Raw genomic sequence first — 140,350 nt, forward strand, 5'->3', positions numbered from 1 at the left:
CTGGTCCACGAGCTGCCCTGCACGACTCTGCCCTGCCTGCCTACTGTTGGCCGAACCAGGGTCAGCTTCCCCTGTCCCCCCCGCTGGGTCAGGGAGTCTTAGGGCCCCACCAGCCATGGGTCTGCCTTGGACGCTATCAGAGGAGCTGTCTGGACCAGTGCTCGAGAGCCTGCACGGAAAGCTGCCTAAGTGAGAGGTCATGCTGGCCCTCCTTGACGGGTGGTGTAATTCTTCTTTTATTTTTTGAGCTTAGAGCCACATTTTATGTTATTTTATTTTATTTTGGTATATGCTAAGCTTTTTAAAAAAAAATTGTTCTTTATTGAAGCATAGTTGATTTATAACGTTGAGTTAGTTTCAGGTGTACAGCAAAGTGACTGGTTGGTGCATACACATCTATCTATTTTTTCCAGAGTCTTTTCCCTCATAGGTTACTACAAGGTATTGAGCATAGTTCCCTGTGCTCTGCAGTGGGCCCTTGCTGGTTACCTGTTGTATATAGAGTGCTGTGTGTGTGTTCATCCCAAACTCCTCTTCTTTCCGTCCACCCTCCTTTCCCCTTTGGTAGCCATAAGTTCGTTTTCTACGTCTGTGGGTCTGTTTCTGCTGGTGCAGTGTTGAGTGCTCAACGTCATGAATTCAGAAAAGCAGGGACTTACTCTATGAGATTTGGTGGCACTGCTTTTAGAAGTGCCAGCTCGGGGCGTCATGGATCACATGCCCCTTGGCCCCTGAACCGTGGCTGCCTGAAATGACGGGGAGCCGTCCCTTCCATAGACACCCCGCCATGGGTTGATGGCTCACCTCCCGCCAGACGAGGGCGCTCTGGGCAGCTTCACTGGGCAGCATCGGTCAAGGTGCAGGGCGGCAGGGGGACGGTTCCATTGACCCGTTTCTGCCCACAGACACCCCAGAGATGCACGGGGTGAGCGTCTGAGCTGGGGCAGCACAGAGGTTGTCGCAGAGGTTCCTGAGTGGTGGGGTCAGGCCAGAGGACTGAGGTCCTGGGAGGGCCACCCAGTGAGGGTACAGGCATCCGGGAAGCCCGCCTCCTGCCTGCGGCCCAGGCTCCCTTTGTTCACTCGGTCTGCGGCTCTAGAGAAAACACTGCCTCTCTCCCCAGCCCTTCGTGTCCCGCCCTGCTTCGTGTCTGTCTTTTTGCCCACTGCCTTCACACAGCCCCCTGGCTGTCACCACCCTCCCTGTGCCTGCCTGAGCCCTGAGCCCCCACTGGCCCTGCCCAGAGCCCCACAGGACAGTGGAGGGGACGTCTCCACCGGAGCCACCCAGCCAGGGCGGTTACGCTGGTGATTGCTGCCACCCAAACTCTGACTATTCAATTGACTGCTGTCCCCACGATGTCCCTACAGCCCAAGGACCCCATCACATCACATGTTACATCAGCTGTCAGGTCCCCTGGGTCTCCTTCCGCCTGCCCGAGCTGCTCAGTCTTGTCTGGACTTGGGCGATCTTGCCACTTTCCAGGCGCAGGGCAGTCGTGGCAGAGCCGCTCCCCGTGTGGGCCTGTCCGCTGATTCCTCCCGTCAGGTCCAGGCACCGCGCTAGGGCAGGACTCACAGACCCATCCGGTCCTCAGCTGCATCACATTGGCTGGCACGTGGGTTTGGTCTGCCCGTCACGGACGGTGTGCACTTTGTGGGCTGAGCCAGTGTCCTCGGAGCTTCCAAACTGCCAAGTTGCTATGTTACTATGTAACTGTACATTTTGCTGTGTAATTAGGACATGTTTTGCAGGAGATTCTTTGAAAGTGTGTTAATGTCCCTTTTCTCATCAGACTTGCCGGGAACTCATTTATGTATGTTAGGATAGACCCGTGGTTTCCTGTCCTCAATGAGCTCTAGGCCTCTGTTGGCCGTCTGGGTGACGAATGCTTTCAGATTTGGCTGGAGCAGCCCAGGAGGCTTCCCAGAGGAGGACGCCTGAGTGACTCTGGAGGGAGGAGTAGTCTTCCAGGTGGACAGCCCAGTGTGGGGGCAGCACTAGGGACAGAGGGGGCAGCATGGCTCCTCAGAACACCATGGCCAGCCTGGGCACTGAGGTGGCCCCAAACAGCTGGAATTTGCGAAGTGAGACGGGGAGGGAGGAAGCAAAGGGGGAAGGGCCTGCAGGATTGGAATGTCTGGACCAGAGTTCCCGAGGGTCAGGGAGGTCAAGGAGGCTCGCGGGGGAAGTCACGGCAGGAACCATGTCCCCCTCCCCTCAAAGCAGGAGAAGCAGCATCGTCTGGGGGCAGCCTTCTCCACACCTGATGGTTGGATGTGCTCTGTTACCATGGAGATGGCCCAGCACCAAGCCCCACCAGGCATCTCTGAGAACGCGGACCACCCAGGAAAGACTTTAGTCACCTTGAGAGTCACCCCAAAGGCCATGAAGATCTCCTAAATGCAGGACATGCCTGGGGGAAGGGAGTACGTTAGTCTCCTGGGGTAACAAAGCACCACAGACCCGGGGGGCTTAAAACAACAGAAAGATATTCTCTCGTAGTTATGAGGCCAGAAGTACGAAATCAAGGTGTTGGCCAGACCAGGCTTCCTCCAAAATCCCTAGGGGAGGGTCCTTTCTGCCTCTTCCAGCTTCTGGTGGCCCCACCCCTCCCATCTCTGCTTCCGTCTCCACACGGCCTCTCCCCTGTGTGTCTGAGTCCAAACGCCCCTCTTCTTATAAAGGCACCAGTCACATTCCCTTTGGGCCCAAAGCTTCTCCAGGGTGACCTCATCTTACCTTCACTAATCACATCTGTAACGACCCTATTCCCAAGTAAAGTCCCATGCTGGGGAACAGGACTTCAACCTATCTCTCTAGGGGACACAGTCCAACCCCTAACAGAGAGTCAGTGTCCCTGCCTGGGGCCCCCGGGGCACGGTGACCCCACAGGGTCGGGCCGGCACTCCACCCCTCTGCGCCCCGGTCTTCCACCGGGGTCTGCTGGCCCCTCACCCTCCGGGCAAATTCCGGCTCCTTCTCTCTGCTGCCCCGCCCCCTGGCCATGCCCAGAAGGTTTGGCCTCCGACGCCTTAAGCTCCAGCGGCCATCTCTGCAGACCCTCTCCTGTCCCCAGGCCCACTCCCTCCACTCTGCAGGAGCCCAGCCCTGGCCCAGCCTTGGCCCTCAGCAGGCCTCTCTGGCTCCATCCCCCAGGCTGGATTCTGGGGCTGACCATCTGTGACTCACATCGGGACAGGTGCACAGAATCCCTGGGTGGGTCTGGGCACAGGGTGCTGATGGCAGCCGGCCAAGGAACCTCCAGCCATGGGTGACCCCCACCCCAGACCCTTCCTCCACCCCTACCCGGTCACTCCTCAAGAAATGAGGCCATCAGTCACCATGTCGCTGGCCACTTTAGGGGAATTCAACAAAACTGTTTCCTGAAAGGCAAATTTCTGATGGCCACGTGAGCAATGGATCAGTGCGAGCCCCGAGCCCTCGCGTGGAAAGGAGGGCGTGCAGCAGAGAGAGCGCCTGAAGAGAGAGCCGCCTGCCCGCCGCACGCACGCACGCGTGGGAAGGTTCGCGCTCTGGGCGCGCCGGGTGGGCTGGCACTCGCCTCCCGGGAGGAGGTGCCTGGAATCCGTGAAGCCCCAGCTCCCTGGGAAGGTGCTGCCCTGGCCCACAAGCACCCGCCTCTCCCCCAGCCCCCAGCTTGCACGTCCCCCTAGCCCGCGTCCCAGGCCTTCCCCGCTGTGGTCCCCAGGGGGCCCCCCACCCCGAAGCCACACACACCACTTCCTTCTTGAGCCCATTGACCCCAGACCCCACTGCCTGCCAGTGGTCTGTTCCGTTTCCACCCCCAGCTCCCGCCCACCCTCCCTCCACTCTGACCCTCCCCACCTTCTGAAAGCCCCCCGATCCGGGGAAGCCTGTCTCCCCTCCTGAGCACTCTGGCCGACCCGCCCCCGCCCTCCTCCTGGAAACCTCGTCCGGAGATGCGGGCCCCCCCCGTGAGGCCCCTTAGGGTGGCCGCCACTCCTCCCCCCATCCCCCACTTCCCTCTGCCCAGCTGTCCCCACGGCCGCACCCTCAGAGTCCCCTCCTGGGCTGCCACTGCTCTTCCCATCCTCTCTCCCCCTCTCTACAGGCTGATGCCCCCTGCCCCCCAATCCAGGACCCAGCCCACCCCTTCTGCTGCCAGCCGAGCTGACCTCCCAGCCGAGGCCAGTGGCCTCCCTCCGTGTCCCCCCACCTGCCAAGCCTCAGGGGGGCCTCGGCATCTCCCCCCACACCCTGTGGAGGCCCAGGGGTGGCAGCAGCATTGCCCAGACAGCAGGGCCGGCCCGAGATCACCCGCTCGGCTCGGAACTCAGGAGCAGTGGGTCTGTCTGTCCATCCTTCTGCGGCGAGGGCTATAGACCCAGGCTGGCACACCTGCAGGCAGATGGGCACTAGGTAGAGAGGGCACACGGAGGCCTCAGTGCCCGACCCTGAGCCACCCTGGGCGTAGCACCCACTCCAGGGAGGAAGCTGTGGGTCTCAGCTGCATGGGAGACGGTTTTCTGAAAGAGCTGCCGGGGGACGCCAAAGGCTGTCTGTGGGACCCTGAGCACCATCGCGGGGGATGCGGAGGCCTCTTTGACCCTAGAACAGGCCCCCTGGAACCCCAGACACCAGCCAGGGGTGGGGACGGTGGGGGGAGGCAGCAAGCCAGAGGAGGGCGGGCCCCCCTGGGGTGGCCTGACGGCCCAGCTTCACACCGAGCCGGGAGACCAGAGGCAGCGCCGTCTCCGCCGGCACCCTCTGTCATGCTGGAGGAGAAGCGTCCCCAACAGCCCCGAGGTGGCCCACTTTCCCTGCTGAGAACCTCGGATCTCCAATCGTAGGAAGGCCTTTCTACCTCGTAGCTGAATCTGAACCTCGAAGCCACCCGGGCAAAGGGTGGGTTGGGCCTCGTGGTGGGGGAAACTTGGCCCCGAAGGCATCCATGTCCCGGAACTGAGACCGTGCGGGGACTTCGCAGCTGGGGTTAAGTTAAGGCTCCTGAGGGAGAGGTTGTCCTGGATTGTCCGGTGGGCCCAATGTCCTCACGAGGGTCCCTAAACGTGGAAGCGGGGAAGGGGGGCCGACAGCAGCAGGAGTCCGAGAAGGAGATGTGACAGGGAAGCGGCTCCGAGACACCAGACGGACAGACGTCGCTGCCTCTGAGGGTGGGGGAGGGGCCGGTCTGCCAGGAGCTGGAAAAGGCAGTGAGGGGACCCTCCCCCGTGCCCCCAGAAGGGACTGCCTCACCTTGACTTAGCCCGCATCACTTTATGGACTTCACGTTCTCTCTCGTGCATCTGGAACCACCAGGCTTACTCAGGACAAGATGTGTCAGCCAGGCCAAGACGCGGTGCTATAGGTGGAGGCGCTCGTCACGCATACCTTCGTACACAGGTGTCGTTGCCCTAAACACGGGGATTCTGAGATCCCATTTTGCACATTTCTCTATAAAGAAAAAAGTGTGTGGTGAGTTTCTAATCGTGCGCCCGGAGTTTTAGTCAATTCAGTCCAAGTCGGAATCCTGAGAACCAGGAGCACGGATGTCCTTGGGTGTCCCAGCTCGAGCAGAGAGCAAGGTCGCCCTTCCTCTGCTGTCTTGTCTTATTTGGCCTCAGTGGATCGCAGGATGCCTGCCCGCATTGGTGAGGATGACCTTTATTCAGTCCATCAATTCAAATGCTAGTCTCTTCTGAGACACCCTCACAGACGCACCCAGAAAGCACGTGTACCGGTCTCTGGGCATCCCTTGGCCCAGGCAAGTTGACACTCCTGGCCTGAGGCAGGAAAGGACTGGTGTCCTGCCGGAGCATCCCTGAGAACTGCATCCTCCACCTTAGACCATTTTCCTGAGCAGCTTCTGGCTTTCTGCACACCTCACCTTGCCTCTCCTCCCCCACCCCTCGTGCTTCTGTACCGTGCGCTGTAGGATGTTACCTCTGGCCCTGCCCCTCTCTGCCACAATTCCAGGCACAGTGTGGGCAGGACCACTCCTTCAAGCTCACCCTAGCCCAGGACGGCTGATGGTGACACACCTCTGCCCAGAGAGACTGCAGATGCCCTGAATGGGTCCCACGAGACCCAGGCTGCTGAAGATGTCCTCCACGGTGCCTGAGTGCCCACGGCCAGCCCATCACCCGGGACACAGGCAGCAGAGCAAAGGTAACGGGCTTAACGTTTGGTTTCTTGCTCTTTGCAAAATTTACAAAACTGTGGGACTGTCTGAACTCAGTGCTGAGGCTTCCCAGATCTTTGGAACAGGTTCACACAAGTCCTGAATTCAAGCTCCCTGAATTCAAGCAGGTTTGCCTTTGGGGGTAATCCCATTTGGGGAATCAATCATATAAAGTGAAACTGTGAATATAAGATACAGCTCCAGGCATCTGCATTGTTGGTGGAGCAGCCAGGTCCTGGGACCCACGGGAGAACTGCCGAATAGACGTGGCCTTGGGCTGACAATAGAGCCAGGGTCTCCTGTGAGTGTGCCCCTGGGGACACGTGACAATGCCCAGACATTCTGGGTTGTCTTGACAGGGGATGCTACTGGCATCAGGGGGTGGAGGCCGGGGATCCTGCTACACGTCCGCCATGCACAGGACAGCCTCGCCATGGAGCATTATTCCACCCAGCCTCCGCGGCGTGAGGCTGAGGCACTCCGTGCTAGAGTATTAACGGCTGTTGCAGAGAGCGGGTGAATCTGATATACAGAGGCCTGGCAGAGGTCCAAAATGTACCATCCAGAGAGAAAAATGCAGCAGTGGGGAGCGTGTTTACAGAGCAGGACAAACACTGGGCGCCCTGGGCGCACACGGCGCTTGGCTGGGTGGGGAGGGGACGGCGAGAGGGTCTGTCCACGCCGGGCCGTTAGCACTGAGGGGTCGCTCAGAGAAGCGGAGTGGAGCGGGGGCGGTAACAACCTTGTCTCTCTTTTTCACTTTAAAGATATTTCTGTGTGTGCAGTGTGTTCCCATTGTTTGGCCAGCTTAAGGGGCCAGCGGCTGACATCTCCCTGGGAGCAAAGCAGGAGGCGAGGCTCAGCTTTCAAGGCCCATGGGCTGCCTCCCGGCTGTCCAAGAAGCCGGATTTAGCGCTGCTTCAAAAGCCATTTGCAGCCCTTTAATTCCGAGCCGCCACTCTGGCCCAGCTCGGGCCTCCTGGCTGCCTGCGTCGCAGGCTCACAATACCTGCTTCTCAGATGAATCGAGGAATCTAGGACAGCCGGCGAGAAGTGAGCCAGGCAAGCTGCTCTGTCATCAACCTGTTTCCACCAACACCAGGGAAGGAAGAGCCGAAGGATCAGACAGAGGAGGCCGGCGGGCGGCCGCCAGGATGGCCGGTGCCCAGCTCCCAGCAGAGACCCTCAAAGGCAGGAGAGCCGGGAGCCCCCGACAGCGGCAGGACAGGGCCCTGCTGCCCGGACGCCTCAGTCGGGCTGAGAAACACGCCGAGCCCCGGTTCCCATAAATCCGGCTTTTATGTGGCAATGAATAGGGGTAAACAATGGATCTATTTTAGGCTGCGGAGAAACTGGCCCAGCCTGGGTCTCCCTCCTGCAATTAGGAGCCTCAATATGGCGGGGCCTGGAATCCCTGGCTGGCATGGAAGTCTCACAAAGACCAGGTCTGCCTGGGTTTGGGGGAGGAGATTCCACCCTCCCCTGGGGTCTGCTGCTGGCAGGCCCCCTTCTCCCATCGTGGGAGGAAGTGCTGCTGGCAGCCCCGGCTGCCAGCAGGGCCCAGCTGGTGGTGACTGCCCCACCGCCCCGTCTCTGCGAGCACAGGTTGGCCCTTGGCCTCCGGTGGTGTCCTGCAGCTGCCCCCAGAACGGGAAGCCCCTCCGCGACCCCTCCCACACGGCGGCCAGCCTCGGCGGGACCTCCCCACTCCTGCTGGAGCACGCCCCGAAGACGTCTCAGAAGCCACGGCGCCTCCCTCCAGCCCCGCACTGCCTGCGGACGCTCAGTCCACCCGTGGGGTGGACACTGCGTGTGCCAGGCGCAGCCTGACGGAGCGAATTGGCCACAGTTACACAACAGCCCTCCCTGTCCCCGCCACGGTCCAGGGGGGCATAGCACCCTCCCACCCTGGACCTTCCTCCTCCAGGCAAGTGTCCCTCTAACGTGCGTCTTCTCCAGACCCTCATCACCCTGTCCGCAGCCCTCCCCCGGGTGAGGATGGCAGAGGGGACGGGTACGGCCAAGGGACCTTAGTGCCACACGGCCCTCGCCCAGCTCCAGGCCTGCTGGCTCCTTTGCTCCAGGCCACACTCCCCGTGCATGGGGAGAAGTGCCCAGCCTGTCCCTCCTGGAAGCAACCACGTTCACCTCTACCAGCTGTTCTTCTGGTCTCCACCTACTTCTGTCCAGAGAACAGGGTTCCACCCATGATGGTTGCCTCTGTGTGTCACCTGGACTGGCCACGGTGCCCAGGTATTTGCTCAAATGCTAGCCTAGACTTCACTGTGAAAGTGTTTTGTTAATGAAAGCAGATGGTCCTCCACAGTGCAGGTGGGCTAAGCAGAATGCTTTAAAAGGGAAAAGACTGAGGTCTCCAAAGAAGAAGGCATCCGCCTCCAGGCTATCTGTGGACTCAGGCCTGCAGCCTTCACTCTCCCCTGGGTGTCCCTCCTGCCAGCCTGTTCTGCAGCCTTTGAACTTGTCAGCCCCGCAATCGCATGAACCAGCTCCTTAAAATACGTCTCTCTCCCTCTGTCTGTATAGACACATCCTGTTGGTTCTGTCTCCCTGGAGGCCTGGACTGGTCCACACCCTGCGGTGGGCAGCCTCTGAGACGGTCCCCAATGGTCCCTACCTGTGGGTGCCCATGCCCTCCCGTGAGTGTGGGCGGGGGCTGGTGATGGATCCTAGTACAGAGAGCCTGGCAACCGTGGTGAGCAAACCACCTCTGGGATTAGGGTACATAAAGATGCCCGTCGTGCTCACCCTCTCTTACCCTCTCTCGGGGGTCAGAACCTTCCCTCTGAGGGAACCCAGTGGCCCCGAGCTCAACCACCCCATAGAGAGGCCCGTGTGGCAGGAAACCTACAGCCAACAGGGCTTTGGATCCAGGCAGCAGCCCTGCGAGTGAAGTGGCTCCTTCCCCAGCCCAGCCTTCAGGTGGTACAGCCCCAGGCGATACCTTGTGGGACACCCCGAGTTGGGAGACCCCGAGTTGGGAGACCCTGCTGTCCTGTGCCTGGACTCCTAACCCACTCAGACTGAGTCTGTCGGTTGGGGTCTGTTGTTTGGGGTGATTGGTTACACTGGAGCAGGTAACTAACACACACCTCTTTCTTTATCATCTTAGATCTTATCTCTTGGAAGCTTCCTCTCTCAACTCTGATTCTCCCTACTCTGGCCTCCCAACACATCTCAGAGTTTGGTTAAAATCAATATTCCAGTCTCAAGGGATTATGACCAGGTAAAGAAAATGTACTACTGAGCTAAGTTGTGCATTCTGATGGTATTTCATTCTCTGTACATTTTCCCCCGAGTTAGTTATTGCCTTGCTTTTATTTTTTTAAAAGAAGGGTGGGGGAAAAGTGTAGTTTTTCATGTACCTGTTTATAATTATTCGATGCTCTATCAGAATTTCCAAATGCCATCCCTACCTGCCCAAGAGCTCAAAGGCTCAGATAATCTACTGTTGCCATTTCCTTTTCTGCTGAAAATCTAGCCCTGTCCCTGGAGTCCTGGTTCCCTGGGCCTGCAGGATACCTGTCGCTCAGGGGCTTCCCTTCACCTCTCTTTGGAGGTGTGAGACCGACTTTCTGTGTTCCGCAGCTTCTCAGTACACTGTGTCACAAAAACATGGGACAGGGAGCCTGGGAGATAAAATGTTGAGTCTGCGTAAGTCCAAAAATGCCTGTAATTCTCTCCCAGTGGTGGCTGATCCATGTTTTAGGCACAGTGTCCTGGCCCCCATCCAAAGGCTGGGGTCATCTTCCTGTGTCTCCCAGCTTCCAGGGTGGCCAGAGAGATCTGACACCACTGGAATTCCCATTCTTTTTATGTGATTTGACCTTGCACCTTGGAAACTTGTAGGCTTTCCTCGTGTCCAGTGTCCTGAAATTTCCAAAGTTGTGCCTCTGTGGGTCTTTTTTCTCACTGGACGGGGTGCAGCCCTGTCTTTCTGGAGGCTCAGTCCTTCCCCACGAGGACACTTCCTTGTACGACCACTGCTGACATTTATGTCAGATCTCCTGAATTCATCCTCTGCTGTTCCCATCTTTCCTCGGCTATTTTCTGTTTTTGTCTTTTTGTTGTATTTTACGAGAGATTTTCATTACTCTACCCTCCTATCTTTCTGTTGATTTTTAAAATTTTAAATTATTATATTTGGAATTGTCAATAATGTTTCTTGTTTTCAGAATGCTACTTTCATGGTGACATCCCATTTTGTTTCATGGACACAATGTCTCATCCGGCACTGATAATATTAGTGTCTTAAGCCTTTTTTTCTTTCCTGCTCCCTTAAATTTAGGCTCATACTTTTAATCTTGTTAATATTGATACTGTAATAGGTATCACCAAATGCCCGGAGCTTCCTGGATGTTATCCCATGATTTTGCCCATTTCTCAGGTGAGAATCTGAGGCCCTGAGGTGGGCTGTGTCCTGCCCAGTCTCATAGCCTGTCAGAGGTCAGGCCAGACTCAGGCAGTAGGATCCCTTCTGAGCCTGAGCTCTGACCACTGGACAATCCTGCCTCAGTTTGGGGCCAGCCAGGGAGGCGGAGCCCCTCACTCCCACACATCTGGTTGGCAGGATGGATGGCCCTTCATGGTCCACCCTGAGCTCGTCTCTGCCTGAGGCCCGCTCCCCATCTCTCCAGAGCACAAGTCCTTCCAAGATGCCCCCAACCTTTGGATGGGGGCCAGGACACTGCACCTAAAAGATGTATCGGCCACCACTGGGATTCAGGGCATGCTGTGGAAGCGACCCCCAGCCCCAAGTGACACTAAGCGGCACGGCAGACCCTGTTCCCTGGAGAGGGGCTGGCCAGAGGCCTGTCCCCGGACCCTGCCTCCCCACACAGCCCAAAGCCCGGGGTCCCCCAGGGTGCGTCAAGGAACCCAGGGGTCATCTTGCACGTGCACCCCCAGCCTGCCTCAGACCACCCTCCTCTCCACCCGCCCTGCCAGCCACCTTCTGCTGCCCGGCCCTCACCTGGTTCCCGGGAAAGTCCTTCTCTCCTCCAGCCTTGGGGAGGCAGGGTCCCCATATGCCCCACCCACTGCCTGCAGAGAGTGGACAGGACATGCAAACCGCAGACCCAGGAGGGCACAAGATGAGTGGGCCCACGCGGCCTGCAGAGGACTGGAGCGTGCCTGCCATGCAGCCCCCAGTCCCCTCCCACCAAGATGTCCAAATCCAGTGAAAGAAAACTCGCACTTCTGAGGGATAGACATCTGGGCTGGATCCACCCTGAGGGCTGTCAGCGAGCCTCTGCCTGCTAACTGAGAGGGACCGAGAGCCTGGGAGAAGAGGGGCAGGGGGTGGGCGGGGGCACCTGAGCCAGGCCAGAGGAGGGGCTTCCTTTCCAGCCAGGGACCTGGCTGGCCTCCCCGCCTCAGTGAGACAGGCCTGAGGCGGGCGTCCTAGCCCTGTGGTCCAGACGCCACAGTGCTGGACACAGTTAAACGTGAGTAACTGTCCAGTGAGCGGCCATCCGGCTCCGCCGATCTCAGGAACCCTCGGCTGTCCTTCCAGAGCCATGGGTTACAGAACCCTCTGCGCTTCTTGTGGCCAGGGTGGGCCCTGAGCCAGTACAGGGAGGCTGCAGCAGCACCTGAAGCGTGTGCCTCCCAGGATGGGACGGGCAGTTCTGTCTGGGCAGCCAGCTGGACGCACCAGCTCCCCGGAGCCCAGGGGCCCTCAGAAGACCGGTGGCATCGTGACGCCGGGAACGTGTTCGAAATGCCGGGGCTTGTGGCTAGGCCTTCTGAATGAGACTCTGCCGGGGCACGGTGTGCACCCAGGGCAGGGTGGGGGGTGGCGCAGGAACGAGTGTGGTCTGACCCTCCGAGTGGGGCTGCCCCTGGGCCTCCACTGTTTACTGGCGGCTCCAGTGGGTCCCCAACTCTGAGAGCCTCGGTTGGTTTCTTCCCCAGTGAGTGGGGACAAAAGCAACAGCTCTGACCACACTGGGAGGTAGGGATTTCGGTGGATGGTCCAGAGAGGGGCCTGGCACAGAGAATGCCATGCGACGCCAGGCCCTTAGCAGATGACATGGGTGGAAACCCAGGGATGGGGTCACCTGAGTAAGTGTTGCGGTGTTTTATCACACAACGAGGTGACCTGGGTGCCCTCGAGGCTCACCGCGCCTTCCGGCACACAGATTGCTGAGTCTGACTTTGCCACGAGGGGAGTGTGGCCCCAGGTTTGGCTCTGGTCTGGCCTCAGAGCGCTGCACTGCGTCCTTGGGGGGAGGACTGAGGGATACCCAGGCCTGAGGCAGTCTCCAGCCCACCGCACGCCCAGCCCTCCACTCAGCCTCAGTCGTAGCGCCCAGCTCCGCCCAGGCCTCACCGGCTCTGCAGCCCCTCGCCTGCAGCCCCCCTCCATTCCCTCCGTGCTTCTGAGACCCCAGCACCGGACCCCTGCAGGACCCCAGCGGGCACCCCGCAGCTGGAGTTTGGGGAGTTAACTCCCAAGGGCAACCCCCAACCAACGAGACAGAAGACCTCAAATCAGCGCTTCCTCTGGTCTGAGGTCTTGGGAGCCCCGGGTGGGCAACGGTGTGCCCCGGGTCCAGGTTCGCACCTTCTGTTCACGGCTCCACCCGGACTCCCAGCCCTGCTCCCTGGGACCACGTCCCAGACAGAGCGTGCTGGCTACGCCCATACCGGGTCGACGCCGACGGAGCCCTGCGGTGTTGGGATGTGGCCCTCGGGAGCTCTCGGTACCCTGTGAGGAGGGGGATGAGTGGGCAGCCCCTTGTCCTGCATCTCCCATCACTCTCCAGGGCCCTTTCCTCCCACACAGCCAGGGCCACACCTACAGCCTGGACACGATTCCTGCACCACCATGGTGCCGAGGCCCTGGGCTGCCTTCGTGGGGAGTATTTCCAGGAAGATGACTGCTGCACAGGAGCCTTGGGGGCCTGGGGACACAGCCTGTCCAGCGCTGTGTCACAGACGTGTCACAGGCTCCTGGCATCTGTCACAGCTCACATCTTATGCCGATGCTTCTCATTCTCCGAGTCTTGGGGCTTTGGGGCACTGCCCCCATGTCCTCATCCCTGGCCCCAAGGTCCCTAAGCTCCAAGCCTGAGAGGAAGAGGGCTCTGCTAGGAAGGTCTGCCCCACCTCTCTGGCTCCTTCAGGCTCTCGCTGTTACGAGCTCAGCTGGGCCCTAGACAGCCGTGGACTCCGGTTGTCTCGGACCAGGGGAGCTCAGGGCTGCAGCCCAGCTGCTCATCCCGTGTGATGGCCAGGACCTTTGTGATGCTCCATGAAGAAGCATCTTGGAAAAGACCCTCCCATGCCTGCCCCACCTGCAGGGCTGGAGCTCCCTCTCACTGCCTGCCTGAGCCTAAGGCCTTGGCTCTGGGCCAGAGCCTGGGCTTGTCACCACGGGCCAGGCAGGGCCACATGGCTCTGAGCTGCCAGATTCACAAATACAAATACAGGCCCAGTTAGATTCGAATCTCAAATAATAAATGAATACTTTTTAGTATTGGGGTGTCCTGCATTTTACCTGTCCACTCCGGCACCTGATGGGTCCCTGCTGCCTGGTCTCCCTCCACCCCAGGCCAGGGCCCCCTCGGCTCAGGAGAAGGCTTCTCATGGAGTGAACCGGGACCTGGTCAGAAATTCTCACAGATCATTTAAAGGAAGGAATGATTTTTATGAAGAATCACGTGGGCCTTAGGCATGTAACTCCCAAATCTTGACTCTGCCTTGGCGGGCTTTGACCAGCTATCCTCAGATTCCAGTGAGCGTGGCGCCCCCTGGAGCCCACTCTCGGATGCGCCGTCCATGTTGTCAGGTGTGGGATTCCTCAGAACGCTTGGGTCGGTCCCGGTTCCAACTTTCCAGAGTTCTCCAACCTACACTTGACAGTAGTTTCCGGCAATGTTCACCTCGTGTGGGCCTTTCCAAGGCAACTGAGTTTTCACGCACAAAACTCTGTTCACGTTCATTAGCTTTCATGGTATTTAATTAAATCCTTTTCTTAAAATAACAAATACAATCAGAGCCCGTGGGTTTGGGAACAAAGAATGTGGCTGTGAGAGGCGTCCCCTCCCCGTGCAGGAGCAGAGGGCGGGCGCTTCTCCAGCCGACCTGGGTCACGGGAGGGAGTGAGGGTAATGCAGCCGGGCGCAGGGACAGCCGAGTGAGTGGCCGGCAGGACCCGGCTCTCACACTGACCAGGTGAACCTGGCCAAGCACTGACCTGACCCAGGTGTTCAGTCCGTGCTCTCAGCCAGCCCCATGCACACTGGCCAGGAACTGTTCCAGGCCCGGGACACTCGGATTCTCTCAGGAGCCTCGGGCTCAGAAAGGAAGTGGGCAGAACACGGAGCCAAGAAGGAGGGCAGTGTCACCTGCTGGGACCAGGGACGTGGGACAGGGTGACGTGGGCTGGGAGATGGGGAGCTCCAGAGGAGGCGGGGCTCCTGGGCTGGGGAGCAAGGCCCCCAGCGTTGAAGCGGGGGGCACATTCGAGGGCCCGAAAGCAAAGCAGGCTGGCCACAGGGGCCCCGGGAGTGGACTGGGTGAGCAACGTGGACCCTTCCAGAAGCAGATCAACACGGCGGGTGGAGGCGCGCTGAGGGTGGCCCTGGGAGGGGCTCAGGGAAGAGGGGCCTCCAGAAGCACCGTGCAGGGGGGCCTGTGTCCCGGAGGACCTGTGGCTTTAGGACTTCATAATGAACAGGGCTCTGGCTTGCGTTGGGACGGCTGAAAGTACTGTGACCCAAGCACCCTCCTGCCCTTCAGGAGACCCGAGGTGGGCCGGGTGCTTGTCCTCAGGGGCTCAGGCTCTGGTATGTGCGGGGCTCAGGCACCGTAGCAGGAGGCCACGCTTAGTGTTCCCGAGCTGGCAGCAGGGGGCGCCCCGAGACCTCCTAATGGGAGGAACTGCGGCACTGGCTGGGAAGGTCCGGAACCAGGCCGCCCCTGGGGCAGGTGGAGCAGCAGAGGTGAAGGGTCGCCAGGTCGGCCGCCCCGGCCCCGCCTTCCCGCACAGCTGGCAGAGCCCCGCAGCCCGGCCCCTCCCCCTCTCTCTGCCTGGGTAGCAAAGAGGGAGACGGGCAGCTTCTGTCCACTTCGTCCCTCAAGGCCCGTATCTTGCAACCAGAGCTGCTTCTCACCGCAGGCAGGTGGGACCTTCAGAGGCCTCCGAGGCGTCCACAGGGAGGATGCTGTGCAGGGCAGGGCAGGGGCAGGGGCAGTCAACCAGGCTTCAGAGATCTCACCACCACCAACCTGGGTCCCACCCCTGAACCTTTATATTAGCATCCTGCCTCGGGAGCCTGGGGGCTGCAAATCCTGACTATTTCAAAGCTCTGCAGGTGGTCCCCATGTGCAGCCAGGGTTAAGAACTTCTTTGGACAGCAGCTCTCAAAGCCTGGCCCTGGATCTGCTGAGCACCCCTGGTAATGTGATAGAAAGGCAGAGTCCTGGGCCCACCCCTGAGCTCTTGAATCAGAACTCTGAGAGGTGGGGGCCCAGGGATCTGCATTCTGCCATGTCCCCTAGGTGATTCTGACACTGCCCAGGTGGAGAACCTGCTCACGTGTGCCTCCCTACCCTAAAGGTGCTCTGGGACCAGCAGCACAGACATCTCCTGGGAGCCTTGAGGGATGCAGAGTCCCAGGCTCTACCTCCAACCTGCTGAATCAGAACTGCATTTTAACAGGATCCCTGGGCGATCTGTACATAGTGTGAGAACCACTGCTTTGGGGTCCCACTGAAAAAGAACAGTACACGGCTGGGCGTGCAGAGCCCCAGCATGGGTCACTGGGGGAAGGCTACCTGGTGAGGGGGTGAAGGGGCCATCCTCCGGGGGGCAGAGGAGTGGGCCCCAGCTGGGGTTCTGCAGATGAGGTTCTCCAGGTGGGACCCTCCAGGTGGAGCCCCTCCAGGTGGTGCTCAAGACGGTCTGTGTGCAGGTCAGCAAGGGAGAGGAGCTTGAAGAACTCGGGAGGCAAGAAAAGGTTGGGGGTGGACACACCTGGGGGTGGACACACCTGGGGGTGGTTATGGAAGACCCAGGAGGTTGACCCAGGCCAGCAGATCAGAAAGCTAAGTAACAGGGAGCTTAGGATGGTGGGGTTTTTTTAAGATTTTATTTCCCATTATAAAGGTAAATAAACTTATGGTTACCAAAGGCGAAAGGTGGGAGATGGATAAATTAGGAGTTTGGGATTAACATATACACACTCCTATATATAAAATAGATAATCAACAAGGATCTACTGTATATCACAGGGAGGAACTCTACGCAATACTCTGTGATAACCTATATGGGAAAAGAATCTGAAAAAGAATGGAAATATGTATATCATAACTGAATCACTCTGCTGTACACCTGAAACTAACACAACATTGTAAATCAACTCTACCCCAATATAAAATAAAAATTAAGTTAAAAAAATAAAAGTAATGAATTAAGGAAAATGTGAATACCCAGAAAGAAGGAAAAACATATATACCCATGGCTCCCAACACCATCACTGCTCATTACTTGTGGACTTTTTCTATGTATAGTGTTTTTTTGTTAAGTGATCAGTTATAAAATAAGTACTTGTAATTTTATTTTGTTTCCCCCAACATCACAGGGATGTTCGCACATCATCTTCAGACATGGAACCGTTAGTGATGGACAACGTGGTGATGACTGTAGCAAGACCGGCTGGTCCCTGCCCCCCGCCACACCCCGGTCAGCTGCACACGTCCCCCCCAGAACACCGGCGGTCCCAGGCCCACCGCAACGCCGGGCCTGAAACACACAGACGCAAGACCCCGCGGAGGCTGGCTCCCGCCCGCCCTTCCAGACTTCACATCCTCTGCTCCCCACACTGCATAAGGCCTGTTCCTACTTAAACCCCCTGTCCCCTTACGCTCCTAGTGGCCCTGTTGGGTGGAGTACTGGAGCCGGGAGAGGGGCCCAGGGGATTACAGGGCTCAGGAGGGACTCGGGAGCTGCTTCTCTGGCCTCTGACATCAGTGGCGCCATTCGCAGTGGTCAAGGGCCTCCGTTGTCCACGGCACCAAGTGCAAAATCGAGTCCTGAAGCCAAGTGCCTACAGGAGACACAGCTGTGGGTGACCAGGCAGCTGCTGTCACAGCCCCTTAGTGGGAATAAGGAGTAAAGACTGTTGGGTTGGCTGGTAGCTTCTAAGTGTGCTGGAGAATTTGGGAAAAGGAAATGATGAGCACAGAGCTTAAAATTCCCAGCCAGGGGCAAATAGAGAACCAGCAAGCGTCTGTGCTGTGCAGAAAAGCCCCTCAGACAGGCCCGCCCGCCCGCGAGGCGGGCCCCGGGCTGGGAGGTCCCGGGAGGGTGCCCAGCCCCCCCGTGGAGCAGAGGGCCTCCCGGCCCCTGAACGTCTGTGCCCAGCGAGGTCGTGCGGGTGCCGCTGCCTCCTGGGAGTCTGGAGCCTTCACCAGGCACAGGTGCCCGTGACCACTCCCAGGAAGAGCCCCGGGCGCTGTGTCTCTGACGGGCTCCCCGGGGAGACAGCACCTCACGGTCGTCACGGCTGGGGGTGGGGAGCTAAGTGTGTTGTGTGCTCACGCCTGGTCCCCGACTTGTCCCCACCAGCCTCTTCCTTTTACTGATGTTTCTTTGCATCCTTTCTCTGTCCTGAATCCAGCTGTGACCATGGCCTCTGCTGAATCCTGGGGGGCCCCTAGAGAAACTGGGAGAGGTTTTGGGGACCCCGACACAGTTACCAAGTGCCCACCTGAGGACCCCAGCTCAGCTTCCCTAAAAGAATTTCTCTCTTGGAGGCACAGGGTCCGACTTCTGAAAATAAAACCCAAAGTTCAGCCTGGTGTGTGGCTGCATCACAGGCAGGTTGAACAGATGACTCTCGGGTCCCATCTCTGAAAGTCTGGGCATTCTGGGGGGAAGAATAGCTCCTCCTCACTTGGGTGGGGACGTGTGAGCAGATTGTGGTGGAGCCGGGGACTCGAACCCCTAAATTCTGCTGGGGCTTCTTTGCCAGAAGACATCCTTCCTGCGCACCTGGGGGCTGGTCCCCTCACACCTGAGTAACCTGTAATGGTCACCTGCTAAGTAGCTGTCTTGCGTGGCGACAGACTTAATCACTGCTTATAAGCCAGAAGGCGCCAGTCTGGAGATGGGACATCAGGCTGGAAACCCTCGCTTCCTGCCTGTCACTCTGCTCAATGGTGACCTGTCGGCGGGGGCTGCTGACCCAGGGCTGCTATTGGCTCCCCGAGGGTCCCGTCCTGCCTGCCTGTCCCTGGGGCAGCTCTGTGATTACCCTGTTCCCACAAGGGGGGCATTGCAGCCTCAGTGTCAGACTTAGAATGTCTTTCTCTCCTGGTAGAAAGGAAATAGGGTTTATTTTGAGTACCAATGTTGAATTCAATCCTAAAAATCTTAGGCCTGTGCAAATATGTTTTTCTCCCAATTTGATCTTTGGATCAGATTCCCAAAAGTGGACTCCTGGGAGTTGGCTGCCAGCAGGGTCACAGAAGCCCTCAGTCCTCTGGGCGGGGATGAAATATTCAGTTTGAAGGTGCACGGAGGTGACGTCTGCCCCTTGTCCCTGGCCTTTTATAAAGAGGAGCCTGTGCGCTGGCAGCAGATGCCTGTCAGGCTACACGGCTGGGGGACAGCAGCTGCAAGGTAACCTCTGGGGAGGGCAGATGCGGGGGGACATTCCTTAAATAGTTAAATTAAATAAGGCCAACTGATTCTGCCTCAGGGGGTTAGCCTCAGAAGAATGGTTTGAAGCCACTGAAATTGAAATTGTCATGAAAACACTGGCAACTTCTCTTTTCACCAGAGCTGTTTTCCCAGGAGTGGCCCACCTGTGGGTGGTGGTCCGAGGGGTGGGTGGGCTCACCTGTCCGGGTTCCTCGTGCTGCAGGTGGACCTGGGCACCATCGGTCGGTGGGGGACAGGCCTGGGAAAGATGAAGACCTGCTTGGTGCCTGGGCTGGCCCTCTGCCTCCTGCTGGGACCTCTGGCAGGTGAGGGGCTGCCTGTCCTCCTGTGCTGTCCTGTCTAGGCACTGGGGTACCAGTGGGTGGTGAGGTCCTTCCTGGGGGGGTCTCTGGGGTGACTTCTCTCCCTTCCCTCACAGGGGCCAAGCCGGTGCAGGAGGAAGGAGGTACCGTATTGCTTTCCCGGTTCTGGTCTCACGTGTCTGGGGGGCGGTGGGGGAAGAAGAGTGGCCGGGTGGGAGCTGGCCTCCGGTCCAGAGCAGGGGAAGTGGGAGCCCCGGGTCAGGTGGAGGCTGAGCCGCACAGGCAGAGGGACTGCAGCCTCTTCCCTGGGCCCTGTCCTCCAGCCACCGGGGACACACCAGGCAGGAGAGACCCTCTGACCCCCCGAGGACCCCAGCATTCTCATCTCAGGCCCTAGTCCCACCTTGGTGCAGAGCATCCGGACTCCAAGGCTGGGGGCTGTGGTGTCCTCCGAATCCCACCATGGCCATTCAGTCCGCTCAGTGTCTGCAGGAGGGGCCAGGCTCCGCCCTTCTCCCCTCCTCCGTCCCCCAGGCCAGGAGTCCTGAGGGGCAGGGCTGGTGTTACCCGCAGCTGCTCCTCGGCTGGCCAGGCTCAGCGCCTCTGCGCAGGTCCTGGTGGGTCAGCCCCTGAGCAACGCTGTCCTCCCTCCAGACCCCTACGCGGAGCTGCCGGCCATGCCCTACTGGCCTTTCTCTACATCCGACTTCTGGAACTACGTGCAGCACTTCCAGGCCCTGGGGGCCTACCCCCAGCTGGAGGACATGGCCCGCACCTTCTTCGCCCACTTCCCGCTGGGGACCACCCTGGGCTTCCACGTCCCCTACAGGGAGGAGTGAGCATCCGGGGCAGGGAGGCCCCCACCCCGTGGGAGTCGGGCCGGCCTCGTCCTGAATAAACTCCTGACTTGAACGCACGGCGCACGTGGTGGTCGTCTTGGTTTTCTTTGGAGAAGCATCTCCACTCTGCTCCACCTACTCTCTCATCTGACAGATCAGCCTGGCCCCTCCTGACCATCAGGGAACACTTCTAAGAAAGGCCTGTGCATGGTTTCTGTCCACAGAGCACCCATTGCGACTCCCCCTGTCCTCACACTGAGCCTAGGAGGATCCTCGGAGTGTAGGTGGGGAAACTGAGGCAAGCAGACACCAGGTAGCTGCCTGGCTTGTTGGCGGGACCCAGGTCTCATCCAGGCAGCTGTGCCCCAGGAACCCCCTCCTTGGCCACCGAGCTGGACAGCAGGCAGACCCACAGCGGCCTCCCTGGGCTGGGTGCCCTGCCGGGGCTCCACCCCTCACGCTCAACTCACACCAGGGCAGCTGGTCTGTGGGGATCGCTGGGTGCCTGGGCGCTGGATCTGCAGGCAGAAGGGCCCCCAAAACATGACCACCAGCAGTGTAGATGCGGGAACTTGGGGGGAGTGGGGCTGCCTGCCCTGGGCACAGCCAGGGCGCACGAGCTTCGGGCCACACCACATCAGATGGCGAAGAAATCGGTTTAATGGGTTTCAACCTGCTTTTTTTAAAAAATAAAATAATAGAAAATACTTCCTATTTCACTTTAGACACTGGTATTTGTACTAGCATCTAACCATAGAAACCATTACACACAGTAAGAATTTTGTAAGGTTTTGTGAAACTTGTGGGCCGTGTGTGCTGTTCGTTGGAAATATGTGATGGGAATGAACTCTATCCTCCGTGCACCCTCAAGGGTCTGCAGGCTGTCCTTTAAGGTGAGTGAGAAGTAGGGGTTATTCTGAGAGTTCCCTCCCGGGACCCTGGCATGGACACCCAGCTGTGCTGTGAGGGACCCGGGAGGGGGAGGGGAGGTGGCCGCGGTGCCCAGGCAGTGGCTACTCACTGGCCCTAGCCATCCAGCAAGGCTTCCTGCCCTCACCTCTGTCTCCACCTCCTGTGGCCAACGGGTAGCTTCCCTCCCTGTGTCCAGGCTTCAATGTGAAAGAGGAAGAATCTGTTGGCCTAGCCTGTCGTTTCAGGAAAAACCAGTACATTCTTTGTTTCTTTTCCCCCTTGAGCTGGTCTGAATTTGGTTTCTGTAAAATAACTAAAAACACACACACACACACACACACACACAGTCCCGACTCCTATGGGAGTCCACTTGTGGCAGCTGGGCTTTGATCAAACATACCAGACGGAAGGCACCCTCACCCCCTGGACATGGTGCTGACCTGTGTGTTAATTCATGCGTGTGCGTGTGTGTTTGTGTGTGTGTGTGGTCATTTACATGCCACTCGGATTTTCATGCACCCAGTTACGTCAAGCATTGGAGAATGACGGCTCCAGATGCCCCTCAAAAGTGCTTGAAGGACTGCCTCCCGTGTGCCTTCCAGGGAAGCCCCTGGGGTGCCCTGGCCAGAGCTGTGTCCCCTCTTGGACACACCCGTGACCACCCAAGACACACAGCTGCATTATTACGTGTCTTGAAAGTCCCAGCTGCCCTCCTTCTGTTCTCAGAAGAAGAAAGCCCCACCCTCAAGCAACCCTCAGCAGATGCCCTACCTGCCTGCCCTGTGGCCCTGGGGTCACCTGGCTCCCCATTTAGGACTCAGATTTGGCTGTGACCCTCTCTGTTCACCTGAGCACACACAGCTTCATTTCTCTTCTGTGCACCCCTCTTGGTTTCCCTTCACAGTCAGACCTGGTGGCGGGGGACCCCTCCACTTCCTGCCCCATGTCCTCAACCGGCTTCACCCCTCAATGCTGGCTACCAACAAGCGCCACCGGCAGCCACTGTCTTTTCATTCCTGCCTCGGCCGCTGATGGCCTGGGGGGCCACACGCCCGCTGTGCCCAGCAGTCAATGCCCGCATTGACTGAAAAAAACACACAACCTAAAAGTTGAGAATTATGTTTTATTTGGCAGACACACTGAGGACTTAAGCTCAGGAGACAGCCTCTCAGATCGGATGGTCCTGAAGAGGGAAGGGAGGAGCCAGGATCTATAGTTTTTGCCAAAAGACTAGGTAGTTGGGACATCAGAAGATTCCTGCTAATTAAAGAAAACCAGACATCTCAAGTTAATGAATTTAGTGCTTTTCTATGTATGGGAAGATGCAAGCGTCTGGGCTTACTGGAATTATTCCTTTGATATGCACCTTAACTATCCTGAGGGCCAGGATCCTGCTTTCCTCCATCCTGAATCCCCTCAGGGTGCACAGTGGGAGCCGCTGCAGAGGCTGACGGCCTCAATATCCTTTGTTTACTGATACGGCCAGTGACACTCTTTGTCCACACCTGTTGTCCTGGAGCAATCACCAATAGGGTCCCTTTTACTCTCAAAGGATATGGTCTGGATGTGATCACCCAGCGACAACCCCAATCCCCTGGTGCTCTCAGGGGTCCCCCAATCCGACCCTGTCCTTCCACCTCTGTGACATCACTATCCTGGATCTGCTCCTCCATAAACATCAGTGTCCCCTGGGGCGGACTCTGTGCCCCGCTCTCCTGGAGACCTTACCCCTCCACAGGAATGGGGGTCCCTTTGCTTTGAAACTACTCATTAGGGGAGTTGGCTGGTACCATGGACTCAGGCTTCACTGGTCTGACTTTCCCTCGGGCACTTAGGGTGACTCGTGTCATGGTGACGTTGGAGGCTCACCCACCCGGCCAGTCACTTTCCCTTCTCCCTTGACCCTGCGCTGTCCACCCACGCCTGGCCCGGGGCCACAATCCCTGCTCAATCTAGGCCCAATTCCCGTCTCCCTGGAACCACCCTCCCCCTCCCCCTCCCCACCCCCACTTCTCTGGCAGCCCAGCCCCCAAGCCTACCTACTTCTAAAAGTAGCTCAGATACCTCATGCTCTCCTTCCCCACCATCCCTTCCCCTCTCCCTCCTGCCCTCCCTTCTCTCTCATTCACATTCTTTTTAAAAACTTATGATAAAATACATACAACGTAACATTTACTATCTTAACTATTTTTGAGAGGCATTAAGTGCCTTCACATAGTTATGCAACCATCATCACCATCCATCTCCAGGCTATTTCTTCTTCCCGTTAAGCACTAACTCCCCCTCCCCCTCCCCCGGCCCCATTCTACTTTCTGTCTCTATGAATTTGATTACTCTGCGTACCTCATATAAGCGGAATCATACAGTATTTGTCTTTTGGAGATTTCACTAAGCATAATGTCCTCAAGGTTCATCCCCATTGGAGCAGCTGTTAGAATTTCCTTCCTTTTAAAGGCTGAATAGTATTCTACTGTATGGATGGACCACATTTTGCTCAACCATTCAAATGCTGATGGCTACCTACCCGAGTTCTTTCACATTTTAGCCATTGTGAAAAATGTTGCTGTGAACGTGGGTGTACAAATATCTCTTCGAGACCCTGCTGTCAATTCTTTTGGGTATATGCCCAGAGTGGAATCCTGGACCATACGGTAAATCTATGTTTAAATTTTGAGGAACCTCCATACTGTTTTCTACAATAGCCGCACCATTTTACATTCCAAACAACAGTGCACAAGGGTTCCAATTTCCCCACATCCTTGCTAACATTTGGTATTTTTTGGGTTTTTGACAGTAGCCATCCCGATGGATGTGGGGTGGTAACTCATTGTGGTTTGGTTTGCCTTTCTCTGATGATCAGTGATGTTGAACATCTTTTCATAGGGTTATTGGCCATTTATAAATCTTCTTTGGATAAATGTCTATTCCAGTCCTTTGCTGATTTTGTTTGTTTGTTTTTTGGTACGCGGGCCTCTCACTGTTGTGGCCTCTCCCGCTGCGGAGCACAGGCCCCGGACGCGCAGGCTCAGCGTCCATGGCTCACGGGCCCAGCCGCTCCGCGGCACGCGGGATCCTCCCGGACCGGGGCACGAACCCGCGTCCCCCGCATTGGCAGGCGGTCCCCCAACCACTGCACCACCAGGGAAGCCCCTTTGCTGATTTTTAAATCAGACTCCTTGTTTTCTGTTGTTGAATTTTAGGAGTTCTCTGTACATTCTGTATATTAATCCCTTATCAGATATATGGTTTGCAAATATCTTCTCCCATTCTGTGGGTTGCCTTTTTACTCTGTTACCCACTCATAATCTTTAATGGGTATTTCCAGGGCATCTGTCAGTGTCAGGCCCTTAGGTCCAAACTGTCTGTGGCCGCGGTGAAGTCGCACAGCAGCTTCCCTTGTGTGCTGACAGCCACGCGGAGACCCCGCCCACCCCAGCCCCAACCAGGCCAGTCCTGCCCGCCCCGACTAATGGAGGAGGGAACCATAGCGTGGAAGGTCCTCCGGCGGCTAGACCTGCCAGATGGTGGGGGGAGAAAACCATAGAGTCGGCCGTCCTCTCGCATCTAGACTTGCCACGGCGGGGCTTGCACCGGAAGAGGGCGTCAGCGGGCCGGAAGTGGGTCGCGGACGCCGGAGCTGCAGGCGGAGATGAAGCCGGCGGTGGACGAGATGTTTCCCGAGGGCGCGGGGCCCTACGTGGATCTGGACGAGGTAAGGCGGGCGGCGCCGGGCCGGGAGGGAGCGGAGCCAAGGCCAGCTGTCGGGCGCGGGCCGGGTCTGGGGCGAGAGAAGGCGGCGGCCTGGGCGGGCGCGCTCGCCGTCCCGGCGGTTCCTAACTCGGGCGAGAGAATGGGGCCTCCGGGAACCCAGTGAGGTGGCGGCCGGGATGGCTACGGGCCGGGGTTGCAGTGAGCGTCGGTGCCCGCGGCCTGGAGCCCCGCAGGGGCGATTGGTGGGGACCCCGGGGACGGGGTTGAGCTCGTGCCAGGCGCTGGGGGAGGAAGTGGGCCCCGGCTGGGATGGCGTGCTGTGGCGCGGCGGGGGCGAGTCCCCGTCTGGGAGGAGGGGAGACGAGAGCTTTGCTGACCAACGGCCCTTGGGAAAGAAGCGGCCGCCTGCCCGCGGAGCGGGGGAGAGGGGCGCCTGGCAGGTCCGTGCTCCGTGCGGGGCCCGGGTCTTCCCCGCAGTTGCGCAGGGTCGTTGTGTCACCCCATCCTCTGGGCACAGGGCGTTCCTGTCTGGTTTTGGTGGTGGGAGCTCGGAGTGTCAGGCCGGCTCCGCGGGGTCCGGACCTCGATTTCTCCTTCTCAAACCTCAGGGGGGACAGACCCATTCTGTGTGCTTCTGGACGTCCCGGGAGCACAGAGAGACGCTGGTTGCCAATTTTTAGTGCATCAAAAGGCGGTGCGGGTTGATAGAAGCCCTCGGGCTTTGGGGTGGCCCAGCGAAGGCTTAGGAGAGCAGCTGGCTGCAGCCAGATGCTGGCGGTGCGCTGGGGCGTAGGGGCGAGGCCTGGCGGGATCGGGAGCGAGGCCTGCAGGGTCTAGGGGAGGGCAGGTCGTGCCTGGGAGAGCGGGAATGGGATGGAGCCGGGTAGGCGGGGCTGGGGGGCAGATGGTGCCTCGCCTGTAGCCGTCCTGGGACAGGTGAGCTCTCTGCACCCCAGTCCCGAGGCACCTGCGCTCACCCCCTGCTTCTCAGCCCTGTGCTCCAGGAACTACCTTAGGCAAGCGTGGAGTCGCTGGAGGGCTTTAAGGTGCGGAGCGACGGCTCTGACTGGTTCGCGGCGCCGTCGCTCTGGAGGGTTTGGGGTGAGAGAGTGGGGCAGTACAAACGGGGACGGGGGCGCGAGGAGGGTCTGAATGAAGGCAGTGCCTCCAGAGGGAGGTAGGCGCAAACTCCGCAGCGGTGTCACAGGTAGAATCTGCACAGCTTCCTGTGGGGACGGGGCAGGGGAGGGCGCCTGAGGAGGGAAGGAAGGCTCTGAGAGTCCCCGCTGCTGAGGGACGACGGGAGGTGCTCCGCCCTTTGAGCCAGCAAGAGGCAGGGCAGACAGCCTGGGGGCGGTTGGGAGTCAGGGTGGCAGCAGGGCCTGTGGGCCAGCCGTCCAGGGTGCTGCCACCAGAGGCCTCTGCTCTAGCTGTCACCACGTGACTCTAAAAGAGGCTCAGAATCCTCGCCACGTTGTCCAGCTTTGGTTGTGGCGTTGTTTTACTGCCACCGTTGAGTGGTGGCAGTGGGAAGGCCCGTGATGGCCCCGTCCCCCTCCCCAGAACCCCAGGTCAGCAGGTCAGTTTCTCAGGGGAAATGGTTTAACTCTCAGAAGCAGTCCAGAGCAGAGCAGTGGTCAGGCTCAGTTTTGCGCGCGCTCGGGGCCTCTTGTCCAGGTGTGCGCAGCAGTGCTGCTGTTTGGGGCAGCGGCAGGACTCTACGTAAAGGGTGAGAGGAGTCGAGGACGTCCGACCTGAGGAGACCCTCGCTGTAATTCCTTGGAATGCCGCCTCCCCAGCCCTGCTCGCACTCCCTCCCTTCCCCTGGACTAAATTTTGTCTCCGACCTGGACACTTTCTGCCCAGGAGTGGTATGGAGCCTGCGTGGCACTTATACCACTCGTTCTCTCGGAAAACTCCGCTGACGTGAGCTTTCCTTTCCCTCCCCAGGCAGGAGGCAGCACCGGGCTCCTGATGGACTTGGCGGCCAATGAAAAGGCAGTTCACGCAGACTTTTTTAATGGTAAGGGCGCTGGGATTGGCTTGCCAGTTTTAATCTGTTTCTTCTGCAGGTTATGCAGTGGAGTAACTTTGTGACATGAGTGACTTGGATCGTAGACCAGTAAAGGCCAGATCCTGTGCCATTCTTGGAACGCTGTGCAGCCCTGCTTTTCAGGAGGGAAAAAAGCTTCCAGTCTTATGTTCCAGTTGTTGAGTTTGAGCCATGAACGTGCACTTGGACACCTGAAACTGTAGCAGGGTCTGGTCCGTCTGGCTTTACTCGTCTCCCCTCTCTCCCGATGGCTGGCTTGCTTTCCTCTCCCTGTTTTCCACTGGGTTCTTGTCCCCTGGGCTGCCTGTGCAGAGTGGCAGCCACACTCCTGTTCTTCCCCGTCCCTTTTCTCTGAAACCGGGAGCTATTCGCATTTAAGGGCTTAATGCTAGTTTCAGGAACATGGGTGGAGTTTTACCAAATAAACAGTGAGAAACTAACTTTATAGGAAATCTTCATGTACGTTTGAGGGGGTACTTCTCGTGTTCCCTTCTGGTTTCTTAAGGCCTTGTTCCTATAGAGTATATTCATCCCTACCAAGGGTTAAATCATAAGAAACACAAGATCGCTTTCTTAGGAGAGTTAAGTGGTATTTTGTCTCTTATCATCCGTCTTTCATCCAGGGTGCCTGCCACTACAAAGAACTTTTGTCACTAGTTAGTGGCAGCTAGGATGTTACCTTGCCGTGTTGGTTTTCAGGGGCCCCAAGCCTCTCTGGCACCTGAGCCCGTGTTGTTTTATCTGGCTGCTTTTCAGACAGTTGTTGCCTAACGAGAGAAGCCAGTCTGCTGCCTGAGGGCAGCCTTCCCGGGGAGCCCAGCTGCTCTCCCCAGGCAGCGTCCCCGCAGGACTGAGGGGGGTGACGTTTGTTAAGTTCTCAGGGGGAGCAGGTGTGGGGAGCACGGGGTGCAGAGCCGCCGCTAGGACCTCACCCGGGTAGGGGTGTGTGGTCCCCAGTACGGCACGATCCACTCATATTTTGATAGGCTCCTGGCAAGCCGCCCCCTCCTCTGCCAGCCCGGGGCTTAGAGACAGTTGGCTGTGTTCTAAAGTTCAAGGTCACGTGATTTCCACCAACAGCCCTTTAATTCTGACAGAGCACCTGTGAGAAGGACCCAGGCCGCTAGGCCAGGTGAGCATGGGAGCGGATGAGGGCGCTTCTCCCTCCGAGTCCGAGTCCGAGTCCGGCAGGGAAGAGAAGGAGCGTAGGCGAGCAGACGCCTCCCCGGCAGGTCGTGACGGCCCAGGTGTGCGGGAAGCCGTTCCCGCGAGAAAGCCGAGCGGCCTTTGGAAGGACTTGTCCTTAGTCTTTGCACTCATGATTGAACAGATAGGTTTTGATGGCCTGTTGTCCCCTAGGCAGTGGAGTTCAAACCCTGAACGATATTCGCTCTGCTCACTCAGTGGTTTACAAAATGGGAGCACTGGACGGGGTGGGCCGGGACAGCTCGGGGACGAGAGCCCAGACAGGTGGGCGCAGGGTTGCCGGGGCACATCCTGAGGCAGTTCTCAGGAGGCGGCACCTGCAAGGCTGGGGGCTGGGGGGAGAGTGGCGGAGCTGCGGGACCACCGGCCAGGCCAGGCGGTGGGAGAGGCGGGCGCCGGTGGGACCGTCCGGGGGGTGGGGTGGGGCTGGGGGCCCACTGCGGGGCAGGAGGTGCCTGGGTGCCGCCTTTCCCCGGGGAGCAGGGGTGTGGGGACTGACCCGTCCTCTTCCTGGCTCTTCGTTTACTCTGCACGTTCTCAGTGCATGGTACGCATGAGTGGGTTTTTCTCTTCTTGTGAAAATAACACATAACCCGTGGTGGGGATGTAGAAAATATACAGAGAAGTAAACAGAAGGACAAAATAACCATGAGTTTGGCTTTGACCCCCTCCCAGGATGCAGTGCGCTGTGAATTTCTGGCGTTTCTTCTAGTGGGAATGGGGCTCAGGCTGTGTTTCTCAAGCTTAACTCTAGGTCCGACTCTCTTAAAGGGAGTCGTTCTCACGGGGCTCCGTCCCTCCCCCACCTTTCTCCCCCAGCTCTGCAGTTTCCCGCTCACGGCTGCGAGCCTCAGGCAGCTTCAGCCCACCTCCCCTGCCCTCCACGCAGCGCTGGCCAGAGCAGAGCCCTGGCCGTACTCACGGGCACGCAGTCACGGCTGTGAGGGGTCACCCACGTGGTCCAGAACACACCCTCATGCAATTTCTCAAGATTGTCATCTAAACAGAAACAAGAGTAAAGGTGCACTCTGGACCACTGTCCCTTTGGACTGTATGAGCCCCGGTTGGATAAAATTGAGAGCCTGTCCTGGGAAAAGTCCTTTATCAGATTGTTCACTGTTTTCTCTCTAGTTTTGAATGACCACATAACTCATTTTATAATTATTTCATCAGCTGTAGACCTCGTGTGCCCCATCAATGTGTGATTTTGTTCATTTTGTAGATTTTGAAGATCTCTTTGATGACGATGATATCCAGTGAGGTGTGTCCGGCGGCGCGTTTGCTCAGGCTTTGCCGTGCCGTGGTGTGGTGGATCGCCTCAAAGGACAGTTTTAGATGGTTCCGGAGAACTTGTGGAAATCACTTGAAATTAGGAGATGGTTAACGAAGAAGGAAAAGATGGTTTTAACCATCTGGATGAGGCCTGTTAATCTCTGAATGTGACCGCCTTTTGTCCTTAACTTCAATTAAAAAAGTGATGTTATTACTTGCAGGGTGATTTTAATGCTTGTACTTTTGAGTGAATATTACAATCCCTAGACCTCTCCTTGTGCATATGTGTACATGCATGCCTGTGTTCCATGCTTAGAGAAACAGGTCTCAGCATAGAATACATGGTGCACTTTTTGCTTTGTGGCCTTGAGTAATTCTGACAGCCCACGGTTGCTGACGTGGTGTTTGTGTTGGACCTGTAAGCAGTGCAGGCAGGCTCCTGGAAGTGCCTGAGAGACCTTACTCGGGTCCCGTCCCTGCCCTGGAGGCACACGTAGCTGCGTGTTTCCTCTCCTAACGTCAGAGCAGCTGCTGTCCCCAAATCTGAGGCTTGAAGCAGGGCAACTCGATAACGCCTCTGAACGAGACGCCTCCTACCTGAGAAATGTGTGCATTGGTCCATCTCAAAGGAGAGCGTAGCACCTATGGAGGAAGTTCCTTGCTGGTCCAGCTCAGCAATTGATAATGGTTGTAAGCACTAAGATTACTATTTCATATCAGTCTCGAAGTGAAGAATGTTTCTTCGATGAGGAAAGGCCCAGGGCACACGGCTTCATCGGTCCCCACAGCTCAGAGTCGAGCAGAGCCACTTAGATGAGTTGGGATGTGCTGACCTTCCCCGTGAGAACTGCTGAACGGAGCACCTCGATGGCCTGGTTATGAAAGACATTTCACCGAAGACCAGGTAAGATTTTAAACAGAACGAGACGTTTCCTCTGCCTGTTTTCTCATGAGTGCCGAGTGGGCTTCTGCCACTTAGCAGGCCTGTCCTGATGGAGCTCAGCCCCTGGGAGGGAGGGCCAGTCATCCAGCGCGGCTCAAGGGGCAGACACGAGGGTGGCGTCCCTGGGAAGACCAGCTTGGGAGAAACTGGGAACACCCTTCATTTGAAGCCTTGCCCTGTGTCGGGATTTGGGGCTACATCTGTGTCAGGCTCACAGCTCAGATCTGCAGCCAGAGTGACAGGGCCTCCAGGCGAGCTGCACGGTCTGACTTCAGGGAGAGACATCTGCTTGTTCTTGAGGTCAAGTCACAGACAGTTAAGTTTCCTCAGCGGGTTCCTCAAAGCAGGCCCGCAAGGTTCTGTGGGGAGCACCTGGGCATTTGGGTGAGTTCTCAGCCAGCAGGTGGTTGCCCTGCAGCCAGCTCAGTTGAGGTTTATGTAAATACGGCCCTTCGGGGCTTGCACTTCACCGTGTTAAGGGTGTGGTGACGGTCCCGAGTTGTCCCTGCCTTCAGCGGTGGTCGTGCCCCATCAGCTCCCCTGCCTCAGGCCTCTGTTCCTCGTTGGTAGACAAAGCTCTTGGTCCCCGAGGTGCCTTCTAGTTCTAGGGTCTGTGGTCTTCAGCAGGAAGGAATGAGTCAAGGCAAAGTAAGGGTTGCTGTGGGCCCGGGTGCGGAGTTGGCCTTTCCCTCCCAGGCTGAGACTGTAGCACCCCAGAGGGCTCCGTGTTAGCCTTAAGAGTTTCAGACCAGTCTGGTGCTCATTGAATGTCAGCTGTGTGCGTGTGTGTGTGCGCGTGCACGTGTGCGTGCACGGGTCTTTTGCACATACTTAGGCCTCTGCTTACGCGCTAGGCTCTAGGCTCCTTTGATTTCACAGAACCCTTGCAGCTTCCTTAGTACCGTGAGGCCGAGGTTCAGAGTCGCTTTTTTTCTTCCTCCTCTCACTGTGTCTTGGCCGGCACCCTTAGGGAGTGGTGGCTACCTCAGGAGATGCTCATACCTTTGACGAAGAAACTCTAGCCATTGTCCGTAGTATGTTTTCACTCACAGTGACAAAACACGGTTTTTTCACTTTCTGTTCTTAACTTCCAGGGTCACAGAGATTGGCCCGCGTGCCGGTCTGGAAAGCCTGCAGCACAGGGAAGCTGTGCCACCTTCCACCGCAGGCTGGCTGCCAGCTGGTGGCAGAACACGAGGAAGGCAAAGCACGACTCTGGCCGGAGTGCCTGCGGCCACTGGGAGAAGAATGGACTGAAGGCGAGGGAGACTCCTAGGGGCTGGAGAAGAGAAAGGAAGGAAGCATTCTGCATTGGAATCCTTGGAAGTGAAAGAATAAGAATTTGTTGGAAAGCTGTGGAAAGGCAGGCGAGCAGAGGACCCCGGGACTCAGGCCACCTCTGGTCGCACCCTGCCTGTTGGCTCCTTTGGCCCAGGAGGTCTTTGTCCACACGGGAAGTGTGGTTCCCACGGTGCCCTGCTGTTGCGCTGCCAGCGCCACCCCGTTGAGGGTTGAGGGTCCGCAGCAAGCACTCGGGAAGGCCTCTGATTGGCGCACCCTCTGTCCGTCCCACTCCCTGGCCTGTCTGCAGTGTCCATGCTTCTCGCTGTGAGCCAGGAGGGCAGCGCCCACTCACAGCTCACAGGATTGGGAAGGCCCTTTCCTCCAGGGGAGGGTGCACATGGGGGACTGCCGCTTGGTAGCTGTGGTGGGGACCTGGAGAGTATTATCTGCTAAGGTGGGGTGTTTTGGATCCTTGTGAAGCTGCGGGCTCTTGGAAGTTAGGATTCCAATGAAGGGAGCCCTTCCTAAACCGTGTGATCAAGCGTGTGGGTTATACAGGCTTTGGTTTTTGAGAATCTGGGTTTGGGGAGGTAACTGGAGAATAGAACTGTTTTGATGCTTTGAGCTGTTTGAGGACTTCAGTCATGGCCTTTGAAGAAACCATCTACTTCCCCTGCCCATAGAGTTCTCCTTCTTCCCGGGTAGAGGGAAAGCGTTCATCTCATGGTCAGCCTTTGCACTGGCCACTTGTTGAGTAGAAAGATGCTCAGGAAGCCGCCAGGGAGAGGCGGCAGGCCTCTGAATTTTTGGACAAACACTGAGCAGCTGGGTTAGGGGCACTTCCAAAACAAGTCACATTTTTAAGGAGCCACGTTATTGACTTTAGAAAATTTACTGCTGTGAATTCTGCTTGCAGCCAAGATGAGAAAGTGCTGAGAAAAGGGTGCTAAAATAAAAAGCTCCTTTGTCCCTCAAGAGGCTAGAGGTGGGCCTTCGGGCGCTGGGCCTTTCCACTGGCTGTTGGGGCCTGAGTCTCAAGGGTTCGGGCCTCAGCAGGGGGCAGAGGGCGAGGCTCCGAGTGCCCCGCACAGCTCTGCCCGCGCTCCTCCCCAACAAGGCTCACGGGACGAGCGGCTTCTCCATGAGTGTCCTGAGGCCTCCATGTCACTTGTCCACCCGCAGCATCAAGCCAGGGTCAGTACTGAATGGTCACGGCCGCGCTGAGGGGTCTTTTAGGTGCCTGTGTTGTGTGTGAATAATAATTACCTGATAAGTCACAAAACAAACTGCTCATAAGTGGCTTTAATGGCTTTCATCACGAGGGAGTGTGATTCCGTGGAAACAGCAAGTGCCTTGCAGTCAGAGAGGTTGTCCAGGGGAGGGGACAGTGGAGTGATGCCCAGGACAGTCAGCTGACCTGCAGGGTGACTGTGCTAGAAGACAGCGGGTCCCTTTGTCCCTGCAGTTGAGCAGAGTGTCCCCCACGCGGCAGGTGCTCGGTGCATGTCTGATCCATGTAAACAGACAACGGTGTAATAACCGAGTCCTGGTGCTGCTGGGAGGGGAGAAGACTGACCCGGAGGGGTGCAGACCACCTGCCCGGAGCCCCATCCCGGTGCCTCGTGGCTCCTGGCCCCTCAGGGCCGGGGCACCGAACTCCAGGCCGCAGGAGCCGCCCACACGTGACTCACAGGGAGAGCCTGGCACTCAAGTGCTGCCGTTCGTTCTCAGGTCAACCTGTCCAGAAAGGCTGCCGTGCGAGACCCTCAATTCAGAGACTCCGGCGGCGGGACAGGCCAAACCTCACCTGGGTCCAGCAGGCCCTGCCAGACAAGACCGCCCCCGCCTTTGCCTCAGCTCTGATGGAGACGGGGATGGGGAGAGGGAGGCGGAGGAGGAGAGCTCTCAAGCCAAGGCTGTGATGGACAGCGTCCCTGGAGCTCGACTCCCCCTGGGTGGTCTTGGGACCCCCGCAGCCTCTGAGCCTGTGAAGTGAGGGTACCATGAACAGCTTCCCCGTACGGGTACGAAAGGGGTCACTGAGTGAATTTGAGTTGCACCCGGAACAGCGCCCTGTGTGTGGCGGAGCAGGTGCCTTGAACATGAGCTGCAGTGTTGTTTTCACGTTCGCGAGTCTCAGGAACGCCGTATGCCCTGTGCTTGGGTTTTTTCCTTCCCTAAGTCCCTATCCTTGCACAAACACTGTCTTCTCATCGCACGAGTGATTTGCCCCAGGTGACTCAGCGTTTGGGAGGCAGAGAGGTGCCGGACCGTGGCCCTTCGTCAAGGGCTGCATTCTCTCTCCGCAGAGACCACGAACAAAGCCAGGAGACAGCCAGCAGGTTTGGAAGGAATACAGGAAACCTGGCTCACAGACAAAGGGCTGAAGTGATCGTATCTGCAGATGTAGAGAACTTTTACAAAGTGGCATGAAGGAGGTGACGCATTGGAAAATGATGGGCACAGGTTACTGAAAAGTCAGTTTGCAGAAGAACAAGTTCAAAGGGCCAGTAAGTACTTAGAGGTGCTCAGAATCACAAGAAGTTGGTAAACGTCCATTAAGGCGGCAAGGCGCCGCTTTACTCACTGGAGGGCAAGGGCTTTGAGTGATGGAAGACTGCCCACGCTGATGCGGGGTGGGGGGACCATGGGACGTGGCCACGATGAGGACTGGAGACCCGGTGGAACCAGGACAGGAGGTTGGTTCCAGCATTTTCCCTCCTGGCAACAGACCATGGAAAGAGTGAACGATCGTCGCTTGAAGAAGCATTGGTGCATGCACACCACGGGGAGCCCTGCACCCCCTAGACAGAGTGGCCTTTGACCTGGAGGGGGGTCCATAGGGCCCTGTGGATGGGGAAGCTGAGATGCAGGAGGTGGGCTGTTACCTGGCACATTTATACCTGTTCATCTGATATATAGAACTTGCCTCTCGGGTGGGTAAAGAGGTATATTTTGGGGGTGAGTGTGTGTGTGTGCACGTACACCTCCTCCTATACACCCACCGTAGCCCACGGGTTATGATGATACTTGTGTGTGTATATATGATCAGATGTGTGTGTGTGAAAGTTTCACAGAAAATGGAGCTCACAGCCCTGTGGGAAAGGACAACAAGCAAAGAGCCTGTGAAAACACAGTGAAAAGGTGTGAGGGCAGGTGTGAGGGCAGGTGTGAGGGCAGGCAGCCCGGGGCTGGCCCCGCTCCTTGAGGTGAATGGGAGGGGAGCCTCAGGAGAGGGAGGGAGAGCGGCCCAGGTGTGTGCAGGGCCCAGAGGTGGGCAGGTGGGCTGCCCGCAGGGTGGCGAGGGGACCCCCGAGCAGTGAGGGGTGCCGGGGCGGAGCACAGCGCTCACACGGCTCTTCTTGCTGTCTCCTGCGTCTTCCCCAAGCTGGGGTCCCACTCCGTTTTCTCTGGTCCTTGGTTTGCAGCAGAAGCAGAGAAGGAAGCCCTGGCCCTCAAGGTCAGGGACATTAGCTCTAAAGGAGGGACGGATTTCGTGGCTGAATTCCTGAGTTTGGAGAGACTGTCAGGGCCTGGCTGAGACCTGCAGGCCGGGTGGGCCTTGCCTGGAGGAAGGCACGCTGGGCCGTCTTCAGCGGGAGCCTGCCCTGCACCGCAGCGTTCTCTGCTCCACTGAGAACTGGCCCGTGTCCTGGCAGCACAGAGACAACTCTGTACCGCTGAAGGGCACTTGGGGTCGGCGGATGGAGGCTTCCTGTCGGAAGGGGCCTGTATGGGGACCCAGATGATCGCTCCAGCCGGCAGTCCTTGGCCGCTGCTGTTGGTTTCATTTGTTTTTTATTTTTTTCCTTTGACTCTTTCAACTTTAATATTTATCCTGTCACTTGTAAGGCTCAGTTCTGTCCCCAACTGTGCCCAGAGCAGTTAAATAAATGTTGAAGGAACCTGCTGGAACTTTTGCTGCTGAGACAGGAAAATCACCAAACCTGCTGTGAAAAGAACATTTGGAACAGTTAGCTGTATTTTTTCTTTACTTAGCATCTTGCTGATGATCCTAATAATGCTCCAAAGATGCCTTTCATTGAAAGCCAACTTTGAGCACAGCATTTATATTCCATCAAGTCCTCAGAATGTTCCAGAGGGGAGGGTCATGTGCTCAGTTTGCAGGTGAATAAGCTGAGGCTCTTGCAGGTGACAAGACCTGCCTGGACTGGCCCTCCGAGTGGACAGAGCGGGCTTCACCCTGGAGCAGTGCAGTGGAGCGCCCTGCTTCGGACACTCAGGCCCGGCTCGTGGTTCTACCTCTGAATTCGTTAACTTCCTTACCTCGCATTTCCCATCTGCACAAGTGGAGGTAATAGAAACACCCAGCTCAAGAAAAAATGAAGAATTTCTGCTCAGCAGAGGACGCCACTGAGGAATAGTCGAACTGCAATTGTGGGAGTATTGCAGTATATGTAGCTCACAAAGGACTCATTCACAATATATAAAGAACTACAAACCGACAGTAAAACTCGGGCAACCTAATGCAAATGTGGGCAAAAGACAGGAATGAAAAATTTATACGTGGAAACGTGCAAATGGCCACTGAGCATCTGAGAAGATGCTCGACAATCAGGCAAATGACAGAGCAACGTCCTTTCACATTGACTTGAAGGGCCAAAATCCAGAGTAAAAACCAATGCGTTAATCGATAAGTCCCCCCACCCCTCCCTAGTAACTTCACTTCAGTGTGAGCCGTGACCTACGCGTATTACTGGTTAACAGTCCCAAAGGGTGTAGTCAAAGCAACATGGCTTTGGAGGGCGTACTGTGAGCGAGGACTGTGGCTGGCTCTTCTTTAGTGTGGGTGAGGCTCCCTGCTCAGATCTTTACCTCATCTTAGCACTTAATCCTTACAACCACTCTGCAAGGTAGATATTAGCATTAATATTTTTTCTTCTTTAAAACTCTGTGGGACTTCCCTGGTGGCGCAGTGGTTAAGAATCCACCTGCCAATGCAGGGGACACGGGTTCGAGCCCTGGTCCAGGAAGATCCCACATGCCGCGGAGCAACTAAGCCCGTGTGCCGCAACTACTGAGCCTGCGCTCTAGAGCCCACGAGCCACAACTACTGAGCTCGTGTGCTGCAACTACTGAAGCCCATGCGCCTAGAACCCGTGCTCCACAACAAGAGAAGCCACCGCCATGAGAAGCCCAAGCACACCGCAAATAAATAAACAAATTTATTTTAAAAAAAAGCTCTTTGTGTTATGCACTGAAGTTTGCCACCCCCCCCCATTCACATGTAATGTTTGCATCTGGTTTTGGTATTAGAAAAACACTGGCCTCATAGAATGAGTTGGGAATTGTTCCCTCTGCTTCTGTCCTCTGAAAGAAATTACAGAGAATTGGCACAATTTCTTTTTTTTTAAATTAATTAATTAATTAATTTTTGGCTGCGTTGGGTCTCCGTTGCTGCATGCGGGCTTTCTCTAGTTGTGGCAAATGGGGGCTACTGTTCCTTGCGGTGCGCCCTGGCACAGTTTCTATCTTGAATGTTTGGTAGAATTCACCAGTGAACCCATCTGGGTTTGGTGCTTTCTGTTTTGGAAGGTTATCAATTATTGTTTTAATTTCTTTAAAAGATGCAGCGGGCTTCCCTGGTGGCGCAGTGGTTAAGAGTCCGCCTGCCGATGCAGGGGACACGGGTTCGTGCCCCGGTCCGGGAAGATGCCACATGCTGCGGAGCGGCTGCGCCCGTGAGCCATGGCCGCTGAGCCTGCGCATCCGGAGCCTGTGCTCCGCAACGGGAGAGGCCACAGCAGTGAGAAGCCCGCGTACCGCAAAAAAAAAAAAAAAAAAAAAAAAAAAAGATGCAGCCATAACAAGGTTGTCAATTTCTTCGTGTGTGAGTTTTGGAAGATTGAGTCAAGGAATCAGTCCATTTCGTTTCATCTAGGTTGTCAAATTGTTTGGCATAGAGTTGTTTTAGTAGTCTTTTATTATCCTTTTAATGTCCATGGTATCTGTAGCTCTGTTCTCTTTGTCATTTCTGATATTAGTAATTTTTCTCCTCTTTCTCTTTTTCTTAGTTAGCTTGGATAGAGGCTTATCAATTTTATTGATATTTTCAAAGTGCCAACTTTTGGTTTCATTATTTTCCTCTCGTTTTTCTGCTTTTAATTTCATTAATTTCTTCTCTCACTTTTATTATTTCTTTCCTCCTGCTTACTTTGGATTTAATTTTCTCTTCTTTTTCTGTTTCCCTAAGGTGGAGCCTTAGATGATTGATTGTAGATCTTTCTTGTATTCTAATATATGCTTTCACGGTACTCCACAAACTCTGATGAATTGTGTTTTCATTTTCTTTTAGTTCAAAATATATTTAGACTTCTCTTGAGATATCTTCTTTGACCCATATGTTATTTAGGAGTAAGTTGTTTAATATCCACATATTTTGAAAATTTCCAGCTATCTTTCTGTTACTGATTTCTAGTTTATTCCACTGTGGGATGAGGGTAGAAACTGTAAGATTTCTTTTATTTTAAATTTGTTAAGGTGTTTTACAGACCAGCAGGTGATCTATCTTGGTGAATGTTCCAAGCAAGTTTGAGAATAACGTGTCTTCTACTGTTGTTGATGAAGTAATCTATAGATGTCCATTATATTGATTAATAGCGTTGTTTTCAACTATGTCCTTACTAATTTTCTGCCAGCTACATTCACCCATTTCTGATAGAGGAGTGTTGACATCTCCAACTGTAATAATGAATTCATCTGTTTCTTCTGGCAGTTCTACAACATTTACCTCATGCATTTTGATGCTCTGTTGTTTGGTGCATACACATTAAAATTTGTTATATCTTCTTAGAGAATTGACCCCTTTGTCATTATGTAATGCTTCTCTTTCTCCATATATATATTTATATATGTTTATATTTATAATTTTAAATAAGGACTGGTAGCAAAATATATATGTGTATATATATTTTTTCTTCCAGGATATGATTTGTGTGGTAGGTAGGGGACTTCCAAGATGGCCCCCAGAAGATCTCTTGCCTCCTGGTTTCATGCTTTTGTTTAGTTCCCTTCCCTTGAGAACTTTGTTACTTCCTTCTAATGAGTAGAACATGGCAGAAGTGATGATGTGATTCTTCCAAGAATAGGTTATGTAAAGACTGTGGTTTCTCATTTGATCTCTTTCTTTATCTCTCTCTCTTTCTCTGTCTCCCTCATCATTTTCCCTGAGGTAAGACAGCTTTCATATTGTCAGGACACTCAGGCACCATATAGAGAGATCCACTTGGCAAGGAAGTGAGTTATCCAGTGAGGAACTGATATCTGTTCACAATCACATGAGTGAGCTTGGAAGTGGATCTTTCAGCTGATTGCAGCTGCAGCCAAAACTTTGACGAATTCAAAGTGTTGCAGCTAAGCTGTTCCCAGATGGGAGACCCTCAGTAACTTTGTGAGATAATATATGTGTTTGTTTTAAGCTACTAAATTATGGGATAATCTGTTGTGCATTAATAGATAACTAGCACAGATTTTGGCACCTGGAAGTGGATGCTTCCATAACAAAATGCTAAAATGTAGGAGTGGCTTTAGAACCAGGCACTGAGCTTTGATGAAGTATTTGTGAAAGTCTAGGGTGCCTTGAGGAAGCTATTTATAGAAGCCCCATGGTCTTTGATAAGGGCTTACAAGAGAGGAGTTTTATTGGAAACTGTATAGAAGGGGACACCAGTTTTGTAGTGGCAGAAAATTTGTTAATGCTATTGCCTGCGTTAATGAGGAAAGTAGGAATTATGGTTAATGAATTGAGATGTTTTGCTAAGGAGATTTCCAAGCAAAGTGTTGGAGATGCCACCTGTTTTCTTTTTGATCCTTATAGTAAAATACAAGATGATATAGAGAAACTAAATTAAATGCTATTAAACAAAAAGGAGCCAGGAATCTTGGTTTTGAAAATTCTCATTTTCTCCAGATGACAAATGGTGCTTCAATTAAGAGATGAGCTCTAAGAAGAACTCAAATCCAGGGCACTGCTAGGAAAACGGGGAAAGAAATCAAGCCAAGGGTGTGACCATGAGATCCTTTGTTAAGATCTTAGAAGGATCTAAAGTGGTGCCTCAGTCATAAAAACTCTTTCAGAAGAGAATAAGGATACGCCCCAAAGACCCCTTTACTCACACGATGGTACCTCTGTGTGGCACAAGGACATTGTCTGCCAGCAGAATGCCAAAGTATAGCAGGAATTGCCTCAAGGAGCCCCAAGATTTGCAGGATACCTTCCAGGTTCTTAAAAGAGTTAAATATGCAGAAGCACCACCAGCTAGCTGTGAGGAGGACAGTGATAAATCAGAACGCGGAGAGGCCTTCTGGTCCCCGGAATTGTGTGTATTGGCAGAAGTCAGGGTGAGAGAGCTATTTAGCTAAAAACATTTTACACCTTTCATGTAAAAGGAAAGATGGGTCAAATAGCAGAACTGAAAACCCAGAGGGCAGAGCAAAGAGCCAGAGAGAATTATTCCCAGGCAGTCCAGACATAATTAAGGAACTTCCAGAATTTCCCAGCTAGATTTTAAACTTGCTATGGTTCAGTGACACCTTTGTGCCTCCCATTTCCTTCCTTTTTGTGCAGGAATGTCTATAGACATTATCACCATTGTATCTTGGTGTGTGGGGATGCAAATAACTTCTCTCTTTAGTTTTACAAGTCTACAGATGGAGAAAAACTGTACTCAATGAGCCATAATTAAGCAACTACACCTGAGGAGCCTCATCCACACTTGGGCCTAATATAAATTGTAAGATTCTAGACTTTGAGCTGATGTAGTAATGGGATGAGATTTTGGGAACCCTGGGATGGAATGAGGAGTGTATTATTCATGTGGGATAGAAATGAATCAAATGAATAGAATACACAAAAATATGGGATGTATTTCTGAGGTTAGATTATGAAACAACTCTGGCTTCCATCTTGGGGTTTTCTTCTCCCCATCTCTCTCTCTTTCTCTCTCTCTCTCTCTCTCTCTCTCTCTCTCTCTCTCTCTCTCTCTCCTCTCTCTCTCTCTGTTTCTATCTCATTGCTTATTCTGGAGGAAGTCAACTGCAATGTCATTAGTCAGTGCTGTTGAAAAGATGCATAAATGAGCTTGGAAGTAGAACTTTTGAGTCTTGTCTGTGGACACAGGTGATCTTGGGAGTGGATACTCCCCCAGTTGAGCCTTTAGATGACCACACCCCAGAATGACATTTGATTTCTGCCTCAAGAGAGACCTTGAGTCAGAACAACCCTGCTAAGCTGCTTCCACATTCCTGACCCACAGAAACTGTAAGATGATAAATGTTTTGTTGTTTTGTTTGTTTTTGGTTTTTTTAGCCTCTAATTTTGGGGTAATTTATTAATCGGTAATAGATAACAGAGCTATTCTAGATTCTTTGCATTTCCATGTAAATTCTAGATTTAGCTCATAAATATGTACCCCAAAAAAGAAAATCTGTGAGGATTTTGATTGGGTTTGCATTGATTGAATCCATATATCAAATTTGGGTGAATTGATATCTTAACAGTATAGAATATTCCAATTCGTGACCAAAAGTTATCTCTCCATTTATTTAGGCTTTCTTTAATTTTAAAATTAGTGTTTATAATTTTGTGAAAATATATCTTGTGCTTATTTTGTTAGATTCACACTGAAGCATTTCATTTCTTTGGTGTTATTGTAAATGGTACTTTTAAAATTTCAATTCCAATTGTTTATTGCTAGTATATATAAATATTATTGCTAGTATATAAATATTTTGTATGCCTACTTTGTATCCTACTTTGTATTGTTCTAAGAGATATTTTATAGATTCTTTGAAATTTTCTGTATAAACAACCATGAAGTCTTCTTAACTGGCATTATCTACTAAAGTTAAACATGTGACCCAGCAATTTTAGTTTACTTGGTATATTTGCAATATAAATCAGTACTTACAACCATCAAAAGATATACAAAAGATTGCTCATAGCAGCTTGAGTTATAATAGCTCCCAAAGTGAAACAACTCAAATGGCTATCAACAGTAGAGAGGATAAATAAGTTTTGTGTATCTACGTGATAGAATACTAGGCAGCAGTGGGAAAGAATGAAGCACTGCTACATGCAACAGCATGGATGCCTTTCACGGGCACTGTGGTGAGACAAATAAGCCAGACAAAAGAGTATACATTATGTAATTCCACTTTTATAATGTTCAAAAGCAGACAAAAGCAGTTTATGTTATTAGAGATCAGAATAGTCGTCACCCTCGGAGCAAGGTATTCATTGGAAAGGAACACAAAAAAGCGGGCCCTCTTTGGTTCTGAAAGTGTTTTCAGTCTTGACATGAATGGTAGTTTCACGGGGATTTCTATGAGAATCACTGAGCTGCACACTTAGTATTTGTGCATTCCGAATGGGGATGGAGGAGATTGGAGGACCTCATACGGAGATAGTGGTCTTGGAGGTCACCGAGGGAGGGCAAATGATTACAGAGAGATGAGGGACAAGAACAGTCCCCCAGAGGGCACTAGCCTGAGTGAGAGAGTCCCACGAAAAGTGTCTGGGTAGGATGGCCAGGGTTGTTTGGAAAGAACAAGTATTGCCAAAATAATATCAGACACTGAAGAGCAAGCTGGGACTGACATGTACAATGCTGATACATGTGATTAAGAGAAGCTGGCTGATATTTCCAGCAAAGACAGAAGGGCCAGACCAGACAGTGAAATTCTTGGGGGAAGCCACTCTTGACATCCCACAGGCAACTGAAAATAAACTGCAATCCTTGCCTACCCCAGGAACTTAGGAGAAACACCATGCATGGTTGGGTTGTTTGGAGGACGCAAATGCCACATTGGGGAATACTGCTAGCTCCAGTCCACACCCTAAAGAAGGCCATATTTGAATGGGGGACTAAACAACAGCAGGTTATATCTGAGTCGCAAAAAGCAGTAGCTCTACCATGCCCTTGGCCCTGATGATCCCCACTCAGTTATGACTCTGGAAGAATCTGTAAGTCACACTTTGCAGACGGGAGCTCATGGCTAAAGCCCGTGAGTGCCGCCCAGTGGCAAACACTGGGATTTTGGACCAGGACGGCTCCAGACCCAGTGGTGATGGCACAAACCATCTGAGAGACAATCACCAGTTGCTGTTGGGCATTGAGTGCGAGTGTCCCTAAGACTGAGGACGTAAAATAGTCCTGAAGCCGGAGATACCCATAATGTCTTGGGCGATGTCAGAGAAACACTGGGATACGGAGGGAGTTCCATGACGACATGGAAATGGACACCCAGGAGCATGCTGCCAGGGAGTGGGAGGCCGGTCCCTTGTATTCACGAGCTGGGAGCCCCTTCGCCTGTGGCTGGCTTTAGAGCCATCTGCGGAGTGGCCAGATCCCGCTGCCGCGTGGACAACGTCCTATGACCATCTCTTGATTGACCAACCATAAGAGTCTTGGTTTAGGGAGGGCAGCTCAACGTGGACGGGCAGCATCCTGTCCGGGCACTCCAGAAGGCTGTAAGTGGGTCCTGATGGGAAGAGACACTCCGGACAAGGCTTTGTATACCCGATGGTAGATGAAAATGCTGAATTACTGTAAAAAGACTGGAAATAAGATACTGTACTGATTTGGACCACGGAGCTACATTTCTTCAAACCAGGGAACACGCTTTACAGCCCATGGTGTCCAACAGTGGGCGAAGAGACACTGTATCTGCTGGATACATCATGTAGCATTTCATCCTCAGAGTAGTGGTTTGATAGGGAGTTGGAACGGGTCGTTGAAACGCTTGTTTAAAGGGTACGTAGCACTGGCTCCCTCTCAGCACGAGGGAGGCCAGGAGAGGGTCCCTACTCAGTAGCCCCCTCCTTTGCTGGGGGAGGGGGAGGGGGAGATGCAGTTCTCAACTTTCCTTTTCCTGTGCAGTGGTCCTGGGACCAGGGCTGCCACTGCAGGTACTGGAAGCAGGGAAGCCCCCTCAGCAAGAACCTATAAGGATGCTTTAAACCTTTAGGCCAGAATTTCCGAGAGAGATGGGGTGAATTGTGCCCCATTCTCTCTGGAAACATTGGAGCGGGCGGGGAATGCAGCGGTGTGGCCACTGGTTGAGGAGGCCCATGGACTCTGCCCTTGGGTGCCCCCCCCCATGTTGGGGGAGCCGGATGAGGGGGAGGCCTTTGCTGGACTGGCATTGCTGCCAGGATTCTGGACTAGCACAGGGGCTGAAACTAATGTCCCTTGCAAAGGTGGAAAAGTTTGGGCTAAAATCGATGACAAATGGAGAGAAGGAAAGATAACACCTGAGGGCAAAGGAATGCATAAATGTGGTCTGCAAGGAGGGAAGTCCAGACAGCCTCCCAAATAGGACACGGGATACCCCCTGTGACTTTGAGAGAACAAACATTTCTTGAACAGTGCCAATCTAAAAGAAAACGTGAACCAATGAGACTGATAACGGAGAAGGCATCTCTCCATTAATAAGGAGTAACTTCCCTCTATCAGCACCATGGGCCAACTTAGGTCACACGTCTGCCTGAAGCTGAACTCTTTCCAAGGCAACACTGTGAGCTGGTTTTCTGAATTCTGGGTTCTTGTGGATCTATTGAGGGCAAATGGATGTAACAACCACACTTAGTATACAGGCTTAGACTAATTAATACTCTCCCAGGAGTTAGGAACAGGTGGTCTTGCCCCAAGTCCCATGGACTCAGTAGGGAAGGGATGGGCACCCAGACAGACTGGTGCCCAGGACTTCTGTTCATCAGAAGATATTAGTGAGAGGATGAAAAACGGAGAATATACCAATATACAGAGTGGAGAATGTACTTGTAATACAAATAAATTACCAAAAACACCTGAAGTTATGAATACAGAATTCAAATCAATGAAAGAAATACAGTGAGTTCAATTAAAAACAAGTAAAAGACTTAAGTCTTTTACCAGGGGGTAAGAGGATAAGGGGTAAGGAGGGGAGGGATTAATTCAGAGACTGGCAGTGACATATACACACTACTATATATAAAATAGATAACTAATAAGGACCTGCTGTAGAGCACAGGGAACTCTACTCAATATTCTGTAATGACCTATATGGGAAAAGAATCTAGAAAAGAGTGGATATATGTATATGAATAACTGATTCACTTTGCTGTGTACCTGAAACTAACACAACATTGTAAAGCAACTATATTCCAATAAAAATTTTTTAAAAAAGCAAAACAAGTAAAAGACTTAAATAGTTTCTCAAGAAAGAAAGTCACTGGATGCTAAGTGTATGAGCAGGGGCCCAATTTTATCAGCAGCTAGGGAAATGCACATGGAAAATATAAGAAGATATGGACAAAATGGACAAAAACTTATAAAAGTGTGAGCTCCATCCACACTCTTCATTAGTTGGTTAGCTTTTATTGCATGGACGTAGTATAATTTGCTTGTTAAAGGACATCCGAGTTATTTCCAGCTTTTAACGATTGTGAAAAGAGCTGCTGTAAACATTCGTGCATAGGTTTTTGTGTGAATGTACTTAGCTTTACAAGAAACTGCTGAGCTGTTTCCCAGGGTGGCAGTACAACCAGAGTCGCAGCCGCACCAGCAGTGTCTGGGAGTTCCAGTCTCCCTGCAGCCTGGCCAGCAGTGAGGTTGTGGCTAATGGTGGTGCACACTTTTCCTGTGCTTTTGGCCATCCTTTTATCCTCTTTGATGAAGCGTCTGTCTGCCCATTTTGTAATCGGCCATCCTTTTTTCATTCCATTGGCTTTCCCGAGAGCAGGAAAGTCACTGGCAAGTTGGGGTATTTATTTATAAGAATGACAACCTCCCTTCTGCATCCTCCTCCCCATGTCCAAGCTCAGTGATTCTCCAACAAGGGCAGCCCCAGACTCACTGGGCAAGCACAGGTCTCTAGGTCACTCCTGTTTCTCCTGCTGACACAAAACCATCTTTTGGAAATGTTTGCATAACATCCATGAACCCCGAGGTAGAGCAGGGTCCCCACCGAGTCCATCGCCCTGGACCACGCCACGGTCATGGCACATGGAGCAGCCCCTGCCCCCAAGCAGGAGCCATACCCCTCCCCAGCCCCAAAGGAAGGGGTAGCAGAGGTCTTGGTAAGGTCAGTGCTGTGTGGCTGGAGACTGAGTGGACAGGGGAGGAAGCTCGGTCAAGGGCCTGGACACCTGGACAGGGCACAGGGAATGTCAGCAGCGAGGCCCAGTAGGGCTGTGACCCCAGCAGACGTCACGAGCAGGGACCGGAGGCCCGGGACGGGACGGGAGATTCCGCGCTAACTGGTGATGTGGGCAGTTACATCTCCGTGGAGGGGTAATTAGACCCTGGAGCCCCACATCTATGCGCGATGCGGAGGAGGCCAACAGCCGTTCTTCCGGCGCCGCCTTTGAACTAGCAGATGCTCAGAGGCAGGCCGGCTGCTTCAGGACGGGCCAGGCCACGCTGGGGGCCGCCCGCTCAGGGGCCAGTGGGCAGAGAGGAGCAACGCCCGGCCTGCGCTGGGCTGGAGGAGGCCAGGGACACCCGCGGCTCTCCAGGTAGGTTTCCGCGGGGTCCTGCCCCTCGGTGAAGTGGTCCGTCTGGCTGCCTCTGGACCTGGTCCCTCGGGGGGAAGTGTTTGGGGCGGGGCCGGGGTTGAGAGGTCCCTCAACACCAGCGGCCCCCGGCCCTGATCTCACAAGGTGGGGGCTTCCTCCCCGTGTGCTTCACCCCACTGCACCCCGCATCTCCAGCATCCTCCCCCCTGAGCTCTGAAGTTCTCCACCGAGGGGCACTCTTGCCACCGCCCACTTTGTCCGCCCCCCAGGAGACGCCCCCCACTCTAGGAACATGGGGGAAGCCCTGCCGAAGGTCTGCTTGTCCCTGCCCTCCACCCCAAGCTACTGATAGGATACTCTCCATCTCTCTCCCCGACCCATGCCTGCCTGCCCGGTCCCCCTCCCGTGCCCTCCTGTCCTCACAAGGAGTCTGCTGAAACTGGACACGGAGGGACGTTTTCAGACAGGAACACTCTTTGTGTCTATTCCCCGTTTGCTGCAAAGCCAGAGCGGGTGTTGGTGGGAGAGGGAGGCGCAGGCTGGTGCTGTCTCCACTTTGCTCACGTCCCCTATCGGGGTGCCCTGAGTCTCAGTGCAAGGGACCCCCGATTTGGGGGAGAGCTACCCCCGCCGCCGCCCCTCCGGCCCCGCCTCCTCCCCTCTGCGCATCCGCATCCGCCCCTCCGCCCCCGCATCCTCCCCTCTGTGCACCTGCATCCTCCCCTCCAATCCCCGCATCCTCCCCTCTGTGCACCCGCATCCTCCCCTCCGCCCCCGCATCCTCCCCTCTGTGGACCCGCATCCTCCCCTCTGTGCACCCGTCTTCTCCCCTCTGCGCACCCGCATCCTCCCCTCTGCGCACCCGCATCCTCCCCTCTGTGCACCCACCTCCTCCCCTCTGCGCACCCGCATCCTCCCCTCCGGCCCCGCCTCCTCCCCTCTGCGCACCCGCATCCTCCCCTCCGGCCCCGCCTCCTCCCCTCCGCGCACCCGCATCCTCCCCTCTGCTCACCCGGCTCAGGCTCCCTTCCACTGTCTCCCTCAATCCCACTGTGTCTCGCCCTCATGTAAACTTCCACTGATCCCCTCTCTGATGAGGCTGGAAATGACCACACACTTTCCTCATAACTGGGAACTTTGAGAGCAACAAGAAATGCGGAGGAACCTAAGAGTCACTTCCTTGAAACACTCTGCTCCGGCCCGTCAGACTAAGGGCTGCTGCCCATCTCAGCGTGAAAGCCACTGGCCTCCCCATGGCCCACGAGGTTCTGCTGACGTCCCCCCCTCCCTTGGTGACAGAGCCCCCAACCACTGCTCTGTGTCACTCTGCTCCAGCCAGGCTGTGTCCTTGCCGCCCTCCACGCACCCAGAGGTGCCCCGGTGTCCCTCCCTCCACCCGTAGCCCCCTGGCCAGTCCTCACCCCGTGGGGACTTTGCCCCTGGGTCGGTGTCGCCTTCTCACTGACACTTGCTCCCCACGGCCCTAACCCGGACCTGCCTTCCGGTCTCACTCACAACCTCCGTACACCCTAAGCAGCTTATCTGCACGTTATGAGTGGTGTTTACTGTTCTGTCTGCTTCCCTGCCCTCCCTAGAACTTATATTTCATGGAGACAGAAGTTTCCTACTGTTTTCTCTCCCCATCGACCCCAAGTGCCTTGAAACCATCACTTCCCAGTAGTGGGCGCTCAGTAAGTATCAGAGGGATGGATAAGTAGGGGCCCCTCCCCTGCTTCCTCCGTGAGGTCTGAACAACGCGGCCCTACTAACTGTGTCTCTACATGGTGGTCCCTCAGATCCAACACATCCCAAAACAAGGTCTTCCTCCTCCTTTCTCTCACAAGTGTGCACCTCCCTTCTGCACCCAAATCCTGAACTCTCCCTTTGGGGGCATCTCATAGCAGTGCTGGGAGCCCAGGGAGCCCTCGGGAGGAGATCACAGCCGAGACCTGACGGATGCCCAAGTTCCGCTGGTGACGGGGCGGCAGGGGTACCTGAGGTCAGCAGGGTGCTCTCGGGGACTGAACGTGATTCCTCAGGCAGGATTCTATCGTTCGACAGGGACAGACAGGAGCGAGGGGGCAGCAGAGGGCTTTGCTCAGGAGAGCGACGTTTGTGCGGGGAACGCTGGACGGATGCGGCTGGGAGAGGGATCTGCGTGCAGTTCTCTGCACTGCGCAGCGTGGACCAGATGGAGTCAGGGACCGTGGAGGAGGACCAGGCAGAGTTTCGGTGACGATCATTCCGGGTGTGGTGATGGAGCCTGAACTCGCGGTGGCTGGAGGAAGCCCACGAGGGTGGAGACAAGGGAGCCTGCTGGAGAGACACGAGGCTGTGGGAGGGGTGGGACCAGCCTTGTCTTAGCCACGGGGGTGAGAAGAGCCGAAGCTTGGTGTCCGCCCGGGCAGCAGGGTAGATGGTGGTGCCGTGGTCCGAGATGAACACAAGGAGGGCGTGGACTCCAGGGCCCGTGGAGGCCTCCTGTCGTCCGCTGGACGCACGGGTGGGATCTGCAGAGGGACAGGGCGGTGCGGGCGCCATCTGGTGGAGACTGGAGGTGGGTGGCTTTGCTGAGTGTGGACAGTGAGAGCAGAAGGCTGGGGCCACAGCACCAAATGCGGAGGCGAGGCGAGTGGAGACGGAACGAAACATCCCCCAGAAATTAGGGAAGGGCTGGTCACTGGCATCTGGGGGGCCACCGGTCCACGGCGCGTGGGGACAGAAGCCAGGTGGCTGCGGGCCGAGGGGGCAGGAACCCAGACCATGGCTGCCGGTGAGCATTGAAGGACGAGAGGGGGCCAGGCGTGACAGAGGTGCCAAGTCGGGGGGACGTCTGGGGGCTCATCGGAGACAGCGGCAAACAGGAGAGCCCGGAGGAAGATCCAGCCCTTCGGGGTGCACGGGGACACGGAAGCCGCCCCAGCCCTTCCAACTGTTCAGGAGAAGCCAGAAATCTGTGCTTCTGTGTGGAATGTGCTGATTTTCCAAAACGATGATCAAAGTGAGGGTGTAAAGAGTTTTCTGTTATAAAACGTGTAGGATAAGAAGGGGGCATAATAACACAATGGTGTCTGGAAGGGACCTGCAGCATTGCTCAGGCTTCATTTAAATGCTCCCTCTGCCCCGCCATGAAACCTGCCCCCCAGGTATTCTTAAAATGTTGCTCATCTAAATCTTTGACTTATTCTCTAACACCCAAAGCCCAAAGGAAACCAAGGAGCCGGCAGGCCCCTAGCGAGTGGATTATGTCTCCACGCTTGCCGGCCATACTCTCTGCTCCACTGGTGTCCATGGACAAGGAGGATGGGGCTGGTGGACCTGCAAGTACTGATGCTTTATCCAGCGGAAGTTTGTTTTCTGATGTAACATATAGAGAAAAGAGTCATTTAGTTTTTTAACAAATATTTAACCTACGACCTTGGCATCACTTATTAAGCAATCCACCCTTTCCTCACTAATTATATCCCATGAGCTCTGATTTAGGACTTTCTACAGTTTCCACACTGTCCCATTGACTAAATGGCAGTACTCATTACTTTTAACATTTATTTTATTAAACTATGAGTTCCATTTTATTGTATTTTCTTATCTCCAAAATAGCAAGTCCTGTTCGTTAATCCTCTCCTTTCTTTTTCATGAACTTTATTTGCTATTCCCATCTGTTCATACTTGCAGATGATTTTAAGAATTATTTCATTCTGTTTTTTAAACTAATTAATTTATTTTTTTTTAATTTTTGGCTGTATTGGGTCTTTGTTGCTGTGCACGGGCTTTCTCTAGTTGCGGCGAGCGGGGCTACTCTTTGTTGCGGTGCGCGGGCTTCTCATTGCGGTGGCTTCTCTTGTTGCAGAGCGTGGGCTCCAGGTACACAGGCTCAGTAGTTGTGGCATGCGGGCTCAGTAGTTGTAGCTTGCTAGCTCTAGAGCACAGGCTCAGTAGTTGTGGTGCACGGGCTTAGTTGCTCTGTGGCATGTGGGATCTTCCCGGACCAGGGCTCGAACCCGTGTCCCCTGCATTGGCAGGCGGATTCTTATCCACTGTGCCACCAGGGAAGCCCTTCATTCTGTTTTAAGAAAAATAAAATTGGTGAGATTTCAACTATAATCGAATTAAATTTTAAAATCCGTTTGGAAATATTAGTAGCTTTACAATATATTTTTCTCATCAAGGAACGTTTTCGTTATTAATTGCTGGAATATACGAAGACAGTTATAATATCGGTTTTGAAATCCCTTAATTATAATAAGGTTCTGGATTTTCTAAGTTAAAAACCATGTTATCGGATAGGGAGGGTGGGAGGGAGACGCAAGAGGGAGGGGATATGGGGATATATGTATATGTATAGCTGATTCCCTTCGTTAAACAGCAGAAACTAATACACCATTGTAAAGCAGTTATACTCCAATAAAGATGTTAAAAAAAGAAAATAAATAAAAGCCATGTTATCTGGAAATAATGATAATTTTGTCTACTTTCTCCTTTTTGTAGTAGGTAGCAGAGGGCAGTGTTGTTGTGTCGTGCTGGTTATGAAGAAGACATCTTTATCCTGATCTCAGCGGGACGGGAGTGATTCTGGTGTCAACCACAGGGATGTTACAGGCTATTGGTTAAGAGATTATTATTATTATTTTTTATCTGAAGTCATGATTTATCGGAAGCCATTGCTACAAGAATCTACAACAAAAGGTATGACATTTTTTTAGTTTGAAATTTTTATTGGAGTATAGTTGATTTACAATGTTGTGTTAGTTTCAGGTGTACGGCAAAGTGATTGAGACAAATATATATATAATGTGTATATACATATATCTATTCTTTTTCAGATTCTTTTCCATCATAGGTTATTACAGGATATCGAGTGGAGTTCCCTGTGCTGTGCAGTAGGTCCTTGTTGTTTACCTGTTTTATATACAGTCGTGTGTATCTGTTCATCCCAAACTCCTAATTTATCCCCCCGCTCTTTCCCCATTGGTAACCATAAGTTTGTTTTCTATGTTGAGTCAGAGATTATTTATATATTAAAATAAACCACTTATTTGGGGATGACAAATATATAAAAAGTTTGGAATCGTTTTTAATCTAAGCCTTTCCACATCAGCTGGGCTCTTGTGTGATCATTTTAGTTGCTTTGCCAGCCTGGCAGCCTCTGTGCACTCCGAGCGGTGGCACGCTTGCTTGTCTGCAGTGTCTGCCTTCCTAATGTGCTGCTGGGTGCTATTTGCTGGCTTTTTATTAGACTTTTGTAAGTATAGTAAAAAAAAAAAAAGATAATTGGCATACAGTTCTCCTTTTGTGCAAAGGAATTGGCCACTTTGTGAAATGAATTGGGAAGAAATTCCCATGCCCTGTGACAGTTTACAAAACATGAGGAAGCTCTGCTCCTGGTATAAAGGGAAGATTCGTGCTGGTGAAGCACCTGAGGCCACTGGCTTTCTCTGAAGCAACCCTAACAATTCTTGTGTTTATATTGTCGCGATGTTGAGCTTTCTGTCTTCACTTGTCAGTTTTCTCGGAAAGTGGTGACTTTGAGACTCTAACACTGACCATTGCATGACTGACTGCCTTTAGGAATTGTCTAAGCTCTTGGTGTGTCATTTTCCTCATCTGTAAAATGAAGCTATAAAAAGAACCACTGCGTAAATCTCTGCCTTTTCTTCTGGCTAATACTGTTTATTTTGTGAACTTTCATTTTATAGCCTGTTAGAATAGTGTCAAGGGGCAACCAGAAACTCTAACTGTCCATCTTAACAATTCCAAATTTCTAGCCCACACCCAAATGGGTTCACTTTTTTCTCTTGTTGATATCCCTCAGGAAGAGCCACAGCTGAGGACCCGTGTGTCCTGGTGCTGCCACGACCTTGGGTAAGTCCATGAACTGTCCACTGTGAGCCTCAGAATTTCATCTGAAGAATGTGAGCCTTGTTCTCCCAGGGCCGTGGTGAGGATTACAGGGGGGGATTTATGTGGATACACCTGACACTTAATAAGGGCTAGGTGCTCCTTTATGGCATTGAGGCTGGCTCTGGGGGACCCACCTGCAGGATGGAGAGAGCGTGCCGGAGCCGCCACTGGACTGTTCTGGAAACACTGCACGTAGGAGCCCTGTTTTCATGCCCCTTTCACTCCCCCATCACCCCTGTCACATGCTGGACAGGTGGCCTCTCCCTCAGTGACAGGCCCCTTGAGAACGTTCTGGACTCCTCCCCTCTGCTGCCCAGCCACCCTCTGCCTTCTGTTTTCTCTCCTCCAGAATCGGGTTGACACCTCCCCTTGCTGATACTCCCCTCCAGATCTTTTTGATGTTATGGGGTTTTATCTTTTTATTCCTTTACCATATTTTAAGGGGGCCTTGACATGGTGCAAAGATAGACATGTGACCACTCTCCCCTCTTGGCCTGGGAGGCTGCTTCTGCTCCTGCAGACCCCCAGCCCTGTGGAGAGACCCCATGGGTCTGGGGTCTGGTTAAGCTGGCTGCCATACACCCCACCGTCCCATGAGCCCTCCTGGTGTCCCTTCTTCTTGTACAATCATCTGTGAAACCAGGTGAAAGACCAAGAATCTACTAATATAGGTGACCCTGGTGGCGACGGGCTGTGCATCGTTATTGTTGTTAGATTCCTTGGGAAAGTCTGGGTTATAAGAGCAATTAGACAGTTTCAAGATTGCCAGGGGGAGGAAAAGGGCAGTGTATTCCGGAGCCCCACGGGTCGCCAGGAGACCTAGAGCCGCCACGTTCGGCGGTAAAGGCCTAACTTGGAGACACTGTCTGCTCCCGTGCTGCTCCAGGAGCCCGCTGTCCCCTTCTTGGGCCAGAACGCACCCCCAGGCTGAGCTCTGCTTTCTTCCCCAGCCGTCCTCGGCCCTCATCTGGCACGAAGCTCGTTTGCAACCCTGGGCTCCCCACACGGAAGGATGAGGGGGAGAGCGTGACCAAGGTCGGCGCTTTCATCCTGGTGGGCTTCCCCCCGGCCCCCCGGCTGCAGCACCTGCTCTCCCTCCTCTTCCTTCTCACCTCCCTCTTCGTGCTGGTGGAGAATCTGGCCGTCATCCTCACCACCTGGGGCAGCTCCTCCCTCCACAGGCCCATGCACTACTTTCTGGGCATCATGTCGTCCCTGGAGATCTGGTATGTGTCTGACATCATCCCTAAGATGCTGGACGGCTTCCTCATGCAGCGGGGATGCATCTCCTTCATCGGCTGCATGACTCAGCTCTACTTCTTCAGCTCCCTGGTGTGCACCGAGTGTGTGCTCCTGGCCCCCATGGCCTGCGACTGCTACCAAGCCATCATGACCATGGGGCTGTGCGTCCAGCTGGTGGCCTTCTCCTTCGTAAGTGGCTTCGCCACCTCTGTGATCAAGGTCTACTCTATCTCCAGCACCGCGTTCTGTGGCTCCAGTGTCCTGAAGCACGTCTTCTGTGACATCTCCCCCATCCTCAAACTGGCCTGCACGGACTTCTCGACCACCGAGCTGGTCGACTTTGTCCTGGCCTTCATCATCCTGGTGTTCCCGCTCGTGGCCACCATGCTTTCCTACGGACACATCACCCTGGCCGTCCTGCGCATCCCCTCGGCCACGGGCCGTCGGCTAGCCTTCTCCACCTGCGCCTCCTACCTCACCGTGGTCACCATCTTCTACACGGCCTCGGTCTTCATGTACGTCTGGCCCCAGGCCATTGATTCCCGGAGCTCCAACAAGCTCATCTCTGCTGTTTACACTGTCCTCACCCCAATCATCAACCCCTTGATCTACTGTCTGAGGAACAAAGAATTCAAGGATGCTCTGAAAAAGGCTCTGGACTTAGGTCAACTTTCACAGTAGCACAATTAAATGTCCTATAATCTAATCTGTGGTGATAATAAAAACAACATCTTATAGGACACTTTACTTTAATAGTGACACTTTATGTAATTAATTAATTTCTTTCTGGCTGTGCCACGCAGCTTGCAGGATGTTAGTTCCCCCACCAGGAATCGAACCCGCACCCTCAGCAGTGAAAGTGCAGAGTCCTAACGACTGGACCACTGGGGAATTCCCACTTTATGTTTTTTAAAGAAAAATTTTAAATGAAATTTAGCAAACCTACAGAACTGTGAATAAATAATAAGTCTTCATCTGGATTTGGTTTCACAAAAGAACCACACTTATGTCACCAGCACCCAGATCAAGAGTCAGAAGCTACCCTCACGCCGCCGTCCCCAGGATTTCCACTATCTGGACTTCTAACACCAGATACTACTTTTGACGTTTTTGAGGTTTTTATGAATAAAACCATGAAGGATGATTTTACATTTGACTTCTTGCATTCATTATGATTTTTAAGTGAATCCTCAATGTTTCTGCATGTAGCAATAATACACACATATAATGTGTAATATCCCACAGTACAAATACATCACAATACATTTATGCATTTTACTGTTGGGGATAGAATTATGGATACTGCCTATTATGGATAGTGCTGCCATAAATAACTGGTTTGTGTCTTTTCTTGAATGTACATACAGTTTTCTGAGCTGTGTGCTAGGCCAGACCTACGTACATAAAGGCTATGCCTACAATTCCTGCAACAAAAGATTCACGTATGATCAGGCTTCATAGAAACAGCAAGACTGTTTTCCCAAGTGGGTGCATGAGAATTCCAGTAGCTCCATATCCTTACCAACACTTGGCATTCTAAGCATTCTCTATTTGCCATTCTTCTGGGGTTGCAGAAGAAGTTCTCACTGCAACCTTAACTCGCATTTCCAATGGCCAAGTCTTCTGGGCACTTTTGTAAGTTTAGTGGTTTAATGTCCTTCTGGATGTGCCCTTTCTGAAGGGCCCTTGCCATCAGGTCTTTTGCCTATTTTTATATTGAGTCACTTTTTCTTTTTAACATGCAGGAGTTCTTACATATTCTGGGTCCATGGCCTCTGTTGGTTATATTTACTGCAAAAATGCCCTAGTGTCTGGGCTTGCCTTTCATTCTCTTAATGGTGTCTTTTGATGAAGAGAAGTTATTTTGATGTCCAATTTTTTCATTTTCCCCGTTTATAGTTAGTTCTTTATTTTCCATTTGTTTGCCTATTCCAAGATCATGAAGATATTCTCCTGTTTACTTCCAGAAGCTTTGTTGTTTTACCTTTCATGTTTAGATTCAGTCCATCTGAAACTAATTTTTATTTATGGTATGAGATATGGGTCAACATTAATTCTTTTCTGTAGGGATATGAAATTGACAAGAACCCACTATTTATTGAAAAGACCATGCTTTCCCCTCCGCAGTGTCACCCTTTTCATAAACCAAATACCTATCTATCTGTCTATCTATCTATCTACCTATCTGTCTATCTATCTACCCTTACCTCTTTTTGTACTCCTCATTCTGTCCCATTGGTCTGTTTGTCTATTCCTGCACTAATACTATGCTGTTGTAATTACTACAGCTGTTTCATATATCTTGATACCTGGTAATAAATCCTCTGTCCTTGTTTTTTTTCTTCAAGATCGCCTTGGTTATTCTTAGTCCTTCCTAAATGGGGGTTGGGGGAGATACATTTTAGAATCAGCTTGTCAATTTCAACAAAAGAAAACTTGGGGGGCTTTTTATTGGGATTGTATTAAATCTATAGATCAATTTGGAGGTAACTGTCCTCTTTACAATTTTGAGACTTTTAATCTAAGAATAAGGCAAATCCTCTCTTCATTTACAAGTCCTTCAATTTCTCGATACACTTTTGTGGTTTTCAGTGTAGGGCTCTTTCACATGTTTCTGGGGATTTCAGTTTTTTGGTTTTTTTTTTTTTTTAATTCTAACACAAATGGCATCCTTTCTTTTAAATTTTTAAAGTTAAAATTAAAAATTTTTTCTCTCTCTTGTTGCTGGTACATAGAACACAATTTTTAAAACTTTCTTCTTGAAACAATTACAGATTTACAGGAAGTTTCAAAGAAAGATGGAGGGAGGTTCTGTGCACCCTTCACCCTGTCTTCCCCGATGACACTGTCCTACATGACGGTAGCCTCCACATTGGGACACTGACTTTGATGCAATCCATGGAACTTAGATTCTACCAGTTATACATGCATTCACCTATGTGCGTGCACCTGTGTGTGTGTGTGTGTGCGTGCGTGCGCATGCATATGCAGATACGCTTGTAGCTCTATGCTATTTTGTCAGCTGTGTAGCTTCGTGGACCACGACCATCAAGATATGGAACGTTTCCATCACAACCCCCCATTCCCTAGCCTCTGGTGACCACTAATCTGTTCTCCATCTCTATATAATTTTGTTATTTCAGGGATGTTATTTAAGCAGAATTATATTGTATGTAATCTTCTGAGATGGACTTTCTTCACTCAACATAATTCTCTCCAGGAGTCCAGGCTGTTGCCTATATCAACAGTCCATTGGTTTTTCTAGCCGAGCAGTGTTCCATGGTATGGATGTACCACACTTTGTTTAGCTGTTCACCTTTGAAGAACAGGTGGGTGGTTCTCAGTTTTTAGCTGCTAGGAATGAAGCTGCTATGAACATTCATTCGAGTTTCTCTGTGAACCTAAATTTTCATTTCTCTGGGGTTAATGTTTAAGACTATAATTGCTAGGTTGTATTACAGTTCATTTTTAGTTTTACAACTTTTCCAATTTGGAAACTGCCAAACTGCTCTTTAGCAGAGCAGCTGTACCTTTTTCCATTCTTACTAGCAGTGTATGAGTGAACTAGCTTCTCTTCATCTTCTCCACCATTTGGTGTTACCACTGTTTTTTTAATTTGGCCTTTCTGATAAGTGCGAAGTGGTAGCTCATTGTGGATTTAATTTACATTTGTCTAATGGCTGATGATGTTGAACATCTTTTCATGTGCTTATTGGCTATGTGCATAACCTCTTCAGTGAAATGTCTGTTCATGTCTTTTGCCCGCTTTTTAATTGGATTACTTGTTTCTTACTGTTCAGTTTTGAGATTTCTTTATGTGTTCTAGATGCGTGTGCCTGGTCACACCTGTGGTTTGCAGGTGTCCACCCCCACCCCCATCCCCACAGTTGCCTTTTCATCCTCTAAGCGTTTCTCACAGAGCAAAACGTTTTTAAAATTTTGATGAGGTCCAATTTACCAATTTTTCCTTTTTTGTATTATGCACTTGGTGTCAAGCCGAAGAATTCTTTCCCTAGTCCTAGGACAGTGATGTCCGCTATTTAATTTAAGGTTATTTTGTTTCCTACTGGGATCGCTCTCCCTTTTTCACTAGGCCATCAGTAAAAGTTGTTAAACACAGAACTTTGTCTTGGGAAGTGAGATGAAGGATGTGTGTTTGCTTGGGGTGAAGCAGGAAAGACAACCCGAGTGCTGGAGGGAAGGTGCGAATGGGGTGGACAGTGACACAAGGCCAGAGAATCTGACAGGGAGGTGTCCCCACCCTCACCCCCCCGGACTTCTCAGACGCGCTGGCAAGGACACGGAGCTTCTCAGACATATCAGAACGTGGAGCCAAGCCTTGGGTAATAAGCGGTGACTCCACAGGGCTGGATGACTTAGGGCTACCTGGTCACACCTGCTCATCCAACTGTTTTTGAGGTGCACCTGTGATGTGTTAGGAGCTTTGCTTGGGGCTGGGGGCACAGTGGTGTAGGATCTGGAAGTGGCCCATGCTCTCAGACAACGCAGGGTGCAGAACCCTATTCTCTCAATGTGGCTCATTTACATCAGAATTAGCTGGAAGCTTGTTAAACACATTTTAGGGCCCATCCCAGATCTTCTAAATCAGACCCTCTGGCACTGGGGACTAGGAATCTGTATTCTGGACAAGCAGGGATTCTCTTATTAGAGAAACATCCATTGAAAGGACCTTCGTTTTTACAACTCCATGATCATTCTGAAAAGTTGAAAACCAAATGAAATTTAAACAAAAGGAAAGTTAGGGCGTTAAAAATAAGCCCGAGGAGGAGAGTGAGGATCATAAAACCTTTTCAAACGGCAGCTAGTAGGTAAGAAATCTCACATGAAAGTCACCTACTAACCTGAAAGGAACTGAGGCCCCAGGTCATTGGATCGATTGATTGAGGTTTTAACGGCGGAATGAGGACAGCTTTTGTTTGCATGTTACTCAAGGTGTCAACACCACCAGGCCCGCCAAGGGGTATGAGACCTCTTAGACCTGGAGTCGTGAGCCAGGCGGGGAGATGGGCCCTGGGGAGGTGGAGGATGCGCGGACCTCAGCCAGGCCAGCCCTGCTGGACAAGCGCCGTGGGTCGGGAAGGTCAGTCTACGGTCCTTCTTCAGAGCCTCTCGGACGCCCGCGCTCGTCCTGGGTCGCTCTCACACCGGCGCTCCTTTCGCCCCCCGCCCCAGCCCCAGGCCGCCTTCCTAGCCTCGGGTGGTTTGTGAACTATGGAGACACTTTCAAGGAGGTGGTTTTGAAGTCCGCACCTGCTGGTCTAGGGAGTTTGGGAGGGTGGGGAGCGTCCTGGGCGCGGGATGTGCTGCAGCAGTAACTACGAGGTCTGGGGCGGCCTCGGCTCCCGGCACTGCGCGGCCTCAAGACCGGGCAGTGGGCAGGCCTCACCTTAGAGCCTGGGCGGCGGGAGGCCCTCCTCTTGGAGCCCGGGCGGCAGGCGGGCACTACAAGGTCCAGAGGAGGCAGGCGCCAAAGGAGACCCGAGGTAAATCAGCCCCCAGCTGCGCTCTGCGCGCCTGCGTCCGCCGCCCGGAAGTTCCCGACAGGCGCGGCGCGGGCATCCCGGCCGTGACGTCACTGTGGCGCGTCGGTCGCGGGAGGCGCCCTGTCGCGACTGCGTCCCCTCGGGTCCTTGAGCCGGTGCTGACCGCGGAGCCATGGCCTTGAGGCTGCTGAGACTGGTCCCCGTGTCCGCGACCTCTCGGGGCCTCGCGGCGGTCGTCCAGCGCGTGGTGAGGCGGCGGCGGGCGGGGGCCGCGGGTGGGACCTGGCTTGTCCTCCTGGCGCCGCCCCTTCCTCACCTCCCCGGGCCTCCCGGCGTCATTCTCGGGGAGGATCCCACTGTCCCCTGGAGTGTTTGGTCCTGAGTCGCGAGGGCAGGCCTCGGAAGGGCCGCCGCGAGCTTCTCCAGGTCGTTTTCTCTCAGCTCCGAGCAGAACGTGGGGCCCGGAGGGGAATAGGCGGCCTGGCCGCCCTGCTTGGGGAGGCCAGGTTGCAGATATCATTACCCAGTGCGATTGTGCGATAGACGGATGAGCTGGTGTGGGCGAGCCCCGAGAGCCTGGGGGCGCTCATTCATTCATTAATTCATGTGGCAGCGCTGTCAAGGGCCAGGTAAGGGGCGATGTGACGTTGAGCAGAAACGACAGAAGGCGTTCAGGTTAGATCTGGAAGGATTAGGAGGACTTCCTATGGTAGAGACAGTGGAATGACACTGTACGCAGATTCAACAAGATAAGCAAATGAACTGTGGCTGGAAACCTTAGGAAAACGATTTTATGACAGTGACTGTATCATAGCTCCTTTGGATACTAGTGGCTGGAGCAACGTTGGTGTCGAACTGTAAAGGGGCTTGACCTCTGTGCTCAGGATTTTGATGAGCAAAGGATTTTGAACAGTACAATAGCCTTATTAAAAAGTCATATAAATGTTTTCAGGAGATAACTCGGGCTGCAAAATAGAAGAAAGAGTGAAAGAATGAAAGAGGGAAAGGTGATTGTCTTTATAACACCCAGCGTACTTCCCTGCATTAGTGAAAGTGAGGGGCCCAGGGTAGAGGGGGCTGCCGGGCACACACTAGATGGACCCACCTGTAAAACTGTGTTCACCTCTGGACCCTACTCCCTACAGGGGATGTAGATGGACTTCAGTATGCCCAGAGAAAAATGAATAAGATGAAAAGGGTATACAGCTTGTTACTTGGAATAATTGAAGGAATTGGAAATGTGTCGTGAAAGATCACTTATTCCCTGTGATTCCAGAGAGCCGAAAAATGGGACTGAGGATGGGAAATAATAGAAAGCCTATCATAACCATAAAAAAGCACTTTCTAAAGATTTGAAGTCAGGGAATAGTTGATTGCTTTATTCACATATCACTGTGCACCTGCTGTGTGCCACATCTGAGGTATATTCAAGTTGGAGACACAGATGGGAAACAGTTTGCACATGTCTCAGAGGTAGCCTGGAGGAGAGAGTGATTAATTTCTGGGGTGCAAGGTACCAATATGATTAACACCTCGTCACTTATCTCATCTGCTACTCTTCCCCCATCCAGTCCACTTGGCACCAGTTACACTGGCCTTGCTGATCCTTGCAGTGCTCTTGCCTCAGGGCGTTGGCGCTTACTGTTCCCCCTGCCCGAGAGGGAGACCCTCTTCCAGATAGCCACGTGGCCAGTTCCCTCACTGCCGTCGTCTTGGTTCAAATGTCACTCTTTCTGCGAGGGTTCCGTGACCACCCGTTTTAACGTACATCCCACCCCGTAAACCGTCCTCCCCTTCACAGCACGCACTTAATATGCTGTATAGTTACTTGTTTTGTTTTCCTGTGGAATCTTTTGCCTCACTGCTGTATCCCCATTGTCTAGAAAAAAGACTGCATAGTATGGGAATCTAATAAACAGTTGCTGAATGAATAAATGAATGAGTGAATGACACACAGTTGCAACTGAGTAAATTAGGTGTTCACAGTTGTTGGGATTTGAGAGTTTTGGAATATATAGAGAACATCCTGCCATGTACCATCCTGGTCTCCTGTCGATGGACCTTTGGTTGGTTCCAGTTGTTTGTTGTTGCAGGTGTTACTTCTATGAGCATTTTGATATGTATCATTCCTCCTGTTTGCTTCTCTTGGTTGCGGTGCTTTCTCAGATTCTCCTTGTTTCTGATGAGCTTGGCGGTTTTGAGCAGTACTGGGTGGGTAGTTAGTCCCTCAGTGGGACTCGTCTGATATTTTCTCGTGACCTGACTGGGGCTGTGTGTTCTTAGGAGGAAGAGCGCAGAGGCAAAGTGCTGTTCTCATCACATAATATGAAAGGTACACTGTGAGCATGACTTATCACTGATGACCTTCATCACCTGGCTGAGGTAGTGGTCGTGTCTCTGCTGTGAAGTTACTCTTGCTTCCCCCTTTCCATCGTGTCCTCTTTGGAGGGGAGTCACTGCGTGCACACAGGGAGTGGGGGATTATGCTCCCTTCCTCGAAGGCAGAGTAGCCCATAAATTGTTTGGAATTCTTTATGGGAGGTTTGTCTCTTCTCCGCATTTATTTATTTATACCAGTATGGACTTGTGTATATTTATTTTATATTTTGGGGTAAAATTCAGTACAGCTCTACTTTGTTGCTCAGACCGTTCCAGCTGTGGCCATTGGGAGCCCTTTCAGGTGGCTCCTGTATCCCTGTAACCTGCCCCTCGTGGTGTGTGTTGGAGCACTTCCTTACTACCTGGCCGGGCAAGATGGTAGTCATAGAATCAGCCATTTCTCTGAGGAGCCCTTGTTCCTTTTACTGGAGAATGGCATTAGAAATCAAGACCTAGGTACTCCGTGTAATTGATCTTGGAGTGTTGTTGCTTCTAGGTCCTCTCAGCAGACAGAGCAAGGAAATGTATTATACTAACCTGTGTATATACCCATATCTATAAGTATTTCTCTGTGTGACTGTCTGCATCTGCTGTCCACTAAACACGAGTTCATACTGTGTCTGTAGCTCTAATGCGGTACTGCATGGGTCTTTCCAGCTCCTCCCCTTGCTGATCTGTGGGGGGTTTTTTGTTTTGTTTTTCAGGGATAGAGGTTGTTTGAGTTTTAGTGTGGGGAGTAGATTGGGATGCTGGAGACAGGAGACAGAGCAGGCATTTGCGTTGCAGACGAGAGGCATGAGGACGTCCGCAGAATTGGTGCACTGGGGGTGGGGGGGCGCTGGCCAGAGGGACTTAAGATTAGGATCAGTAGGGTTTTGTGAGTGATTATGGAGTTGGAGGAAGGAGGAGGGTATCAAAGGTGACCCTTGATTTTGCTCTGTTCTGCTTGGTAGATGGTGGATGGGGAGCTTGGGAGGGGAGCAGACTGGGGCTTGGGGTGTGGATGCTGAATTTCAGTTTTAGGTCTCTTAGCTTTCAGGTACTTTCAGGACATCTAGGACATCAGGAGCTGTTTAAAGGCATGAGATAACCCGTTCCAGAGCTCAGGACAGGAGCCTGCACTAGAGAAATGTTCTTTATTCCCTTCTGCCCTGTCTCCCCGTCCCCCTCCTTCCTGCCTTTCTGTCATCCGTCCATCCATCCATCCATCCAATTTTTATTGAACGTGGTAAGTGTGTCCTGTTCCAGGCCCTGAGGATTTAGCAGTGATCAAAACAGGCAACCCCTGCCTTTATGAACTTACGTTGGGGGTGGGGCTGAGAGGCAGTCATTCAACAAATAGGTTATACAGATGTCGATGTTGGCTGTTTTGTCACCGAGGGTCTTCTTGGCATTTATATTTACCTAATAGCTGCTGATGCCTGCGGTGACCAGAATGCTCACGTGGTGCTGTTGTATGATGTGTGTTTTTCAGGGAGGAATTCATACAAGTGTCCAGAGCAAGCTGCAGTACGGCCCGCTGGCATACCTGCTTGGTGAAAGAACGACCAAAAAGCTGACAGAAAAGAGCAAAGTGATAACTGTAGATGGCAACATATGTTCGGGGAAAGGCAAGCTTGCAAAAGAAATAGCAGAGAAGCTAGGTATGAACTTGTGTCCTGCAGAGTAACACTATTTACTCAGATATACAGTTACTTATCTGAGTTGGATTTTACTTTAATATTGAGTAGGTAGAATTGCGCCTAAGGTAGGTTTTTTACGCTTTTGAAATATTTACTGAAAAAGCTGTTTTTAGTCTTTCAGATTTGGAAAATTTTAGAAGTCCATGCTGATTGTCAGTTTGAATTGGGATTTTATCTTGACCATGTAAGCAGAGCACGTTCACAGAAGCAGTCTCATTTGAACTGTGTAACAGCCCGTGAAACAGGGCTGACATTCTGCTCTCACTTACGGACGGGCAACCTCAGTAAGAAGCTGGGTCACAGGCTGCTTTGTGTAGGGCCAGGAGTCCACCCCGTTTCCCGACTCTGGAGCTGGTGTCGTCCCCGTGCCTTTCTCTAGTATTTGACAAGCCGAAGCCCAGTTCCATGCAGTGGGCACCCACGCTCAGAGGCAGCTCTCCTCAGGAGGAGTTCATACGAATGGTACAGTGAGAAATGCTGCCATATAGCCCTGGAGCTTCATGCTGCCCTTACACAAGTGCTTCAGACAGGTCGTCTTCCGTGTCTCGTGTGCTCCCTTTCACGCACCAAGAACACAGGTGTCAGGGTAACTTTCCCCAGGTCTTCGCCGACCGGCCTCAGCGATGGTGTTCAGATGCATCTCTGCCGCTTGCTGGTGGGATGCACCGTGCCCATAGCATGTTTTGTCCGGTTGTTTCTCTCCTCAGGCCTGAAGCACTTTCCCGAGGCAGGGATCCATTATGCAGCCAGCACCACTGGGGATGGGAAACCCCTGGACATACAGCTCAGCAGCAACTGCAGTTTGGAGAAGTTTTACGATGACCCAAAAAGTAACGATGGCAACAGCTACCGCCTGCAGTCCTGGTTGTACGCCAGTCGCCTCCTGCAGTACGCGGATGCCTTGGAGCACATGCTGAGCACAGGTGCAGTATCTGTGGTCGGGTAGCTGTCAGGCATGTGCTGCACTTGAACCCTTTTCTGAAATGCAGTCGTTTTAGATTGCTGCTCATTAGAGCTTTTTTTAAAGGGTATTTGATGAGGCAAGCTCTGGCTTTCCAATAAGATCATGGATTCTCTGAGATCCATGGTGGTGGGCGTGGGGTGGACACCCCGGGGGTCTTACTGAGCATCTGGGATGGGGGCAGGGTTGCAGTGAACAGGGGCGGTGGGGCGTGGGGCAGGACCTATGGTTCCAAAACGAAATCCCTTTCTCTAGTAGCCAGATGCTTTCGTCAGGGCTGAAAGAATGAAACAGAACATTATATTGCCAAAACCAAAAAAGTATTGTAGTTTTGAAAATGATTTCCCACTTAGAAGTGCAAGTATGTTCTTTTGAAAATATTTGGTTTGGAAATGGAATTGTAAATAATTTTTTCCCTTTCTAAAATGAAAGGGCTAGTTTTCATTGCTTTAATTACTATCTGAGTTTTGATTTTTGTTTCCATGTTTTTAAACAGGGCAAGGTGTGGTGTTGGAACGCTCCATCTACAGTGACTTTGTCTTCCTGGAAGCGATGTACCGACAAGGCTTCATCCGGAAGCAGTGTGAGTCCGGCCGGCAGGCTGGCCTTCCCGGGCACGTGGGGTAACTTGGTAAAGGCCCTGCTAGACTCACCCTGCAGTTAGTATGCATTTTGTGAACATCTGTTAAATAGATGAATAATGACTCTTTTGGTCTGTAGAGATGAGAAGCACTGCCCTGCAGGGTGGCTGTGAGTGCTGCGGTCGCCGTGTGCCAGCCTCACATGTGTGCAGCTGGCGGTAACGGCCGTGACTGTTACGTGGTTCGCAGGTTGACACGTGGCTCTGAGAACCGCGTGTACCTTTGGCCTTTTATTTGAAGAGAAGTGTGCATCTGAGGGCTGTCCGTGGACCGTCGGCTGACAGATGGTGCCTCTCTCGTGCCAGGTGTGGACCACTACAACGAGGTGAAGAAGGTCACCATTTGCGAGTACCTGCCCCCTCACGTGGTCATCTACATCGACGTGCCCGTTCCCGAGATCCAGAGCCGGATCCAGAAGAAGGGAAACGTAACTCAGCCTTTAACTCCGAGACCACTGTCTCTTTATGTGTCCTCGTTACGTTTAACATAGATCAGTGCTTCCCACCGATACTTATAGTGGGATACTGTGAATTCCTGGTGGCCCCTACAGGGACGGGGGCACGCACATGGGTCCCCCCGGGAGAGTGGGCACTTGGGAGATGGACGACTGAAGGAGGCCCCGGTCACTCACTGCTCTCCTCCAGTGCTCTCCGTCCCTGGTGCCATCCTGCCATTGTCCCCTGACCCTGGGTCACCTGAACCACTCTGAGGATGGGTGCATCTCCTGACAGGACTTCCCTTTCTGTTCTCTAACGGGCTTTTCATGCCCTGTTGTTTCCTACAAGTTGAAAATAATTTCTAATACCCTTTCAGTTTACCACTCCCAAATGTTGGGCCTGTCTTCCTCTTTTTCCTACTCAGTAAACAGTAGAGCAGTGATCTCCACACACGTTCATTTACTCTTAGGGGCGTTGAGACAGGTGCCTAGAAACCCTGCGATTTGAAGTTGGCTCTGCAGGTGTGATGCAGGATGCAGGTTAACAAGGCCCGTCTTTGCCCTTTTGACTAGTTCTTATTTGGAAACATCCCTCCTACTTAGAGTATTTTTTCCTGGGAGGAAATGCTCTTTTTGACATTTTGATGAAAAGGTAGGCTTGCCTGAATATCTGTCATCCCAGGGCCCGTCCTCAGCGCTGGGAGTCTTGTGGGTGCTCCGTGAGTGCCTCTGATGGCAGGTCCTTGCCGGGGTGGCAGAGCCGCTCTGGGCGTCTTCGCTGCAAAAACTGAAAGAGGCTGTGGGCCACCCTGCTCGCTCATTTGGCAGTGAACGCACATGACACCCGTGTCTCCCTGTTGATTAACAGTCTGCACCTGTGTAAGAGTTTACGCCTAAGTGTGACGTGTAATGTAGACTTTGGAGAATATTCCATCAAGTGGCAGAAGGAGGGAACTACAAGTCAAAAGTATTTATCATTCAGGGGAATAATTTTGAACACTTTTGCTTATTAGAGTGACGTTTATTGAGAAATATGAAGATATATATTGAGAATTCTCTAGACAACTCTTTTGATACCTGGATAGCAATATTTTAGAAACCATCTTGAGGAACAACTTAGAGCTATGAACATTTTTATTTTTCCAGTATTCCATGAATACTGTCACCAGCTAAAATTACCACCGTGTCTAAGTAAAGGAGACATTTTATCAAAGAAACATTATGTCATTAATAGATGTGTGTTCCTATATTCTAGCGGGGAGACTAATAGTAAACAAGGAAATAAATAAGAAGTACGGGAAATAAAGGCAAATGCCATGAAGAAAATCAAACAGGGTGACAGGTAACTTAGTCTTTAGCATTGCTAAACTGTGAGAGGTTTTCAGTATGGAAACTTGCCACTCATAATTGGAGCTTTACGTTTCTGAAATTGGCAGACGTCGTATGAAAGGGAAGTGGAGATGGAAAAAGCGGGAGAGGTTGGGGTGAGTGGTAGAAAAGCGGGGTGGGCAGAGAGCTGGCCACGGGGGCGGGTTCTGCGGGTTGGGGGGAAGTGGGCCAGTCCCCCTCCCAGTCCCCTTGTGCGGCATGTCGTCTTGCCTCGCCCGCACTCGGGCACGGCCCAGAACGGGAGGCGGGGCCGTAACTGTAAAGGGGGTTCTTCCTGATCCTGTTCTAAGTCCACCTCTTAGATTCTGTGAAAGAAAGGTCATGCCATACGGTCACCTGGGCAGGCTTCCGTGCTCTCTGCGGCGGAATGAGAACCGTTCTAACCGGTGCCAAAGCCTCTCCCATCACCCGACAGCTCCTAGCGCACCCAGCACGACTCGCTCTAGGAAAGCTGTTCATTGATTGTCTCACATTTTCGATAAGCCCGGGAAAAAGAAAAGTCCAAACGTATCGCACTTCTCTGCTTTTGTTTAGCCACATGAGATGAAGATCACCTCCGCCTACCTTCAGGGCATCGAGAATGCCTATAAGAGGACCTTCCTTCCCGAGATGAGGTGAGCCCAGGGCACGGTGGATTTATTTATTTATTTTTATTTAATTTTATTTTTCTAGATGTTTTTGATGTGGACCATTTTTAAAGTCTTTGTTAAATTTGTTACAGTATTGCTTCTGTTTTATGGCCTCAAGGCATGTGGGACCTTAGCTCCCTGACCAGGAGTCAGACCTGCACCCCCTGCACTGGTAGAGGAGGTCTTAACCACTGGGCCGCCAGGGAAGTCGCAAGGATTTATCCGACAGATCTCCACACGTGCAGTTCCTTAGGCCCCACCAGCCCAGGGGCGCACTCTTGTTGATTTCAGTGGATGTCGTCTGGGGGAGTTTTAATCTGACGTTTATAAGCAACAATGACAGCAGATATTTCAGTTTGAGTTAGTACGTTTGGGGTTGATTTTTGCTTTTTGATTTGCTTATTTTGCCAAGACATTTTTTTGTTGTGTTTTTAGAATATTTTGTTGCTAGTAGTGAGCTGAAGCTGTATTCTCTGACAGGTTTTAGGGTTAGAGAACTCATGTATTCACTCTAGGTGGCAACTGAATGGTCATGTTTATTACCTGGAAGGCTTGCCTGAAGGTGCTCAGTGAGTCCACACAAAATTTGTGAAAGGTCAGCAACGTCTGTACATACTTTTGAAAGATGTTCTTAAGTGAGGTCTGGGTTAAATGAAAACACCACAAGACCTTTTTTCCATTTGGTTTCTTCTCTCCCTCCCTCTTTATTGAAAGCACTGAGGGATTCGTGGTTTCATCCACTCGCTCTAGATGGTCATTCTGTGGTCTGCGTGTGTATCATGTGGAAGGGGTCATCTCCTACTGTCACTCAAGTCCAAGTAAAATTAGGATGTTTGAATAATGCTGTTACTGAAGGTCTCTAGTATTTCTCAGACTTTTAGAAAACGTAAGCCTCTCGCGATACCTTAAAATATCATGCTCTTGTTGTTTAAAATTTCAAAGTAACTGTAAAATTGTGAATAAAAACAAAGTAATGTCTAGCAGTTTTGGAAGAAAAGTTTGATTTTAAATTGGAATGTAATTTTTTTAGCTGTGAGCATTGAGGCTTATAGTATCTCTGCTTGCTTGTGATAAGCTTTTCTCTCATAGGCAGTAGAAACAACAGGGTGGACTGTAGGTCGTACTGCTATTTTCAAGGCCAGAAGTGCAGAAAAAAAGTCAGTTTTGTAAATCTTGTCAAGGGGGATATATAGAGCTATGAGAATAAACAGAGATAGTGGACCCTAGGATTTCAGTTCCAAAGATTCCTCTTGGAGATCTTCTGACTACAAAATCACCACCGAGACAAGGCTGCCCAGCAAGTTCTCAAATAGGACTTTCAGCTGTAACATCAGGAAAGTAAAGGCTAGATTGAACTTGCAGATGGGGTGGGATTTTTCTTGTACCTGACAGTTATCTTCCAGAACTTACCCTCAGGGCTTCCTGATCATGAAATGTTTAGCAGTGATTCTGAGTATCCGTTGCTTCATTTGGCGCTCCGTCCTTGAGCTGCGTTGAGAGTCAGCTCGTGGCCTCTCCAAGGTTCAGCGCTCCTGAGGGGCCACTTTCTGTTGTGCTGGAGATCAGACAGCCTCCTCCTCAGCTGGTGAACCCAGCCCAGCACGTTGCCCTCTGGTGACTGGTGAATCCCAGCGTGGAGCAGACGGTTTTTCACATCCTCACTGATCAGGGCAGATGATCAGACGTTCAGCTCTGTTTTCACATCCCTGCCTCGGTGGTCAGGTGCGGGCCTTGTGGGTCGCCGCACGATTTGGAAGCCGTGGCTCGCTGGTGATGGACTGGTAGTTCCTAAGGATGGGTTTTTACTGGCTCTTGGTCTCTGCTGGACGGTGGTGGCGCACGCTGGGTCACCCTGCCGGGGTCAGTCTGGGGAGCTTGGTGGTTTCACCGTAACAGCGCAGATGGTTGTGCCTTCCAGCTGATTCCCGGGCTTGAAACAGCAGCTTTCTCTGCAGTGTCATTACCTGCACCTCATTCTGAGAAACCTTGTGGGCGGGGTGAGCTTCCTGCGTTGCGGTGTGCGGGGCCCTCGTTGGGAGGCGCCCGAGGACGTGAGGTGCGCCGGTCATTTACAGCGGGGCCTTTGCTGCCTCTGCTGGTTCCTCGTGCCAGGGCCCCTCACTCTCCTAAGAAGCAGGTCGCACTTTGGAGGGAGAGGCTTCTCTGGCGTCTTCACAGGTTGGGCTGAGTCTGGATGTTTTTAAGTGCCACAGGCTTAGTTAGTTCAGAGTCGCTCAGGAGTGTTAGACCTACTGTGCGTTGTGAAACGGACCTCTGTTTCTGCCGTGCGGACTTCCCAGATTCCCACGTTGGTTTCTTTCTCTCTTTGTCCCTAGCCTCAGCCACCTGAAAGGGGAAAGTGCAGCCAAGGGTCTGGCTCTGTCTGTGGAGCCAAACCTGTTGGGGCATGGAGTCAGGCTTCCACTCCGAGAGGCTGCGCGGCTGTCCTTTAGTTTCCGTCTCTCTCCTTGCAGACTCACCACCAGTCGGGCACCTCAGGCCCTAACGCTGGCTTCTACTTTGATAAGCAGTGAGCAAACCAGATGAAATAAAAAAGAGGGGTTTTTTGTTGATGTTTGTTTGCTTTTCACGCAACACATGTAGCGCGGGACTGTGACTACAGAATATGTTTATTTTAAGATGATGCATTTGTTCACCTGAAAAGAGGAAACTCCACTCTGTTTATGATGGTGTTACAGGCCGTCCTGTGCGCTGCTGCCCGACACTGCACAGGGGCCGGGCTTCCCGCCTGGAACCGCTTTGCAGGAAGGTTGGGTGGAGCCCTGCTTCCAGTAGTTTGTATCGAAGGAGCTGTATGTGGGCATATGCATGGGGGGCCGTGTGTTCTTGGAATATTGACCCTGGTGTAGATGTAGCTCCCGTCAGTAGGGGGCACTCTGGTGTAAAGACGCCTGAATGAGAAGATGTGGAGTGGTGTTCATGGGAGCGGTGGTCCAGCCTTGCCTTTCTGCTGTACCCTCCTGGAAGCGGGGGGGGGGTGGGGGTGTGTCAAACACTTCTGCAGAGACAGGCTCTCCAGTGGGCCTCTCTGAAGCGTCCCTCGGGTTGGTCTGGAGGTGGTGGCAGAGGCAAGGGCACACTGACTAGGAGGCGGGTTTCAGTCTTCGCCTGGCTGGGCAGCCAGGTCTCCGCACAGCAGTAGATGTGGTGAGGAAATGGGTAGAAGTGCGGGAAGCTCACTCCACTGTCCCCCTTTTTGGGACCCGGCGTGACTTTTCAGTGTCCAGACTAAGGACCTGGACTAAGGGAACCGAGTTGCTACTGTCCTGTTGCATGGTTTGGTTGCAACAGGTTATTTTGAGGGTTTCATTTGTCTCCAAAATTCCAGCAGCTCAAGTAATGTGCCCCTCCCATCCCCGCTCTGGCTCCGCGGCCCCCACCCCCCAAACACCACTTAGCTGCTCTCTGTGCGTCCGTCCCACTCAGGCCCCGGGCTCCCCTGTACCTTCCTCTAGCGAGTGCTGCAGCTGGAGATGGTTTGTGTGGCAGCAGACATGACTCGTGTCCCTGCCCCGTGTAGACGCTGGCCTCATGCGCATGCAGTGGGGGGCGGTCCAGTCAGAGGGGAAGTCAGGAAACAGACCTGCGGCTGTCACCGTCCAGCCTCGAGCATGTCCCTGCTTCTGACTTGTTCTCCTTAGCTGGTCATGCCCTGTGAGCCAGTTCAGAGAATGTAGAGTGTTGATATTTAGAGTGGGAGCCTTGATGTCATGTATTCATTTGTACAGGAACATCCACGTGGGAAATGTACATGCATGTCATCTTGTTTTCTCTTACAGTGAAAAATGTGAGGTTTTACAGTACAGTGCAAGGGAAGCTCAAGATGCAGAAAAGGTAAGAAGACGGCTGAAAAATTTATAATTATTCTTAAATTTAATTCGTGTATAAGGTTTTTACAAATCAGGTAATGAGTTCAGCTCCTACTGGTCTTAGAGGCGTCTATGTTTTATAATCTAAAAGAAGTACTGAGCCAACCCATCACATTCCCCTGGTCATGAGATTTTGATTTTCTTTTAAATTATTCAGCTTCTAGAATCTTAAAATTATGGAATGGTGAAGATACAAAGAACCTTAGGTTATCTGCACCAACATTTTTGTTAAACAGATGGTAAAACTGAAAGTTGGATTAGTTAACAGGAAAGACTTATTAAGACTGTTGACCCTTGAACTACATGGGTTTGAACCGTGCGTGTCTGCTCATACGTGGATTTTTTTCAGTAGTAAATCCTACAGCACTGCACGGTCTTCAGATTTCAGTAATAAACATCCTGGTGCTACACAGCACCGTGGATGTGCAGGGACCACTATCCACGCACGAGGAGGGCCGCCTCCAAGTTGTACTCGGGTTTTTGACTGCGTGGAGTGTGTTGTGCAGCGGCCAACTGTGTAAAGATACCAGCTTCCCCCAGATTCGCAGGTGCATTTGTGACATCAAGTCAGCCTCTGCAATTTGCAGAACTTAGTAATAACCAAAAATTTTGAGAAAGAATACCATTTTCCTGCCCAAGTATGAAAACATATTACAAAATTATGTTAATTAAGGCACTGTGGTATTAATACAAGGATTAATAAATAGCTTAATGGAACAGAACGGAGTCCAGAAACAGGTGCATATGTGTGTTCATGTGTGTTTGTGACTTTAGCTTGGAAAAGTCAGTACCTTAAATGTTGATAAAAAACAAAGTAGAGGAAAATAGATTATTTCTTAAATGGTATTGAGGCAAATGACCATCCGTTACGTTAAAGAAAAAAGGCCCGTATTTTATGTTATATATTAAGCATAAATTACTAAAAACACAAAACAAAAGGTGTAAAAAATCTAGAAGAAAATACAGGTTTTATGATCTGGGGTCGGGGTGTAGGTGGTGACAGCAAACAGAAAGCTTTGCAAAGCAGTTGGCTGCTTTAATGATAGCACAGCCCTCAGCTGCCTCCTGGCTTGGGGAGAGGGCAGGAGAGAGTTAGGGGGAATAGGCCTCTCTCCTCCAGGACGGGAGGCCCACAGTCAAGGCCGGCTCCGGGCCCAGCACTGGCAGTTCTTTTAGGCTTGGTTCTTTCTACTTGGACCAGTTAAGTTGCATTTCATTTCCTTCCAGCCTTCTTTTTCTGTGATGTTGAGTTTTGTTTATCTTTAGGTAATTTTTATTCCTTTGACAGACTGTTTCCATGGCATGTGCCTGAGCAGAAGAGTAATACATTTTCTCTGAGACTGGGTTATTACTTGTGTTCATAACTGAATGTGCTCCAATTCTTGAAAGCTAAAGAGAGGTCCCCAAGTTCGGTGTGTTTTGGGGGAGAATGCGTCTGGAAAGGCCGCCCCACTGGGAGGTCAGGCTGTACAGACCACAGGCTTTGGGGCTGAGGAACTTGGATTATTGGAGCTCTCTAGGAAATGTATTTATTTTCTTGTCCTGTTGTTGTTTTGAGTGGCTGAATCTTGCCTTCTGGAATAAAGTTAGGGAGGAAATGAGGCGTCTGTGAGGAGTGCTGATTTTCCTCCGTCATCTTGATTCTTCCTGCACCTGCTCCTTTTCTCCCAGCCTGCCAGGGAGTTGCCACAGCACCCCAGGTGCCCACACTGGGCGTCGTCACTCAGCCCCCACTTCACAGAAGGCTGTCTGCCCAACTTCCTTTCATTTGGACTTGCACGGTGCGATTCTCCCTGCCAGGTATTTGTGGTTTGTTGTGCACTGAATGTTGTCTCATTAAATTCCTCTGTCCAGGTGATCGAGGATATTGAGTATCTGAAGTACGAGAAAGGCCCGTGGCTGGACCAGGACGACCGCACTTTCCACAGTCTGAGGATGCGGTGAGTCTGCCGGAGCTGGGCGTTGCCGGGATGGGGCAGGGCTGGCTTCCAGTGTGGCGCGTTGCCCGCTGTGGGAACTTACAGAATTTTGGAGTAACCGTGTTGCAGGTTGCCAGATACTGAGGCGTACTTCCTATTCCCTTCCAAACAGGCTCTTGCTCTCTCTGATCTGACAGTGAATTGATAGACTGTCATTATTGATTCAACAGATATTTTGCTTGCACCCTGTGCCAGGCAGTGTTCCAGATTTAGGGAATATGGTGTCAAGTAAAAGTCCTGCTGTCACTGACTCAGTAGAGCCATATGGGTGCTAAAGGCCGGGGAGAAAGGTGACCCTGAGCAATGGGGCAGCGAGTGGCTGGGGCGAGTGACAGAGGGCGCTCTGGGGGAGGCTCGAAGGCCTCTCTTCTGAGGAGACCCGAGTGTGCAAGGACTGGGCCCCGCAGTGTCTGGGGTGAGCGCGGGGCAGGGATGCCGGCGGGTGGAGAGGTCCTGAGACGGGAGCCACTGGGGCTGGAGCCGGGAGAGAAGGGGCGGGGAGGCCACGGAGGGGAGGCCACGGCAGAAGGGGACATGCTGAGTGAGCTACTTTGTTCATGAGAGATGCAGTAACATGTGGGCAGTATTTTGCCCCGAAAGCCCGTTAGACACTCAGTGCGCAGAACTGTGCTGGTCACACAGCGCCCTCTGCTTTAGTACCTACTTGGGTCCCAGCCTCCCAGCAAGGAGGCAGGTGCTCACCGTGGTCACGCTGTCCCTGGTGCGTGGGGCTTGGTGCTCCAGCCCAGGGAGACGGCGGTGCAGGCCTGCTCTGCTCGCAGCAATGGGCAGGTTCTGTAGGCGTGCGAGCTGTGCTTCTGCAGAAGCGTTCCAGGCAGAGAAGACAGCTCCAACACAGGAAACGTCACTTTCCTGTGAACGTAGGTGGCTGCCCCTGTGCTGGAGGGACCCGGGGAGCCGACCCCCGTTGTGCCCTGGGGCGGGGGCCTGGCGGAGGCTCGCATCGGCCTGCGCTGCTGGCACCCGGGCTCAGGCGGTGGCGGGGCTGGGTCAGTGTTGGGGAACACACGTCTGTGTGACCCTCATGTGGCCTTCTGCCTGGGTGACCGCTCTGCCGTCAGCCCATTGGGTGAGCGCCGCGGAGCTGGTCCGCTGGCCTTCCGCGGTGCAGGGCACGTTGCTAGGTCCGTTTTTCTCTCAGTAGCGAACGCACTTGTTTTTTTCCACTTGGACGCATCCTAATATGAGCATGTATGGAAAATGGACTGCCATTAGTTTTCCATGCCCTGTGCTTGAAAGTGAATAATTGTTCCTTTTGAACCTATTGATTTAGTTGTTAAAACTAAGACTTAAAATTTTATTCATTTTTCACGGTTTTTGGTGTGTGTGTGTTTTAAGGTGGAAGAAATGGCATGTTTTGTACCAATGAGAGAGGTCCTGTGGCTGGGCTGGGGGTATGGATGCCGAGAGGACAGGAGAGGCCCCAGAGGAGGGCGTGGGCTGGTGCACTGGTGGGCAGTCCCTGCTTCCCACGCCGGTGCAGGGCCGGCGGGGACAGGGCGGGGCTTAGGGAAGTGGGTCTGTGCCAGGCGCGCCTGGAGCTTCTCTTCAGCTGGCTTCTGTCTTCATAGTGAAATGAGAGACGGGTCATCAGCCCCGAGAGGCCTTGAGGGCGGGAGGCGCCGTTTGAGGAGAGAGGAGAAGGTCCGGAACGCTGCCCAGGCCTGTGGGGAGGACTGGAAGGGGAAGGAGATGTGGGCGGCTGCCGGGGACGGGGGGACGTGGTCACGGAGGCGCGGTGGGGGTGAGGCAGGGCTCTGCATGCGAGCAGGTTGGGGTTTGCCCGGCGGATGAGAGCGCGCAGGAGAGCTGAGAGTGCGTGTGATGAGGAAGGATGTAACCTGGGGAGGAGCACCGGAAACGGACCGGGATCAAGAGGGTTAGAGGTCAGAGTCACAGCCACTCGTAGAAGAAAGGTAGGAAACAGAAGTCCAGGACGGAGCCAGGTCACCTGCGGTTCTGCCGCCACAGGAGCCAGTGTCGGAGTTTAATGCAGGCTCTTCCAGTCTTCTGTAAAGTGTGGGTGTGTTCATATATTTCTAAATAAAAATTACCTTGTATTATGTCTTTGTATTGTAACTTCTAATACGAGTGTGTCCCTATCTTGTCAAACGTTTAAAACTCGATTTCTTAATGGCTGCTCACGCTGCATAAATCCACTGACTGATGCCAGTCAGGGGTTGGCAAACTGTGGTCTGTGGGCCCACCCAGGCCTCAGCTGCTAAGAATGGTCCTTACATTTTTAAAAGGAAAAAGTACATATATGAAGCCGTACGTAGCTCTCTCAGGCTGAAATATTTACTATCTGGCCCTTTACAGAAAAAGTTGTTGACCTCTGAGATACAGGCATAATCCATTTACCATTTCTTTAATATCAGTCTTTTGGGTTATTTCCATTTCTTCGTAATCGTAATAACAGTAATGAGCATAGTGTATTTATTTTTGTTCCATTTCAGGTTACTTTCTTAAGGTATAAAAGTGGAGTTACCGGGTCAGATTATATGAACACATTTTGCAACTATTGGTGTGTTGTGAAATTGTTCTCCAGAAGATGTGTACCAGCTTGCACACTTGAACTGGTCTTCTGAAAGCCCTTGTTAAGACAGAATAGTTAAAATAAGAAGCAAACAAAAACTTGTGATTTTGATATCAAAGAAAAGCATTTGCTTTATTTTTGCATTTCATAAACACTGAACTTCAAACAGGTGTATTTTTATTGGCTATTTATTTGTCCTTTGTGAATTTTTTCTTCATGTTTATTGATCTTTTTAAAGCACCAACTCTTTGTTTTATTGATTTTCTCTGTTGTTTTCTTATTTTCAGTTTCATTGACATCTACTCCAATTTTTATTGCTATTTTTTTTAACCTGTTTCCTTCAGGCTTCAATTGCTCTTCTTTCTCTAGTTTCCTAAGGTAGAAGCTTAGATGATTGATTTTGGATCTTTCTTCTTTTCTAGTACATGCATTCGATGCTATGAATTTCCCTCTAGTTTAATTCCATTGTGGTCTTAGAACATACTTTGTATGATTTCTGCTCTTTTACCTTTGTTAAGACGTTTCATATGGTCAGCAGTGTTTTCTGTCTTGAATAATGTTCTGGCTGAGCGTGAGAAGAGTGTGTATTCTGCTGTCATCAAATGGCGCGTTCTACAAATGTCAGTGAGATTGAGCTGACTGGTGGTGATGTTCAGGTCATCCGTGTCCTTACTGCTCTTCTGTTTGCTGGATCTGTCCGCTCCTGAAGGAGAGTGTGGAAATCTTTAACTACAATGGCAGATTTGTCTGTTTCTCCTTTGAGTTTTATTCGTTTTTGCCTCGTTGTATTTTGGAGCTCTGTAAGTTGCATACGTGTTAGGATTGTTAAGTCTTCTTGGACAACTGACCTCTTTATCCTTACACAGTGCCCCTCTTTATTCCTGATCCTTTTCTTGTTCTGAAGTCTGCTTTGTCTGAAATGAATGTATCTGTTCCAGCTTTCACTTAGTCTAGGAATGGTGTATCTTTTTCCATCCCTTTACTTTTAGCCTGTCTTTGGATTGATTTCAGGTGGGTTTCTTATAGACGGCATATAGTTGGTCTTCTTTTTTTAATCAACTCTGTCAGTCTCCATCTTTTAATTGGTATATTTGGATAGTTCACATTTAAAGTGGCTATTGATACATTTGGATTAATTTTTACCATGTTTGTCATCATTTTCTATTTGTTGCATTTGTTCTTTGTTTCCTTCCCCTGCCCCTTTTTTCTACCTTTTCTGGTTTTAATTGGGCATTCTGTACGATTCCGTTTTATCTTTTCTCTTAGCACATCTGTTGTCCTCTGTAACAATTTGTTATTGTTGTTGTAGTTTCCAGTTCACGTCTGCCTGCTTTCAGGTGGCAGGTTCCTCCCTCCCTCCCTCGTGGCGTTGCTGTCACTCATTCCACTGTCTGTGTGCTCTAATCACCCATATATTGTTGTTACTGTTATTCCAGGACAAGCAATTGATTTTCATTTTTCTCAGCTTCCTTTGTTGTAAGGACTAGAGGGATGGTTTCCAGGCTATTTCCTTGTTGGAGCTGAACCTGGAGTCCCTCTTTGTTTTTTAAAGCTTAGTGGTTGACTTTGTTTTTTGTCAGATACTTACATATGTATATGTGTTTGTAAATTTACCTAAATGACATTATGTACTATTTTGTTCTGAACCTTGTTTAAGAAAAAAAATCTTTACAGGCAGACTTGAGAGAGAATGCAGGTTGGTTCCAGACCACCACAGTAAAGCAAGTCTCACAGTAAAGCAAGTCACATGAACTTTTTGGTTTCCCAGCGCATATAAAAGTTATGTTTACACCAAACTGTAGTCTGTTAGGTGTGCAGTAGCATTATGTCTAGAAAAATGTACATACCTTAATTAAAAAATACTTCATTGCTAAAAAGTCGTAACACCATCTGACAACGCAGGGTTGCCCCAAACCTCCAGCTTGTAAGAGACGCAGCGTCTGCACGGTGCAGCAGAGCAGAGCACGTGAGACGAGGCCTGCCTGCACTGCTGCCTGGTGTTCTCCCGCTGCTGAGATCTCCAGGTGTCAGCCTGATCACAGACACACAATCAGCGTCGACGCCGTGTCTGGGAGGTGTCTGAGACACGTTTCCTGAGTCCACAGCACTCCGCCTGGTGGAGGCTCCCGTCCTCTTGCAGGTGGGGGACTGGGCCTCCAAGAGCACTGCCCCGCTGAGGTCCTGGAGCTGTGGTGGGCCACGCAGCCCGCAGCTCGCCGCGCCCTCCTGCGGTCTCCCCTCCTATCTCGGCCTCGGTTGGAGTCCGGGTGGGGTCGTTGCTTCCTCCCCTGGGGTCATCTGCTTGAACCCTCCTTTTCCCTACTGACCCCTCCCCTTCCCCTGGGTCCTGCCCTCAAGGTGATGCTGGTCTCCGGTGACTCTTCTTCTTTGGGGTTTGATCTCTGCTCCTTGGTTAGTTATTTCTTCATCCCACCCATCCCCTGTGCGTACGCCCGCCAGGTTAATTTTCATAAAATGTCACAGTGACCCTGTTCTTTCTTTACTCAGAATCCTTCAGTGGCATATCTTGGTTTAGGCATAAATCCAAGTTTCATTTCCTAGAATTAATTCAGTCCTAATCATCTCGTTCTACCTCTTCCATCAGGATACAGACAGTCTCCTGAATCCATTACCTCCCCCTCTGCCCAGTAATTACCCAAAGGTCTGAGCATTCTCCTAAGCCTCGCTCTAGTCACCTTCTTTTCTACTTGAACCCTTCTCTTAACTTTCCCGGCTGTCGTTTTATGTGGATTTCTATGTGATTCTTGTTAGTATTAGCTACTGCGGGGCAGAGTACGTGAAAAACATACAAAAAGGTGACTGTCCTGGCACCCTGACACCTTGCCGAGACTGGGCAATGTGGGATGCCTTTGCCCCTGCTTCCACGGGTAGTAAGCACAGTGTAATTCCTAAAGGTGCTCTGGAATGTGCATCCGTTAGATGCTAGGCCATGTCCCAAGTTCACGTCTTCAGATGATAATCTTATTAGTTCTTCGGTTCTGTTGATAGCAGAGCGTGGAGAGGGAGCCTGGCATTCCCTCACAGTTTACGCATTCAGTCGTTTTAATTATTTTTGAAATACATGGTGTTGTTCTTCCTTCTCCCAGGTTTTTGCTCCTCTGCCTCCCAAGGATATTGCGTAATGGTTTACAACGGTCGTTGTGTTTACTTTCATTTAAGTACCATTTCGTAATTTGGGAGACTCAAGTGAATATTACGACCATTTTCTAAGATAATTATGGTAAACCTGTCATTTACCAGTTATACTCATTTTGTCTAGAACCTGACCAAATTATTGGTTTAGGACATTTTTGTACCATCTCCGAACGGGTGTGGTATATAATTATGTGCGTGTGAGGGCTTATTGCCCAACCTTGATAGCATTTCGTGTTCGTATCCGTAATCCATAACTGACCGGCGCCGCCCTGGTGGTTTCATCCGCGTGCTGGAGACTTGTTACCAGTGAGGCCTCCACTGCGCCCACCTTCCTCCCGCCCTCCAGAGCCTGGGCTTCCCTCTCGCCCTTGCTGCTTCATCACTGCGACTTGTGTTTCTAAGACTCCTGGAGGATGGCTCTCTAACAGGAAATTCCAGTGCTACAAACACTGCAGGGTATGAGTTTGGTATCAGAAGTATAGGGTTTCAAGCAGAACTTGGCAATCCAGGAGAAACTAAAGAATATGCTCTGGACATGTTTTAGGAGAAAGTATAAGCATTCTGTTAATTGGGAAACAGTTTGAGTCATAAGTCATAGTTTACTATTTTTTTTTTTCTTTCTCTTCTTGGCCTCGCTCTTTTGTTTTGGAATTACGCGGCAGAGCACTTCGTTTTGTGAACCACACTGTAGGATGCTCTGTCTTCTTACGGGGGCACTTTGGCCTGGGATGTGAAGAGCGTGTGCTCAGGTTTTGAATCTCCTTAATTAAACTAAGTGCTCTGTGAACAGAATGTTTCCTTTCACCGGTTTTTGCTCCTGAGTCATAAAAGGCTTCCTGTTGTCTTCGTTCCTCGCTTATCTTCAATCTGGAATGTGTCTAGTTTTTGGAGGCTGAGATTTGGGGTTTACTGGAGACGGGACACACGGGCTCTTCTTGGTCATCGTTTAAGCTGGTAGTGAGAAAGTGAAGGAGCAGTTTATCCAAGTTTGAGTAAGTGGGAGAACAGTCACTGCAGGTTATTTTTTTAATCTTCAAAGGCAGTTTGAAGATATTTGTTCAGAGATACGCCCATTTTGAAAGCGGGGTTGTGTGTAAACTGTAATTCTGCCAAATTAGGCACAGATGGCGCTGTTGCTCCGTATATTACACACAAGCCCCCAGGCCAGTCTGTTCTTTCCAGTTCTTCAGGGTTGTTTTAGGTTTTTCAAACCACAGAGAAAATCAAATCATACCCCACTTTGATATTTATTAACATTTAAAAATATAAAGTTCAGTTTTAGTTGAAATTGTTTATGGTGAGATCACTTTAAAAATTATCCTTGCTGTAATAAGTATAGAATAATTCTATTTGTGTTAAAAATAAATATGTACTTTATTGATACATGCTGATGAGAGGTATTCTATAACCAACTTACGGTTAAAACTGAGAAAAAATTCTCATGTTTGAGCGTGTACGTTATAGCCGTATGCAAGATGTCGCAGCAGTGTTTGCTTGGAGTGATGTTTGGTTACTGGATTACTAGTTGTCATGCGAGTGACACAGACGCAGTGTTTACGGCGACCCTGGGATGTGCCTGTGCCTCCTGTTCAGTCACATTCAGCCTGTCACAGGTTCTCAGTGCTCTGTGGTCCTCTGGACGAGAGGGGCCGGGCGTCGCCTGGGCTCGGGCTGGGACCAGGCGGTTCTGACTGCGGCTGAGTCCGCCCAGGGTGCGGGGACAGTCCTGGGCTCGTCCTCACAAAGCGGCTGAGAGCCAGGTCCATTTAAAGAGCTTCCGTTTGGGCCATTACAGACAGAAACGTCTTCTGCCATTATAAGTCATTAATGGGAAAGGGGCCATTTAAAAGAATCATTTTCTTTGTTTTGAGCCCGTAAGAAAGGAAACTTTATTTTAACATTTTTTCCTAAAAGCACTCAAAATGCTTTTTATCTTCAAGTATAGTGGTTATATTCAGACTAAATTTAATTTAAAATAAGCAAGTTACAACAAAGTATAAATATTTTAGCATTCGAAATAAAATGGTGAAGCAAGGAGTGTGTCCTCTCATGTGTGTTTCTCGGTGCCGAGAAAAGCAGGGAAGCAGACGTTTATAAGCAGGGGTGCAGCAGGCTGTCCCGCGGGGCAGTTCACCCCAGCCCCGCCCTCCGGTTCCACGAAGGCCTCGTCAGCCTCGGCTCCTGGAATCGGTCCCCCAGGCGGCGTGGGCATCGTGCGGGGCGCGGAGGGTGGGGTGGGGGGGGGAGATGCAGGAGAGTTGCTCGTCTCTTTCCCCCAAGAGTCATTAAATGTGCACATTTTTCATGAGAGCAGACCACGCGCGCGGCACTGTGACATGTGGTGTTTGTGTTTAGCTTTGTATTCCTGGTAGTCCTATGTTTAAAACACACTGCGGCTCCTTTTTTATTTTTCAAAACTGTGTCTGTCCCCAAAGGGAGTCACCTGTGGCCATGAGACTCTCGAAAGACCCCGTCTCCGGCTCTGGAAGTGGTTTCAGAAGAGCAGCTCCCACAGCCCAGATGGTCTTTGGGGGACAGTTTGGCTTCTGAGATGACTGCTTGGGAATGCATGGTTGAATTTTTTTAATACGGATGTTTTAAAAAATCAGCCTTATAGCTTATTTTATTATATTTACTTTGATGTTTAGTGTGACTGTATCTGCCTTATCTTCTAGGGTTCAGAACAAGTTGGAGGTGCTGAATTACACAACCATCCCTGTCTACCTCCCAGAGGTCACCATCGGCTCTCACCAGAGTGACCGGGTCTTCCATGAGTTCACGGAGGTGAGGCGCTCGAGTGCCGGGTCTCCGACGACTGGCACAAAGTCACTTCTCTGAAGAATGCTTTCTGTTTGTTTGGTTTAGTGAGAGAGCTCCGTTTTCACTGCCGTAATTCTCCTTTCCCCCTTCATCAGTGTATTGACGCAGCTCCTCGAAAGGCAGGGCCGTGTGCAGGGCGCTGCCCGTCTGGGCCGTGTATGCCGCGGGCAGCCTTCCGGGTCAGCGTGTTGTCTTGACGTCGGGACCTTCTCTCTTCCTCAGCTTTCCTCTACGTCCTTTCATGTCAGATTTCACTTCTGGCGTCACCTTCCTCTTCACGGTACATCCTCCATAAGGAGGGAAGGTGTGTGTTTCTGCAGAAGGTCCTCGGTTGGACGGGAGCCCTCGGGAGGGTGAGGGGCAGGAGTGAGGCAGGAGCCGGGCGGCGCCGAGTGTTTGTTGGTCTTCTTTCTAATTTCCGTAGCTTTTTAGTGAATTACCTGTTTTCAGCATGGTGAATGGTGAACTTAGAGAACATTGTAGGTTCTGCCTTGCAACCTGGCTGGTGAGTGAGCACCTCCTCTGAGAATCGTGGCGTCAGTGGGGTAGTGAGAACGTGACCCATTTCCCCGTCAGTGGTGGTTGTGTTTGGTTATCGGCAAAGGCGTGAAATGATTGTACTTAGGTCAGAACTTCAAGCTGAGCAGTCAATACTTAGGTGAGTTGAAATCTTGGTTAGATATTTTTGCATGACTGTGATTCTCTGATTTGATGCTTGATCGAATGTCCAGGGATACCCCATTGCTCTCTTTCTTACCTGAGATACTTGGCCTTTTCTTTTAAGTAAGTTCTTTTGGTGGCCTTGGAAGTGGTTTTATTCAATGTAGACATTTGGGGAAGTACGTAAAACTATAAAGGTGTCACTCAGAGGGACCTACAGTTGGTATTTTGGCACGTTTCTTTCTTCCTGATGTTGGCGGGGATGTGAGTGTGTGCGTGGTGTCTCTTTCTCTTTTTGAAAGGAGTTGGCAGACCAGAGGCTGAGCCGGCTCCTCTCGGCTGCTGGTGCCTCGATGCCGCTCCTGCCGAGGCCGGGAGACCCACCCTGTCACTGTCCCCACCCTACATGTAATGACCCACCGGGCCTTGATGAGGCGTCTGTGTCCTGTCATCAAGGCTGCTACCTTGTGCCGGCCTCCACCGTCCTACTTAAATTTGTCCTGCAGCTTCCTGTCTGGCCTCCTCCGCGTCGGGTCTCTCCCTGCAGCCCTCCTCTGCAGTGCAGAAGCGCCTGAGCTGAAATGCCGAAGCGGCAGAGTCTGTCCCATGCCTGCAGCCCTTCCGTGACCTCTGATGAATCCGGTCCTGCAGGGTGGGTGCCCTGGCCCCTGCAGAGTCCCCTCCCTCATCACAGCCCTGCGAGCGCCTGTGGTCTCACTGGTGGTGTCCGTTAGTCCATATACGGGCCCTGGGGGCTTGGAGGTGGTGCACAGAGAATTTTGAAACAGATAAATAAATTGCCCTTTTAACTTGTAAATTCTTCTGATTACACCAGAGTAGTGATTTACTGATAATGTGTCTTTAACGCCTCTGTAACGTTCTGTGACCTCACTTTTAAACAAGGAAGCAAGGGGCAGCGGGTTCAGAGATTGTGCAGTTACCCACATGTGAGTGAGATTTAGGGACGTGGCTTTGTTTCAGTAGTTTTTCTTATGCTTGCTACTGTTTGTGTTGAGTGGTACTGGCTTTTCACTTATATTACTGATATAAAGTTTCCTTTTAAAATGAATTTATGTACTAAAAAGAGGCATTGCATTTTTTAATGTAAGCGGCAGTGCACTTGGTATGCAGCTGTGACCTGATGGGCAAGGTGCCTTCGGATGACTTGAGTAGCCGCCTCTGCTCATTTCAGGTTCTTCAGGCGTCAGGCGCTTTCATCTTGTTCTCTCATGCATTTACTCCGTTTGTTCATTAGTTCAGTTATTTATTCCACTAAATATTTATTGAGTGTGTACTAGGTGCCAGACCTGTCCTAGGCCCTGGGAACAAAGCAGCGCGTGACCCGGAGAAGAATCCCCAACCTCCCAGGCACTTACAGCAGAGTGGGAGGAAACAGAAAATAAACAGAAGGTGAAGCAAAGAATTCATTAAGTGACAGTGGCAAGTGCTGTGGAGAAAATTAAATTCCCAGAGGAGGGCAGGGCCGAGCTGTTGTGGGCTGGGGGAGTTGGATTTGAAGTCCCGGTCGTGGTCCAGGAAGGCCTCACCGAGAAGCTGATGGGTGAGCAGAGGCTGCAGGGGCGAGCGGAGGGGGTGGGTGTCCTGGGGGAGGTGGCCACACGGGGAGGAGAACCGAGGCAGCGGCGCAGCTCCGCGTGACTGGGACATCAGGGACACAGGCAGGAGGCCGCTGTGGCTGGAGCGTGGAGGGGGAGGGCGTGCGGGCGGGCAGGGACAAGCAGTAAGAGGTTGCGGAGGCCCCCCGGGCTGGAGTGAGGGCTCTGGCTTGTCCTCTGCAGGATACGGGGCAGAAGAAGGATTTGTGTGATGCACTTGGTAGTGGGAACGTTCTGGTTTCTGATTAAAGGATGGATGAGTAGGGGCGCAGGCAGAAGCAGGGAGATAAGCCGGGAGGCTGGTAACGGCGTACGGGCCGAGAGGCGTGTCAGCAGGGGCCAGGGTGGTCCTGTTTGGGACAGTGCTCAGGCTGTGGATAGAACCGGCAGAGGCTATTGAGCTTTTGTATTGGGAAGTGAGAAAAGGAAGCTGATTTCTAGGTTTCTGGCCTCAGGAACTAGAACTCTGGAGTTGGACCCGGCAGACTTTGGGCAGGCGCAGAGGTCCAGGTTTCCAGGAAGGATCAAGAACTTTCCATTGGCCGTGGCAGGTCCGAGATGCTCGCTATTCCCCAGAGGAGGTGCGGAGTGGGTGGTCGCCCTCGTTTCATCGCACTGTGTGGATACTGTGTTTCTTACCGATTGAAGGTTTGCAGTAAGGCATGCACAGTGGTTTTTGCAGACATAATGCTACTGCACACCTAATAGACTACAGTGTAGCATAAACGTAACTTTTATACACGCTGGGAAGCCAGAAATTCACGTGACTTGCATTATTGTGTTGTTTGGACCTGAACCTGCCTCCGAGGTCTGCCCGTAACGGGTTTGGGGTCTGGAGGTCGTCAGCGTGTGACGGTCGTGTGAAGCTGTGGTCCTGGTTGAGCTGGCTTTGCAGTGAGGAGAGAAGGAGAGCACGAGGTTCAGGGGGCGGGGGGCGGGAGACGGCAGGGGGCCCAAGTCACTGTCTTCAGGGAGCTTACGCTTTTGTGTGTTTATTACTTCGTCAGTTATCTTTACAAGTGGGGGACTGTTCATAGGCATTTCATCTTTTCTGTTGATGTATGTCTCTTTATAAACAGGTTGTGTTTATCTCTATCTCTGTAAGCAAGGAAGATTGAGCCAAATGACCCCAGAGAAGTTGAATGGTACCCAGAACAGGCGGGACCCTCGTGGTAGCCAGGTAGGGGGGCGTGCACTGTGGTCGAGCATGGGTGGGCAGATGAGGGGCTCAGGAGGTCCAGCAGGGCTTCTGGGGACGGAGTGGCCTGACGTGTCGTGGAGGAGACCCAGTTGCACCGACGTCGTCCCTTGTGGAGTGGGTGAGGAGGGCCCCAGGTGGCCCTGCTTACTGCTGGGAGGAGACGCTTCTCAGAGCAAATAAATTCCAACGAACCAACAGCCCAGGCCATCGTCACGACAATTACGGGAAACACTACAAGTTTCAAAAATTAAATCTGTATGGAAAATGGGCATTTGAAAGTCCCATATAAAAAGGAACATGCATGCCAGCAAATAATGACAGTTTTGTTTCTTTCTAATCTTTATACCTGTGTTTATTCCTTGCCTTACAACACTGGGTGAGTCTCTAGTTCATGGTTGGATAGAAATTGTAACCGTGGTCGTCCTTCTCTTGTTTCTGATCTCGTGGAGCAAGTTTTCAATAATTCACCAAATATGTTTGCTCTGGGTTAGGTGTAGATACTCTTTCTCAGATTAGGGAAGTTCCATTTTATTTTTATTTTTTATTTTTTAAAATTTATTTATTTTATTTATATTTATTTTTGGCTGCGTTGGGTCTTTGCTGCTGCACACGGGCTTCTCACTGCGGTGGCTTCTCTAGGTGCACGGGCTTCAGTAGTTGTGGTGTGCTGGCTCAGTAGTTGTGGTGCACGGGCTCAGTTGCTCCACGGCATGTGGGATCTTCCCGGACCAGGGCTCGAACCCGTGTCCCCTGCATTGGCAGGCGGATTCTTAACCACTGTGCCACCAGGGAAGCCCAGTTCCATTTTATTAGTAGTTTCCAAGGATCTTCTATTGAGTACGGGTGTTGAGTTTTATCACATTTGTCTGTCATGGGTGGTTTTTCTCTTCTTTATGTTAATATGGTCATAAAAATTTTAGTGATTGATTTTCTAATGTGAGGCCAACCTTGATTTCCTGGATCAGTCCCACCTGCGTGTGCTTTATCCTCTTCATGTGTAGCTGAACCTAATTCACGTATTTAGTTTAGGAGTTTTGTATTTATATTGGATGGTAATTTTTCTTTCTTGTAATATCCTTGTCAGATTTATTATCAGGATCATGCTGCTATCAAACACTAAGTTGAGATGGGACCCTCACATTTTATTCTTTGGAAGAGTTTGCCTCATATTGTTATTGCTGCTTCTTTCAGTGTTTAGAAGGATTGACTGATGGAGCTATGTTGAAATATTTTAAATTATAAATTTGTTTAATCGATGTGGAATGTTCAATATTCTGTTACTTCTTAGGTTTTGAAAGTTGTGTTTGTTGAGGAAGTTGCCCTCATTTCTAATTTTCTAATTTCTTTCACTAAGTTGTTTAAAGTGTCCTTTTTTAATGTTTTAATTAGATCACATCTGATGGTGACCACTGTCCCCTTCTCCATCCCTGTTGTTGGTCCTGGTGTGTCCCTTCCTTCTATACTCTTGAAAGAAGTTTGTCATTTAGGGAACTAGCTTCTTGCTTGGTATTGTTTGTTGTACATTCAAATTCACTGATTATTGCTCCTTATTTTTTCCTTTTCATTTGCTGTTTTTCTGTCTTCTTAGTATGAGTGGGTGGATCATTGATTTTCAGCCTGTCTTGCTTTTGAATTATATGCGTGTAAAGCTGGTCACATTGCCCTCCAAATTTGTCTGAATTAACTTGATCTCATAATTCTTTCTTTTTTTTTTAATTTAAAAAAATTTTTATTTATTTTGGCCGCATCGGGTCTTCGTTGCTGCACGCGGGCTTTCTCTAGTTGCGTCGAGCGGGGCTACTCTTTGTTGCAGTGTGTGGGCTTCTGATGGTGGTGTCTTCTCTTGTTGCGGAGCACAGGCTCTAGGCGCGCGGGCTTCAGTAGTTGTGGCATGCGGGCTCAGTAGTTGTGGCTTGCAGGCCCTGGAGCGCAGGCTCAGTAGTTGTGGTGCACGGGCTTAGTTGCTCCACGGCATGTGGGCTCTTCCTGGACCAGGGCTCGAACCCGTGTCCCCTGCATTGGCAGGCGGATTCTTAACCACTGCGCCACCAGGGAAGTCCTCATCTCATAATTCTTGATGTTATGTTTTCATTATCCTTCAATTCAAAATATTTTCTAATTTTAATCTGATTTCTTTTTTGACCAGTGTGCGAATTCAAATGATATTGGATCATTTAAAAGCAGTTGGAATCTTTCTAATTGTCTTTTTGTTACTGATTTCTTGCTTAATTTCACTCTAGTCAGAAACAGTCTTATGATTCCTGTTCTTGGAACGTGACTGAGACTGACTTTTCGGCTGAGCATTGGTCATTTTGGTGATGTTTCATGGTCCTTGAGAAGAAGGCTTACTCTGCCCCGTTGTGTGCAGGGTTCTTGCAGCGTCATTGAAAGGAAGTCTCTTGATCACATTCTTCAGATTGTCTCTATTCTCACTGATTTTTGTTTCCTTCTTCTGTCAGTTTGCTGTGAGAGGCGTCTGGAAATCTGTCACTCTGTGTGGGTTTCTGCCTCCTTTATTTCTGTCAAGTTCTGCTTTGTGTGTATCTTGAGGTCATATTATTAGACATACACAAATTTAGACTTGCTCTACATTCCTAATAGAGTCACCCTTTTATATGTTATGAAATTTTCCGTTAACTTTAGTCACGGTTCTTACCTTAAAGGTTACTTTATTTGAAACTTATGTAGTGTCTACAACTTTCCTTTGGTTAGCATTTGCATGGTATTGCTTTTTCTTCATCTTTTAATTTCATTCATTCTGTATCGTTGTATTTCCAGTGGACACCTTTTAGCCTGAAAACAGTTACGTCTTTAGTTTTTGTCCAGTTTAAATATTGGGAATATTTGTCCATTCACATTTAGTGTAATTACTGATACATTTGTGTTTAAATAGCTTATCCTACTACATGTTTTATATTTTTCTTACCTGTTCTTTGTTGTCTTTTTTTTCTTGCCTTCTTTTGGATTAAGAGGTTTTTTTTTTAACATTTGTATTCCATTTCCCCCTCTATTTGCTAACTAGTTATCATTCTTTTAATAGTTTTTAGTGGCTAACCTGGTAATTATACAATATTACAATATTACAAGATTACAAAATTACAATATTCATCCTTGATTTATTAACTTCTGTTATAAGTTAGTAGCCCTCTAGTCCCAGAACACTGTAAGGACCTCATAACACTTCTAACTCCATTTACCCACCTCTGGTGTTTTGTGTTGTTTTTGTCACACGTCGTGATTCTTCATGTATTTTAAGCCCTTGGGACATTGTGGTTATTGTTTATGTGGTCAGTTCGTGCAGATTGACCCATGGCTGCCCTGCTGCTGCTCTCACCCTCCCTGGTCTCCATACCTTCACGCAGGATCATAGTTCTTCTGACTGAGGAAGCTTTGCTGACAACAAATTCTCACCCTTATTGTTTAAAATGGTCTTTAATTTGTTCTAGTTTTATTTTGGAATTTTTCAAACTTAGAAAAATAGCAAGAATAGAAAAATAACTTCTGAACCTTTGTAAGTGGTCATCATTATATACCCCATTATCTTCAAACATCTTAACGCACAGATTCTCAGAGTGTGGTCCCCGTATCGGCATCACCTGGGCATTCATGAGGAATGCAAGTTCTCAGGCCCCAGCCCGGGCGTACTGGATGAGATTCTCTGGGGATGGGGCCCAGGAATCTATTTTAAGGAGTCCTCCAGCCAATTCTGATATGCAGTAAGGTTTGGGAACCACTGCTTTAATGTGTAATTCTTGTAAACAAGGACATTCTCCTACATGACCACAATATAGCTATCAAAATCAGGAAATTAACATTCATACATTGCTACCTCTAATCTACAGACCTTGTTCAAGGCTAATCAGTTGTCCCAGTAATGTTCTTCAGAGCAAAAAGGTCTAATCCAGGATAATGGATTGCATTTAATTATCTTGTCTCTTTAGAATCTTTGAATCTGATCAGTTCTTCAGGCTTTCCTTGATATTCAAGACCTTGACACTTCTGAAGATTACAGGATGGTTACTTTTTAATATCCCTCAATTTGGTCTTGTTTGATGTTTTCCCATGATTAGATTTAGGTTTCATGTGTTTTTTGTAGGAAGGTCACAGAACTCATTATATCTTATCAGGTAGCACTGTGATTCCTCTTTGTCCCATCACTGTTTCTATTAACTTTGATCACTTGACTGAGATAGTGTCCTCGCTGTAAAGTTATTCTTTTACTCCTTGTAATTAATAAGTATTTTCAGGGGAAGTACTTTGAAACTAGGTAAATATCCATTTTCTCATCAAACCTTGACGCAGTAGTTAGCATCTGTTGATTTTCTTGGCTAAATTAATGATTATGTAATTTTCCTAATTCTGTCATTCCTTCTACATTATTAGTTACTATTCTACTATAAAGAAATGCTCTCTCTTCTCTGTTTATTCATTTATTTATTTATATCACTATGGACTCACAGATTTCTGTTTTATCCATATACATCTATATTCGTTTCTGTCTCTCAGTATATTGACAGCTATGAATTCACATCAGTACCTTCAATTCCAGAGTGACACAACAAGGCTCGTTCTCATCGTCCCCCAGCCCATGTCCTTCTCAGATAGTGAGAAACCCGGCTTCCCTCAGGTCAGCGCATCTCCTTCCCGGATCCGTCCCCCCAGTGTATCACCAGGTTCCCACCACTGCTACCACTGCTCCCTTCCACAGTTTCCACTGGTGTTTCTCCAGCCTCTGCTGTGTCCTGCTGCCCACCCATGTAGGTGCAGACCTCTTTTGAAGACCGTTTTCCTATGTTTCTGGCAAGATTTTGTTTTGTTTTGTTTTTAGGTGGCGTTTCTGACTTGGTTTTGAGCATTTACACTGTCCTGGGGTGTGTGTGTCTGTACTTTTGTGTGTGCTTTGCTTGTAGTTCAGAACATTCTTTGGCTGATATTCACTGTCAGTTTTAGAAGAGTCTTGCTAGTACCTCTTCAATATTGCTTGCACCCCGTTTTCTCTGCTCTCCTTGGGCTCCACTTGACCACATGTTGGACCTTTTCACCATGTTCTGTGTCCCTCTTTTCTGTATCTTTCATTCTGTTTTCTCTATGACCTTCAGCCCGGATATGTTCTTCACTCTGTCTTCTAAGTTACTACTCTTTCAGCTCTTCCCAATCTGCTCCTAGACATGTATTTTCTATATTTGAAGTTTTAACTTTAATTGTAGTCCTTTTTGATTTTAGAATTTCCATTTTTGTATAATTTTGAGTTGTCTGTTGAAATTAGTTTGTTATCCAAATTCTTTGACATATTAATCACAAAGTTATCTGGTAACTGTAATATCTGGACCTCTGTTCCATCTGTTTAAACTGATTCTCCCTCTGTCCTTTCCGTTTGGGGACATTTAATCTTTTTTGGTATGCTGGTATTTTTTAAAATGCCAGTCATTATTTTGGAAGAACTGTAAAGCTAGTGTGAGGCTGCTGTTGCTGTCCTTACTGTCTTGTGGCAGCGCTTTAGTAGGGCAGACTCCCGAGTCTGTCAGAAACCAAGCCAGGGGACACTGTGCTTAGGTTGGTGAGGTCTGGTGTATTTCCTGTTTGACCTTCCTGATGGAGCACTTTTACTAGAGCCCCTTCTCTTTGGTGGGTCCTGACCTGCAGTTTTGTCCCCAGGGCCCCTCCCTGCTGAGGGCTGGCTCAGCCCCAGGCTCCTGCCTGTGAGAGTGGGCGGGGCCCTGGGGGGAAGCAGTCACCTTGCAGCCACCCTTCTTGCTTTCCTTTCCTGGGGCCTTGGAACCGCCCTGCCTTTGATGTCTCGGCACAGATGTTTTTTCATATGTTGTCCATTTTTCTTGGTGGCTTGGGAGGGGCCTTGATCTGCACTAGTCCACCAGAAGCTGGACATATTCGTCATTTTACCCAGTGACACGGGGAGGCTATTAGGCAGTTTTTCATCATTGTTAAGTTTTCTCTTATTTTTAATCTGTGAGCATTAAAGGGAATCTATTAATACTATATTGGACTTACAATTTAAATGTTTAGAAATGTTGAAATTTTTAGTCAATATTTAAATGATTGGGGAAATCTAATTTTTAAAATGCTTAAGTGTTTTTAAAAAATAACTTCATTTTTTAGAACGGTTTTAGAGTTACAGAAAAATAAAGGTACTGGAGAGTTCTCATATACCCCAGTTTCCCATATTAACATCTTATATTAGTGTGGTATATTTGTTACCAATACTGAACAATATTGATACGTATTACTAAATAAAGTCCATACCTTATTCAGATTTCCATCATTTTTCCCTAATGTCCTTTTTCTGTCCCAGGATCCCATGCAGAACAGCAAGTGGCTTTCAATTGTCACGTCTCCATCGGCCCCTCCTGGCTGTGATGACTTCTCAGACTTGCCTTGTTTTTAGTGATTCTGACGGTTTTGAGGAGTACTGGTCAGGTGTTTTAGAGAATGTCCATCAATTGGAGTTTGTCTGGTGTTTTTCTTAGAATTAGCCTGGATGTGTGTGTTTGGGGGAGAAAGACCACAGGGTTGAAGTACCATCAACATGACACGTCACTGCTGGTGTTGACGTTGACACCTGGCTGAGGTATGTCTGTCAGGTCTCTCCGCTGTGTGTTTGCTCTTTCCCCCTTTCCAGAAGTCACCGTGCCTGCCATAGCCTTTATATTTGTCTGTGGGGTAAAAATTGTGTGACTATTTACAGGAATGCTGTTTTTTGAAAGGAAATTTAGTTGCTTGATATTTTAAAAAATGATAAATTGAAATTAGAATGTAAATAATAGTGACTATATTTCTTCATTCACAGAATTTCTTTTGAGTGTTAAAGACATGAGCAACAGTTATTACCAAATTTCCCTCTAGAAAGTGTGTTATGAGGGATAAAGAAGAATGAATAAAGCCCTTCTGTGAGTGTCTTTTGCAGCTGTTTGTAGCTGGAAAGGTTTGTTGCTCCTCAGAGACGGTTCCCTGGCCAGGCTGCAGAGCGTATTTCTAGAAACGCCCAGGCGAGCAGCCGTGAGGCTTGTGTGTCTCTGAGACACCGAGACATCGGTTGGTTCCCTGCAGGGAGGGAGCGAGCAGTTTGGGAACATTTTAAGGAATTGTTTCTTTTAGAGAAGGACTGGTTCAGTATTAGAGTGGAGGGTGTTTTGTGGCCATTTATTTCCTGGAATAAGGGGGGGTTGGTGGGGTGCTTTTTTATGGCGGTGGTCTGTAGAAATCAGTTTCCCTGCTTCCCCATTTTCTAGGAAAAAAAATTTTAATGTTAAGTATGTTTCAGCCAAACTCCACTGACAACGTGAGAAGTTTATACAGTTGACCCTTGAACAACGTGGGGGCATATAACTTATAGGCGGGCCTCTGTATCCACGGTCTGTGGTTCACCCCTGTCTGTGGATTCAGCCACCCAGGGCCCGGGTAGCATGGTAGTGTTCACTACCGAAAAATATCCGCAGATAAGTGGACCCACAGAGTTCAGCCCATGTTGTTCCGGGGTCAACTGTATCATCCTGATTAATATAATAAGGGTAATAAACTTAGTAGAAACACACTTCATGATTTCATAAGAAGCTTGAAGTGCACTTGCACTGTGCTTATGGAGACACTTGGGAAGCATGAGGAGGGTGGTGTTCTCATAATACATCCATTATATTGTATGCATATTTTATAGTGGATATGGAACTTGTTGATACTTTGTGGCTGGAAATTATTGGCTAACACTTCTAATTCTTGGAAAAAGAAGTCATGCAGTGTCCTTTTTTTTTTTTTTTCTTTAAACAGAAAAAGTAACCCAAGATATATGCATATGGGGAATTACAAAATAAGTAGGTGGTAAATGGCTAAAATTAGATGCTTACATGGTTAACTTCAGAAGGGAAAGGGAGGGGCAAGAAGAATCTTGCATCAGAAGAACAATTTTGTTTCTAGGGGAACAAACGAGAGGTAAGAAAATTTGTGATACTAATTGTTTATGCAGGTGCAAGTGGTATTTTCCATATGTTCATGGCCATAAACACCCCAGCAGTAGGAATTTATGACAGTTTCTTCTTTCTTTCAAAAATTTATTTATTTATGGCTGTATTGGGTCTCTGTTGCTGCGCACGGGCTTTCTCTAGTTGTGGCGAGCAGAGGCTACTCTTCGTTGCAGTGCATGGGCTTCTTGTTGTGGAGCACAGGCTCTAGGTGTGCGGGCTTCAGTAGTTGCAGCACTCGGGCTCTGTAGTTGTGGCTTGTGGGCCCTAGAGCACAGGCTCAGTAGTTGTGACACACGGGCTTTGTTGCTCCGCGGCATGTGGGATCCTCCTGGACGGGGGCCCAAACCTGTATCCCATGCATTGGCAGGTGGATTCTTAACCACTGCACCACCAGGGAAGTCCCTTTATGACAGTTTCTTCCCCAGAAGTGTCTGCTTCCTTTTGTTTTTTTTTAATGAAATATTATGGTCTCCTTTTCTCTTTCAGGAACTTTCTACTCTTTCTGTCTTTGGTGTTTTAGAGTTTAACCAAGATAGGTCCAGATTTAAATTTCTTTTTTGTTACGTGGGTACTTTCTGATTTGTTGGTAGGATCTTATTCCTTGCTTCTGTTTTCAGTTTCTTCTCTTGCTTTAAACATCTTAAATGTAGTCACTATCTTCTGTGTGTGATCTCAGGTTTGGAGGCCTGTCTGACTCTGTCGTTTATTGTTTCCTCTGATTCTTACCCATGGTGGCTTATTTCCTTCTGCATTTTGGAGACTTTGGACACTGAGTTCATGCTTCGTGGGTATTTGTCCCTGGGCCCCAGGGACGTTTGATTTCAGGTGAACCCAGACTCTCTCGGTGTAAGCACGCCCCAAATATTTCGTTCACGGGGCATCCTGTGTTGTTTGCTAACGCTGACAGCCCTGCTCCTGGAAGGACTGTTGCCGCCTCCAGGCCCTGAGATTCAGGAGGAACTGGGATTTAAGCTTCCTTTGATGTTTGTGGGATTCCAGGCCCCGGATGGTGAGGAATGGTGAGGATTGGAACCCCACACTTGTGGGGTTCACAGGCTGAGGCTGTGAATTCTTAAGACGCCCGCTGAGACCCTCTTGCCATCAGGGCGCTTTCTTCCCTCCCGCCTTTCCCTGAAGGTGTGCCCTCGGAGCTGCGCATATGTGCAGAGGTGCATCACAGGTGTCCACCTGCTCTGGCACCACTTTGCCTTGCCTCCCAGCGGCTCTGCAGATGCCCCGGGGTGGTGGAGGCTGCAACTCTCCCTCTGGTTTCCAGCTCGCTCTTCATTTCAGCCCCTTGTGATTTCTCGCAGAGCCCATCAGTGCATTTAAAAGCATTTGTAGAGGTTTTATATCAAGAGGTTTTCAGGGTACCGGGCTGTTGTTTTGCCGGAAACGGAAGGTGTCTGTTTCTCTGTCGTGTGACCCGAAAGCTGATTTGGTGCTGGTTCTTCCCATGTCTCTTCCACAGAGGGTCCAAGTGGGGAGCTCTGTGTCTCCCTTTGCTCAGTATGTATTTGCTCAGTGAACCCCCGGGATGGAGAAATCTTTCAGTCCCCAGCGTTGAAGGCGTAGGAGGGAAACGCAGAGGATAAAAGGCTTGTGCGATGATGGGAGGATTGTGTCCGGGAGAGCTGTTCGGGCATCTCAGAGCACTGAGCGGTACGAGGGAAGGCGGCTCACCCTGCGCACGTGGTGCTGAGCCTGACGTTGCAGACCCGCCCCAGCGGGGTCATCTCAGCCGTGTTCTACATCGAGTCACTTACCACGCAGCAAATACTTTCTGTTGCAGGTGCTGTTCTGAGCACTGGGGATACTGGGGAATAAGACAGAGTTGGGGGAGGAGTGGACCAGCGATCACCAGTAGGTAGGGAGGCCTCTGAGTGCTGTGGGGCGGGAGTAAAGCCGTCCCGTGCGGGAGCTGTTTTGTGGAGAGAGGCCTTGGGTACCAGAAGACGTGTGTGTCCCGGCTACACTTGCGGGGAGCGGGAGGGGTTGGGAGGCAGAGGCAGGCTCGGCACGTTCTAGGAAAGGAAGAGTCCACGTGGTGAAGTGGAGGGGCAGGCCCGGCGCAGGTGCGGTGAGAAGGTAGCAGGGCGCACAGCAAGGGCCCGTGGGCTGTGGCGTGAGGACTTTGGTTGAAGTCGTCGCGAAGCTGTGGCCTGTTGGCGTGCTCTGAGCGATAGAATCTGAACCACGTGTTAGGAGGATGGCTCTGCGTGCCACGTTGGATGTCGACTGGGGCACAGGTGGAGGCGGGGAAGCAGAGCTTCAGGGAATGGCTGAGAGACGACGGGGGCATGGCTGGGACCAGGACAAGCTCACCTTCCTTCCCCGCAGCTGCTGTCTCCCAGGGCAACCTCGCCGTTCCCTGTGCAGCCAGATTTGTTCTTACTCCCTAGGTTTTCAAAACTAAACTATCATTGAAGGATTCAAATGAAAGAGGGTCCACAGGGGAAGGGCTGTGACTGCGAGACAGGAGAGCGGGCGCCTGAGGTCCCTGCGATGGACGTGGGTATTGGTCATATGACTTTCAGACTCAGTGTATGGTCCTAGGAGGAGAGTGGGGGAGCAGTATAAACCACACCTGGGTGTGCTCTGAACTGGATGCTGGTGGCAGTGGGGACGATGTGGGGGCGCAGGGGATTCCTAAGAGGGGGAGTTGCTCGTGGCAACAGTGGCCTTTCGTTGTAGACCGTCAGGCACACTGGTTTATGGATATCTTTCCTTTAGAGGCTGGACAGACTCAGGGGCACCGGGACCTGAGCTGGGAAGTGTCCAGGTCACAGGGTCCAGACAGCTCATTTTGCTTCTTGGGCTTTTGTATTTTTTTCTTTTGCTTGCCCTTGTGTAGTTTGAGGTCCATGCTGACATTTGGGCATGCGGTCTGCATGACTTATGCCCCGACAGGTGGCCCATATCCTGGGAAGGGGGCTGTTTTTCCTGGAACTTCTTCATGGGGCCTCTCAGCTCTTGCAGCCCCGGAGTTGGGCGCTGCTTTCTGGCTCCGCAGCGTGCAGCGTGATATGTTTCCGTGGTGGCCACGCTTGTCACACTGCAGAGCCAGGAAGAGGCCCTGGGAGCTCCCCTGTCCTGTGTATTCATCCGGTTCCCATTCGTTGCACTCTCAGTGCCAGACGCTGCTCTAAGGACACAGAGCTTTGGAGAGTCACCGACCAGTGGGAACCACAGACACGCGGACATAGGATGCAACATGGTTCCCGCTGGGGGCTGACGGGGGAGAGGGCTTCACGGTGGTGGCCCGGGCGTTGGGATTACAGGACGAGGGGGTGAGCCCAGTCGTCGGGGGCCTGGGGGCCTGGGTCTTCTCCGAGAGGAGGAGCAGCATCGTGAGGGCCGGAGGCCGCTGGGATGGGGCTGCCGCGGGCAGGGGCGCTGGGGTGTTGGCTCCGGGGCGCGTGTTCGTGAAGGGAAGAGGGAGCAGTGAGGACTGAGAACTGAGGCAGGGCCCGGGGGCTCCCGGCTGCTTGGGGATCCTGAGTCTCGCTGTGGGGAAAGGGCTTTCGTGGGCCCCCTGGGATGAGCTGCGGGCTTTGTTCAGAATCACTGACTGCAAGAAGCCCTGTGAGGAGAACCTGAGAGACAAGGGAAGGGCGTGAGGCTCGGGGGCCAGCTCAGGGCGACACTGGTAGGAGGAGGTGTGCGGGCAGAAGCGGGTGGAGGTTGGGTCAGGAAGGCGTCTACCTGTGGCCCCGCACCTGGGGCACCCGCGGCGGCAGGAGCAGACGGGAGTCGGGGAGGCCGGCCTGAGGGGGAGGCCGGAGTGTCCTGGTGGGAGCGGGCCTGAGGGCTCGGGACGGAAGGGGGACGAGGCTGACGGGGAAGTGGCCTCGCCGGCCAGCTTTGAGCACCCTTTGGGGCGGGCCCCGCACTGTGCCCACAGGAAGGCACGAGGGTTCTCGTCGCCGCTTGTAGGTGAGGCCCCGCGGCTCTGGGAGGGCAGGTGAGGCCACGGCGTCTGCCGTCCATGGCAGGCAGCCCCTCACGCCCAGGTCCCGGCTGGGGCCGCGGGGCCTCCCGTGCAGACTGGGCTGGCGGCTCGCGGCATAGTTCACATGTCAGCAGTGCCCCTTTAGCTGTGTTGTGGCCCTGGGGCCTCCACTGGTGCGGAGTGACCTTTTTAGGAGAGAAAGGATCTCGGGTTTTCATAGAACAGAAGGACTTGTAACGTCGGTTTGGTTTTGTTTGGTTGATCCGGTGGCCTGGGCATTTGGCTCAGTCCTGTGGCTGGACTGGCTGGGGTCCTGCTGGCCTTCAGCCTCCCATCTGGTCCCCAGGGACTGCCCGGGGATCTCAGAGGGGCATGAGTACCCGGAGCCTGAGAAGCATGTGTCAATGCATTTTTCATTCACACAGCCCCTCTGATTTTCTGTTTGGAAGTGACCCTATAGACAAATTCATATAAATACCTAACGTGTGCATGAGCGCCTGCTAATTTTTTTAAGTCATTTTTCAGACACTGTGCCAGGTCACTTTTTATTACTGAGCAGCCCTCCCTTGGGGTAGACAAACTGTGAGTCGGTCTCCACTTTACCGATTCCATCTCTTTCCAATTTAAGGAGGCCAGATGCTATTAAGATACTGTGTTCCTTCCATGAATCCGATCTTGTCCAAGACAGTTGCTAGGACAACAGGATCTTCGGTTTTCTCTCCTGCTAGTTTTATTTCTTTACTATCTCAGGTTACTATTTTCATTTTCCGTATCAAGTTCTTCTTTACCATTTTTTAAAATAGAGATGTTGAATAACTTTAATATGTTAACACTGTATGTTCTTGCCTTTACGAAGTTCACCTTAATAAAGACAAACTTGCAATAAACAGAAAAGCCTTAGGATCAGTGTATCTAAACCTGCTGTAGAAGAAAGGTACAGACTTGGTTGTTTCATGTTTCCTCTTGATGTTCAAACCTTAGTTAGAACTTAATTTGGTATCTATCTTTTATGTTAAAATACCGATTCTCAGTTTAGAAGTCATTTAACGTGAAAGTAGGTGCTAAATGTCTTCAGTCTGTCCTTCATTAGCTGTGGCTGGAAGAGGCATGCACCCCTCTGCCCTCACTGCGTGCTCCGTGGAAAGCCCATGATTGAAGTTCAGTGTTTGTCTCCATGTCCCATTATTTATATTTCTGCGTACAGAAAATAACGTATGTCCCTTGGAGAAGAAAGTTAGTGTATAAAAGGTAGACTTCTTACCAGGTGCACTGATTTGTGTGCAGTTGCGGGTTTTCACAGGAACCTGCTGGTGCGAAATGATAGGGTAGCGTTTCACACGCACCCTGACCCACCAGGGGTGCCTGGACTTTGCGTGTGTCCAGTCATTACTCTGGTTTTAGAATTTTTAGGACACATCCCGCTTTCAGGTATTTGAACGAGCGCTTGAGTTAGGAGCTTTTCTTTTTCACAGTTAATATGAGTTAAATGGGATTAAGACATTTAAAGTATATGATGTTGTGACGCTTGTGGTGTGAAGATAGGACCTCAATGTGGAGTATTTGTAATAGGCTGTGGTGTTTGTGTGCTAAAAATAGGAGGCACTTATTTTTAAAATAAAAAGATTGTTTTTGAAAATGGCCTTTGATAAAATAACATTTTTTGGAAGTTGATTTCATTTTCTTTATACTTGATTTGTGTTTAACGGTAATGGAAAATTGGGGACATTGCATATCAAAGAAGTGACTTTAATAAATAATTTCTCCGGTGCTCTTCTTAAAATTAATGAGAAATTCTTAGCAGGGCTCATCAGCATTTGTATGTAATAATGAGTCACAGGGGTGGGAAATTGGAATCCCCGAGCCACCCCACAATTATTTAGTGGTTTTCAGCTCCTTGGTGCATCTAGAGAGAGCACAGTCAATAGTACCTAATATTACAATTTATTGCTCCAGTGGAGTAAAGCAAATCCCGGAGAGCCAAGGCGTATTCCATCCTTTTTAAAAAAATTCACCTTTTTACAGTAATACAACACAGGATTTGATGCTAGAATTACTACATATATTTAGTCCTCCAGGAAAACTCTTCCAACCAGGAAACCCCGAGCATCACTGACTATCCCTGAGGTGATGCTAAGAAATAAAAGTGCCCCCCGCTCCCCGGGTAGTTATTTGAGGCACACATAAAAGGGCAGGAAAAGCGGGGCAGCCGGCCTTCCCAGGGCAGGGTGGTTGTGGACTGGACCCTGACATGCGTCCTGCCGTCTCACAGTGGCAGAGCTCAGTGTGTACCGGCTGACGGGAGGGGAAAGCTCCACATGGTGCAGGGACTTCACGCGCTAACAGCGCACGGAGACGTGCCATTTAACGCAGCGGATCTCTGCAGGGGCTGGTGGGCAAGACGTTCCTGGATTCAAGGGTCAGAGCATCTGGGCTCGGGTGTCAGCCTGCCCGTTCTCGCCCGGTGACCTCGAGCGCGTCACTGAACATCTTTTACCTCCAAGACAGTGCCTGCCTGCTGACCTCACGTGTCCGATCCCAAGGCGGGGCTGGGAATGGGACTGGTAGGCAGGCCGCCCTCTAGGATCCAAGTCCATCTTGATTGCGGCGGGCGTCACCAAGGTGGGTACCCAGAGGATGGGACAGTGGACGCGGGAGTTCCCAGGAGTGGTGCTGGCTCCCTCAGCTTGCGGAGCGGTGTCGTGGAGGAGCGGGCGTCGTTTAGGGCAGGCGTTCAGGAGGAAGAGATAGATGCCCAGGAGGGCGCTCCAGGGAGGGCAGCTAGCTCAGGCAGCAAGTTCCGGGGAGAGCGGGTCAGCCGCCCGTCCAGGAGGGTCGCTTGTGGGCCCGGGAGGACCCTCGATTTGTCTGATGGGGGCTGAGCGGCGGGGGTTTGGTCGGCTTTCTCCCGAATGGTTTTTCCAAGGGCATCGGGTCATCAGACTCACTGGGTGTTCTTTCCTACCGAATCGTTAGTGTTCATAAAGCGGCAGTTTTCTTACGGGACTTCTTTCCTGAGAGTGATTCTCTAACTGGTAGATAACTGTGTGCAGTAGCAGCTGGGGCTGGAGAGTTAGACGTTCTCTGAGCAGAAACCGGAGTACCGGCACAGAGGTCATCCATTGAAGAGGGCGCGCCCGTGACCTTCGTGCTGTCACCCGCCTCCGGGGAGGGGCTTCCTGGGCCCGGGCGAGGCACTCCGGCTGAGGGACCTGCTGCTCCTGACTTGCTCACATTTCAGCCCTGCAGCAGCGTCTTGCTCCCTCTGTCCCTGGCTTCTGTGGGCTAGTTGATTGTTTTCCGTGGTTCTGTTTCATTCCCTCCGTTGACCTGTCAGCTGCACCTCTTCATCTCATCGTTAGTGACTGCTGTGAGGTGTGCAGTGCACACCTTTACCTTGTCACGGTCCCCCAGAAAGCCAGCATCGGGCCACGTCACACACGACGTGAGCCCCTGGCAGCCGGCTTCTCTCCCCCCTCTGTCCTCTGTGCTGTTACGCTTGTGTATTTCACTTCCACACATGTTAGGAACCTCAGGATATACTGTTACTACTTTGGCTTTAAACAGTTCATTCGAGCTTTCTATTCAGTCTTTCCTCCTCCCTGTCCTTCCTCCTGCAGCTGTCGTTTCTGCTGTGCTCCGTTCCTTCGTGTAGGTCCAGGTTTCATCTGGCCGAGTAGCCCCCTTTAATAGCTGACCTCATAGTACAGGCCTGCTAGTGATGACTTCTATTAGCTGTTGTTTAGAAATATATTTATTTCCATTTCATTTTGATAGATTTTTCATTCGTCATAGAATTCTGGGTTGACAGTTGTTTTCTGCCAACACTAAAGATACTCCATAGATTCCTGGCTTGCACAGTTTCTGAGGAGAAATACGAAGTTATTCTTATCTTTGGCCCTTGTACCTAATGGAACTTTTTTTTCTGGCTGCTTTTAAGACTTTCCTTTACTCTCTTTATCACTGGTTTTCAGTAATTTAAGTATTATGTGCTTCTGTGGTTTTCTCTCTGTTTGTCCTGCTTGGGGTTTATTGAGTTTCTTGGATGTGAGGGTTTCTAGTTTTCCTATCATTTGGAAAATGTTTGGTCGTTATCTCTTCAGGTTGGTTTCCTCCCCCATCGAGGGCTCTGAGTGCACATATGCTGGGTGACTTGATCCTGCCCCACAGGGCACTAAGAGTCTGTCCATTTGTCCTTGGCCTTTTTCTCTGTGTGTTTTGTTTGGGATAGTTTCTGTTGCTCAGTCTTCAAGTTCACTGCTGTTTTCTTCTGCGGTTACACGTAATATGCTGTTAATTCATTGTGTTAGTTTGGGTACTCCGAGAAACAGAAACCAAGATGGGATTAAACACTCATGAGGTTTTGGAGGGAAGCCCCTGTGATGGATAAAGGGACCAGACCTGAGGTGGAAGGAGTCTGGCCCTGTGACAGGGGAGGGGAGGGGAGGAGATTGGGGAGGAACAGTCCAGGAAGGGTTTGGCCAGGCCGACGGGGTGTCCTAGAGCCAAAGGCTCCTGCTGAAGAGGCCCACGGCCCACGGATAGGCTGCCATGGAACCTCTGCTGCTCTTGGTCGTGGGCAGAGCCCCTTATGTGGGAAGCGTGACCTCGGCGTGAACAGCGTAGCGGGCCCAGAGGGTCAGCACCTGGGCCCTCGGCCACTTGTGCCTCCTCGCAGCAGGACATCTGAGCAGCACATTTGCGTGGCTGCCACACCTACCCAGTGGAATTTTTATTTCGGGAATCCTGGGTTTTTTTAAACTCTAGAAGTTCTTTTTACATTTTCCAGTTCTTTCATTATTTTCCTTTTCCATTTAATTTCTTGATTGCGTTGAATATTTTTATAGCTGTTTTAATGTCCTTGTTTCCTAATCCATCATCTTTGTCATGTCCTTAGTCTGCTTGATTTTTTTCCCCTGGTTACAAGTTACATTTTTCTCTTTTCACGTGTCTAGACATTTTTCATCGGTTGCCATAAATCATGAATTTTTATGTTTACGAGCACTAGGTTTTGTTTCATTCTTTTGAAGAGTGTTAGAATTCTTTCTGGCAGGCAGTTAAGATACTTGCAAGTCAGTTTAAGCTTTGGGGGCTTGATGTTTAACCGTTTTGGTGGGTCTAGAGCAGCCTGTCTTCTAGGGAAGGGTTAGCCCCGTCCCCGGTGTGTCCCGGGGGTCTCTGTGCCCGTGTGTGCAGTGAGCGGTCCCTCTGCTCTGGCTGGCTCAGCCCCAGGGCAGCTCTTGGACTGCTCGCCCGGAGACACCCTGGGACGTCCTTTGCCTGGGGTGCTCTCCACCCGCCTCGGGGGCACCGCTCCACGCACGCTGCCTGCTGCTCAGCCAGAGACCGAACGCGCTGGGTGGACAGGGCCCTTTTCTGCCTAGGTCCTTCCCGCTAGCACTCAGCACATGTCTGCTCAGGGCCACCAGCACACTCAGTTGGTCCAGTTTCCAGATGCGTGTGGCCAGGGGTTGAGTCCAGGCCCTCTTACTCCCTCGTGGCGGGAAGCTGCAGGCATTACCTGGCATGGGTTGGCCTCTCACTTGGGCTGTCCCTAGTGGTGGAACCGGAGGCCGGCCGAGGCGCCGCTAGAGGCCAAGGTGACTGAAGTCGCGGCCGTCAGGGAGCAGCTTTTCACGCCCGGTGGCTCCAGCAGGATGCGCTCCACCCCATCCTGTCACCCTTGCCCCCCCTTCCTCCTAACCGTGTCCTCTTCTCCGCTGTCCGGGTCGGTCAGGGAGGACTTCTGCATCCCCTCCACTCGTCCAGCACTTTCCACCTGCTACCATTCCACTTCCCAACTGGTTTATATACTCTGTGTATTTTATGAGGTTAGAGAAGATGGGACTTTTATTCGTGTCTCAAAGCAGCCAGCACACAGTGTATCAAATGTAGAAGGAATTCACAGTTCCCTCCAGGAGGATGAGTGCATATGTATTTCTCTTCTCAACTGGCTTTTGTCCAAGCAGCTGGCAGTTTAAGCCTGTGCCGGCATCTCTAAGCTGCGTGTGATAGCAGTGCCTGGGAGGAGCAGCCTCTGTGAGCTCGGACCTCTTGAGCCACTTCATGACACCCGTGCCGTCCCGGCCTGTAGCATGTAGAGATGGGCGCCTTTTTCTAAAATCAGAACTCACCCAGGGTTTAAAATGTCCTCACAGTCAAACTCAGCAGCATCACTTTGTTTCAGCTGCACCACCCTGAGCTCAGACCTGCTGTGCCTGTGGCTCCCCGGCCTGACCCAGGACAAAACTGACTGCGGGCCCGCGTCCAGGAGTCACATTCTTGTGCTGACGGTCGGACGAGGTGCCCGCGTCGGCTTCTGAGAGATGCTCCCGCCAGGAGGTCCTGGGCCACTCCGTCCTCACAGGGCCACAGGGCGTGTTCCCTCAGGCGATGAATGTGCTGGACTGGGGCTGGGAGGTTTGAAGGTGGACTTAAAGAAGCAGATGCAGATACGAGTGATGAAAAGGAAGAAGCTTTGTTTTGCATTCTCGTTGTGAAACATCCCAAATGGGAACCCTCCTGGGGTTCTCTGTTGGCTTAACTGCACTGAAAGGGAACCCTGAGGGTTTGGGGACCCTTGTCTGGGTATCAAAGGCCAGTTAGGTGCTGCTCCAGGAGGTCCAGAGAGCAGATTTTGTGATGCAGTTAATAGACGCTGGCTGCACTCAGCGGTTCCACACTCTGCGAGGTTTTATTCTCTGCTCTATGGTTTAAAATTTGATTTGCAAAGAAGACAGCAGAGCCAAACTGTGGCCTCCCCGGCCCTTCCTCAGCAGGTGCTGGGGGCTGGCCTGGTGCCGGTTTGCTGGTGTCGGTGAAGCTTGAAAACCTTTCTGATGAAAAGATACCACTTTCTGGTGTGATAAAAATTACGGAGTGATAAAAATTAAGATTGTTCTTTTCTTGCTACAGCAGTTGTGTATTCATAGCAGTCGGCTGGGAACGACTTTGTGGACAGGGAGAGACCACGCGGGGAGATGCACCCGTGGCTCTTGCTTTGTGGCCACTCTGCCCCCGTCCTGGTTCTTGTTCCCAGGGGGTGGCCGCTCTCCCACGGCCTCAGCGCGGCCTCTCTCTCGTTGTACAGACACGCCCAGTGTCTCCGTCATAAAACGCAGAACATGCTGCATGAGTTTTCTGTAGCAGCTGTAACGAACGGCCACAGGCTGAGCGGGTGAGAAGGTGCCCGTGTCATTTTCCAGTTCTGGGGGTCAGAGCACAAGCGCAGGCGTGGGGCTGTGCTCCCACTGGGGCTCTGGGGAGCCTCTGCTTCTTTCCCTTCCAGCTTCTGGAGGCCCCTCGTGCCTTGGCTCCCGTCCCCGGTCAGGCCGACCTCTGCTTCTGCCACCGCATCTCCTGATCTGACCCTCTCCCAGGACCCTCATGATGACCCTGGGCCCACCTGTCAGTCCAGGGCGGTCTCCCCGCCTCGAAGTCCCGGCTTAATCATGTCTGCACAGGCACAGGGTCTGGGGGTGAGGACGTGGGAGTCTGGGGGGGGATTTTGCGATCTCAGTACCCCCTTGACACAGAGGCTCTGCTCACACCCCGTCTCCGCACACAGCGCCCCCTGCTCGCAGGCTCTGGGGCGTCTCCTCTCCTCGGGTTCTTCCCCGCGCCGTCCTCGCTGGGATGGCGCCCCCTCCCTCGAGCTGCCAGGTGGCGGCTGTGCAGCTGGGTCTCCAGCACAGCCCCGCCTTCTCGGCCACCGACCCAGTTCCCCACCTGCCCGTTGGTGGTCTCCCCGCGGCAGCCCACGCGCTGCTCCCATTCTGCTTGGGAGCCAACCTGGGTGCCCGCCTCCGCTGTGCTGCCCAGGCTCTCCTGAGCCCTTAAGGCCCATGGAGGTCGCTGAGACCCTCACGCAGGGCGGCACCTGCAGCTCTTCCGGCCCAGCGACCACCTTCTGCCGGAGTGCCTGTCGGAGCTGGAGAGCAGGGCTGCCGCTCTCACTCCCGGGTCCTCCCGCCACTCCTGTCCCCTGCTCCTCCGGTGGCCACGCCAGGCGTCCCCTCTCGCCCCGCCCCCGGGCTCTGCTGCTCCGTGTGCGCCCCCTGCCGGCTCCCCCTTGGCGGGCACCCTGGACCGTCGTGTGCCACTGGCTCCCTTCCCAGTCTCCGTCCAAGAGGATGACTCCTGGGGGGGAGCCGGGTGTTTTCTTGTTTCCCCTGTTGTATACCCAGGATGCTCCTGGCACCTGGACGAAACCTCGTGCACAGAGGCTCCCAGGGCAGGAAGCTGCGGTCAGCCTGCACTTCTGTCCTCCCCACTTACAGGTCCCCGCTTCTCTCAGCGTCCTGCAGCCGCGCACGCCTACTGCAGGCCTGTGCACCTGCCAGAGGGGGCGCAGGCTCAGTGCCGGGATGGGTAGTGTGGCCGCGGGGAGTGTCCAGGCAGGGCTGTGTCTGGCCTCGGGTGTGACTGTGACCCCCGCTCCTGGCACTGCAGCCTCTGCCTCCACCTCGGTGTGGCTGGTAATGAATGCCCTCTGCTGATGAGAATCGAGGAGAGGCTGATTTGTTTTTTAAACTGCTTTAGCACTTGTTCTTAAGGGCAAAGTGCGGAAGATTTTCGTGTGTAGTATGTAGCGTGTACATACCTACTGTTGGACCACATTAACTGGAAGGTGGGAAAAAGAAAACTCCGCATTTTGTCCCCACTGTGTAACTGGATGAATCTCACTGTGCTCGCCTGTTCCCTGCCTGGCCTACGCAAGACTCCTTCTAGCCTCGCCTTCAGAGCCAGGCTTCCACGCCCCACGGTGGAGGCCGACCCCGTGACGCTCCATCCCAGCCTGTGGACCCCTCGCCCTCGCCGCAGGCTCCCTTCCCCTGGGAGCCCTCCTGGCCATGTGAGGGAGCCTCTGTGCCCCTCCAGGTCCACCCTGTGTGTGCCCTGCGCCCCTGGGGTTCCTGCCTCCGATTTGTGGTGGGGCCCATGGCAGGAGGTGCTGGTAGGAGACGGGCAGGTGGGGCAGAGAGAGGGGCTGAGACCTCTCCCCTCCCGCCCTCTCCACCCCAAAGCTGCGGCTCCCCTAGGTCAGTGCCACTTCTGCCCGAGGCTCCATGGCCACCGTCCCGACAGCAGCACGGACACTTGGGTTGGCCATTGGCGTGTGTAGCACCCCCAGCAGCATGGAAGCTCCCAAGGGCAGGGTTGTGTTGTGCTTCATTTTGCGGGACCTCTCACCCTTACAGCGGGACCGCCAGAAGCAGGCCCTGCCGGCGCGGGGAGGGGAAGGATGGAGTGGAGGAAGCCGTTAGGTGAGCTGGGGGGACGGCCGTACGTTGTAAACTGCTGGTGACCACGACTTTCCCTCCCGCAGCTGCCGGGCCGCAGATACAGCCCTGGGTACAACAAGGACGTGGGGGACAAATGGATCTGGCTGAAGTGACGGACGCCTCCGTGGAAGCTGCCTCGCGAGGATGAAGATGTACCCAGGCCTGACTCCCCTAGACTCCACGTAGCTTAAAATCAGGGGGAGTGAATGATCCTGAAGTTGCACAGTGGAAGAAACGGCCCAGCAAACAGCAGTCTACCCTGCAGTGTAGTTACGGGAGTGGAAGGAGGCACCCCTGTTTAAACGGGGGGCCCTCCAGCGTTATTCTGGGACGATGATCACTGGGGAGAAACAGTCTGCTGTGAAAGAGCAGGTATCACTTGGAGAATGTCATTTCGTCACAGTCATGCTCTGTGTCAGGCAGGTTTTGTACGTTGTGTGTTCAGACTTCAAGAAATAAAACCGTTTCTATGGCACTTCTCTCCATTATACATCTGCCCACACACGCATACGTGTCACATATGTGTGTATGCACACACACTTACCATTAGCCAACAGTTTGCTTTGATGTGGTTTGGTTTGATCAAGACATATATTAGGATTGAAGAGTTTTTCTGAAGCATTTCTTCTTTTTGTTTTAGAATGTAACTACTACATTAGAGAGAAAGGAAAAAAGCAAAGAGGAAATACCAAAACGAGGAAGCAATTGCCCTAGATTTATAGAGCAGAGTATTTGCTGTGAAAGAGACTTTGGAAGTCTCCTGTGGTGACCATCATCAGCTGGTCTTGTGACTCCTTCCTCTGAGGGGAGATTCAAGCACAGAATGTCAGTGGGATAAAACACGAGAGCAAAACAATATACTCTCTTTATTACCTAAAAATCAAGTTGTTGATCAAAAATGAGTCACGTGAGAGAAAATCACACTTGTTTATTCACCTCTGTTGAAACTTAGAAAACAAAAGTAGGATTTCCTGAAGGCCAATTGTTGAGGTCCGCGTTTTAGTTCCGGAGTTAAGCTGTAAGTTGTGAATCCTGTTAAATTGGGCTTTCTACTGTGGAGCCCCACTGTGTTCAGCATGGTCCCTCGGAGCCGAACGTGTCTATTTAAATGTAAATGAACTAAGATTCACTTCCTCAGTTGCACTGGCCACAGCTCAGGTGCTCGGAAGCCACGTGGCCCGTGGCTTCCGTCCTGGACGGCGCAGGCGAGAAGGCGTCCTCACCGTGGAAGGTGCCCTCTGGTGTGGCTGTGTCGGAGCTCCCGCCGGCCCCCGCACATCCTTCTTTTCCCTCCCTCCCTCACCTCGCCCGTCTCTCTCTCCCTCTCTCTCTCTCTTTGGATTTTAAGAACTGAACTAAAGCTTCCCAGTAGTTTCCGAGTTGGAGTCTAGATTTAAGTGGGCTACATTTTGCATTTCACTAAGACGCAAAGCGCTTTCACCGTTGACTGAAAGTGCGCCAGGCGTGGGGCCAGTCCTGCAGTCTCGCGGCCCGGGCGCCTCACAGACCCCTTAGAGAGGGGAGGACGGAAGAGGGGACCACGTTCAACTGTCTTGGCTGCTCTGGCGTCTGGGCTGTAATGGCCAGCGCGTCCCTTCTCTCGCCACCGCCCTGCAGTGTCCCTCCCACCGGGGTCGGCATGCGTGTGGCCAGAGGACTTTGGTGGCAGACAGGCCTCTCGGACGGGCAAGGCCGGTTCCGGCTTTGGGGGCAGCCTGCACCCCCGACGGGGTGTGGCTTTGTGATTGGTGGGGCTGAGAAGGTGAATGGTGTCACGTTCGGTGTCTCCTTTTCCGTGAGGTTGGGCAGAAGAGCACGTGGATGGCGCCCAAGCCTCTGCACGTTGGAGCCCTGAGGGGCCCGGCCGACGCCGCCTCTTCCCCCAGAGCTGCCGCGTCTTCGCCTCACAGGAATGCTCGCAGCCCTGAGAAAACCCAGGGTGGCAGTCAAACTGCGGTCTGAGTATTTCCTGCTCGAGGATCGGGAAGTAAATGTGTCGTCGGAACGACGCGGTTATGTGTCTCGCAGGTGTATGTTTCCAGGCGGGAGACTGTATTGAGGAAAAGATGCTCATTCTTTTCCTAAAGTACCTTTTTTGTTCTATCAGGTTTTGTAAGCAGAAAGGTGAGACGTCGGCTGCCCAGAGGGAAACGGCAGACGGTTCCTTCCGTCCACCCTAGCCGGCAGGTGGCCCCGGCCTCACTGTCCCCCCGCTGGCCGCAGCCATTCAGCAGCCACCCGCTGGGGCCCGCGGCCTCGTGCTGACAAGGCGTGTGGCCCAGCGAGGGCAGGTGACGAGGCCCCTCAGACGGCAGGTGTGCTGAGGACTCTGGTTATGTTGTTGTCATCTAATCTCGAGGGCTGGGGTCTGTGATACAACAGAATGAAAGGCGCGCCTGCCTTGCCTGCCAAAAAAGCCCCTTTTGTCAAAAGCCTCCCCCCCTCCAAAAAGCCCATCAGCTACCAACTTGGCTTGGGACCTTTCTGTGTCCTGTGTCCTTACCAGTTACCCATTTCTGGGTTGGTCGTTCTTAGCGGTGTATGTGTCAAAACAAAGAAGCAAGCCTTCAGCTGCTTTTTTGTAAGAAAGCACTGTCTGTGCTCACACTGGGTGCAGATCAGTGTGATTCGGGGATGGGCAGAGTGGGGGTGGAGAGAAAGCTGCCATTACTGTCATGTTGGGCTTTAGAAGAGAAGCCAGTGTGGGCAGCAGCCCCGGCTGGTCAGGACTGGGTGAGTGGAAGTGTGCACCCGCGGGATGCGGGGCTTTCATCTGGCTGGAAGTGAAAGGCGGGGACCTGAGCCTTCCTTCGGGAACATCGGGAGAACGCAAGGGCAGCGGCTCCAGTGCCAGCCCACTGCAGGGACCACCTGATACTTTTTTGAATTTTGCTGAGGAAAGTGTGCTTTTAAGTCCACATCCAGGACTTGAACCAGAGGTTTCCTCGGGGAGGTGCTGGGGGCTTGGTCAGGATGAACCTGGGGTGTTGGGACCCTCAGGGCTGCAGGAAGAGGTGACGCTTCCCCGCACAGCGTGGTCACCGGGCTCGCAGTTTGGCTCAAGTTCCTGTTAGGATTCTCCCCGCAGGAAGCAGTGAAACGTGGTCAGACTTTATCTTCAAACACGGAAATAAATTCCACATCTATACTGTTGACTTACTAGTTTTGAAATTCCTAACGAAAAATTGTAATAAGAATAATGACGTGTGTCTCGCAAGTGCTGCTTCCTAGTTGAGGCTCTGAGGCTCCGTGCTTAGACCCAGCTGCTGCTTATAGTTTGGAAAGTACTCAGGTTGGTACCATGTAGTTTCATGGAATTAACTTTTTTTTAACCACGAGGCTATGTTAGTGACTGTAATAAAATCCCAGCTTTTCATTTTTAAAAAGGCCTTTTCCTCGGCAAGGTTTGCGTGGTGGTGGGTTCTTTAATACGCGGGTGTGTGGAGCCTCCTGGGTCCCAGGCACCGTTTGCGGCCCTGGACGGAGGGCAAAGAAGAAACAGACACCAACCGCAGCTCCAGATGTCGGGTCCCTCGTGTGGAGAAGTGCTGGACGCCATGAGGCTCGGTGACCAGCGGGGCGAGCGTGTCGGCCGCGGAGGTCCAGGCCGGCCCCCCGGGGCACCCCAGCTCAGGCTCGGGAGCTGAGGACAGGGGACAGTGTGGCCTTGGGAGGTGGCTGGGCCGAGGTCCTGGGAGGATCTGGGCCTGGAAGACGGCCAGGGATTTGACCCCCGGCAAGAGCTGCGGCCGGAGGTGGACAGAGAGCCTGGTGGGTGGGGACCAGGTGGGGCACGGAAGCACATGGGGACAGCTGGGAGCAGAGGCCAGGGTCCTGTTAAATTCCGAGTTTTCCACTGAGCCTTCTTGTAAAGTCAGTCCCCACGCCAGAAGTACACGAGGGTGAGCATGTGCCCGTCCCTCGTTGCTGAGCCTTCGTCTGCTTGGGGAGCTCCGTGAAGAGACGGCTGGGAGTCACTGGGGGCAGCCTCGCCCGTGCTGAGCATTCCCTCCCGAGACGCAGGGACACTCGGGCCGGGGAGGCCACGTCTTCTCTGAGTGTCGCAGTGGAGCGTACAGCTGGAACCCTTTCGTAGGAGTCTGGGAGCCTGAAGGAGGACTTCGACTCTAACCTCCCAGACGTGCACTGAGTGAGGCCGGGGCCCCCGGCCGGGACGAGAGCCAACGCTCAGTCCCCTTCCTGCTTGGGCTGCTGCTTCCCACCTGTTCTCCCTCTAGAGAAGTTACCCCACGCGTGGTGAAGACGCCAGTGTCTTTGCTTGAGTTTGTGCGTCTCACCTGTGCGGCCCCGGGGGCTCATCTGGGCTCAGGTGGGCGGTGCGTCAGCAGTGGGGTGTCCAGAGCTCGGTTTTCTGTTGGGGGCCGGGGATGAGTGTGTCTGCGTCAGCGCAGCGTGTGTCTCCAGGGGTGACTCCAGGCCCCTGACCTGGCCCTGGCCCCTTGTCCTGTTGCTGCCCCCTCTCCTGTCCCTGTCCCGGGGCACCCGGTCCACCCCCCATGGCGTCAGCCCCGAGCCTCGCTGCTGCTGCCCTACCTGCCCTTGGTCCCTCCGCGGGGAGGCAGGGCTGCCGCTGGAGGAGAGCATGTCCGCAGAGGGGGCCGGCGGCGGAGTCCACGCAGAGCTCGTGGGCCGGTGGCTGCCCCCTCCCCCAGCGCCGCCCCCAGCTTGCCCCCCCTCAGCCCAGGCTGCCTGTGGGCGGCTCTGGATGGGGGGGTCTTCAGTGGACTCACAACTCTCACCCTCACCTCATAGGCTCTGCCCTCCGGGTGCCGGGCACTGTGTGCCTGGAGCCGAGGGGCCGACCGGGTGGTCAGCGTGCACCCTGTGGGCCGGACCCGGATGAGGAGGCCTGGGCACTGAGCGCTGTGGCCGCTGGACAGCCGCGTCCCGGTCCCGTTGCCATGAGCTCTCTGCCATCCTGAGGCCTGGACGCCCCCGCTGGCCCCCAGTCGTCACACAGCCAGGCACCCCGAGGGCCCCTCCACCCTCCTCTGGCCCCTTCACATTCTGCAGAAGGGTCGTCCCCCACCCCCAGCCCCCCAAGTGCTGAGGTTGCCGAGATGACCTGCTCTCAGAGCAGTTTTCCACATATATACGTCTATAGTATTTGTCTGCTTAATGTGAGCCTTGCTTTCTTAGGAGATAAATGCAATAAACCCATTTCTGTTGAAATAAAAAGCAAGACTTGCAACGCACCCGTCAAAGCTGAAACGAAAATGAATCCCTTCTGCGAAGGGGGACGGTCTTGCCGAGAGAGTGTAGCTGAGACGCAGACAGAGCTCCAGCTGGCGAGGAATCCCCACTGCAGAAAGCCGGCAGGTGAGCCGCTTGTCCGAGGAAGCGTGGCTGTCCGTGGCCAGGAGGGGTGGCGGCGGTGACGGCGGTGACGCCTGGGACCTAGGACCCTCGTTTCCAGAACGAACTCGAAGCCAGCGTTATGGCGTCAGTCACTGCCTGCCAGCCGTGCTGTGCAGTCAGGCATCTCTGGTCTTGCTCTGGCTTTTTCCAGCTGTCAGCAGTTTTTACATCTGTGAGTACAAAAAAAATCTAATAATTTTTACCTGGTCAGAGGTGACTGGAAAGACCCCAGACCTTCTTTGTTTTAACATAAAACAGCCCTTTTCTCTCCGCCAACAAGTATCATCACGTTTGCTCTTCTCGTGGGTCTGTGTCTGTTGCTCCTGCTTCCCTCGAAGTTGCAGGGTCGGCCATGCGTGCAGTCACCTCGCCCTCCTTAGGAGCCGCTCCTCTGCCTCGACGCCGCTGCTCTGGAAGCTGGTTGGCGGTGGACTTCCCCAGGGCCGGGACGTACCCCAGAGGAATCTGCGGCAGGTGCACGTGGGGACGCCGGGGGACTGGCTTTTCCCTGCAGGGCCAGGCCTGGAGCCCTGGTGAGGCAGCGGTGGGGAGCCATCCTGTGAAGGGCGGTGTCTGGCGCTCGGCGGTCAGAGCGGGTGTCCAGGCGGGAGGGGCCCGCGGTGGGTGCCCGGAGCCCAGTGCGATTCTGCCAGGTGTGCTCGGCGGGGCCGGGGTGGGTCCATCACAGCCGCCATGGACTTAGGGGGTCAGAGGACACCTGTGTCCTCTCGCAGGGGGCCTCAGGTCCAGCTGCCGGCAGGGCTGCTTCCTCCCGGAGGCTCAGCAGACAGAGGCCGGTTCCCTGGCTTTTGCAGCTTCTGGGCGCCTCCTTTAGGCCCTGGCTTGCAGCCCCTTCCTTGCACGGCGGGCCTCTGCTTCTGTCCACACGTCTTCTCTGACTCTGGCCCTCCTGCCTCCCTCCTTGAGGGCCCTGTGAGGACATGGCCCACCGAGATAAGCCGGGGGTCCTGTCTCAAGGTCCCCGATCACATCTGCAGAGCCCCGTCTGCCACACAGGCTCAGAGCCACAGGTTCCGGGACCAGGATGTGGACATCTTGGGGGCCGCCAGTCTCTCCCCGACGAACCCCATAACACAACGACTGAAAGGCCCTTTAAAGCCCGCAGGGATGGCCTGGAGGTGCTCCCGGCGGTCCTGACCTCACGCCCCGTCTCCGAGGGGCCCGGCCAGGAAGGTCCATCCTTGGAGAAGGTGCTCGGCACTGAGGCCCACCTCGGGGCTGTACCCTGCTGTCCCCGGCAGCTGTCCACAGCCCCCTGGCCATCGTGAGCAGGCCCACACTCGCTGGGATCCAGCAGCTCCCAAGGTGGGCCCTGCCCTCCCCGGGGCGCCCTGCCCGGACCCAGGCTGGCTGCCCACACCTTGTGGGGGCGGCTCTGAGCGGTCTCCACGGGCTCACCCAGCGTGGGGGCTGCTCCCTGGGGAGGGTCCCCGCCAGAGCCGCTGTCCTCCCGGACCTTCACCGTCCACGACACCCGCCTCCTCGTCCCTGCCCGGGTTGGGGTGCGCCCTCTGCTGCCGCCCCGCTTTGTGCTCCCCGGAGCCCTGCCGGCCCCCCACCCCCTCCCCGGGCCTGCCTGCAGCCTCTGTCTCCCGGGGCCTCTGCCGCGTCCCTCTCCGCAAGGTGCTCCACCTAGAAGACGCCCGGCTCTCCACCCGTGGCCCAGCTCCTCTGAGATACAGCGTCGGGGCCACGTGCGTGACGGCGTGGGCCGGGCCCGGCGGGGTCACTGTGTGCAGACCTCGTGTGGACCGTGGGCCGGACCCTGAGGCTGGGCAGGGACAAGAGTGCTGGGCACCAAAGCCCCTTCGCAAGCGCGGTCTGGGTACTGTGGCCCCGCTGAACTGGGCACGTCCTACCGGCCGCTGCTCGAGCCCCGACCCCGGGGATGGGAGGGGATGTCAGGACCGGAGAGGGACGCTCCCACCCCCTGCCCTCCCTGCTGCCTGGGTGATGACCAGGCGGGGCCCTGGAGGTCAGGGCTCTGGGGAAGTGCCCCAGCCCAGCCGGTGGCATCAGTACACCATTTCCTTACAATCCTCCCCACTTCCTGATGCGCCAGTACTGTGTGACCGTTTTACACAATTTAGGGATTCCAGGCAGCAACAAGGAAGAGAACTTCAGAGTCAGCTGTGTTCTCTTTCTCCACGTCCTTAAAGACCTTCCCAGACAGTGTGACGGTGCTCGGTGCCCCCTGCCCAGACGGGATAGAAGTTGTGATCCCACCCTGGGGTTTCTCACCTGAGCCCAGGGGCCAGTGTGCCCCGTACTGGGGGTTCAGGGCACCGGGGGGAACGTGCTGAGCGGTGGACCCTGGCCCAGTGCCGCGGGCATCTCACGGGGCCGCTGGCGTTGGTACCTCTGCCACCTTCGCTTTGCTGGTTTTTCCCTCTTCCAAAATGAACTTTCCCTGATTCCTTGTGGCTGGACGTCGGGCAGTGGTGGGCACAGCTCTGATGCCTGCGCCTCTCAGTGGTCTCAGCCGAGCTTGCCCGCGACCGAGGACACGCGTGGACCTGAGAAGGGGCCACAGAGCCTGGCAATCTCCAGCCTGGCGAGGGGAGGCCTCAGTGGGCACCGTCTGTGTTGATTCAGGAGTTTTCACTTAATTAGCGGATCCTCTGAGGCAGGGCCCTCCCAAGATCAACTGCCTGCCGAGGGAGCCGGGCAGGAGTGGAGAGGTACAGAAGCCGTGGCCGGCACATGCTCAGCTGGACGCTGACAGGACACCTTCCTGAAGCAGGTGCGGGAGTCATGAGAACAGTTTCCCTGTAAAATATGGGACAGTAGCCTTCAAATGTCTGCCTGTTCTAAGGACACGGCAGAGCGCGAGGGGCCCCCAGACACCAGGATGAAGAAGCGGGGTGTCATGGGTGCTACCCCTGAACCCGGTGAGGGACGTGGGCCTGCTTTGGGGTGTCTCTGGTTCTGTGCAGGCCCGAGCCCAGTGCCTGCAGCTTCAGATGGGTGTGGGAGAGTGGGTGCTCTGATTCCTACACCAGTCAGATTCCCAAGTCAGCGTCTTTGAGGGCAGGGAAGGGCCTGGCCGCCCTCCTGATCTCCAAGGGGAAGGCGCCTCGAGGGCTCTGCGGGCTTCAGCTGTCGGCGGGTTCCCGCGGTCTCACGACCACGCCTGTGCTCTGACAAGGCTCTGGGTAGGTGGAGGGCTGGGTGGGTGCGCCGGAGACCCGGCCTCGTTTTACCGTCGGCTCCTTGAGTCAGTAGCAGCCGGCAGACCATTTCCCTCCGAGCTCAGTGCGGCCCGCGGGCCTGGGGAGCAGGCTAGCGGGTGGGAGGCCTGGATGGGGCTCAGCCCCAGACCAGGGACACCATCGCGAGCGCTGCCAGGGGGCCTTGGAGCCACGCTCCCGGAGTTTGATCTTGTTTCCCAGGAAGACCCCAGCTTCTATTGAATTGCAGATCACTTTTTTGATCCAGGCTGCCAGTTTCCATGAAGAAAAACACTCTCAAACCTCCCAAACCAGCATGGCGGGAGCCCCACCTCCCTGGCTTGTCTAGGACAGGGCTGAGTTAACACAGGAGAGAAAACCCATCCCCGTGGGCTCGCCGACAGCAAGGCTGACAGCCTGGGCCTTGGGAGTCTCCACCCTCTGGGACTGCGTTCAGTGGTCCCCAGAGGGGGGCAGAGGCTCACCCCGCCACCCCGTGGGATGGTCTCCTGCTACGTCGAGTGATGGGAAAGGCCTCAGCGTCCATGGGTCCTTTCAGGTCTGTCCTGGGGCTCCTAGTAGGAGGACCGCAGTGCCAGGCAGGGGTTGTCCAGCCTGTATCAGCAGCCTGGGTCTGGATCCGGGCTCTGTGTCCCCGGGAGGACCAGTCTGGGTGGCCGCAGACCCTCAGGATGCCGGGGGAGGCCCCGCGACGCGCCGGGACGAGGGGGCAGGGCACCTGGAGTCTGAGGTCCCCCGGCGGCGGTGGCCGGCTAGGGCTGACCTCAGCTCCTTGCCCCGAGCACTTGCGTGCCGAGGTCCATCCCTGGGAAGTGGCCTAGGGACCCCGGCCCTGATGTGAGGAGGCGGGAGCTCCAGGCGCCCACGCTCACCTGGCCCCGCTCGCTCTCCCACCTTTATAAAGCTCCAGTGGGTGCCAGGCGCTCTGCAGGGTGGGGTCAGCACTGAGGGGGGTGGGAAGGCCCCTGGCCGCCTGCGGGGGATGAGGATGTGACGGGGCAGGGGGGGAAGGGGTCCGAGTGGAAGGTCGCACACAGAGCCCTGACGATCACTCTTGCGAGGCCGGAGCAGCGAGGGGTGGGGGGCCGTGTACAGATGGGCCGGGGTCCCGGAAGTGGGCCGGGGTCCCGGAAGTGGGCCGAGGTGGGGAGGGCGGGAGAGCAGGGCAGCCCTGGAGTCAGCACCCAGGAGCGGGGAGCGACCGGTCCTGCGTCTGGAAAGTCAGCGCGGCTGCAGGGGTGGGTGCTGAGGTCCCGAGGGGGCAGGAGCTCAAGAGGAGGGCGGGGCGGGCGCGGGCGGGCCGTGCAGGAGCAGCGGGCACCCGCGACATCTGAGGCCCGGCGCGGCATCCTGGTCGCACAGCCCACCCGCCTCGGGCTTCCACGGCCGCGGGGCGTCTGGGAAGCGCCTCCCTTTCTAAGGAGCCCGAGTCCCGCCTGGGAGGACGTCGTCAGATCCGGAACCTGCCTGGGGGACGTCTCCCTTCTTGGCCTTGATATTACTTTTTGCTCTTTTGACCTGGATTGCGCTCCAGTCATGGCCCTAAAGCACTACGTTTTCCCTTCTCAAGGACATTCCCAGCATCCCCAAATCAGATATGCTCTTGTGGGGCTAAGAGTTGTCCCTGTTTCTGAACATTCAAAAAAAAGGTCAAAGATAGCAGATGAGGCAGAGGCTCCTGCCCCCGGTCCCTGAACGAATAGAAAGGACACAGTGATGATAAATTAGAAAAAGAATCCCAACAAAAAACAAGCTAGGCCATAAACTTCAGACACAGGGAGCTGAGGAAAGAGGGAAGGGCTCCACAGCAGAGCGCAGGTGCAGACCAGTTGGCGCCCGGGCCCGCCCTCCTGCCTTGGAAACACGCCGCTGGTGACCAGGGCTGGGAACCCTGGATCGTCTGCACATATGGACCTTGGGAGGCTGTGGCATAGCAGAAATGGGGGAGGCTATGGGCTGACCCTCCCTGGGGGAAGGGGAGGCTCCAGGCACACTGGCCGTGGGAGTGGCCTGGGATCTGGGACTGGACGCGCCACCCTCCCACTGCGAGTCCAGGACATTTCATGGGATTTCAGGAGGAAGCAAGACCGGGCTTCTAACAACACCCCTCCCGGGTCGTGGAGACCTTCCTTCTGCCACCAGCCCCTCAAGCATCCCAAGTCATCCAGAACACAAACATCTGTGCCTCCGATGGGAAAATAAATCATTGCCAGGCTTGGAGGGACAAGGGTTAAAGAGGCAGTGGGACACTTGGACACAGTCCCTCAGGCTTGAACAAGATGGAAAGGGGTGGGGTGACCAGGCTGTGTGCAAACAACCATGGGAAAATAAGTGACTCAGTGCACAGGACAGGGTCATAGCCTGCAAAGATGACTACACACCCAACTTAGGAAAAACATAGCTAGGGAACAGAACGAAACCTCCTCCCATGCTCTGGCTGAGAGAATAGTTTGATAAGAACACCGACTCATAAGATAAGCATCAAAAATATACAAAAGGGGCTTCCCTGGTGGCGCAGTGGTTGAGAATCCGCCTGCCGATGCAGGGGACACGGGTTTGTGCCCCGGTTTGGGAGGATCCCACATGCCGCGGAGCGGCTGGGTCCGTGCACCATGGCCGCTGAGCCTGCGCATCCAGAGCCTGTGCTCCGCAATGGGAGAGGCCACAGCAGTGAGAAGCCCGCGTACCACACACACAAATATATATATATATATATATATATATATATATATATATATATATATATATATATACACACACAAAAGGCTAAGAAATGAAAATAAGGTTCCAGACCTCAGAAAACAACTTGAAAACCAAACAGTATCAATAAAGAACCAATAAATGAATTACAGAGAGCAAGGAGCAAAACAGACAAGGCTGAAATCAAGCGGGGGATGAAAAGCAGTGTTCTCGGAGTGTGGTCCCTGGACCAGCGGTGCCAGCAACTCTGTTATAAATGCAGATTCTCAGGCAGGCCATATTGACTCAGAAGCTCCGGGTGCAGGGGGGCACCCAGCCTGGTTTAGATGACCCAGTAAATGAAGTAAGTTAAATAGGTTTTTATTAAGAACTGTGTAAACCTAATTCACATTAAGAATAGACGAGATGATCCAACATAAGGATAATTGGTGCTCTTGAAGTGGAGCTTCCAGCAAAAGGAACTGAAAAGGTGTGCCTGTGGGGGGTATGTGTGTGTGTTATGTGTGGAGTGCAGTGGGGGGGTGTACATATGTTTTATGTGTGTGTGTACACGTGTAGGATGTATGTACACATGGGGTGTACACATGTGGGTGTGTGCACACATGTTTACGTTTGTGTGTACATGATGTGATCTTTCAAAATGCAAAACCAGTTTTGGTGGGGTTTTTTTTCATTTCAAGGGATTTTTAAAATCAAAGGTATAGACTGTTGTGGTGCAGAAATATTTCAAGTTTAGAAAATGCACTAGTTTTACTTCTATTATGTTAAACCTAACATTAAATGAAATTAAATATACTTTGAGGTAGCATCTGTAGTAAGATTCCATTTTATAAAAGTGTAGCTATCCTTCTATATGTACGCACTTGAAAGTATCACGTTCCTATATGTTAATGGTGGTTTTGCTGAAGAGAAGACCTTGGCCTGTTTTCCTCCTTCCTTATGTGTTTTTGTTGTGTAGATGGCGTGGAGGGAAGTCTGACACCAAGGATTGAGGTGACCAGGCTCTCAGTTCCTGGTGCGTCATCATAATTGGGCAATGGCAGCCCCTCCTTGTTCATTTGCTGATGTGTTTACGTCCCCCGTCTTGCCCCTGACAGAGGCAGTGGGGCTCCTGTGCTTAGTACCTCTGTGCTGTTTGTGTGTGTTCTTGCCTGATGTGTTGTTTTGTGTGCATGCATTTTAATGTGCACGCATGTCTATGGGATCTACAGCTCCTTTCGCTGCTTATATATTTTGCCCACTGCTGTGTCTTAAAGATCCATCCTGATGCTGTGTGCACCTGGCTGGTCATCCCTAACTGCCCCGTGGGATTTGGTGGTGTTGTACCTTCTACAGGGACGGACACTCAGGCAGCGCTGTGAGGACAACCCTGCAGGTGTGGAGAACGTTCCCACTTCAACATTAAACTGTACTTTGTCTAGAGAACGCAGTCAAGGTTACTTGATTCTAGTCTGTTGTGGGCTTTGGGCTGTTTTCCACCTCTGTGGGGCGTAGGTGACTGATGAGCACAAAATACTCCTTATAGATGGGCAAGCCCTGCACCACCCATGGACGCTAACCAATACCTCCTCTCACAATGTCCTTGTCCCTTTAAATCTGGGTCCATCAGTGTCTGGTCTTTGGATTCTCTCTGAACCAGTTATAACGTCAGTCCAATTCCTACAGTGAATAGAATAAAATCTCTAATGTGTTCCTTTTTATATCTCTCCATTGAGAGACATGACTTTCTTTCTAAAAATTACCTTGTCCCCTGAGGGGGACCCCTGACTCCTCAGGGAGCCATGTGAGTGTTTCTTTGGGAAACATGTCAAAGGAGGATCTCACTGATGGGCCGGGTATTGCTGGTCCTCACCAGCGTCTGTTCTCTCCTCCCTCCGGGTGCCTGACAGCCAGGTGGCCCCGATGACTCCTTCAGGTCTCTGGGCTGGGAGTAGACGTGACGCGACATCTCCAAAGCAGAGAAGACCCCCCCACCCCCGATGAGAACTGTGTGCTCCATACTCACTTCCCTGGCCCTGGGGATGGGCAATGTTCTAGATCAGGGGTCAGCTAATTGTGGCCCGTGGGCCGACTCACCGTCTGTTTTTGTAAATAAAGTTTTATTGGAACACAGCTGCCTCTCATTCCCTGGCTCTTCTGTCAGGCAGAGATGAATATTTACAACACAGGAAAGGCCTGCTGACCTTGTTCTGGGTGGTAGAGCCTCCATCACGTGAAGCAGAACCCACTTCCAGCACGTCCAGGAGCCAGCCCTCTGCCGGGCGGGCCGCTCAGATCTGTTCTCAGGCTCCCAGCGGCTCTGTCTGCACGTGACAATGCAGGCTGCTCTCCAGCCCCTACCCACACCCCTCCCACATCAGGCTTGCCCCCCTCCGTGACTGTTTCTCCCTGAAGAGCCCTGGTTTCAACGCACGATTTCCTGTGGGTGCATCCGTTAGGGTCTTGCTTCGTGCCCAAGCTCGGATTTCTCCCGAGTCGCCTGCTGCGTTCTTGGCCCCTTTCTGGCTGAGAGAGCTGTCCCTCTGTTGCTGACATGGAGAAAATCCTTTTCTATTCTAGAAACTGTGCACATTACAAACATCTCTTACCATTTCTTGAGTGTTTCTGCACGGCTAGAATCCTTTATAATGAACTTGCATAATTTTTACCAAAACAATGAGATTTTCCTTAAAAACACACACACAAAAGTGTGGCAAGAGCAGAAATGCTTTAAGCAGCGGTGGAAACCTTGGGATAAGCGAACCCCGGGGAGCTGCGCCGAGCATAGCAGCATCACTTCCTGGTTGCGTGAGCTTTGCTGGTGGGTATTCCTGCTCCATTCTTCCACAGAGCCCTGCTGCCTGCTCCCCCCAAACCCACAGTTGTTTCAGCAGCCGCCCCGTGGGATGGGCTGAATAAGTCACCTCTCTGGAAAGTTGCGGGAAGACAATGGGGTGGCTACGGCCCGCCCAGCTGAGACCCTGTGGGGCCTAAGACAGCCACCTCTCTTCCCACTCAGCACCCCCAGGCAGGATGGGTGCTGTCTGCCGGGACCCTAATGGGTACAGGCTCCCCAAATCCTCCCCGTCTGGACACATGGCACCACCTGTGGGATGTCCCTCCACCAAGAAGTGTTTCTCCCAACTTTGTGGTTGAACAGGAACCAGATGGTGGACGAGAGACCCCACTGCCCTCGTTACTCCGTGTGTGTTTACTGGGCGCGCTGGCCAATCAACACTTCTGCATCCCTGCCCGCAGGCCCGGGGCAGCCCAGCCTCCCCGCAACCACTCCGGTTTAGTGGTTCGACCTTGCAGGCCCGCCAAGCAGCAACCCGGCCTGGCCCACGCCCCCATGTCCTCTCCTGGCAGCTCGGCCCTGCAGCTTGGTGGGACCCAACTCAGCACCTGCTCAGAGCAGAGGGCACAGGGAAGGGACACATCCTCCGCACACAGACGCAGGGTCCCTTCCTGCATTATTTATACAGCCTCTGCCCAAATGGGGAGCAGTCGACCCGTTAGATGAGCCATAGAACATGCACCACCGTTTGTGACCCCATAAACTCTTTAGCAGCGACGGGCCAGCACTGGGTCTGATTTATCTGCCTGCATGGTTGGCGGCTGAAGATCATGGGTGGCCAGCCTGGCCGGTCGTGTTTGCAGCAGCTCCGTCCCAACAACTCAAACTGGTACTGGGGGTCTGGTGTGAAAATAAGGTGAAGTAGAGGCTGCTCTCCAGGGACTTACCCATGACCTAGTGGGTCCCACGGGGACAGTGTGCTGAATCCGGGTGCCACGAGCAGCTGTGAGGTGTGTCACAAACAGTTTGCTACAATGAAAGTCAGTGGCTGTAGAAAAAGATCAGACAATAACAAGCGTTGGCAAGGATGTGGAGAAGCTGGAGCCCTCGTGCACAGCTGCTGGGAGTGTAAACAGGCAGCTGTTTTGTAAACACAGAGTCACCTGTGACCTGGCGGTTCCACTCCTAGGTTGATACTCGAGAGAAATGAAAACACATGTCCACACAAACCCTTGTATAGGGATGTTCACAGCAGCTCCATTCACAATAGCCAAAACATGGAGACACCCCTAATGTCCATCAGAACGTGGTCTATCCACACAGTGGAATACTATTTGGCCATAAAAAGGAATGAAGCCCTGATAACATGCTACAATGTGGATGAACCTTGAACCCATGATACTGAGTGGATAAAGCCACTCAGAAAATGATCACATATTTCATGATTCCCTTTATTTGAAATGTTCAGAATTTCAAAGCCAGAGAAGCAGAAAGTAGATTAGTGGTTGCCAGGGGCTGGGTGGATGGGAATGAGCAATGATGACCAGTGAGCCGGAGGGGTCCCTTGGGGTCGTGGGAATGTTCTAACGTTGGATTGCAGTGACTGTTGCACAACTCTGTCAATTGATGAAAAAGTGTTAAGTTGTGCACTTAAAATGGGTGAATTTTATGGTATGTAAGTTATGCCTCTGTAAAGTTGTTAAAAAACTGAGTGGCAAAAAAGTAAAGTTAATGGGTTCGAGTTTGCATATTACTGACACTTTTGTACATCTCAGCTGAGCGGAGATTGTCTCGAGGTAGACTCTGCTGGCTGAGCCTCCGTGCGCTTCCTGTGTCCATGCCTTCACCCTGGAGTTTGAGCCAGGAATGAGGCACGCTGTTCCCTCCACTCCTGATTCACCGAGAGGGGGCACGTGACCCGGTTCTAGCCCATGAGACAGGAGGGGAGGGCTGCTGAGGCTTCTAGAAAAGAGTTCATCGCTTTTAAGAAGGAGGCACCAGACGAGATGCCCACCCCCTGCCCCTGGACTTCTCCCCGTCTCCACGTCCAGCCATCTTGTAGCCTTGAGGAAACCAGCAGGGACGTGGGAGATCCTGGGCTCTGGAGCTTTCCTGCTGAAGCCGGTGTGTGTAGGGAATTGTGCTTACTCAGCAAAATCGTCCTGACTGCCTGTCTCCGTTCTTCCTTCCCTCCCTGCCCCCCCGCTTCCTTCCCTTCTCCCTCACCCTCCCGCATCCTCACGAGCGCTCTTGAACAGAAGAATAACGGCTGGATCCACAGTCAGCATTTTGATAACCACACAGCCCGCTGCCTGGTCAGCTCTGCTGAGCCCCGGCTGAGCGGGTATGGACAGCTTCCTTAATCACGGGCGGTTTCCAGGACGTTTCTGAAGGTGGCAGGGGTCTCCTCCGGGTCAGGACATGCCAGCTGATGTCATCCCTGACTTTGTGGGAAGATGTTAAAGGCCAGTGAGCTCAGTGGTGGAGACAAAAGCGTTTATCAGCAAATACACAATGAAAAGCTGAGCAGTTAACATGCCCCGAACCAGCCCCTCGGGGTCCCGTTGGCCAGCGGGACCAGGGGCTCTTGGGATAGAGCTGGGAGCAGTTCCTTTCTCTTATTCTGCCGTGAATCACAGATCTCCCTCAAGTTTCAGTGAGGTTATGTCCTGATAAGCCCATCCTACGTTGAAAATATCGTCAGTTGAAAATGCACTTAACACCTGTGACCTACTGACCATCACAGCTTAGCCTAATACCTTAAAGGTGCTCAGAACACCTACGTCAGCCTACAATCGGGCAAAACCACTGAGCACCAAGCCTATTTCACAGGAAAGTGCTGACTGTCTCGTGTGATTTATTGAACACTGTCCTGAGAGTGAAAAACAGCACGGCTGTCAGTGTATCGGTTGTTCACCTGGCGATCACGGGGCCGACGGGGAGATGCACTGCCCGGCACCACAAGAGGGGATCGGACCACACACCACTGCCCGGGAGAAATGCAAAACCCAAAATTCAAAGTACGGTTTCTACTGAACCCGAATCACTTTCACACCATCGTAAAGTCGAAAAATCTTAAGTCGAGCCATCCTAAGTTGGGGACCGCCTGTATCAATGTTCCTACCCAATGACGCAGGGTAGAGTCCACATTAGGAGAGACTCTTCCCTTGGCTTACTTCCAGTCCTTTCACTAAATGTATTTGGGTGGCTTTGGTTCGCTCTGATTCACTCCTGCGGCGCGGCTGGAAGGGCAGGCAGGCCCCTTGAGTGCACACGCAGGGAGACTTAGCGGGGAAGGAGTCTCCAGGGAAAGAGGTGTGTGACATCCACACGAGGGTGCTCAGGCCCAGAGGTCCAGAGGTGGTAAGCCCTGTGCCCACCCTCCCGACCCGGGCAGGAGAGGAGTAGTGCCAAGGGGAACCCCCAGCCTTCTGGACTGTTAATTCACTTAAAAAATGAACATGAGGGCTTCCCTAGTGGCGCAGTGGTTGAGAGCCCGCCTGCCGATGCAGGGGACACGGCTTTAAGCCCCGGTCCAGGAAGATCCCACATGCCGCGGAGCGGCTGGGCCCGTGAGCCATGGCCGCTGAGCCTGCGCGTCCGGAGCCTGTGCTCCGCAATCGGAGAGACCACAACAGTGAGAGGCCCGCGTACCGCAAAAAAAAAAAAAAAAAAAAAATGAACCTGAGACCATCTTACTGTGATAGCTGCTTGTCCCAGGAAAGGTGCCCTCCCGATGCCTCTCTCTTGCCCGCGGTTTTGGGGAATGAATGTCCCTATTTTGCTGATGTTTGGGATGTTCCCCCGACATAGCATCCACAGACCCGAGACGTTTTCACGCAGGAGTTTGCAGGACCCCCTGCGCACCAGTGCTGTGAGGACCGGCGCGGGCCAGGGAGGCGCCCTTTGGCTGCACATCAGAGATGAAGGTTCAGCACCGAGGCGGCCGCCCCAGGCCCCACGGCCCCCCGAGGACCAGCCGCCCTGCCTGTTCTCCCCCAGGCCTGGCTGAGGCCTCTTTCCCCTGACGACGTCTCCGCGGGGCCCTGGGCTCCCTCAGGAAACCAAAAGAAGCGGGAAATCCCGGGTAGACGTGGAAGAGCTTGGAGGATCTCTGTCCAGTGTCAGAAGCGCCCAGTCCAGATGGGGAAAAAGGGGCAGGACTGTGGGGGGAGTGTGGCTCCCAGATTTGCCGTCAGCCTCGAAGGAGTGAGGACGTGATGGACCCCCAGCTCTGCGGCCCCCTGTCCCCACCCCACCCCGGGCTCCTGGTCCTGCCTGGCTCCACCTCGGCAGGGGCCGGGGTGCTGCCTCCACCCGGACGGGCCCTTGTCGGAAGCTCAGGTCACTCGGGGCCGCAGCCCTTTGTCCACAGGCCCATCTGCCCCACCTTGGGAGGCTTCTAGAGTGGAGGGTGCTGACATTCACGGTGTGAGCCTGAAAAATGACTTTTGGATAAATGGATTATGCAATCTATGACATACTCTGACCAGAGAGTCTCAGTTTTGGAAACACGTGCCAAAGAAAGACCTACTTTACAAAAGAATTCACAGCTTCGTTGTCGAAAACAGCCAAATGCACAAAGAAACCCACCCACCATCCTCTGACCAGCGCCCTGGAAACCATGCCGATGGTAAAGCAAGAAATATCTCGCTTCTATCAAAGTGGTGACTGCGAGGACATTCGTGGTTCTTGGAAAACAGTTTTTAAACTGTTAAAAAGAGAGTGTGAAAGAACGCATATACACTTATTTCAACCACATAAAAATGTACAAAAATAGGGACTGGAATCAAGCATATGAATCGAATCCTTGGCGTTTAATGGTAAAAGGGTATTTGAGGTTTTATTTACTGTGCTTTCCAAATATAAAGATAGGTATTTAATAAAAATAAAAACTCAGAGCTGAGCACCATGACTATGATTTGGCCGAAATCCTGTTCAGGAGATGCCAGCCCCGACTGTCTCCAGGAGGCCGGGGGAGGGTGGCTGTCCTCTCCCAGGATGGAGGGCTTGAGAGGCTGCATGCAATCCTTGGGCCATCCTTCTCATTTTACTTACTTTACACTCAGTGAGTGAACACACACTCACTGGGTGCCTACTGTGTTCCACACGCTGGTTTGGGCGCTGGAGGTCCGGGAGGGAGTGGTCTGTGCAGAGACCCCGCCTGCTGGAAAATGGTTGTAGTGGGTGTGGGGTGTGTCCACCTGGGGCTTGTGAGTGTGGCCTTATTTGGAAAAAGGGTCTTTGCAGATGTGATTATTTGAGGATATTGACAAGAGAGCCTTCTGCATTTAGGGCGGGCCCTGAGTCCAGCAACTAGTGTCGTGTAAGGGGACGGAGAGGGCACAGAGAGAAACGGAGAAGCCAAGCGATGACGCGGCGGAGGTGGGTTGGTGCCAGGGTGGCAGCAGCCCCCAGGGGCTGGGCGAGGAGCAAGACATTCTCCTCCACAGCCTCGGGAGGGACCAGCCCTGCCAGCACCTTGAACGGGGACTCTTTTCTCCGCGCTATGGCTTGAAGCCAGCCTGGGGCTTTCATCGCAGCAGCCCCAGGAAACTCAAGCCGGAGACGAGCTAGATGGCTGGTGTGGCTGTGCTCAGTGGGAGCCCCGGGAGAAGAGACCGCCCGTGCCCGCGGGGCCGCAGGACAGAGCGGGGGCTGGGACATCCCCGGAGCAGAGACCCTGAGCACTGGGGGGAGGACGTTCCAGGCGAGGGGCAGGGCTGGAGGCCCTGGGGGTGGACACACGGGTCGCACTCAGGCTGTCACTGTCGGAGGACGGGGGGGCCGTGGGGCAGCTGAGGGTGTCTCGGGCAGAGGGCACCTGTTGGGACCCCTGCCCCTCCCACCCCATCCCTCGGGACGGGCCGCGGACCTTGGCGGGTGTGCACTCCCGGAGGCGGGAGGGTGTCTGCTTCATGTGGGGACCCGCGGGTGTGTCTGCATGTGGACACCGTGGATCAGCACAGTGAGGTCAGAGCAACACGGAAAGGAAGGCCCGTACTTTGCTCATCTCAGGAGTCATTTTCTGGGAGTGTTTTTCCAGAATAGTCTAGGAAAATCCGTGGAAACACCAAGGAGCACTTAAAATCCACTGCAGGATGGAGCAGACAGGACTGGAGCCAGCAGGGCCCAGTGGAGGCAAGAAGGGCCGCAGGGCCCACCCGGGAGGGGAGGGGAGGAAGGAGGGGGCCTGATGCCGTGCACGCACTCAGGGCCTGAGCCTGCGTCCAGGGGGAGGGCACGCGAGAGCAGATGGGCCAGAGCACACATGTGCAGGGCGGGGAGCCCGCAGCCCAGAGGGGATCCTGCGGCAGGCAGGCTGCCCCTCGCGGAGAGCGAGGTCCCGGGTCTCCCGGCCCCCAACTTGGGTGTGTGGGTGCAGCGTGGTCTCAAGACCTCAGCATGTGCACACCTGCCCAGAAAGTTCTGTGACTGGACGGCCTCCGGAAGGTCTCCAAGCCACATCTGCTCCCAAATTCTGTGTCTTTGGACCCTCCGACTGCCCTGTTAGGCAGGACCCCAGCCTATTATAGATGAGGAAGGAGGGGTTCAGAGAGAGAGCCTTGGCTGAGGTCACGTGGCTGTGAAGTGCGGTCACCCATTAACTCCTGGAGGGGAGGAGGGGCTGTGCCCAGCTGGGGTGTGGGGCGCAGGGGTCACCAGGAACCCGGCCGCGTGACCCTCCCTTGTGGACGGCAGAGGGTGGCCTCCTCCAACGTGTGAGGAAGACCTGAACCCCAGCAGCCAGCCCCTCTGAGTCCGGCCCACGGAGGGGAGTACAGGGTCCAGGCAGGTCTGGGAGGCGGCCCGAGCAGGACTCGCCTCTGGCCCCAGCGCTGTGGTTTAGAGGCGATGCTCTTAATTCACTCTTCACTCAGCAAGGAGCCAGAATGGTCCAGCGCACAGCCGGGAAGCTGTGAAAAAGCTCGTAATAAGTGCTTTCTGGAGCACGGTATCAGGACCTATGAGTCAGCTACCTGGTACTTCCTCAAAGAGCGAAGGATGTATATTTAGCCAGCCATTAGGAACACAGAATTATTGTGTTTGAGGGAGTAGCGAATAGCCAGGTTCATGGAAGGGGTCCCACAAGTGGGCACTTACTTAAACCCGCTCGTGGCGACCCACCCAGACTGACAAATCCCTTTGAAAACGGAAGGCTTAATGGCCTGTCTTGGGCAGGTAATCTCTGTTTTTGCTGCAAATGTGGCATCCCGCTGTTGGGCCCACTACTTCCCTGGCCCCTGTCCCTGTACACCTGTCACCTCCCTGTGTACAGGCACGCTGCAGGGGGGCTGCAGTTACAGGGCAGCTGTCCCCACTCAGCTGCGCCCCCTGCCCCACTGCCCTCTCTCCTCTTTTTCTCCTGACCACTCACCTTCTAACCCACGGGCTCTGTTTACCCTTTACTCCTGTTTCCTCTGGGGCAGGGGGTTTACACTGTTTTCTGCTGCGTCCCCACACCTGACTCCAAGCAGCAGCCCGGGTTCTACCTGTGGAATGAATCAACCGCGAGTTCCCAGGGAGACCCAACCAATAGAAGAGAGAATATATTTTAAGCTTTAAGGATTGGCGGCTGGCAGGGCTGAAGTCCATGGAGCAGGCAGCAGTCTGGAAATTCGGGCGGGACTTGATGCCGCAGCCTTGAGGCAGAATTCCCTGTTTCTCCAGGAAACCTCCGGGTTTTCTCTTAAAGCCTTCAACTGATTGGGTGAGGCCCACCTGCTTTATTGAGGTTGATCATTACTCAAAGATGCTGATGGTTGGTGCCAACCAACCTGCCAGGTACCTTCACAGCAGCATCTGGATCAGTGTTTGAACCGTGGGGACAGCAGCCTGATAAGACGGCACTGGAGCTGAGTGTCCAGGGGGTGAGGTACAAGTCCCGTGGCACCAGAGTTGCGGCTCACGGCCCGTCGTGAGTGGGAAGCAAGGAAACGTACTGCAGGAGAGAGCAGGGCAGCAGCAGAGGCTCCAGTGAAGAGCTGCCTCCTGCCTCTTGCCCCTCCCCAGCCCTTCCCACCCCAGACCCCTCCCCTGGCGGAGGGAGGTGGGAGCTGCGGACAAGGCCGCGGGCAGGGATGCGGAGGGTCGCGCGGAGGGTCGCGCGGGGGGCAGGGCCGCTCAGGGCTCCTCTCCCCAAGCAGGGAGAAGCGTGCAGCGCCACGCGGGGACAGACGCGCGTCTCTGGGCGTTCTTCCCTCCAGCACCGGGGGGACACAAAGGACCAGTTCTCCGCCATGACAGATGGCCAGTGAGAGAGGGTGGCGGCCCCAGCGAGGAACGGGGCAGGAGGGCGAGGGGATAGACAGCGCAGGTGGTCAGAGGACGTGTGGGCGCGTGCGCGCGCCGAGTGTGCGCGCCCCGGGCGCCCCGGGAGTGCGGAGGGGCTGGGGGTCTCCCCCATGGGTGTGGCTGACCTTGCGAGGGCAGCTTCTGAACCTGGGTGGGGGTGAGGATGGAATTTGGGGAAAACACCCATCTCTGTGTTGGGAACAGGGCCCAAGAGAGACTTGGAAGGCAGGCGGAGAAATGTCCCCGCGTCCAGGAGGCGTCCGTGGACGCGGCGACCTGGAGAGAGGTTGTCCTCTGTGCCGTCTGTCCCTGGAGCGGCGGGGGCCAGTGGGCGGGGCGAGGACTCTGCGGGGACGGCGGCCGGGGTCCCTGCGGCCCTGCGGAGAAGCGAGGGGGCGGAGGACCGAGAGTTGCCCCAAGGACAGCTGGGTAGTGGACGCTCCCGGGAGCCCCCAGCGGCTGGTTTTGAGGGACCACGGGAGGAGGTGGAGGCATGGAGCCCACCGGGAGGCCAGGAAGGCCGCGCGCCCCTGTGTCTCATCGCCTCCCCCAAGCCCCGGGAGGAGGCGCTGGTTCTCCAAGACGGAAGTCACTGCCAATTAAACAATTTTGAGAGACAAGAGAATATTGTGTCGTCATTTACCCTGTGCCCCTGAAAGAGCCGCCTGCGCTCTCATTTTCCCCTTATGTGAGCACAGGAGTGATGCACGGACTGAACCCGTGTGGGACGAGCGGGTCAGCCTCCCCGGCCTCCCCTCCCTCTTCACGTCGGAGCCCCACTGTCCTGAGTCACCTCTTGGCTCAGACCTGGCAGCCTCCTCCCCGGCCTCACCCGTGTCCCCAAGGCTCATGCCCCGGGTGCTGTCACCACTGCCGTCTGCCTACCTGCCACCCGCGGCCCAGAGATGCCGGACACCTGCTTCATCGGTCCGACATGACATTCTCTCCTCATCGACTCAGAACGACGGGAGGACGCCAGAGGGACTTCAGCCGAGTGGCCACACACTTTGATTTTTGTCTTCAAAGCTCAGCTGGGCGGCCGTAGAGAAGAACAGGCACGAGCATGAACTCGGGAAGGTAGTGCGGCTCCTGAAAACCTTTGGTGTTGTCCCCACTTTTTTTGGTTTTGTTTTTGCGGTACACGGGCCTCTCATCGTTGTGGCCCCTCCTGTTGCGGAGCACAGGCTCCGGACGCGCAGGCTCAGCGGCCATGGCTCACGGGCCCAGCTGCTCCGCGGCATGTGGTATCCTCCTGGACCGGGGCACGAACCCACGTCCCCTACATCAGCAGGCGGACTCTCAACCACTGCGCCACCAGGGAAGCCCTGTCCCCACTTTTTAAATTTTAATTTTCATTTTATATGGAAATAGAACTGATTTACCATGTTGTGTTAGTTTCAGGGGTACAGCAAAGTGAATCAGTTATACATATACATGTATCCACTCTTTTTCAGATTCTTTCCCCATATAGGTTATTACGGAGTACTGAGTAGAGTTCCCTGTGCTCTACAGCAGGTCCTTATTAGTTATCTGTTTTATATATAGGAGTGTGTATATGTCAATCCCAGTCTCCCAATTCATCCCCCCCTTGGTGCTATGCCCACTTTTTTTTTTTTTTTTTTTGTGGTACGCGGGCCTCTCACTGTTGTGGCCTCTCCCGTTGCGGAGCACAGGCTCCGGATGCGCAGGCTCAGCAGCCATGGCTCACGGGCCCAGCCGCTCCGCGGCATATGGGATCCTCCCAGACCGGGGCACGAACCCGTATCCCCTGCATCGGCAGGCGGACTCTCAACCACTGCGCCACCAGGGAGGCCCAATGCCCACTTTTTATTTCAGTTGTGCTAGAAGGTGTGAGGTGATATTTCATTGTGGTCATAATTTTCATTCCCTTAGTGACTAACAATGTCGGATGTTCTTCGTGTGCTCATCTGTGTATCTTCTTGGTGAAATATCTGTTTGCGTGTTTTGCACATTTTTAACTGTTGAGATTTGAGGCGCTTTTATTTATCTCAGATCTGAGTCCATTGTCAGACGGTCTACCAGACCACAGTGTGTCTTTTCATTCTCTCAGGGGCTTCACAGAGCAAAAGTTTTTAATTTTCATGAGTCCCAATTTTATCACGTTTTGTCTTTTATGGATTGTGCTTTTGTGTCAGGTCTAAGAATTCTTCACCTTGCCTAGATCCCTGAGACTTTCCTGTGTTGTTTTCCAAAAGTTTTATAGTTTTCCACGTTGCATCTGTGACCACTTTTGAGTGAATTTTTATACATGGAGGGAGACTTTAGTTATTTTTCATTTCTTCTGTCCACGGAGGTTCACTAGCTCACGCACCAGGTGCTCTTAATGTCCCTTCATCACAGAATTCCTTTATTTCTGCTTTATTCCTGCTTTATTCCTTTATTCCTTCACCCAGTGAAGATATCTTCACTGGGTGTAGAATTTGCAATGGGCAGTTCTTTTTTGGAAAATGTGCCCATTCTTTCTGGCCTCGCTGCTTTCAGATGAGAAATCTGCTGTAAATTATATCCTTGCTTCCCTCTAGGTGATGTCGGGCAAACTCATTCAAGAGCGATTGTTTATAATTGAGGGGAGATTAGGAGGGAAGGAAGAGAGGGGGAAGAGGAGGAGGGTGGAAGGAAGGGAGGAGGGAAGTAAGAACTGAAATGTTGCTGCCACATCAGTAAGCAAAGGCTGTTGCGGCCATCAAGCCATCACATTACAGCCACCCCGATGGTGAGCCCTGAGGGAGCTCAGGATGGAGACAAACGGGCTGCCCACTGCCAAGTCCAACTGCTCATCAGCCGCTGCAGCCACCCCCGACGGTGCACCCTGAGGAGACTCAGGATGAGAAGCACACAAGCCGCCATCCTGCCCCAAGGTCCAGCTGCCTTCAGGGACCCACCTGTAAGGGTGAGTGGGAGCCCCACCCACTGGTGTCCATGGGCCCCACGGATGTCTGACCATGTCTGCCTGGCCCTAAACTCCCGGCTGCAGGACCACCGCCTCGACCCCTGCTGCTGGCTACCTGTCCCCGGGCGGAAATCCCATCCCTCAAACACTCAAAGTGAGCCTCTCTGCAGTGGATGCTGGTGGGTGTCCAAGGAGAAACAAACTGGGATTTAGGATCATGGGGGGGCTATTACAATACAGGGTGGGGATCGGGGGCCACTGTCAGGGACAGCACTGACCATGAGTCTGCTGGCACGTCTGAGTCAGGCACGGAGAGGTTTCCTTTTAGAGAGATGGGTGCAAACAGGCTGGAAGAACAGGGACGTGAGACCAAGGGAGGCAGGACCCGACCCTCAATCCAGGGAGTTTCCCCCAGGCCAGCTGTGTCTTGGGGGGCCCCAAGCAGGGGGCTGCGTGCAGGGTGGGGTGCCAAAGCTAGGGGGCCCAGAGAAAGGAGACAAGTTCAGCCAAAGTGTTTTGTTCCCATTGGTCAGTGGGGTGAGCAGGTCAGCTAAGCAGCCTGCCTGGCTGTCTCCCCTCCCCAGGCAGGAGTGGGAGACCGTGGGGTCTGGGGGCCACACTCCCAAGTGGGACCTGATCAGATGGCACTTCAGGGGTCTGTTATGTGGCTCCTGCAGCAGTGCCCACGGGCTGGGACCTGCGGGAGCTTACGTGGGGTCAGCCTATCATATTGATTTGCAAATAACAGTTATTGATTGATTGGCGAATAGCAGCGTGCCTGGCTCTCTGCTGCACTCTCCCGAGGACACCCCCCCCACACCCCGATCTGGAGCTGCTTGAGGATTAAAAGTGATCTGCAGCCAGTCACCTCTGCTGACCCCAACTCCTTTTGGGGCCCAGAGCCTCCTGCTTCCATGGGGCTCACAGTCTGTAGCTCGGGCCATGGTTGAGCCCCACTGGGGTTACAGGACTCCAGGGAGGTTAAAGAGACCCCGACTCCTTTTGGGAAATGGGGCTTCTATTTGGAGACTCCTGTTCTCAATGGATAGCCCAGGAGGGAACACTTCCTCAAACCGGAGGTGTCGGTCTGCAGAAGGCTTAACCTCCTCTCTCACTTTCCTGCCCCTTTCCGGGCCCCAGGCTGTCTGCAGGCTCAGCAGGTGGGGGCCTGAGCCATCTCCTGCCACGTCCCACAGAGGCCACAGGCCTGTCTTCTGACGGGAGTGTCCTTCCGTGGGACACAGGTGGCTTCGCCCAGCATCTGGCAGGCAGCCGCTGTTCAATCACCTTCTACTCAGCTCGTTGGTGAAGGAGGGGTCCCCTCTGTGGGGTTATGGGGAGGCTGAACCTGGGATGCTGGGCCGACCAGACAGACAGCAGTCATCAGTCACGTACACTCACAGCCCAGGGAGGGGCTGCACATCAGGCAGGGCCACATGGGCTGTGCTGGGCAATGGAATGAACATGGGGGGCTGTGCTGTGACAGGAGGGTGGGGCTCCCTGCTTTCCAAAGGACACGGTGACCTTGTTCACATGATTCTGGAGGCTGGCAGCGAACTGAAGACAGTACTCAGGGGTGAGCAGGCTCTGCTCCTGGTCCCTGAACGAGGAGGACTGTCTGTCTGGGCCCTTACTTGGCTCCGGCTGCTGTAACAAAATGTCATAGACTGAGAACAGGTGCCAGCAGATCGGGTTCTGGTGGGAGCTCTCATCCTGGCCTGCAGATGGCCGGCCGCCTTCTCGCTGTGTCCTCACATGAGGTTCTGCTGTCTCTTCTCATAAGGGCACTAATCCCACCATCGGACCCCACCCTCATGACCTTGTCCAGCCCTCATCACCTCCCAAAGGCCCCACCTCCTAATGCCTTCACATGGGGGTTAGGCCTTCAACATATGAATTGTGAGCAGGCACACAGTCAGTCTGCAGCACCCTGGAGCAACGTGGGGGACAGAGCCTGAGCTCAGACCCCTGGAGGCCCTGCCAGGTTCACCACACAGTCAGGCACCTAATGTTGCCCCTTAATGTTTTTCTGTAGTTTGTTGCACGTAATATTTTTATTTATTTTTTTATTGAAGTATAGTTCTATACAATTTATATAAGTTACAGGTGTACAATATAGTGATTCACAATTTTTAAAGATTATACTCCATTTATAGTTATTATAAAATATTGGCTATATTCCCTGTATTGTACAATGTATTCTTGTGGCTTAGTTTATACTTAATAGTTCGTACCTCTCCCTCCCCCATCTCCCAGTGGTAATCACTAGTTTGTTCTTTGTATCTGTGAATCTGTTTCTCTTTTGTTACATTCACTAGTTTGTTGTATTGTTTAGATTCCACACATAAGTGATGTCATACAATATTTGTCTTTCTCTGCCTGACTTATTTCACTTAGCATAATGCCCTCCAAGTCCGTCCATGTTCCCGCAAATGGCAAAATATCGTTCTTTCTCATGGCTGAATTGCACCTTAATTTTAAGCCTTAGTTCACAACCCCCACCCGATGGGAGGGAAACCAGGTCTCCTTGGGAACCGCAGCATGGCTGAGTCCCAGTCCACGGCCCCCCACCTACCCGAGGGCTCTCCCATGACATTCTCCTCCCAGATGGCATGAAAATCCGCAGAGTCTATCAAATAAATGTATCATGGGCTGAGTGAAGTTTGGAAGGAGACTGCAGGGTAAGAGAAGTCCTTTTGCGAAGCAAGTAAAAATTGGGAATTATTCTTGTTTGTTTGTACGTCAGGTGTCTGTGTTTTTTTTTGTTTGTTTGTTTTCTTTGTTTTTTTTTGGCTGTGCCACATGTGGGATATGAATTCCCTGACCAGGGATCAAAACCCCGCCCCTGCATTGGAAGCACGGAGTCTTAACCACTGGACCACCAGGGAAGTCCCTGTCAGGTGTCTTGGAATATGATTCTCTCTTGAAATGGGACCTCACAGGTCCACGGGTTGGTTGAGTTACACGAAGAACCTTCAAACCCCGACGTCCCCAGTACCCAGAGGCAATCACCGTGACCACGTGGTGAATTTTTGTTTGTAGAACCTTTAATAAGACTATAATCAATTAGGGCTACACTCATTACTTATTTGCTCAACAGATACCATATGCCTATTATGTGTTAGGAACGGTTCTGGGTGCTGGAGGTTTAGTGGGAAAAAATCAAAGCTAAAGATAGTCCTGCCCTTGAGGGGCTTCCCTTCTAGAAGGAGATGGAAGTGAGCTTGATGAATGATTGACAGGGCCATGAAGGATGGCATGGGGGGGAGGGCATGGGGGGAGGGTGGGCTTTAAGCAGCTATAGGGGACAGCCCCGCTGCAAAGGTGACCAGATCTGCAGGAGAACGTAGAGCTGGGAGGCCCGGGCCCGAGAGAGACCCCATCTCCCGGGGCAGTCACTTCCCTTTGCTGGCGGGGTCATTGCCCTCGGTGGGGACAGTGACAACACAGGTCTCAGAGACCCCGTGACACTTGGTCATCCTACTAACCGATCTGCAAAGTTGCACTTGGTTCTGACCCTGAATTTGAGTCTCTGTTCATGAGGGCGTGACCCCCCACTCCACCCACTGCCCAAGGCTGGCCTGGGAGTCAGGGGGTGCGGGAGGGACTGGAAATGGTAAAGCGCAGTTCCTGGGACCGGGGGGATTTCGTCCCGGGGCTGCTGCTGCCCCAGGGGACGACGCGGTAGGAAGTGGGAGATGGCATTTTCTGGCGAGAATGGCTTTGAGGACTCAGCTTGCTTTGGCCTCCGTGCTGGGCGCCTGCCGTTGGGGCACTGACTGGCCCACCGCCCGGCTGTTAGAGATGGGGAGGGCGCCGGGAGGCTCACGGTGTCTGGCCTGGTCTTACCACGTGGTCCGGGGGACACTGCACAGGATGACCAGCCTCAGAGGCCCTGAAGTGAAGGCCCCCGCCTGCTCTGCCCTTGCTGGCTGACTTTTGCCCTCAGCCCCTCCAAGGGCCAGGGCAGTGTCCGGACTGCATCCCTCACATGGGTCAGCATCTGGCACACTTTCAGGGTCTTTGCTGGGGGTCCAGTGTCCTCCAGGGGTAAGCTCCGCGTCTGGACCAGAGCCGCCACCCAGTGGGTGCTGAATGCGTGTCAGGCGTCCAGTTCGAGGTTGACCTCTGCCTCCAGGCCCAGAGGAGAGACCTCGCTTTCCTTTCCTATCAAGGACTGTAATAGGATCCCCTGGGGATCCTATGAGCCCTCCTTGAGGTGAGGGTGGAAGCCCTGCGCAGCGGGAGGGGCCTGCGCGGGGTGGGGACGGTGGGGACAGAGCCTGTGCCCCCGTGGAGCGTGGCCGATGAGAGCAAGTGACAGCTGGCCTCCCCAGCCCTCTGCTTCCGGCCCTGAAATCATCTGAGGGTTTCTGATGAAAGTCTGGAATCCTCAGCGGAAGCTGAAGCCTGGGAGGTTGAAGATATCGGCTGTAGGAACGGGACGACATTTTCCAGAAACTGAAGGTATGAATTCGGACACTTGGCGGGGCAGAGTGAAATGGGGAGGCAGCAGAACGCGGGTGCCGGAGGGCTTCAGCTCCACGTCGACGATCTGAGATTCCAGCCGTGTTTCCAGTTTGGGAAGGTGATGGCCAGGCTCCCAGGTCCTGGGCCTATGCTCCTCTGTTGCCCTGGAGACCTGGGTGGCGGCAGGCAGAGCACGCGCTGGCCTGGCGGGAGGTGCTTCTGGAGAGGAGAGCTGCCGACCCCCAACACGGGGGCCTCGGGCTGTGATGGCAGCAGGTCAGTTGCTTTCCTGACACCTGGGGCTCGCTCACCCGGCTCCAGGGACGGACTGGCCCTGGCTGGATGCACTGCCCTTCCCGGGGGACAAGCCTACCTCAGAGGACCCGAGTCCTCCAGGCCTCCCCAGTGACCCTCACAAGACAGGGGCCACTTAGGGTCTCAGGCCCCGTCCAGGCGACGGGGTCCACGCCCTGACCCCAGCTTGCCACTCGTCATCTGGAGAAGCATTTCTGGGAAGGACCAGAGATGCGGACACCCCCTCCCAGGCCCCGGCCTGCCTCTGTCTGGACAGAATGGAGAGAAGCAGGTCCAGCAAGAAAAAATCTCTGCAGAGCGGAGGGGGGCCTGGTGCCGGGTCACCGAGTGGTGCTGAGCAGAGGGCAGCGGGCAGAAAGTGAGGGCGCCTGGGAAACAGGCCCTGCCCCCTGTGGGCCCGTCTTCCCGTTGGCTGTGCTGTGGGCCGTCTGAGTGCCTGCGAGGCGCCTGGACGCCTGGTCCCTGCTGGATGCGTTCGGTCTTGTTCCTGGAGTGACCCAGTGGAAGGCACAGCCTTGCTCTCCCAGGACAAGCAGATGTCCCGTCATCAAGGGCGCCCCGTGCTTCCCGCCTGTTGCTAGCTCTCTGCAGCCCAGTGACACATGCCTCCCCTCTGAGGCCGGCAAGGCGACCCCAGTTTTCCCCCGGTGTCAAGGCCGAGAAGGCCTCCCAGTGCCCCCGACTCTAGAAGAGCTTTGGTCTCCCCGCCTCCTCCTGCCTTGGTGATGCTGTTTCAGCGGGGCCTGTGTGGCCATCTGCGAGCAGGGGAGAGGCAGGCTCTCAGAGCAGCTTGACAATAGGGATGGAAATTGCAGGAAATGTGAACAAATGGCAGATCCGGGACACAGCTTTCAAACTGCAAAGATTTTCCGACCATACATATAATAAGTATAATTTATATTCTTTTCCTATGAAGTGCTTGCAGATAAACTCTCTTCCTTTTGAGCAGGGCTGTGTCTGGCCCTCTTGGGCAGACATGCTGGTGTCTTATCTGTGCCTCACAGAAAAGCAGGCCTTTGACCGGGGAGTCTCGATCCAGAGGGACCTAGAGCTGCCCCGTCCGACCACAGGGCGCGCTGGGCCGAGTGGCCACCGCCCTCCTGGTCACGTCCAGACAGGGTTCACGAAGTGCCTCCCGGCTCCATGTTCAATGAGGAACAAATGCACGGCGTCCCTAATTATGGTGGCCGTGTTCCTGGAAAACTCGGTTTAAGTTCAGAGCACACTGGAGAAGTCTGGTTCTCTAGAGAATTTGTCGTAGCTTAAATGAGATCTGAGGGTGACCTGGGTCAAACCAGAAAACACCCTGGAATTGCACTGCAGCTGCTCACTGCCCGCCTAAACTCCGGGCTCGTTCCCTGTCTATGAAGCAGGCCCGTGGCCGGCCTGAAAGGCTGTGATTTAGGTTGAATGAAATGACTCAACAGAACCCAAACACCCGATGGGCTCGAGCTGTCTCTTTGGGTTAAAATCAAGTCAGACCTGCATTGGGAACCCAGGAGCCCAACGCCTTCCCCAGGAATCTCACCCAGGGCCCTTCCAGGTCTGACTCTGGGGTGGGGACCACCTGCCACCTGCAGCTGGTTCAGGGCCTCCTCCTACAGCCCCATAAAGTGCCCACCGGACACCCCTGGCGCAAGGGCGCACCCGCTCAAAGTAAGGGCCGGGTTCTGCAGCCTGACCCCTCCCGCATCCGAGCGCAAGCTCCCCCGTTGTGTCTGCGCCTTGAGGTCAGGCTGCCCGGCCCCTCCGGATGCAGGGCTCTCTCCCGGCTGCCCTGCCCAGTGACCCCCTCCTCCAGAGGCAGGGGATGACACCCCCCAGGGAGATATGCCCGGCGGTGCCTTGCCACAGACCGGAACAGGCCTCTCCTCTGTGCCACGCCCAAGGGGTGCCCCCAGGGATGGGGCGGGACGGCGCCTTGCTGAAGCATTTGGCCCCGAGGCCCAGCCTCTCTAGCTGGCAAGTGGGGAGACTCATTCTCCCCAGAATGAAGGTTTGCCGACCACGCCCCATGACCAGATTCCTGTCTGATCCTGGTTCTTGCAAGGGGGGGTCACGACACCCTGCCCCACTGGAGAGAAGGCAGACAAAACGCCCGCACACGCTGGGTGCAGAGTCAGTGCCGCGCTCTCTCCTGACGACTTGCTCTTCACGGACCCTGCCCCGATCCTGGATCCTGATCGGAGGACGGGTGCACCTGGCACCTCTCTCCTCACAAGTCAGACCAAGAGGCCTGGGCCCAGCTCCGGGGCCTTCCCATTGGCCACGGGCCCTGAGCCTTGTTAGAATGACAGGAACAGAATTAGGGCTTAAACAAGCGTCTTTTGAGCCTAGACACGTGATCCCTTTTAGACTCTTCACAGGAGCTTCCAAAGCCAGAGCTGTGACTACTGAACTCTCGTGGCCCCCGCACGACGCCCAAAGCTCCACCTCCCGCTCCGGCCCACACCTGCCTCGGCCCTCCCGGCTCTGCCCGGGCCAGTCTGCCTTCTCTCCTGCAGGGCCCAGGGCTGTGCTGGTGAGAGACACCCAACGGAAAGACTCTGTGTCCAGGTCAGTCCCCCTGCCGCTGCGCACTCCGGCCACCTGCCAAGGCCGCTTGCTGAGCTGCCCCTCTGGGGTCAGCGGCTTCCTACTTGGTCTGTGTGCTGATCTGGGACGCTTGTTTCCACTAGGGAGTCGTCACTGCTCTCTGGGGCTTGGTTTCTCCACCTGCACGCGAAGGCTTCCCATTGGCATCCGCGGCTTTCAGACTGAGCCAGGCAGCCCCTCAGGGCCAGTGGGTATCGGGGGCAGAGGTAGGACAGGTGGGCAGGGCTGGCGGCCTGGAGCTGCTCTCCCGTGCCCACCCTCGAGGCGAGGCTGCCCCCTGAAGCATGGCAGCCTGGAGACCCGCACTGAGCTCTATGACACACGTCTGTCAGGTGCTCACATCAGAAGCCAGGCCCCGGCTCGGGATGCCAAAGGGTGGACGCGGACGCCCCAGCGGCCCGCTGCCTGCCTGGTCCTGGCACCGTCCCAGGCCAGCCCACTTCAGGCCCTGTGGTCCCAGTTTGGAGTCCTTTGAAGACCGTTCTGTGATTCCAGGGAGGTTTGAGAGGTCTCCCTTGGAGGGTCCGTGCCCGCTCCCACTGTGTGCCCCATAGCCCGGTGTTTTTCCAAGGCGTGTCCCACCGGTGGGGTGGGGCTGCCCCGCTGACAGCTCCCCCCTGAGCCTGGAAGCAGCCACACTGCTCTGGCAAAGCCACGTCGCCCTCCCGGCCCCGTGCCTTCCCCACCTTGAGAGCCGCAGGAGCACCGGGGGGAGGACCTGAGGCACCACCGGCCCCTCCTTTGCCTTCATGAGAAGGGCAGCAGGGGAGGCCTCACGGCCGAGGCCTCCGCCCAGTCGTGCACTTACTGACCTTCCACCACTAGGCAGAGGAGCACAAACCCTCCCTCAGCCCCACTCTGCTCCAGGGCCCGCCCAGCGGCCAGAGGAGGGACCCGGCTGGCTGGGCGCTGGCCCGGGTACCCTCGCAGAAGCAGCAGACCACGACCCACGTCACCCAAAGGCCCTCCTCACAGGGACGAGCCTCTGGCGTTCACACTTCCTTTTGGGTTCTGTTGTCTTTTTTTTAAACGGCATGTCTAATAATTGAGAACCAGATGTGGGCAGCTACCCCTTTGGAGGGAACTTCCGGCTGAGCTACTTCAAAATAAAATAAAAAGTATTTCAGGGGCTTCCCTGGTGGCGCACTGGTTGAGAGTCCGCCTGCCGAAGCAGGGGACGCAGGTTCGTGCCCCGGTCCGGGAAGATCCCTCATGCCGCGGAGCGGCTGGGCCCGTGAGCCATGGCCGCTGAGCCTGCACGTCCGGAGCCTGTGCTCCGCAACGGGAGAGGCCACAACAGTGAGAGGCCCGTGTACCGCAAAAAAAAAAAAAAAAAAAAAAAAAAAAAGTATTTCAGAGGTTATCAGGAAAAGCATGACAGTCTTGGCCTCACTGTTTGAGATTCTGTCTATTCTAAGGATTTTTTTTCCCAACATCTGCATCACAGAGGGCTACTTTTCAAAATACAACAGGAGCTTCACAACAACAGAAAAAAGCAGTGAACGTTACCCCTCTGGCTTTATTAATTTAAGGCCATATTTAGTCAAATCCAGTCTACTTCTGTTCTAAAGCTCTCTCTAACTCGCTCATCTGTAACATATGCATATTCATTTTTCTTCACTGTGAGAAAAAGTGTGATATTAAAAATGTTGTTTTTCCTTTTCCTTGAACAGTCATGGGAGGTGATTCATCACACATAATTTTAGTGATAGATTTTTCAATAAAATAGGATTTCTCTTGAATTTGTTATTAAATAGAAACTTGAAAAATGAGCCACTTAGATGTGTATACTTACATTTTCAAGAAAGAATGTTCAAATGTGTCTAGGCACTGGGAACATTTCCATATTGCTCTAAGTAATGAAAAGGCAGCTACCAAGTTGAGACAAAGGGATTTTCAGGCCCAGATCCTCACTCGTTGATCACAGAATTTATGTTTTCATTAACTG

General features: G+C 52.9%; 4 protein-coding genes across 4 annotated transcripts; all 4 read left to right on the plus strand.

Moving 5' to 3' along the window:
• Window positions 1-19,104: 19,104 nt before the first annotated feature.
• On the plus strand, window positions 19,105-20,001 carry OTOS (otospiralin; the record flags this gene model as incomplete). The annotated part of the gene is made up of 3 exons (XM_079710428.1): window positions 19,105-19,165; window positions 19,279-19,305; window positions 19,817-20,001. The coding sequence occupies exons 1-3, from the start codon at window positions 19,108-19,110 to the stop codon at window positions 19,999-20,001; spliced, it is 270 nt and encodes an 89-aa protein (XP_079566554.1). The 5' UTR covers window positions 19,105-19,107.
• A 4,514-nt stretch (window positions 20,002-24,515) lies between these two features.
• Window positions 24,516-29,375, plus strand: COPS9 (COP9 signalosome subunit 9). The gene is made up of 3 exons (XM_079710793.1): window positions 24,516-24,625; window positions 26,575-26,647; window positions 29,106-29,375. Exons 1-3 carry the CDS (start codon window positions 24,563-24,565, stop codon window positions 29,141-29,143), a joined length of 174 nt encoding a protein of 57 aa, XP_079566919.1. The 5' UTR covers window positions 24,516-24,562; the 3' UTR covers window positions 29,144-29,375.
• Window positions 29,376-48,663: 19,288 nt separating this feature from the next.
• On the plus strand, window positions 48,664-53,724 carry LOC307056965 (olfactory receptor 6B2-like; the record flags this gene model as incomplete). Its single annotated transcript, XM_079709942.1, has 2 exons — window positions 48,664-48,673; window positions 52,715-53,724. The coding sequence occupies 2 exons, from the start codon at window positions 48,664-48,666 to the stop codon at window positions 53,722-53,724; spliced, it is 1,020 nt and encodes a 339-aa protein (XP_079566068.1).
• A 4,982-nt stretch (window positions 53,725-58,706) lies between these two features.
• On the plus strand, window positions 58,707-106,224 carry NDUFA10 (NADH:ubiquinone oxidoreductase subunit A10). Its single transcript, XM_079709592.1, has 10 exons — window positions 58,707-58,794; window positions 62,401-62,569; window positions 63,316-63,531; window positions 64,066-64,152; window positions 64,516-64,637; window positions 66,570-66,649; window positions 70,465-70,519; window positions 72,409-72,494; window positions 80,922-81,030; window positions 105,794-106,224. Exons 1-10 carry the CDS (start codon window positions 58,720-58,722, stop codon window positions 105,860-105,862), a joined length of 1,068 nt encoding a protein of 355 aa, XP_079565718.1. The 5' UTR covers window positions 58,707-58,719; the 3' UTR covers window positions 105,863-106,224.
• The last annotated feature ends 34,126 nt before the right edge of the window (window positions 106,225-140,350 follow it).

The sequence above is a fragment of the Hyperoodon ampullatus genome (assembly GCF_949752795.1).
Source record: "Hyperoodon ampullatus genome assembly, chromosome: 8".
In the NCBI taxonomy this organism is placed as follows: domain Eukaryota; kingdom Metazoa; phylum Chordata; class Mammalia; order Artiodactyla; family Ziphiidae; genus Hyperoodon; species Hyperoodon ampullatus.

Excerpts from the sequence above, each read along its gene's own strand:
- NDUFA10 (XM_079709592.1), top strand. The coding sequence starts at position 58,720 with ATGGCCTTGAGGCTGCTGAGACTGGTCCCCGTGTCCGCGACCTCTCGG. Across the intron at positions 64,153-64,515 it reads AGGCTTCATCCGGAAGCAGT|GTGTGGACCACTACAACGAG; the intron begins GTGAGTCCGGCC and ends CTCTCGTGCCAG. Across the intron at positions 81,031-105,793 it reads TCTTCCATGAGTTCACGGAG|CTGCCGGGCCGCAGATACAG; the intron begins GTGAGGCGCTCG and ends TCCCTCCCGCAG.
- COPS9 (XM_079710793.1), top strand. The coding sequence starts at position 24,563 with ATGAAGCCGGCGGTGGACGAGATGTTTCCCGAGGGCGCGGGGCCCTAC. Across the intron at positions 24,626-26,574 it reads CCTACGTGGATCTGGACGAG|GCAGGAGGCAGCACCGGGCT; the intron begins GTAAGGCGGGCG and ends TTCCCTCCCCAG. Across the intron at positions 26,648-29,105 it reads TCACGCAGACTTTTTTAATG|ATTTTGAAGATCTCTTTGAT; the intron begins GTAAGGGCGCTG and ends TTCATTTTGTAG.